At 45.1% G+C, this 104618-nt stretch overlaps 5 protein-coding genes across 7 annotated transcripts in view; 4 read left to right on the top strand and 1 right to left on the bottom strand.

Annotated features, from left to right (window-relative positions):
• Window positions 1–2015, top strand: part of neff1 (neuronal intermediate filament family member 1) — an 8072-nt gene extending 6057 nt beyond the window's left edge. Inside the window, exon 4 of the mRNA XM_061260177.1 lies at window positions 1–2015. This exon is cut by the window's left edge and continues 1016 nt beyond it. The gene's annotated coding sequence lies outside the window, so the exon portion shown is untranslated.
• Window positions 2016–11943: 9928 nt separating this feature from the next.
• On the top strand, window positions 11944–34416 carry cds2 (CDP-diacylglycerol synthase (phosphatidate cytidylyltransferase) 2). 2 transcript variants are annotated; one of them, XM_061260991.1, is made up of 13 exons: window positions 11944–12073; window positions 19163–19308; window positions 20149–20245; window positions 23470–23567; window positions 24404–24543; window positions 27456–27514; window positions 27905–27987; window positions 28757–28844; window positions 29037–29105; window positions 29485–29637; window positions 30021–30140; window positions 31047–31150; window positions 31529–34416. In XM_061260991.1, exons 3-13 carry the CDS (start codon window positions 20189–20191, stop codon window positions 31659–31661), a joined length of 1104 nt encoding a protein of 367 aa, XP_061116975.1. In that variant the 5' UTR covers window positions 11944–12073; window positions 19163–19308; window positions 20149–20188; the 3' UTR covers window positions 31662–34416. The 2 variants fall into 2 exon arrangements, with proteins under 2 accessions (XP_061116975.1, XP_061116974.1); XM_061260990.1 differs by having other exon boundaries at window positions 12026–12315.
• A 3496-nt stretch (window positions 34417–37912) lies between these two features.
• arhgap25 (Rho GTPase activating protein 25) lies at window positions 37913–59151 on the top strand. Of its 2 annotated transcripts, XM_061261322.1 has the most exons (13): window positions 37913–38368; window positions 40789–40833; window positions 41005–41052; window positions 43078–43277; window positions 44919–45006; window positions 46095–46208; window positions 47679–47883; window positions 50706–50838; window positions 53170–53243; window positions 54203–54324; window positions 55168–55307; window positions 56168–56745; window positions 57971–59151. In XM_061261322.1, the coding sequence occupies exons 1-13, from the start codon at window positions 38305–38307 to the stop codon at window positions 58170–58172; spliced, it is 2013 nt and encodes a 670-aa protein (XP_061117306.1). In that variant the 5' UTR covers window positions 37913–38304; the 3' UTR covers window positions 58173–59151. The 2 variants fall into 2 exon arrangements, with proteins under 2 accessions (XP_061117306.1, XP_061117307.1); XM_061261323.1 differs by lacking the exons at window positions 40789–40833; window positions 41005–41052.
• Window positions 59152–63373: 4222 nt separating this feature from the next.
• Window positions 63374–71468, top strand: bmp10 (bone morphogenetic protein 10). The gene is made up of 2 exons (XM_061261072.1): window positions 63374–64215; window positions 66310–71468. Exons 1-2 carry the CDS (start codon window positions 63846–63848, stop codon window positions 67398–67400), a joined length of 1461 nt encoding a protein of 486 aa, XP_061117056.1. The 5' UTR covers window positions 63374–63845; the 3' UTR covers window positions 67401–71468.
• Window positions 71469–91713: 20245 nt separating this feature from the next.
• LOC133141142 (cholesterol 25-hydroxylase-like protein) lies at window positions 91714–94218 on the bottom strand. Its single transcript, XM_061261560.1, has 2 exons — window positions 93703–94218; window positions 91714–93432 (listed from the first exon to the last, which is right to left on the bottom strand). Exons 1-2 carry the CDS (start codon window positions 94137–94139, stop codon window positions 93066–93068), a joined length of 804 nt encoding a protein of 267 aa, XP_061117544.1. The 5' UTR covers window positions 94140–94218; the 3' UTR covers window positions 91714–93065.
• Between the last annotated feature and the right edge of the window lie 10400 nt (window positions 94219–104618).

Below are 104618 nucleotides of genomic sequence, written 5' to 3' on the forward strand. Positions count from 1 at the left end.
GGTCAATTTTAAGGTGCTATTTGATAGAAAATAAATAATAATAAAAAAAACTGGTTTGGAAAGTATTGGAAATAATACTCACGCAAATCAATGTCAAAGCGTATCCTTATGGTAATAAACATCAGCTGTGAATAGTCTGTGCTTTATTCTGGCTTTAGATACATGCCAGGGATGAAGCAAATGAAACTTAAGTCCTTGAGAAACAGGCACTTATACAGCAAACGCTAGCAAAAGCTCTTTCTGTCAGTTACTTTAGGTTACATTACCGTGGATTACACTCAACACAAACTAAATGTGAAATTCTCTGCACACACTGAAAATGTGTGTTCTTTCTCTGTATTTCTCTCTCAGTACCATTCACCCGGAGAAACTAGAAGTTCTCCATCTTTCTCTCTCTTTCTCTCCATCTCTCTTCATGTCTGTCAAAAGCACGCTGACCATGGCTCAGTTGAGATGTAACAGACGCAGAATGTTCCATCTCTGTTTTAGTGTGGGTCCCAGCATGGTGAACGAGGTCAAGCCCTCGCAGAACTAAAGCAGATTTCAGTGTTATGTGGAGAGCTTCATAGGTAGCAGAGGCAAAGGCATCTGTTTTTGCCCAGAAAAGGAACTCTTCCAGGAATGAATATATAGAAATTAATTGAAGTCTGCTGCTATTTAATGTACTCTTCTTTTTTGTTTGTTTGTTTGTTTGTGTTTGTTTGAGAACAAGACCGCCTCTTGATTGATTCGCCCATGTTTGGCTCACGCTTCTGTTGACTTGACTCTCTCAGTTGGAAAGAAGTAGGGAAGCATTGATATCGCTGACATGGAGTTCTCATAGGTCAGTCTTGTAACCATGGTAGCAGAGGGTGTGGCCAAAGAGCAACCATGATGGGAGAGTGAGGCTTCCCAAAGCAAAAATGGGTGGAGCTTCATGGAGCGAAATGTTTCGATTGGTTCAGACAATGACTGACAGGTCATTGTAGTCCCGTCCATTATCAAGGTGAAAGGAACCTCATTCTCCCATCACTACCCGCAGCTGACCCCAGATCAGTCCAATGGAAGCAGAGGATGAGGATCCAGAGTTAGGCCTTGGCTAAAGTGAGGGAGCAGGTGATAGGTGGAGGATTGTTGGAGGATTGTTGTTGTTGGAGTCATCTTGGGGCAGAGTAAAGGTCACCTGGGCTCACCCAGCTGAGACTGACACTAAGATCTCTCCAGGAGAGCTGCAGGTGACAAATGCTGTGATATAATGATGTTATGGACAAGTGGTCCAGTACTGCAGAAAAGGGCTCACTCTCACTGAACCCCCCTTCCCCCCTGACCCCGACCCCCACCAAGTCTGTCCTGTGTAAAATGACTGCTTCAATATTGTGATACTGTGATTTAGCGCTGAGAACCAGAAATGTGATTTTATACTTTGATTTAAGGAAGGAAAGCAATAGCTAACACATGGCCTGTGTGGAAACTGGCTCAAGGGAATGGCCAGGGAGAATGACTGCACTGGAGCCAGAATGGAGGGCTCAGGACAGATCAAGTGATGATAGGATTTGGCCAAAAAACTATAGAATCCTATCGTCAGTTGTTCTATTGGCCGTTTATTTTGGCTTTGATCATTTGTGAGCTTGAATGGACAGGAAGGGGTTCATCTGTGGAATGCTCTGGGGAAAAGCTTTAGCTTTGGGCCGACTCTGCTGCTCTTCCTCAGACCTTCATCTTCATTATTCGGCATGCAAATCAATCGATAGGCGGCCATTTTGCATGGCCTGATTCTTGGAGCTTGAAAAAAAAAAAAAAAACACAGGAAGGGTTAGGATGGAAAGTGCTTGTTGGGTGTTGTAAAATGTTATTGCCTTAACCATGAACAGAACAAATAAAGGAAGAAGCAAGCTTCACTCACATCCTCACATGTCCAGGGGTGTCGCAGGAATGATGTCACTTCCTGTTCAACTACTGTGACTGTTTGTGCTGCAAAACTCACACAGTGATATTCCCCAAAAGCCAAATAAAGCCATTTATTAACCAAACACTCACCCTCAGTGTCATGTGTTCATTATAAGAGTCATTATTATTCATAATATATAGTGACACTTATCGATTATAACATTATACTTATTGATCACTTACTGACTTAATACGCCTGTGTGTCTTCATAATACTACATTTTTGCATTTCTAAGAGAAACACTGAATGCTACTGTACATCATTCTGGAAAATAGTGACTGTAATGTAATGGAATAATAATATCATCAACAAATACAATTTCATACAAATGACTTGTCCACTAATGTCAGTAAAAACTATAATGAAATTATAAAAAAGGTATATATGCAGCTTATAGACAGCGAAACTACACAAATTAATGAATAAGTGTAGGAAAAATCCAGGAATGATTTTGCTATTTATGTTTTCATATGAACAAATACACATGAGTGTATCGGTATTTTTAGTTGGCTAGGTAAGCAGTGTTTGGATAGTTAACTTTGGTGACTTTTGCTCTGTTTGTTTGTTTGTTCAAAAATAATAATAATAATAATAAAAATAAATAAATAAATAAAAAAAGGCCCTTGTCCTTATCTTTGTTGTACAGGTAGCAGTTGAAATTGTACTTACCTCTAGGGTCTTTCAGCGAACTTATCCCTGGTTATGGGTATGTACTTTGTTGTACGTCGCTCTGGATAAGAGCGTCTGCCAAATGCCAATAATATAATGTAATGTAACATGAGTGACATCATTGGCACTTAGAAATGACTCTCTCTTAATGTTTGTAGAGTAGGCTTTCTGGAATTAGTTTTGCTTACAATGACCAGTAGTGATTGTGACATCAGCATTAGAATCTTGAGTGAAGATGAACATCCCAATCACATATTCCTAACTGTCTCTTTCCATTCATGACACAAAATGGCTGCTGCCTAATTAACCCCTTGGTTACGTAAGAAGCATATTCAAAGACAAGCATTTATATAGCCAAGAGTGCAATTTTAGCTTCCCACAGAATGACATACACATATGTCAATTCAATGTAATTTCATTTTGTGCAGCGATTTTTATTTTTGCTTTATAGAACAATTTCCCAAATGTGCCCTGAAAGGTAGAGTACTGATTCTTTGGGTAGAGATAAGTACCTGTTACAAACAAAAAGGTACACATTAATTATGAATCCAATGGCAAGGGGCACAATCATATGTACCTATACGGTACTGCCTCAGCAACAAGCTTTTTGAGTGTTCAAAGAGAAAAACAAGTGAGAATGAATTATTTCAGGCATGGAAGTAAAGAATTGTGTAAGCCATCTCTACTGTTACAGTGTTTATCTGTTCATTTTATAGGCACTTTTGCTGCCAAAGCAGAGGTTACATGATAAAAATATGGACAATATAGAATATCTATATCAATATCTCTCTCCCTCCCTCTTTCTCTCCCTCCTTCCCTCTCTCTCCCTCCCTCTCTCTCTCCCTCCCTCCCTCTCTCCCTCCTGTGCGATGTGAGGCCATCAGAGGATGATGCATGATTTGGATGATGTCATCATGGGTGGGGGTTGTGCCCCACAATCACATCCCACAGTCCTGCTCAGCAAACCTAGAGATCACCGTGGCGATGAGGGGGCGATCGATCTATAATCTTGCGCTGTATAACATGAGGCAATCAATTATACAGAGCGAAACCAATCCCTGCAGCCACCATTACCTCTCCACTCACAGAGCCACAGGCTGGAGAAGGAACCCTTTGATTAATTCTCTCTTTTTTTATAAAACTTAACTTGGCTACAGTACAGAAGAGAAAATTGGCACAAGATAAAATCTGTCACCCCCTAACTCTTTTTCTCTCTCTCTTCCCTGCACGTAATAAATTGCAAATCTCTTTTCTGAAAGAAAGCTTCAAAAGCAAAGCCAAGGTTCCTAGGACAAATCAAATCCAAACAATGGGCTCAAACCATAATTTAGGGTATTCAAGTTATGCAGGGTGAGCCAAGGTTGTGTAGCCTTGTTTCCTCCATCTCAACCAATCAAATCTCACCTGCTGATGCACCGCTGACATCACAACAAGCATAGATTTGGCCTCTCTCAGAACCATAACATTACAGTTACTTATCTGACACTTTTATCCAAAGCAACTTTGGAGAGCGATAAGATATACTTTATTAAACCTGGTGGGGTAACCTTCCAGGTCTAGCACCTTGGCCACAGTAGCTAAAACATAGTTGCAGTTGCTTGCTAGGTTATGATGGAGGGAGAAGTCTCAATGCTCCTGTTTTCTTTTTCCAGGTTAGGAGAGGCCTCTGCAACTTCATTGCTTTTTAAATTATGTAACTTTAAAGAAATCCCTGTGCCAGAGGTGATAATTGGACTCCACAGAGACATTACACCTAGAAATGTTGATGGAGGTAGAATTAACACTGGTTTTTAACTCACACATTAAAGTGAGCAGTCATTCATCACACAGTTTCCCACCCACCCCCTTATTCCACTTCTCCAAGCACTGAGATACAATAGAAAGATGTGAATATTAATCATTTATACAACACAAAGACAGAATGTGGTGAAGATACAGTGCCTTATGTAAATTCAGCATATAGCCACTGGAAGTAAAGTATCCTTAATTCCTTACTGTAAAGAGTGCAGAAACAGCACAATATCAGGGTACTTCTGGGTGCAGTAGTATGCAGTATTATGAAGACCTCAGGCTGACTATGCATACCCTAGCAGCTTAGGGCCTCATTTCTACACCATTTTAGAACTTTTGGGGCTCTTGAGTATAAAGAAACCAGGTTACTTTAAGAAGATGATACTTTTATTATTGTTCGTTCATATGCAACTTTCATGTAAATTAGCATTTCCTATAATAGCTGAGTACCCTGCGGTAAAATCCAGCTTGACAATTGAGTAGGTCAACCAGCATGGTCAAGCTGCCATTATGTTGGTCTAACTGGATATGAGTTGGTCAACTAGCTAGAGCTGGTAGCTTTTCTGAGCTGGTACTGGTCAACCATAGGGGAACATGGGCAGTTGTTTTGAAGTCCGCAGGCACAGGGCTCGACCATCAAGCCCAGGTGACATGAGGGTTATTGCTGTTGTGATCCATTCTCTTTTAAGACTGGAATTCATTACGTGGCTAATGACGGCCATCAAGATGGCAGATTTGTTTATTGATTAGGGTGGCCAATAACAGATTTATTGTTTCATTACTGAAAGGCTCAGGGGTACAGAGAGAGAGAGAGAGAGAGGAACCTGATCAATTATGCATACATCTCCACTGAAACAATCTGCTGACGTAAAATCTCCCCATTCGGGCGAAGAAACTCAAGGTTGGCTCCACGGCACAGCGAGAGCCCCGGAAGACAGCTCATATTCCAGGACTTTCCATTAATCTGTCTGGACAGCACGGTCCTGTTACTATGGCTCCTTTCCTCTCCTGTAAGTCTGCCCAAAATGTCACCGGGTTCATCGCCCCCTCTCCTTTCCCTTGTCCACCTCAAGCCATCTAATTCTTATATTGTTGCAGACATACACACACATACACACACACACACACACATACAGCACGCACACACATGTGCATGCATGTGCAATCACACACACACACACACACACACACACACACACACATGCAGGCATACACACGCATACATGCATAAATACAGACATGCATACTTTCGGCCTCTCTCTTTTACCCTCCCCTATTCAGAAAATGTCCACCCCAGCTGTCATCTTTTCTGCCCATCTCTCTCGATCCCTCCCTCTCTCTTCTCTCGCTCCTCTCTCTCTCTCTCCTCTCTCCTCTCTCTCTCTCTCTCTCCTCTCTCTCTCTGTCTCTCTCTTCCTCTGGCACCCCTCACCTACTGCTATATATAGACTTCTGCATTGCAGATATCCCAAAGCCCTGAGCCCTATAGTGCTGGGACCCTGCTGCTGGTACTGGTCCAGTACACACACACACACAGACACACACACACACACACACACACAGACACACACAGACACACACACACACACACACACATGCATGCACTCTCACACACACACACACAGACACACAAACATGCATGCACTCACACACACACAGACACATGCATGCACTCTCACACACAGACACACACACACACACACACACAGACACACACACACACACACACACAGACACACACAGATGCATGCACTCACACACAGACACACACACAGACACATGCAGGCACTCACACACACACACACAGACACACACACATGCATTCACTCACACACACACACACAGACACACACACATAGACACACACACACATGCATGCACACACAGACACACACACACAGACACATGCATGCACTCTCACACACACACACACACACAGACACATGCATGCACACACACAGACACACACACACATGCATGCACACACACACAGACACACACACACATGCATGCACACACACAGACATACACAGACACACACACACATGCATGCACACACACACACACACATACACACACACACGGCACATGAAGTAGGGGGAAAGGTGGCACGGTCATAGCATGTGACCTAGAGGACCATGAAATAGCTAAAGACAAACAATCAGGGGAGAGAGAATGGGAGAGAAAGAGAGACGAGAAAGAGAGAGAAAGTGAGAGATAGAGTGTGTGCACATGTGTATGTGTGTGTGTGTGTGTGTGTGTGTGTGTGTGTATGTGTATGCCTGTGTGTGTGTCCTACAAGGGGGTTCTTGCATGAATGACATTTAAAATGATGTGCTCTATATGTAGGAATAATTGCATTCATTTGCATGCTAAATTAGTCTTTGAATGCACTTCCTGACAGCGGGAGAATTTACATAAACCAATCAATGCATAAAAAAATGCACAATCACCTACACACTGAAGGGCAAACTGCAAGCTCATCGGCATTCCCCCCAGCGTCAATCCCACAGCGAACATGCACACTGCGTAGACATTGTAGACATGCCTGCGCTGCTGAATGAGACAGGAGCCCCAGATCTGAGCGATGGAACCCAGAACAGTTCATGCTTTCTGCACACACTTTAGAAGTGTTCTTACAGAACAGCAGGGCACACAGCCTGTAATGCTGATGCACCCTCAGAAGATAAAGGGCACCAAAAAGCGCCTAAAAAGCTACAATGTTTGTCACCCGGGTAGTATCCTTCAGATGATTTAAAATTTGCTTTAGTAAAGTATTTTAACATGTTTCTCTTTTTAAAGGCAATTATTAGTATACAGAACATTACTGTACATTTCAGGGTACATTTGGGATTTTTTTTCCTTCAGGGACAAACATGTATCTCCACTATACCTTTATTTCAGCAAGCTTTCAATCAAGTCAGAGTCTGATCTTTGCATAGTTCCCCATTCACCGGAAGCCTTAAATACTGTCTTCAGATTGTGGACTGCTTTTAGTCTGATAACTTCATGCTCTCTCTATCTCTGCACTGTCCGGTAGGGCCCGGGGTATATGAAGCCATCTTGTATAATTCTATCGGCAAAATGAAGGCAATAAGTCATGATGAATGGGCACTGACAAATAAGTAGTTTTGCTTAAATAAGCGCATTGATCGGTCCCAGAATGCATTGCTGTGAAATCCATTTCACCTCCGAATGGGAAGCGGGTGGGCGTGTGTGGGCTGACTGGGGTACCACCACACATGCACAGGAGCACCTTGGGTCACTACCTCCTCTGCAGCTCTTAAAAGCCAATGAGTGGCTGAATGTGAAATACTGCACCAAACACCACGCTAAATAAATTGAATGAATGAATGAATAAATGAGTAATACACACTAGTCTCTGTGGCTCTGTCCAATACCAGTCAGTACCTCAAAACTGTCTGAAAAACACATATATATAGATATATTCATAATAATAACTCTCTTCGGTCAGCCCCATCGTGGCTGTTATACTTGCAGCATCCAGCATTATTATTATTATTATTATTATTATTATTATTATTATTATTATTATTAGTAGTAGTAGTAGTAGTAGTCTTAGCTTATTAACATAAGCAAATAAAAAATGTATGTGCTGTTATCATGTTATTGATTGATTGACATGTAAATTAACTGGATGAGAGAGCAGAAGAAAACAAATTCAAAGGACTTCTTTTTTACATTTTGAAAATACAAACACAGATCCACACAAAATCAGCAGTCAGCATCATACTACTCTTGGGGCAGAGGCAGCATCCCAAATGTTGTGTGCAGTGTCTCCCACCCGAAGCCTGTCGACAGCAGGGAGCCTCAGGTCTGAGTGCTGCTGCCCTCTGTCACGCAATGGGCTGAACCCACCAGTAGAAAATACATCTCTGCTTCTCACACACAGGTACATATGCACAAACTAACACACTAGTATACATACATAAACACACACACACAGATACATATGCACGCACACACTAGTATACATACATAAGCACGCACACACACTAGTATACATGCATAAACACACACACACAGATGTGCCTTTTTCCTTCCTCTTACACACACTCATTTCTCTCTGTCCCTCTGGACACACAATGTACTTGACTTGTGTAGTAGCAAAAATATTCATGTTTACATGAAAAATAGACGTTAACCAATGGCTCCCGTTCTGACTGAAATGCCACAAGCAAAACATGTACTTGTATGTACTTGCCGCCACCTGGCGTTCAATATTTGTATTGCACGACTAAAAATGATAACGTGCATAAACGACACGAAGTAGAAAATACTACAACATATGGCAATAAAAAAATAAAATAAAATAAAAACTGTGTTCCAGACGAGAGCTTCATGTAAGTGTCCGTGTATTCGCATTTTACATTTCTTCAATGAAAATGTGAAAAGGGCACTAGGCCTATTCTGAAGGCGAGTTTCAAAACTCATTCATCATTTAGGCTATTACCAATCATAGTAATTCAACCCATGTATTCAGTTTACACATGCTGTCCAAATTACATGTTGGTGATCAAACTTCAGCTTGCAAGATTACATTTCTGACTGTGCCAGAGCGACGACAGGGCAGGATTTTGCATGTAGCCCAGTATAGTAACCTCTTTGTGACAACAGTAAGGTTGCAGCACATGTAGATTATGTTTAATACTTCGTATTACAGATTTCGTCGAATCCACTGATCCCAACTAGCCTATATCAGCCCTTTTGAGTTTTTCCCACTTCTCTGCGTTTGCCAGGGCAAATCTCGTGTGTCCCGGACTAGGAGTAGCCTGTGCCATAATGTGTGAACTCCACGGGAAATTGCAACATAAGGTCAAGCAGTGCTCAGATCACACCCTCCGAGTCCCTGTTGTGCAGCCCATATTTACCGACAAAACTTTCCTGGTCGAGACGCAGAATGGATAGGGGCCTACGCTACCACCAGGTTTATGCGAATAAAATGTAGCCCATCATCACCATGTTTTAATTCTATTTGGAGAATCGAACCACTAGCTATAAAATGAACTCATAAAAAGTGCACGAACATTGTCAGGATTATAAATGCTTCGTCACTGCAGATAACATAAAAGTACTGGCTTCTCAACAAAATCTAAAATATAATCGCATAAAACAACGTTAGCTACTTGTATCGAAATAAAATCAACATATTCATATCGCTAACAGCTGCTTTGGCTGTGAATATTCAGTAATTATTTAACCAACAACACCGCAGATGACACAAAGAGGTGTCTCGCCAAAGCCAGTAGGCGGTGGCTGCGGGATGGTGACATTCAGGAGCCCTTCAATAATTTATCCGAATAGAGAAGTAATTGTGATAGTCGAAGGTTTCGTATAGGCTACGCTATAAATTCAGTTTCCGTATCGAACAGCAAATCTCAATGAGTAAATATGCAGCTCCTGGTTGTAATTTATACAATATTTACAGTCAAACTTAGAAATCAGAGTCTCCGCTAGCTACGGGGATCTGCTACAGGCGGATGTTTTTCTGGACCTACGCCATACTGGCCTAGTATCAGCTGGGGCTATGGGGACTGTAAACCTAAAGAGTTTAGATTAGGACACGGCCATCTTTTCCAGTAAAAACATGGGACTTGATTGGACAATACGTGTTCACATGACTTATGTGCATCACTGGCATCACCTGAAAAACAAGGAATTCCCTTTTGCTCCCTGTCTCTCCCTCACATACTGTATATATAAATGGGAGGACTCACAACAGACCATCTATTAAATACCATGCAAATATGTCTGATTGTCTGTACTTTTATCTCATATTCATATTTTGATCGTAAGCATATCCTATAGCTAATTTTGCTCAAAAGACAGATTTCACTCTACCGTTATCATACTTTTGGAGGCCACTTATTAAGTACCCTACTTAATGTTGATATGTTCCCCAAAACAGAGAATCATGTCGCTGTTAATCAATATTTAAAGCATGCTTAAGAGGTTTATTTGCTATTAGAATGGGCCAAAGGCACTTTATATCCAAAGCACGTTACAATTGATGCCTCGCATTCACACACACCAACCGTCAAACCAGACTACCAGACGACCGCTTTTACCTCCTGAGCTAATGTCAGCCAAGACACGGGACGATTATTTGTGCCAGACGTGGTGGTGCCAGCATCTCCGAATTGTGCTGGACTACAGACAGTGGTGCAATCAGATAGATCAATAGACAGATACTCAAAAGACTTTACAGTGACGAGGTGAACTTGTCTCAACCACCGCCAATGTGTACCACCCACCTGGGGGGTGCACGGCAGCCATTTTGTGCCAGAATGCTCACATCAGCTAAGGTGGCGAGGGAGATAAAAGTTTTTTTTTAATTAAATCAGCCAATGATTATGTGGCAGGATTAAAAGAGCCAGGTTAGGAATTTAACCAGGACACCAGGAAACCCCCTACTCTTTGCAAAGAGTGTCCTGGGATCTTTAATTACAACAGTGAATCAGGACCCCAGTTTAACAATGTCCCCATCACTGCACTGGTGCATTAGAGTTTATTTGACCAGAGGGAAGATTGACACCTACTGGCCCATCAACATCACTTCCAGCAGCAAGATAGTCTTCCTGGGAGGTCTTCCATCCAAGTACTAACCAAGCCCACACCTGCTTAGCTTCAGCCATTTCACAAGAGCAGGGTGCATGAAGGCTGCTGTCTGCGAGAGCGCAGAGGAGAATAGACTCCTTCAAGCTAACGGAAAGGCCACAAATAACAGCCGTTTACAACAGTGGGCAGAAGGAAAATTGAACGCACAATGAACCTTGAAGCGCATGAGCTATAGCAGCAGAAGAACATGCTGGCTTACACGCCTGTCGGCTAAGAACAGGAAGATGAGGCTGCAGTGGGCATGTGATCACCAAAACTGGATTATTGAAGATTGAAAAAAAGGTTGCTTGGTCAAATCTGGATTTCTGTTGGTGGGTGGAAACAGCATGGATCCAGGGAGCCATCCTGCCTCATTTCAACAGTGCAGGCTGCTGGGGGCATAATATATTACATCTAATAAAGTGGCCATTGAGTGTATATACAACACCAGTTACAGATATAGTTTCAGAAGGACCCAATTAGAAAATAAAATGATTATTTCCAGTATATAGCCACTTAGTAGCCTATACAGCAATGCACCACACATCGTCGCCATGACAATGCTGATTTTCCAGGGATCACAAAAACAGCCATCTTATCTAAATTGCCACACATTGAAAAAGTATTTTAACCGATAAATAGAAGTTCTCGAGCAGGGCTTTTCCAGCAATGGGTCTCTTTGCTTAAATAAATTTATTTTGGCAGATAGGCTAGTTATAAATTCTAAATAGATCACTTTGCATCGAAAGTAACCATTACAGTGAACTACAAACGCATAATTACGCATAACTTAAGAATGGTTATGCTGTTCTACTGCCAAAAGGTAATATGAAGTATAATCGTTATCCCTCATAGCCATACACAGTTAAAAACAATCAGGCTCCTGGGATAAATTATTTTAAGCTCCATTCAATGCGTTCGGTTATAAACGGAGCTAACCGTCGAGATAGGGGAGTTAACGCTTTCATAAGGGGAGGGTATCTTTCGCTTTGGAAATCTCTAAACTGAGGAGAAGCAGTTTGACAAACCAAACGGCGGATAAAGGGTTACAGCAGAGTGCGGATGTGAGGTACACTCTCCAGGGTTGGATTGATCGTCGTACTGCGTTACGACCAAAATAACGTTAGCCAACTAGCGGGCAAGCAACACACTGTAGTCAGTACCTGCATTAGTTAGCTATAACTGTGATATCCTAATAATTTTTAAAATAACAGAACCCCGCCGAAACGGTTGATCTTCATAATTATGACAGAGCTTCGGCACCGCGGCGCAACAGAGAACGACTTGAAACAACAATCAGCAGATGACAAGGTTATTTCAGCGTTTTCGTTTTCCAATTCAAGATGAGCTTTTATGTGTCTATCTAATCGGTTAGCGAATTGCTTGGCTGAATGAATTTTCCCAATGTTAGGTTAATTTAGTGGCGTTCTCGCCTCATATCCAGCTAGCAATTTTAGTAACAGCTAGTAAGTTCGACTGCTAGCTAGCACTAGCCACCGTTTAAAAGCTAACCAATTAGCTACTAGCTAGCCTAACGTTAGCTATACTCAAGTGGCTAACGTTTGCCACGTTACGGCTTACGTAAAATTTTGACTTGAGATGACTAGTCTAGACAATATAGCTTGTCGGTGACTAGCTCTAATTAGCTAGCTAGATGTGTGCCATCTAGCAAAGTAGCTAGCCGAGTTGGCTAACCATCTCTAGCAACAATATAGTCTACAGTATCCATAACTTGTTAATTGCTTTTAATGTTAGCTAGCTAAGTTAGCTAACGTTATATTAATAATTTACTTTTTAGCTGGCTTGCTAACTTTTTATTTGGATTTGTCATTCAATGTTTTAGTGGCGTAGATGTGCTAGCTACCGTTGTTACACTACGCTAGCTAACTTGGACCGGAGTTTGCTGTATGAACTTCAGTGATGTAAATTAAAAAAAATGCATCGGCTTGTGTGAGTTGTCATACCCCCGGTGGCGCATTTTCCATCGACAACTATTTCTCTGGCATTTGCTAACATGTTGCTGGAGAACAGCTACAGCTAGCTAACAAGGTAGCTCTAGGTATGCTAAGATAATACCCTAATGGGGTACTCATGTCAGCTAACGGTTAGATAATTTAGTCCGGAGGACGCCAGGGACGAGGCAAATTAAATGAAGGATACTAAGAGTATTTTTATCCTGCCAACAGACTGCAGGTCTTTGCGTGATGTCACTCGCCTGTTCCTCTAGCTGGCTTTGACTTTATAATATAACGTCATAATGTCAACATTCAGTGTTACTGGATAAAAGTGGTAAACATTCAGTTATGGCTGGAAATGATAGGGTTGTAACGTTAACTGGTCAACGTTACTAGAATTCTTGTCAGTTCTCGCCATTTTTATGTCTTCCGTTGTACTGGCAGACTCACCATTCAGGCTATGTTAGCGTGTAGTAAACCCCGCTAGCTGCTAACGTAGATACTGATTGTGTGGTATAGCATCTGCTGATGGTCTGACCGTCACCGTGCCTGATATACCCCGATATACCCCGAAGGTTTAAGAGGTTGGACAGTTAGTGATTCGTTCACTATTAACTGAATAGCTGTGATCAAATAAAGAAATATATGCAAACTAAGCTATTAACATGCTTACAGAAAAAGGGCAATGTAGAAGTAAACATAGTTAGGTCATTGTTAATGTTGTATGCGTATAAGTGCTTCAGAATAAACTTGTTACGTTAGCTGAGATCTATGGAGTTGGCCTACGCTTTGATACGTGCTTGAGTAACAGAGGACTCATTGATTTGAGCTTGATTGGATTTTCAGTGTGGTGAGTTATCGTGGCTTGGCAGCAGTGTCTAAAGAATCTCCTTAAAAGTGGCCTGACCATCTTATCAGCTCCCTTTTCACACAAACAAAAAGAGTCCTTGTCTTCTGTGGTCTTAAGATATCAATTATCTTCACCAGACTCCAATAAAACAGCTGGGTAAAAAAAAAAACTTTTATCTCTGTTACTGTAAACAGTGTCAAGAAAAATGAGTGTTCATCTGCTTTGAGTGTGCCTGGCAATGTTCAGTAAGGGGTGGCTTAATGCTTTGGCAAACACTAGAGGATGACAATGAGGAAGGGTATGTGCAATGTTGGTCAGAAGCAACCACACATGAGTCAGAAAGGGAAATATAGACATTCCCATTAATGATGAAATGTTCTGCAAGTGTCTGGACAGCCAGTTATTTGTGGTGGGGTTTGTGCAAAGATTCTGCATAGGCACCAGATACTCAGCTCCACATTCAGAAAATTCAGTCTCCCTGCTATTGCGTCCAAAACATTATGATTTCATTGATCTTCTGAAAATGCATTAAAGGTACAATAAGTAAGATTTTTGTGTTAAAACATTGTTACAAGACCAGAGTAAATCCCTTGCTATTATTGAAGAAGGCTGTTCTGGAATCTCTTACCAGCTGGGACTTCTTGTTGATAGGAAACTCCTAGAGGATGATTGGAGAGCAGCAATTGATTATCTGGTGTGTATAAACAATCTTTGCTTTGTGTGATTGCTGGGAAACAGAGCTTTGTGTTGTGCCTCAGGCAGTGAAAGGAGCAGAACAGGCTCTCCAGGTGGCGGTCAGAGGGGGTGAGGAGGGACCCCCAGGCCAGGATAGGGTGCTCTTATCTCCACCAAAGATCCTATTCCTCCCATTCTGTTTGTGTCTCTCAAAGATAAAAAAAGAAGGAAAAAAGATTTGTTGATATTAATGACTAATTCATTTAAAGTTTTCCTTTCAAGAACCACAAAGCACTTTACAAAGACTGGACAATCCACCTGCTGCATTGCAGCCATCGTATTGCACAAAATGCATTTGAGCTGTAAGAAGTTGAGGTAGAGAGGCAAGGAGCTGTTTTCCAGGCAAACTCATAAGGAGCAGAGACTTCTAGTGATAAGAGATCACTAAACCTGTAAGATTTTTCATCACAGAGAAAGGGTTTCTGTGGGACTCAGGGAAGAGTATAATATGAATGCTTAAAATTCACACAAATTGTAGTTTCATATAAAGGAGTTTTACATTTGTTTTTTGATTTCCAATTCAGTTTTTGCTGTAGATGTCTGGCTAGTTGTTTAGCCACCATCAGAGGCTGAATTAATTTAGCTGACCTTCAGAGACCCCATCCCTCAAAGGCCTCGGATGGCTCTAGCGATCCTGAGAACGTCTCCAAACTGCGTTGTCTCGCCCGTGACTGTGATTCCGAGGCCCGTGACCTGGGGTTCTAGGGTTCTATTGCGCGCGGTGATCCTACTACATTTACATTTTTACATTTTAGTCATTTGGCAGACGCTTTTAATCCAAAGCGACTTACAAGTGCATAGGTTCTACCACAAGTCAAAGCATCACATCCAGAACTAGAAAAATACACCTGCCAAGTCCCTCCTTTGGAGCTGCGAGCCAATTACGCCGCTCCACGAGAGCCTGCCAAACTTGGCTTTGGCGGGACCGGGACGCAAACCCCAGTCCTCGGTGTGCAAGTACATCACACTGATGCCTGCATCAAGGTCCGTTACTTTAGTTGTGTGCCACCGTGGCTCCCAATTTGATTTTTAAAAACTGAATTCTTACAATTGAAACGAAACTAAAGAAGATGCCATTTTCGGTCCTCAGGCACCACTTCCGGCAATGACCTGGTTTCTCCTCCCAGTTGTCACCGAGACCAGGCCCAGTTGGCGGGGCTTCAGGGCCAGAGTGGTATAACTGCTGGCTAATTAAAGCGCGCGTGCTGGCCTCATTTGTAGCAGCTCGGCCACCCACACAATGTAATGTACAGCCATCAGAAAATGTACAAAATGGAGGCTATAGGGCAGTGATCTTCATTCCTGCTCATGGCAGGCTGCAGTGTCTGTAGGTTTTTGCCTAAATGTCAGCAGCCAGTTCACACCCAAGAAACCAGGTGAGGTGAGTTAGCTGTAATTAATTGCTTTCATTGATCCATTAAGTGCTGAGTAACAACGAAAGCCAGCACACTCTGTGGCTGGCTAGGACCAGGAGTGAGGACCCCAGCACACCCTGTGGCTTTCCTGGAGCAGGAGTGAAGCTCACTGCTAAAAGGGAGGTGTGTCCCCACTATGAGAGAGCCTGTTCCAGCCACTGTGTTTGCATCAGGTAGAGGATAGTCAAATTGTACATCCTGTCTGCTGAGTGATTCTGCACGACTGCAACCCTCCACTGACCATCAGTAATAATCGCTCAATTCCCAGCTGCAACGCATTTGCATTTTCCTTTGCCTTGCAAATTTTAGAGTGCCCCCCCCCCCCCACGCAATCTAGATTAACCGCAGCACCTGAAAATGACATGCAATCATGTCTCTGAAGCGAACAAGCCCTTTAACTAAGCGTGATGTACTGGGACACGTTCAATCGGAAAATATTTTGCCACGTTTTCTGTGTTGAACGTCATGTTTCCTCCCAACAGTGTGCAACGTTTTGCAACAGGCTTTGAGGTGCGTTTGCTCCTGTTTGGTGGGTGTGTCGGGGTGTAGCCCAAAGCAATAATGACCTACGCTTTAAAGCCCACAGAACACCTTCTCAGACCCCATAGGTGCAAACCGTACTACGCCAGTTCAACACGGCGCCGTTTCTGTTCAAATAAACGTTTTGCTGTGTTTTGTCGGGGCTGAACGTGGCTGTTGTCTGTTGAATTGTGCTTCCTCAGTGACATTTCGGGCCTTCGGTTCAGTAAGACCCTCCCGAGCCCTGCTGTGTGGATGTCTTGTCTTCTCCGTGGCTAATCATTAGCCTGTGTGATGTGCAGCACAGTAATTACTCTATTGCACTGTCACGGCGACCTGGGTGTCTTAATTGTGCTGTCCAGAAAATAAGCATTTTGTTTTCCGTGTTACAGATGGTGAATTGCAAATGAAAATCAATAGAAATATAAATGTGTGACTTGTGCCCGTGAGTGTGGGATGGTGATAAGTTTCCTCCCACGAAGATAGCGGTGTCTCCCTGCACATTGTAAATGCAGATACAACCGAGGAGCGGCCACTCTTCCTGTTATCTTCATTCTCCACAGGAAGTGTGTCGGGGTTTCCTCTCCGTTCCACGAGCATCTTTGTTTTTGTTTTGTTTTTTTCCTGGTTTGTTTATTTTTAGTCCGGGCATCCTGAATGACAGGATGTAGTTTCCATGGCGACCTTAGTGCCTGGCCGGCGGGTTCCATCTGCTGGTGTGTGTTTGTGCTGTTTATGTGTTTGTGTGTGTGTGTGTGTGTCTGTGTTTGTGTGCGTGCATGCCCGCCCACTTGTGCGTGTATATTTCAAGATATTTCGCAAAATTCCTCAGAAATGGTGCAATTAAGCTGTAGACTTGTAGAAAAACAATAATGAACTGGGATGATTTGCCTTAGAGTGCTTGTCCAATTACAGAGACAGAGAGAGAGGGGGAGGGGCGGGGCCACAGCGCAGCTGGCTGCCGAGGCTTCATGATAAACTGTTGCCACGGAGAACAGGGTCACATGACTGCCGGACTTTTGGAACTCTCACAAAGCTGCAACTGGCTGAAACTGTGTACACACATAAACACACACATGCATTCACACACACACACACACACACACACACACACACACACACACACATACGCGCACACAAACAAACACACACACACGCACATGCATTCACATACGCACACACAAGCAGAAACACACTCATAAACACGCACACATACGCACTCACTCGCATGCAGGCACACATATGCACTCGCACACGCATAAACACACACACACACACATACGCAGTCGTAAACACACACATGCATGCACATACACACACACACACACACACACACACAGACACATACAATTGATCACGGTAATGCATTAATCTGAGCCGTTGGGTTTTTGGCTGCTGCACTGCGTATGTACGCGAAAAAGAAGCTGTTTCGTATTTGTTATTTTAAATGCTTTTTAAATGTACTTAGTTAAAATACATAGTACACGCAGACCATCAATGCTAATGTATTTTATGGCCAGAAAGGGGGTCCTGGGGTAGAGAATGGGATGAATACATTCCTAGTTTCATATGAACAGTGTGGGGGCTTTCAGAAGGCCTGGTTCTTGATGAGACCCACTCAGTTGGGCAGGCTGTGGCTTTAGCCTAGCCTAGCTAATTAAAATGCATAAGTGTAGCTTTAGCCTAGCCTGGAAATTGAAAATGTATAGTGCCCTCCATAATGTTTGGGACAAATGACTGCATGACTGCTGTCATTTACATAACGTTGCTATGTCCCTAATATGATGGTGCCCTAAAATGTGGGGGGTACTATGTATAAACTCTTGGAATTTCTACATATATATGAAAGTGCCCTTTATTAAAATCTTAACAATATGCATTTTAACCACATGTGATTTGTTTTATTACAAATATCAAATTGTGGAGGACAGAGGCAAATAAATAAATGATGGGTCTTTGTGCTAAACATTTTGGAGGGCACTGTATATATGCAGCTTTAGCCTGGCCTAGCTAGTGAACAACTTTTCATTCTCGATCTGGATTTTTCGAACTTTTAATGGGCAAAATGTTACATTTCACCGTGCTATGGCATTTTAGCTTTGTCAGCTTTGTTGTTGCAGCTTTATTTATTTATGTATTTATTTCATGTTTTACCCATAAACCTACAGGTACATTACAGAAGCTGTGAGTGTTTTGCTGTGCATGGCAGAGTTTATTTTAGCACGGTACAGTAAATGTTTTTAGCTGGAATTAAGCATTTAGGTAAGTGTGTTGCTCAGATTGGATTGGCCACTTGTGTAATTCCTGTCACAAGGAGGAATGGGGAGTTTTTGCCTTCGTGTTCCTCCTGTGGCTGGGATGCAGAGCACCATGGTGCTGACCTGGGACAGTGTGTCGGTCTACAATCGGGCCCTTTTTACCCCTCGCTGAACTGGCCCCGTGGGTGACAAACAACCCCGCTTGTTCTTCTCCCCCAGGGGCGGGGCCAGCGGAACACGGGGCTCACAATCGCCCGGATTCCATTCCGCTCTGCTCCGGAATCCTGAGCTCAGAATCGGAGTGCTCTCAGGCGCGGGGGTTCGGAGCCCGCGTTCCGCCACGTGCCGGGCGACCGGGATCATCCAGGGGGAATGCGGCCGAGGCGGTTTTCCAGAAAGGTGGCTAACTTCCTGTCCTTCTTCCAGGGCTCGGAGGGGGAGGGCAGGGCCGACGGGGAGGTGTCCGCGTCGGATAACGAGACCAAGCCGGACTCCGGCGCTCCGGAGGCTCCCGCCGCGGCCGATGACACCCCGGAGGTCCTGAACAAAGCCCTGTCCGGACTGTCGTCACGGTAACCCCGCTGTCCGTCTCAAAATGGGACTTATGTTCTTTTTAAAAATATCTGTTTGGGAAATCTTTGACTAATTAAGACGAATGCTGTGTGTGTCTGTGTATTGTTTTTTTGTAATGCTATTGTTTTAGTAATGCTGCGTGCGTGCATGTGTGTGTGTGTGTGTCTGTGTGTTGTTATTAGACTTTGATATTGTATGTATATGTGTGTTTGTGTTTTATTTCTGTAATGCTGTGTGTGTGCATGTGCCTGCGTGTGTGTGTGTGTGTGTATTGTTATTAGACTCATGCAGTGTGTGTGTGTCTGCATTATCTCAGTAATGCTGTGTGCATTACCTCAGTAATGCTGTGTGCATTATCGCAGTATTGCTGTGTGCATTATCTCAGTAATGCTGTGTGTGCATTGTTAGCTCAGTAATGCTGTGTGCATTATCTCCTCAGTAATGCTGTGTGCATTGTTATCTCAGTAATGCTGTGTGTGCATTGTTATCTCAGTAATGCTGTGTGTGCATTGTTATCTCAGTAATGCTGTGTGTGCATTGTTATCTCAGTAATGCTGTGCGTGCATGCGTGCGTTCTTGCGTGTGTGTGTATTGTTATTAGACTAATCACACGGGTACGTGTGTCTGTCTGTGTGTGTGTTTGTTTGTGTGTGTGTGTGTGTGTGTGTGTGTGTGTGTGTGTGTACTGTTATTACACTAATGCTGTGTATGTGTTTAATGCTGTGTGTTTGTATGTATGTATGTATGCATGTATGTGTGTGTATGTACTGTTATTACAGGTTAATGCTGTGTGTGTGTGTGTGTGTATGTGTGTGTTTAATGCTGTGTGTTCTCTTCAGATGGAAGAACTGGTGGGTGCGGGGGATCCTCACTCTGGCCATGATCTCCTTCTTCTTCATCATCATCTACCTCGGCCCCATGGTGCTCATGATGATCGTGAGTGCAGTACACTCTTCTCTCTCCCTCTCACTCCCTCCTCCCTTTTTCTCCCTCTCTCTCTCTTTGTTTCTCTCTCCCTCACACATTCCTCGTCCACACTGTTCCTCACTTCATCTGTTTCTATCTCCTCCCTCTCCCTCTCACTCCCTCCTCCCTTTTCTCTCTCTTTGTTTTTCTCTCTCTCCCTCGCGCATTCCTCGTCCACACTCTTCCTCACTTCATCTATTTCTATCTCCTCCCTCTGCCTCTCTCTCTCTCGCTCCCCCTCTCCCTCTCCCACTCCCTCCCCCTCTAGCGTTTTCCCCATCTTTGTGTCTCTGACAGCACACTGTGCGAATAACAGTGGTTACAGTGTCACCCATGCGTCTTTCACATCGTCCTATCCAGGGAGCTGTTTGCTGTGTTGCGTTTTCATGATTCATGTTTTACACACGGAAAATGGCACAAACAACACAAAGCTCATTTTCTTCCATTTTTCACGAAACGCATACCTTCGAAGCTTTGTTTTTACTGTTTCTACTTTGTTTTAATTTATAATCGGTCAAGTGTTCATATTTCTGAATGTTAACACAGAGAGCTGACCTCAGGAGGCGGAGGGGGAGGGGGAATCGGGCTCTGGGTGAGGAGTTAGAGAGGGGTAATAAAAACCTTCATCGCTGCTTAGTTACTAAAACCAGCATGAGAACGCTGATGCGTCTGGGCCTTTAAAACGCGATCTGAAAAGACTCTTCTGTGATGGTGGTATTCGCCCTCGGTGCCCCGTAGGGTCCCTCACACTCTCCGTTAGCGCCATTAATCTGCCAATCGGCAGCGTGATGCCGGTACTTCTCAGCCCACTTCCCCCTAATCGAGTTTGTGAAATCAGAACCGATTGAATCTGGGCTCAGACTCAGACTTTGCCTGGGTAACAGACGCTAATGTGAGGCTGGACGAGCTGTCTGTTGACACTGCCTGGGTAACAGACGCTGATGTGAACCTGCGGGGAAAACGGCCCGCAAAGAACTCGCTCAATGCGCTTTTGTGCCCTCAACAGCACCCTGAGGGCCGAAGACCGTGTTCTGCTTGATGTTACAACCCAAGCGAACTCTGTTCTGCCCTCTAGACTGAGCGCTGCTCCGGTTGCCTTTCCCCAAACCCCCTGGACTGAGTTGAAAAATATATTTAGTTGTTGTATATTCTTTTTAAACATTGGCGACGCAAAGAGGGGGAAAAAAAGGAAGAGTTGAGCCTTGAGCCCAGGTCCTCTGGTATGATAGACGAACACGCTAACCGCAACTCCGCAAATTAGCTGCGAGCAAAAGCTTTCTGGTTTTACGAGGCTAATCTCTTTTTAAATGTTCTTTTCCCTGAAAGATTAATAAACATGCAGGCGTGAGATTACAACACGAGATTACTCTTTTGACACGACCGTCTGCCCCCTGGGTGCTGATGAGGGGAAAAATATCGCTAACCGAAGAACTCTCATCTCAAAGAACAAAGGGCTGCAGCCCATGTTAACGCTCACTGTAGCTGTTCAGTATTGATATAGAGACGGGCTGCTGAAGGCGAGCCAGCCATCTTGTTAATCTTTCATAGCTGTGTTAGGAGGCATTCATCCAGCTGTCTGTAACGGCCCCCCATTAGGTTTGAGTTTATGGGCTTTATTTACAGTGCTTTAGACAGTAGAGTCGAAGTTAGGCGAACCCTATAGGGCCACCGTGGTGTGACAATAAATTGGCACTGTTTATACAGCACACGGGAGGTTTGGAGGAGAAGTCACCAGCCAAGTGTAGGGAGCTTTTTGTTTCCACTGCAGGAGAACTCAAGCGAGTTAAAATGGCGGTCAGACACAGTGTATTTTACCGGCGGAAGAAGTGTCATTTACAGGCGGCAGCTGGAGTCTTCTTCTGTGTTTTCTGTGCAACGGTAGGGTTCTGCCCACAGCCCAAAGCAGAAGACGTAAGGGCATAACCTCTGATGGGTCTCATTACCGCTCAGCTCCCAGCTCAAAACATGACAAGTGTGGTGATTTGTGGGATTCTGGAGGTCTCTGCACTAGTGGAGATAAATTGATGCCTTGCATCCTTAAATACGGATGAGGCTTTTTGGGCTGGTTGGGACCCTGTTATTTATGTGAGGTAGGGACAGGATTGGAGCTCAGTATGGACTATGTGTTATCTAGGGTTTCTACTGTCACTTCTGAGGGTCTTAAAAATCCGTTGTTAAAAGTCAGCTTTGGAGAAAAAAAACCAAAACTAAACTATTTTGTTTTGACTGTGTTTCCACAGCCAAAATAATCACTAGATGAAAGTTTGAGGAAAACTAGAGCATGTTTTATGACTTAAGTGCATTTTTCAAGACTTAAGTCCTTTCTCCCAAATGCATTCATTACATTACATTACATTATTGGCATTTGGCAGACGCTCTTATCCAGAGCGAAGTACAACAAAGTGCAAACCCATAACCAGGGATAAGTTCGCTGAAAGACCCTAGAGGGAAGTACAATTTCAACTGCAACAATTTCAATTTCAACATTCATTTATAAGTAGCTTTAATGTTGAACGTTCTCGTCCTGCTTATCAGCTGTTGGAGTGTGCAAACGTGTTTATGACACACGCAGAACCTCTGCTTCTGTCCGAAAACCAGTATTAATGTGGACAAATAAGGGAAATTCACAACCCTGGCTGCATTGTGTTGAGTTCTGCATTCATTTGGAATGGCATGCAGACCGCATGCCGCTTTCCTTAATCGCGTTACCGCAAAGCTTGATTTCTGACATTATTCTCCATTGTGTTCTCTAAGTGAATCAGCGATGTCCGTTATTGAATTTAGGGTAGAACGCACTGCATTACAGCATACAGGCATCAATCCACGTGTGTAGGACTTTTTTTTTTTTTTTTTAAACATAAAAAAAATTACCTTAGCTCTTGTTGAGTAACACTGCCACATTCCTGCACCAATACTGATCTCATCTGCTTTTAGCAGTGAACCAGTGACATTCATAACATGACTTAACAACATAATGACAAGAGCAGGCCATTCAGCCCAGCAATGCTTGCCTTTTCCTACCAGTAAAGTGTGCCAAGTAGTTAGTTTATCTAAAAGCTAGAGAGTATCTAGCACTATATTATGCCTGGTCTTGAAAAGCCCCAGGTTCTGCTCTGGAACCCCCCGTGGTTTCTAGAAGAATTGCAGGTTATTAAGCCTCTGTGTGTGTGACAGATCTCTCCCTTCCTCCCCAGGTGCTGTGTGTGCAGATCAAATGCTTCCAGGAGATCATTACCATCGGCTACAGCGTGTACCACTCCTACCACCTGCCCTGGTTCCGGACCCTTAGCTGGTGAGAGCCTGTCACTCAAACGCCCGTCGCTGTGGAAACGCCCTCTGTGACATCATCGGCCTCTTTAATGCTATTCGTTTCCTCCTGTGTGTTTGTGTTGTTTGATGTCTTACACCATGGGCGGTCGTGGCTTAATTGAAGTCTTTCATTCGCTACATATCTTTCTCAGGAGTAAATTGGCTGATAATTAATTAAACCTGCAGACATTGCGGCCCTCCAGGACTGGAGTTAAACCTGCAGACAATGCGGCCCTCCAGGACTGGAGTTAAACCTGCAGACACATTTCTATATTTACCCTGTGTTGTTTGTCTGATATGAATTCAGTGTGCTCACTAACTAAGCATCTTTTGGCTTGTTAACCATGAGCTAATTTGTATTGAATTTCATTGCAGACTTCCAGAGGTTGGTCTGTAATATGGTAATTTATTAGAAAACCAAGTTGTTTAGATCCCCATATGTAGTGTTAATTTACATAGTTATTGCATTAGGTAGTCCTGTAGACTAGGTTTAATGAGGTTAAGCTAAGATCGAGATCTCTCACTGTTGGTATATTGCAGTAAATGCAGTGTATTGCTGTCGTAATTTAATTTTATAATGTTGCCATAAAGTCTAGTGTGGAATTTCATCTGTTGTATGAGCTATGAGCTGCTTCCAGCCCGCATTTCTGAAAGTTAACCGTTAAAAAATGGTGCGTGGGCTGTTTTATAGGTGACTGCACAGTTTGTGTGCAGAAGGTTAACTCCACTGCGCGATCCTGTGGTTTGTAGGGTGTGAGTGAGTGTGATGGCTGATCTGGCAGCGTTTCCGTGGTGACAGTCGTGCTCCCCCCCCCCCAGGTACTTCCTACTGTGTGTGAACTACTTCTTCTACGGAGAGACCGTCACCGATTACTTCTTCACTCTGGTGCAGAGGGAGGAGCCCCTGCGCATCCTCAGCAAATACCATCGCTTCATCTCCTTCGCCCTTTACCTGACAGGTGAGTGCATACAGGTGTTCCACCAGCCTACTGCTGAGCCCATACAGCTGAGTCCATACAGGTATTAAAGCTGCCCTACTGCTGAGCCCATGCAGGTATTACAGCTGCCCTACAGCTGACTCCATACAGGTATTACAGCTGACTCCATACAGGTATTACAGCTGACTCCATACAGGTATTACAGCTGACTCCATACAGGTATTACAGCTGCCCTACAGCTGAGCCCATGCAGGTATTACAGCTGCCCTACAGCTGACTCCATACAGGTATTACAGCTGACTCCATACAGGTATTACAGCTGACTCCATACAGGTATTACAGCTGCCCTACAGCTGAGCCCATGCAGGTATTACAGCTGTCTTACAGCTCAGCCCATACAGGTATTACAGCTGCCCTACAGCTGAGCCCATGCAGGTATTACAGCTGCCCTACAGCTGACTCCATACAGGTGGTCAGACCTGGATCAAATATGTAATAGGTTTGGATTCAAATACTTTTCTGTGCTCATTTGAATTGAGCTAACCAAGAAGGTGGGGCTTGCACATTTTGAGAGCATGTCATAGGTTGCAATACACCAGACAAGCTCAGAGAAGCAAAGAAAAGTATTTGAATCTCAAACAGTGATGTATTTGACCCAGGTCTGCAGGTGATACCATACAGGTTTTACCTACCCTAGTGTACTGGTGTACCTCACCGGTGAGAAGATAGTGGCAGGAGGAGTCTCCGTATTACCTAAATTTTGATGTTCATTACCTAAGTTCACCCATTTCCTAACCCCTTTTGTCAATCCCTGTCCTCTGCTCCAGACCTGGTATGAGAGGAAAATGTTGGCCTTTCGCCTTGTACTCTTACTGAAGTGAATTACCGTATATGGTCTGTTTGCATGGTCGCTAGGTAGCAGTCCTTTTCAACACAACCTCTGAAGAATGTTTTTGGAAAAACCAACATCAGTCATTTAAACAGTGAACCTTTTTGTCTGAAAAATAAGGATTTCATGCACAGATGAGCAAGGCTGCTTTGCCGTGTACAGTGCAGATTGTACCACATTGTGCCCAGTGTCAGTGTCGCAGCTTACTGCAAAGCAGACAAAGGCACCGGTTTCTGCTTCAAACTTTCACCTTGTTTGGTGTCGTTTGAAGCGGAAGGAGCTTTGTTTGATTGGCTGCGGGGGTTTCGCGGGGAGGAAACCGTACAGTGAAGAGACGGCCGGAGCTCTGCCTCCTCTGGGCAGGATGTGGCGAATCACTCCGTGCTTAGCGGCGTTTGTCTCTGCGCGTTTAGCAGTCACCCAGTTTCCTCCCCCAAAACCAAGCTTCTAGAGCCTTCTCTTAAGCTTTGGCTAGGTTTTGCAAGCCCCAATGACTTCACTTTTAAAAAAACCATTCACCATTTTTGACAAAAGAGTACAAATAGTATGTTCAGGAAAATGACTAATCATTCTGTTTGGTGTAGAAAGAAGACATTTTATATAAAGGCATGCCAGTAAATATCAAGTAAATTGTTATAAAACTGTTGTACTTATCGTGCCTTAAATGGTAGTTGAATTTTGACAAAATGTCTGATTTGGTAGACATTAATGGGTCCTCTTGTAATGAGACTTAAAATCTTTTTTTCTTTTTCTCTCAAAGTATTAGCTTGTTTTAAGTTAGTTTGCTAGCAAATTATATTTTCTCACCCCATTGGCAAATCTTGAAATGAGCCAAACTGTCTCACTTCATTGGCAATATTTTTGTCTTAGCAAAAGGGTAATACAAATAAGTCTAAATATAAGATTCAAATTGTTGAGGCTGATGTAGTTTTTGTTTTTTGCAGTGTTTATAGTTTTGTGGTAATAATATACTTTGCCACGTGCAGTTCAAACCTGAGTCGAATGATAATTAAAAATACTTAACACAGCAGTGAATAAGCATCACCAATACAGAGAACAGCATTCTGCTGCATTATGATTGTGTTGGTTTGTTTAACGTAATCTAGTTTCCTGGAAAAGCCTTGAGATATGAATGTGGCCCAGGTCTGTTTCAAACAAACAAAAATAATAAATTCTGCTCAGTGTGTAGATCTCTGCGAGCTCAACTCTGCTTACGCGGTCGTGCTGATGATAATATGCTTTAGCTCGAGGGCTTTGGGTTTGTGGAATCAGGCTTGCTTTTATGACAGATTGTAGCTAATGTGTTTTTGAGTGATTAAAACAGCCCCCCCTGCCCTTCAGATTTTGTCGTCCCCAAACAGCCAGATTGATAATGCTGCATCATGTTTAATGAGTTATCAGATGAAATATGTTTTTAATATGGAGGCAAACTGTCACAGCCCGAGTGATCTCCTGCTGCTGCAGTAATTGCTATACCCGCCTGACAGGACTGCTCTGCTCTCCACATATGCACTTCTCTCTGTCCTCCCTCTCTCCCTCTCTCTTTCTCTCTCTCTCTCTTTCTCTCTCTCCCTCTCTCTCCTCTCTCCTCTTTCTCTGTCCATCTCCCTCTCTGTCCATCTCCCTCTCTGTCCATCTCCCTCTCTCTGTCCATCTCCCTCTCTCTGTCCATCTCCCTCTCTCTGTCCATCTCCCTCTCTCTGTCCATCTCCCTCTCTCTCTCTCTCTCTCTCTCTCCCATCCTCATTTTACTCTTCCCCCTTTCCTCTAACATGCGGCCGGTCTCCCCCGGCCCCTTCAGGCTCTGATGATGAAAGGGAGAGTCACAGAGCAGGGCCAGCCATACGCACCACAGCACTGGGCAGAGCTTGTGCTGACAGGGGCGGTAATAACATGAGCCCTCAGGGACAGTATTTAGTTTTAAGTTTTTGTAGCAGTATTATTATTAGTGTTATTATGCTTTCCTTGTTCCCTTTGCTGAGTGTTTTTCTTTGTGTTTGTGTTCTTCCTGGCTTCCATTTGGGTTCTGCGTGGTGATACTCAGGGTTCTGCATGTTCGTGCTGAGTCTGGTGAAGAAACACTACCGCCTGCAGTTCTACATGGTGAGTGTGGAGATCCCCATGCTGTATTACTGCCCCCCCCAACACACACACACACACACACACACACACACACACACACACACACACACTCACAACACACACACACACTCACACACTCTCTCTCACACACACACACACACACGCACACACACTCACAACACGAACGTTTTAGACGGGCACACAGCACCGTCTGTTGATGTCAATCCCCCCCACACACACACTCCTGTCACTCTCACATGAAGCTTTCAGTAATTTCTGTTGTATTTTTGTCCAGAGGATTTGGACTCCTTTGGGGAATATAATATATATAATGGACAAATCTCTCCCTCCCTTTCCCCTTCCCCCCTCTTCCCCTCCCTCCCTCTCTCTGTCTCTCTCTCTCTCTCTCAGTTCGGCTGGACTCATGTCACACTGCTGATCGTGGTGACTCAGTCTCACCTGATCATCCACAACCTCTTTGAGGGAATGATCTGGTGAGAAATGCCCCGTCTGTCTGCCTGCCTGCCTGTCTGTCTGTCTGTCTCTGTCCGTCAATCCGTCACATGAGAAACGCTCTGTCCGTCTGTCTGTTTGTCCGCCTCTCTGTCTCTCTGTCTCTCTGTCTGTCTCACTCACATACAGCCTGTAGTGGCAGGAGGAAGTGCAGAACCGTGCAAGAAACGACTCCCCACCAGGAGTCCAGTGTCCTGCAACCTGATTGGTTCTGCCAGGTTGTAGTCAGTGTTCATTGGTGGATGGTTCTTTTGGCTTGATTCAATGCCTCTGATTAGAGCCTCACCTACACAAGACCATAATGCAACTGTCTTACTGGTCTGTGAGCAAAGCGCTAACCAGTTTAAGAAGAGCGCATTCCTGGTAATTGGGTGGATTCTATTCACTTTATTTTGTATGCCGCTTTACACAGAGAACTTTGCAGCAAACCAGAAGGAAAATTGAAACCAGGCAGACAGAAACCTGAACCCGCAAAAAGCAAGCAATCAATCAATCTTTGGCTAGAAAACATTTCCCAAATGGGAAGAAATCTCAGGAAGAACCATGTGAGCCCATATACTGTTGCAATTTTCAAAATGGGCTGAGCAGGTTACAGTCTGAGGTACTAAACTAGCTGGTAGTAGGAAGTCCAAATGAGGAGATGTGTAATATGTAATTCACATCTTGGCGTGTGCCCGTTCTCTGGGTTACCCCCGTGTTTCGGGTGGTCTTCTGCGTCTGAAGCTGACTCCGCTCTCTGCTCCCTGCCAGGTTCATCGTGCCCATCTCCTGTGTCATCTGCAATGACATCATGGCCTACATGTTCGGCTTCTTTTTCGGCCGGACCCCCCTCATCAAGGTTCGGCCGCCATTTTGTTCAAGGAGAGAAAGTGTGAACGAATTATTTTCTGTTTATTTTGCTGACTACAGTTGTGTGTTAAGGTTCTGGATGCTTTATATTTCAATTTTTCTAGAAAGGTGACGTGTTGGTTGTAATTTGTCTGGTTTGTTTTGAAATGGTAAATGACGGGTTTTGTTCTGTCATCTGCAGCTGTCCCCTAAGAAGACCTGGGAGGGGTTCATCGGAGGGTTTTTCTCCACCATTGTGTTTGGAATCCTGGTAATTGATACAGTCGACATGTATACATGCATAAACGCACATGCGTACACATACGCATACACACGTAAACACATTCACTTGCGCTCAAACACAGATTTACGCATGCTCAATGAAACAGGATTGTTTTTGAATGAAGCAGGAATGTCTTTCACGTGCGCTCAAACACAGATTTACACATACTCAATGAAACAGGAATGTTTTTGAATGAAGCAGGAATGTTTTTGAATGAAGCAGGAATGTCTTTGAACGAGGCAGGAATGTCTTTGAACGAAGCAGGAATGTCTTTGAACGAAGCAGGAATGTCTTTGAACGAAGCAGGAATGTTTTTGAAGGAAACAAACCGCTGTTCTCCACTCTGAGTGTGTCCCCCTCCCCCCAGCTGTCCTACGTGATGAGCGGGTACAGCTACTTTGTCTGTCCGGTGGAGTTCAACAACGACTCCAACCGCTTCACCGTGGACTGCCAGCCCTCTGAGCTGTTCCAGCTGCAGGACTACAGCCTGCCCTCCGTCCTGGAGTCCCTCACCGGCTGGGTACGCTGTGTGTGTGTGTGCGTGCGTGTGTGCGTGCGTGCGTGCATGTCTGTGTGTGTGTGTCTGTGTGTCTGTGTGTCTGTGTCTGCCCCTCAGTATCTGGTATCGGGTATCTGGGGCGGCCTGTAGCGTAGTGGTTAAGGTAAATGACTGGGCCCTTGAGCAAGGCCCTTAACCCTGTATTGCCCCAGGGGAGGATTGTCTCCTGCTTGGTCGTCGCTCTGGATGATAATAATGTAACGTAATGCAATGGTAGGCTTGGTTTGCATTGCTTTCTGCAACTTTTCTGTACACACACTGTTCTGGGATCAGGGGTATGAGTGAGAGAGAGAGTGTCCCTGTACACACACTGTTCTGAGATCAGTTCCCCGCTCTCCCTGCAGGCGACGGTGAGGATGTACCCGTTCCAGATCCACAGCATCGCTCTCTCCAGCTTCGCCTCCATCATGGGGCCCTTTGGAGGATTCTTCGCCAGCGGCTTCAAGAGGGCCTTCAAGATCAAGGTGAGCTGGGCCCCCAAAAACTGGTCTGTCGTGGCACCACTGTTTCTCCTTCTAGAGCAGTGGTAACCAGCCCTGTTCCTGGCGATCTACCATCACTCCAGTTCTAACAGAAGGTTGGCGGTTCAAGCCCCGGTGTAGCCACAATAAGATATGCTGTTGGGCTCTTGAGCAAGGCTCTTAACCCCACATTGCTCCAAGTGAGATTGTCCCCTGCTTAGTCAAATCAACTGTAAGCTTCTTTGGAATTTTTGATTAGATCTACTGTCCTGTAGGTTTTCACTCCAACCCTAACACACTTCATTCAACAGCTAGAGCAGGGCTGCCCGACCCTGTTCCTGGAGATCTAGCATCCTGTATGTTTTCACTCCAACCCTAACAAAGCATCATTCAACAGCTAGAGATCTTGTTGTGCTGTAGAAACAGCTATGACACATTAGCGTTAGGATGAAAACCTTCAGCATGGTAGATCTCCTGGTAGATCTCCTTGGTTACCACTGCTGTAGAGCTTCTGGAATTTGTCAGGTTAGTTTCCTGTGATCTGATTGGCTTGACCCGGCTTTAGACAGCACTAATTGGTGGATGGTTCTGTCGGAGCCCCACTAGTTCATTAGGAAAAGCACATCCCTGGAAGTTGGGTGGACTTCTCTCACATCAGAGCTTGGAACCAGTCGGGCTCGTTCTAGCTCAAGGGCAGGAGCCTGCCCCTGAGGCTGTTGAACTTGCTCTCTGGAATGATCTCTTTGGTTGGATGTCTGTCTGGAAAGATGTGATTGGCTGTTTGTCTCAGACCGGAGGAGGTTGCGTGCTGATTGGACGCCTGAGATGGGAGTGTTTCATTGGGTGTTTGGGTGAGGCCGTTCTATTCTAACAGTGCCTTATTTTATTTTATTTTTGTTTTTTTTTCAGGACTTTGCAGACACCATCCCTGGGCACGGTGGGATCATGGACCGATTCGACTGCCAGTACCTCATGGCCACCTTTGTCAACGTCTACATCGCCAGCTTCATCAGGTGACCCCCTCTAACCTCCCCAGGCCCAAAGGCATCTCCCACCTGTGTACATGATGGTGCCTGTAGCCCAGTGGCTAAGGTACATGACTGGGACCCAGGAGGTTGGCGATCCTCGGTGTAGCCATGATAAGATCTGTTCAGCTGTTGGGCCCTTAAGCAAGGCCCATAACCCCACATTGCTCCATTGAGGATTGTTCCCTGCTTAGTCTAATCAACTGTAAGTCGCTTTGGATAAAAGCATCAGCTAAATAACTGATGTAGACAGCAGGGCTTTAGATTAGTACAGTCTACAGTACGCTCTTCTTAATTCCAAGAGTCTATGTTTATGAATGAAGAAGGTTATTTATGTTTTTAAAGGCTTGTTTCCCCTCTCCACAGGGGGCCGAACCCCAGCAAGGTGATCCAGCAGCTGCTCGCCCTACGATTGGACCAGCAGCTCCACATCTTCAACTCCCTGAAGGCCCACCTCACAGAGAAAGGCCTGCTCTCGGCCAATGAGGAGGCGGCGTAGGCGGGCCTAAGGAGGAGGAGGACGAATAGCAGGCCAGAGGGGAGGCAGCCTCGGAGCAACAGGAGGTCTGATGGATTGTGGGATACTGCAGGATGGTGAACGATGCTTGTCTGAGCGAGAACGCAGCTGAGCAGACAAAAACTTAAACCTTGGATCATTCCGTTCCACGTGCGCACGTGCGTGTGTGTGTGTGTGTGTGTGTGTGTGTGTGTGTGTGTGCGCGCCTGCGTTATGTCAGTGTTTGTGTGGGTGTGTGTGGATGCACGTGGCCGTGTGTGTGTGTGTGAGACCGAGAGAGTGTGTGCGCGCATCTGTATCTGTGTGTGGGGGCACACACACGTGCACACATACCACTGTATATGTATCTCTGTACTGTTTTGTTCGTGTACAATTCTGTGTCATTTTAGTTTTTGTTTTTGTTCGCTTGTCTATTTACAAATGCAGTGATGACACGTTCCGTCTCGGGTGATCATGAGGTCAGCTGTACATTTCTTCTTATATACAGTAGACTATGTTATATATAAAAATATGTGTGAATATTTTATGGTACATATTTTATTTGTTTTAATGCACTGTGTTAACGACGCATTCACACTGTAACTTCACGTGAACTTCACTGTCAGAGTGGCTTTTGTCTGTTGCAGTTATTGCATCATATGTTTATATATCGGTGATGGAGTTTGCTTCAGAATAATGCTGAACGTTTATTTAAACCTACAGATGTTTATTTATCTATATTCTGTCTGTTTCTGAAAGCCTGTCACTCGCAAGTATATATTTCATAAAACTATGGGTTGTGTAATAGTGTCTTGTTTTTCAGGTGACTGAGTCACGGTTCAAAGAAGAGTTCTTTCTCTTACAGCCCGGTCAGCAGAGCAGTGGTAGCCTGGGGTTGTGATGCTTGCGTAATGCTAGAGAGATGTGGCGTCTACTCTCGGTCGTAACGGTGTTTCTCTGTCACTGTCCTCTGGCTCCAAACAGTTTAACCCTGCAGTCCCAAAAGTGCCATATGGCACTCCAGCATAATTACTGTAAAATCCCAGGACTGCCTTATGGCACTCCAGCATAATTACTGTAAAATCCCAGGACTGCCTTATGGCAGTCTCGGCGTCATACCTTGTCAGCCAATTGAAATGACAGCTGTATTGTTTTAAGCCCCTCCTAAATGTTCTCTACTTTCTCAATTTTCTCAGCAAAAGCCAAAACCCCGTGGGATTTGGGTGGACTGGCTCGGGACTGAAAGGGTTAAATAGTTATCTGCAGTAGGTTACAGTATGATGGTCCTTTATCTGCAGTTGGTTACAGTGTGATTATCCCTTATCTGCAGTGGCTACAGTGTGATGGTCCTTTATCTGCAGTGGGCTACAGTGTGATTATCCCTTATCTGCAGTGGCTACAGTGTGATGGTCCTTTATCTGCAGTGGGTTACAGTGTGATGGTCCTTTATCTGCAGTGGGTTACAGTGTGATGGTCCCTTAATTGCAGTGGGTTACAGTGTGATGGTCCCTTAATTGCAGTGGGTTACAGTGTGTTTCGCTGCTGTACGAGCTGCATTCTAACAAAGTCATACAACGTGCAGAACTGTGGAGGAACCGTAGCCACTGCTCTGTTACTAGAGATTTCTGTTTCAATGCTTTCCTGCATACTTGACTACTAGCTGCTCTGTTATTCTAAGGATATAAGTGAGAAGCATTCTAAAGTTCTCCAGTCTACTACGACTGGATCTGACTGGCTGGTCTTACCTGTTGTTATTATAACACTGCCAATATTTAGCAAAACTAGCCATAATTGGGGAAAAACAGTATTATTTGTTTTATCACACCTATGTAACTTGAGTTCAGGGCAGGCACACTGATGCATCTTCAGTTTTACTATGGAGGTTTTGCCTCAGGAGGAAAGGTTACACGCGTCCATGAAGTCATGGACGGCTACGCTCAACACTCACCCGGTTAATCGCTACATTTCTCTTTCACTGCCTCGTAGTCAGACTGGTCTCCCCAGAATACCCAGGAGTCAAGCTGCTCTCTGTGCCTACACTTCCCAGAATCCCCAGTAGTCAAGCTGGTATTTGTGCCTACACTTCCCAGAATCCCTAGGAGTTAGGCTGGTCTCTATGCCTACACTTCCCAGAATCCACACTAGTCAGGCTGGTTTCTGCACCTATACTTCCCAGAATCCCCAGTACTTAGACTGGTCTCATGCCTACACATCCCAGTATCCCCAGTCAGGCTGATCTCTGCCTACACTTCCCATAATCCCCAGGGCTATGGGGATGAAGATGCTAGACTGTATACACTGGTTCATATGAGGGGTAAGGGAAGCTGATGGCTTCATCGTGCTTCAGAGCTGATTGTGCCCTCTTGTAGAATGGCCACTCCCCTGTTTAAGAGTCTGTCACTGCATAGCTCTGCCCAGGTCTGTGAGATGTCAATTAATTATTCTTCACCATTTGGTTGTCTGGAGTCAGAGAATATTGAGTTTACAGTTCAAACACAATTGAACAATTTGAACAGGTCAGATCCAAATAATGAGAAATATCTATAATCACACTTGCAGGGAAGAATGATTTAGAGTTTTAATTAAAGATGAAACTTCAGGTTTCTTTTGTCTTTGTTTTTATTGCTGTGGGATCTAAATGGTCACCTTAAATCGCATGTTTTGCGCACCGTTTTTGACGCTGGTTTCTTGTCATATTCCTTCTGTAAATCATACCTTCAGAGGCCTCTTTTCTCAATAAAGAACCTGAAACACACAAGATGTGCTGTCATTTAACGTAAGGAGTGGTGCTGTGCGAGATTGCCCCACCCATGCTTTATAAAATGTAACTCAGTACAACCTAAAATGAATGGCAAATAAATGTAACTGTTCACCAAGTCAATCAGCTGTTAACTGCCAAAGCAACCAATTCAGTGCTGCAACCAGGATTGGTCGGCGGGGCTTGATTGAAATAATGTGATGTAATTCTATGGTTTGTTTGGGCAAAATTGATGGTAAATCAGTTATTCCAGCTAGATTCCAGCTTCCCATTGCTCTCTACAGACCTGTTTAATGTGTTGGATTTTTATACTATCCTGCCCTATTGTGCTTAAAGATAATGCCTGATAATACCTTGAAAATTCTTTATTTGATCTTCATCTAAATATTTTAACCTACTCTAATGCCATTGAATCTAAAACGGGGGTCCTTGACATTGTCCTAAAAACTGCCATTTGGAAATGAGATCTGAGGTGACCCGCTGTGCCACTCCAGACTTAAGGCTTGCAAAGCATGCGACTTGTGGTACGGATTGAGCCGAGTGTCTGTTAGACTCGGTCCTTAGCCGTCCTTGCAGCTGCCTGTCTGCTTTTCACAGCGGTGTGGTCCGCCTGGCTCTCTGTCCGCAAGCCGTCCGCAGATCTGCTGAGAGTGTAGGGAGTGGCGTTCGTGGGATGCTTTTAGACATTTCTGTACCTGGCTGATGGTGACAAGCGGATGCTGCATTTCTGCTTCTGGGAGCACGGTCATAAGAGGGGGGGGGGGGTGTCTGTTCTGCACTGAGGAGCCCCTCTGAGCCTCAGGAACGTAGCGTGTACCTTTGAGCCCATTCTGAATCTCGGTCACAGTGCTGAACAGAGCCCACTGCACAAAATGTTCTCCTCTTTGGTGAGATTGTCTGGTGTGTTGGAACCGATGAAACACTCTGAGTGCACACCCTGCGTGCTTCTGGTCCTCTTGGTTAGCGTAATTGCACCAGGCAAGATCAATCGCGCCCAGAAAAGTATTTAAATCCGAAACAATTACATAATTGACCCAGATCTGCTACAAACGTTTTATTTCCAGAGCAGCGTCACGTCCAGTCTCCTAAGATCCAGTGTGATGCGTGTCCTAATTATTTATATATCTGTAATTAAAATGTGTCCCAGAATTCGTCTGTCTGTCTTGTAAGGCTTTTTATTTTATTTTATTTTTTTACCGTCTTTGTTTATATATGAGTTGACCTGTACAGTATATATATAAAATGTATCTTTTTATTTACGTTATTTTGGTGCAAAGTGAAGTCCTATTAAGATCCAGCTACTTAGGTGCACATCTTATTAATATTGCTTTTTCAGTAATATATTTCCTTCAATGTTTTTTAGGGAAAATGTAGAAGGTATATTATAGGTATATTATATTTAAGGTATGTTAGGGTGAATAGATCAATAACAGCTGTTTTATCATATTGCTGTGCTGTTTGTTGGATTTGTTTTTGGGCCGGGATTTTCTGTTGTGTTTTGTGTCTTTGGAAATGTGTTGAAGTGTTTTTTCTGACCATGCGAAGCCCCACAGATCTAGAATAGCTCTATTGTGATGTGTGGAAAAAACCGTCTAGGTAGCTGAGTAACAGATACATTGACATAAGCTGTCGCTTGGCTAACGTGGGAGGTGACCTGCGTAGTGAGTTTGGAGGTGGGCTTCAATGCCTACGTTCAGACTGCCAGTTTCTGGGAGTGACAAGCATATTCTCTGGCACTTGACCACTAGAGGGAGGAAAAATCCTCAGTATTTCAGCTTTGATGAAAATTCTTCTTGGTGGGGCCACTTCAAAGTGGGCCAGTTGCTGGATTTAAACTGGTTTTGATTCTCAGCTGAAGTTGAAGCTTTATCAGAAGGTGTGTTTTATGTGACTTGTATTGCACAATATGCAGTCATTTTGTCATTCAGAAAAATGATTTGAGTAATTGGACCAGCTTGAGGTGAATAACGGAACTTACAGGCCACGCATTTAACAATCTTTCAGTTGGATGGTAAAGCCTGAAATGCAAAAATAAGAAACGGGCAATACCTTTGCAGTAGACACTGTAATGTCAAGCCCAATATGTGAAATAATGTACTTTCCTTGATATTACCATATACAATGCTCTGACCAAGGCAGTGTCTCTGTAAAGTCCAGCGCTTAAGGTCATGTTGATTTATGACTGTCGTTGTACACCTCCGTACAACAACAACAACACACCTTCTGATAAAGCTTCAACTTCAGCTGAGAATCAAAACCAGTTTAAATCCAGCAACTGGCCCACTTTGAAGTGGCCCCACCAAGAAGAATTTTCATCAAAGCTGAAATACTGAGGATTTTTCCTTTGACCTGAGAATTGCCACTCTCTCACCCGTAAAATTAAAGCCTCATTCTGGAAGATGTATGTCAGGAAGGGGTTCTTCTTCTTTCTCATTAAAGGTGAATGTGCTGTATTGATAGCTTTTGCCTGAACTGTTTGAATCTCTATGAATGACGTGGTTTAGCACCAATTAAAGGGTTACTCTGTGGAATGTGTAGCATCTTCAGAACAAACTTCTGTTTGCCTCCGAGAGCTTGTGTCAATGTTTCTACTTCATCTTCATCATTATAATTATCATAATTATTATTATTAATATACTGTATTGCTTTGTATTTTATTGCGCTTCTTTTGGGAAAGTTTTGAAGTTGTACATTTCAGAAGACGTTGGTAAATTTAGCTTTCCCCCTGCTGTACGCACTGTGTTTAAATTGTGTTATGGTATTAAAAAATGAAAGTGAACTAAACCGATATGTGGCTTTTCTTCCTCTGCGAGCTTGGGGCAACTTCTCTTTCTTCTGTGTAACCTGCCGATTTCTGCTCAGCCAGTTCTGACATCTGCCAGACCGGCCTGACCTGTCGCTGTCTCTAACTGGTCCAGGAAGCACCCTGCCAAAATGAAAAATCAAGCCAGTTGGGAAAAAAAAAAAAAAAAAAAAAAACATGCCTTGAGGGGACACTTTTTACCCAGAATTCCAGGAGAATGAGCCACTCCCAAATACGTGTATGCACCAGCGAACTTGAAATGAGCTGGATATCTAGTTTGTACACAGAACTGTGAGTTTGTCACGCCAATAACCATATGCTTCACAAGCCCCGTCGGACCAAGTTTGTAGAGAAATGAAAGCCTGTTAATTTGCTTGTTTAAAAAACGAGAAATGTGCAACACTATTGCCTGTGGCTAAGTCAATTGCATGTTGGGCAACACTAGGTATTACATAACCTTAATCGGCCCTGTGGGTGAAATTTGTGTTTCAACATGCCTAGACTCAGCCATGCAGCTGCAGGAGGAGCTTAGGGCTTGCTTATAAACACTAGTAATACTGCATTTCATACTGGACTTCAGGGATGAATGTGTTTTCTCATAACCCTGACGTGTGTGTGCGTGTGTGTGTGAACACGCGTGTGTGGGCTGGGGTGACTGAGAAGTCAAAACCCACTTCCTTCTTTGAGAGAGATAGTGCGTGATGAAAATAGGCTTGCCAATGTTGCCACTCAGTAAATCAATCCGCATTAACTGCAACAACAACAACAACAAACTAATAAAGGCAACAGCCCCTCATACATGTGCACAAACCCAAAACACATTCTTCTGTTTCTTCAACGAAAAAACCTGCAAAGATACGGTTCTCACCGGGACAAGAAAGGACTTGTTCGGAAGTTGAGAGCAGAGCGATATCAGTGGGCAGGAAGGAGGAAGTGAGGTCGAGGCGGCTTGGTTTTCTCCATGTATGTATGCAGCAGACGGCGAGATCGCATGTATACCGCCTGAGTGTGTGTGTGTGTGTACGACTGTGCGTATGTCTGTTTATGTGTGTGTGTCTGGAAACTGCCCTTTCACATGAAGAAGAATGTCACTCAAGCTGCCTCGCAACTGGGACTTCAGCACCTTCAGAGCTGAAACCAGCAAAATAGGTAAGAGAGCCCCTGCTGTGGCAGGGATACTTAGTTTAGCATCTCTGGTTTGTGCCTTTGGTCGTGTGTGTGCGTGCAAGTGTGTGCCTGTGGGGTCCAGTGGTTTTGCACCTTAGAATTCACAAATGAACAGACCGTGGCTATAGCTGTGATTATGAGGTCTCAACTGTGACTGAATGCACTGTTTTGACAACAATAACTGAAAAGGAGAATATTTTCATTTAGGGTTTTTCATGAAAATAAAGACTATTAATTCATGCTAAATGCTTTGAGAGCTAATGATTTTTGCTTTTGTTGGTCAACCCCTGTAGTCGGGATGCTAGGTTCCTGAATTGTCCTGATTCATGGAGGGATCCTTCAAATGATCACTGCCCAGTAATATGCTTTTAATAAATTATTCTCATCTCTTGGTTGGATGTTCTTAAACATTTTTACAAATGACAAACACCACTTGCAGTCACAAGTGACGTGTGCTTGATAAGCATTCGCTGTTGTGTCTGCTGTGTAAGAGGTGTGATGAAGTGCACAGTGCTTGCTAATTAACTCATTTCAGCAAATAAGAGCTATGAGGATGGGGTTGACTCTGAAATGGACGCCCACATGGCCATCTCGGGGTCGAGAGTGACACTCCAGCTGGTGAACGGTGTGTGAAAAGCCTCTGATGGTGCCACGATATGTTGGCTCTGCTGAGATCATCCACTCGGCTTTGTCATTGGAAAGTCTACGTCTACGTTTTAGCTTCCCCTTTCATCGTTAAAACTGTCATTCAATTTCCTTTGATTTTATCTCCAGTTAAAAACGTGGCCAGTTCATTGATAGGGTTTTGAGTCATTAGAAAACCTTCGTTCATCTTGGTTATGGTAATGTATTGTTCCTTCCAAGCCCTGGGCCTGTCTCAGAGCTCATACCATGCTTTCTTACTCAGCATATAAAGGAAGACTAGTACCATGTATGTTTCACACCTTTATCATTAAAACTGTAAGTATATTTCTTATGATTTTATCTCCAGTAAAGTACGACCAGTTCATAGAGGGAATTTTCACGAGAACCATTTTTAGTTTTGAGCTTTGTAACAGGGTGACAAAGCTGAACAAACAAATGGCAAATCCTCAAAAGTAAGCTGACATGTTATAAAATCCAGCTATGACCAGCTTGAAATGACCAGCTACTAGCTGTTTAAAAACCTAGCTTGAGCTGGTCTGAGCTGGTCAACCAGCTAGCTACCAGCTGTTTCAAAAACCTAGCTTGAGCTGTTTTTCTCAGCTGGGTTCAACCAAGTCCCAAAGAGTGATTCATCTGTTTTTCTTTTTCAAGGTTTTTCCAGGAACAATTGTTTACCCTTTCGCTTAATTTGTTCTTGGTAAGATTATAAGCCATGGCCCCTTGTGATGCTTAAAAGGGAAGACGTCATGCTCCGTTTCCTTCTTGGCGACGGCTTCTGTAAAATTAGCATTGTGTTTGAACTGATGTGATCTGCTGAGAACAAAACAAAGGGCACTAATGTATAGCACAGTGGTTCTTAACCTTATTGGAGGTACTGAACCCTGCAAGCTTCATCAGTGCATTCACCGAACCCTTCGTAATTGGAAAAATAAAATATGATTTCTTCAAAACATAGTATATATTTTATGACCCCTGCCGAACCCCTGAGACTGTCTCAACGAACCCCTGGGGTTCGATCGAACCCAGGTTAAGAACCACTGGTATAGTAAGTCCCCTGTCTCTCGTTTGTGCACTGAAGAAGGAAGCACACTCAAAGTATTTTGGAGCAGTGCCCCCCCACCCCTCATTTGTCACACTCAGTCATCCTCTCTCTCTCTCTCCCCCACCCCTCATTAGTCACACTCAGTCATCCTCTCTCTCTCTCTCTCTCTCTCTCTCTCTCTCTCTCTCTCTCTTCTCCTTCTGTCTGTCTCATCGGAAACTGATGCTATGGTAAGATGTTTTGCAGTATCTGATTGGGTGTGCTACAGGGTGAGCAGGACCATAAATAGTAAGGCCCCAGTTCTTGCAAGCAGACAAGAAGGCAGGAAGACAGAAAAACAGTATTTGCTGACAGAGAATGTAGTGACCTAATTACTTTATGTCTGTACATTACCCAGATGATATCTCTGCATCTGAATGATCTGTCGGGCCACGCTATCTCCTACTCCTACCAGTGCAGAATTACAGATTTGTCCAACCACATGATTACTAAACAGCATTGTTATGAATTAGCCACATTGCATCAGGTTACATCTGGACACCAGAAACAAAATGGTGGTGTGAGTGTTAATTCCTGTTAGTACTGGTTCATCAGTTAGTTTCAAAAACGGCAAACCCTGCTTTCTGATCCTCTTGGTTGGCTCAAGTGCACCCAGCAAGATCAGTTGAGCACCGAAAATGATTTGAATGCAAAACTTGTACTTTCCTTTCTTCAGTGAGGATGGGGAGACAGCAGCTGCCTCCAAGACTGCAAGCATCAGGTCAATTTAATTTATTTAATCAAATCTATGTGTGTGTAGCTATGGTACTAAACTAGCTAGTCTGCTAATCTGTCGCTATGAATTCACTGGTTCTAAAAACCACTGCACTCCAGTCATCACTGAGGGAAGGAAAGTACCTTAGGGCCTAAAGCACTTGTGTATTTGACCCAGGTCTCTCTCCGCGGTGGCCCGTGTTCCTGCTAGCTGCGACTTCTGCAGGTTTGTCTAGCTTCCTGTCTATCTAGCCGCATTTTTCAATCAGCAGAACATTTGGTGGGGCACAAAAGTACAGCACTGACACTGCTGCCATCCAGGACTGGAAGCTGACATCCCTCCTGGAAAGGAAATTTGACTGGTCTAGTGTGGGAACAGTATGTTTGTTTGATGCAAGGCATTAGTCAACGAGTCGCATCTCAGTCATGACAGGAATGTACAGTTACGCCACCGCTGTTATGGTAACCAGCTGCAGTCTGAGGCCTAGCAATCTTTTCACAACAACACTACGATAAACCCATAGCTGGAGAAACCCTAGACTGGGAGGCACTGCCTCCCGATGTGTAAACGAGATTTTGCAGAGTTCAGAGGAACATCATCGGATTGTACTGCCCGTTATAGCAGTGATTTTCTCCAAAATGACTTACGGTTGATTAGACAAAGCTGGAGACAATCCACCATAAAGTAGGGTAGTGAGGTTAAGGGTTTAGCTCAAATGCCCAACAGCTGTGCAGATCTTATTGTGGCTTACACTGGGGATCAAACCACCGATCATGGGGGTCCCAGTCAAGTACCTTAACCACTAGGCTACATACCCACGGGATCTGCTGGTTTTTGTTGTTACTCAATTGAACAATTAAAGTCATAGATTACACAGTTAACTCAGCTCGCCTGGTTTCTTGGGTGGTTGTTGATGTTAAGAGGAAAACAATAACCAGCAGACCCTGCGGCTGTCCAGGACCAGGGTAAAGATCGCTGCTTTTTTTTTTTACTGTGGCATCCATCTTCAGACTCACATAACACATCATTCACATCGCCACACAATGGAAAGAGACGTAATCACACTTAACACAGGGTTGTGGTTGGAATAGTTTCGATAACAGTCTATTCAAGAAGTGCTCTGTGCAAAAACTGCTTGTGCAACTTAAATCATGGAAGCATAATATGATAGCTAATATATTATTAAGAGAAATAGACTCATATATCAAGCTTATAAGACCCTGCTGGAAAAAAACTGCTCAAGCTAGGTTTTTAAATAACTGGTACCTGGTTGAAAAGTTGAAAAGACCTGCTCCATAGTCAACATGGTTTGACCAGCTCAAGCTATGCTTTGAAATAACTGGTAGCTGGTCATTTCAAGCTAGATTTCACAGCAGGGGAGACCCCCACCCAATCAGCTGTTTTAAAACCTAGCCAGGGCAGGGAGTACATCCAATCTGTTGTTTCATACAAAGTTTATCTATAGAAACCTGCTCAGAGCTGTAACACAGCCTTGAGTGGGTGTGGTAGCTACATGAGATGGCGTGGTGTCCGGGCCCGGGTTTGAACCATCTGCTCTCGGCCCTCTCAAAATAGACCAAAAGATCGACGTTGTGGTTCTGACGGCGGTCTTCCAATCAAAGGCCTTGGCATGTAGCGACTCAACTCAATGATGATCTTCTCTCCTGTCTGTTTGTGCTTCGCGGTGAAACGACAGTTGAAAACTTAATCGTTACCGCTCCATCACCCTGGTCCACCTCCCGAGCCTCCCTTTCAATCTATACATCACAATTAATCTGATTCTATTTAGCCTCATATTCTTCACTTCCCCTGAGCCTACTTTACTACTCACTCTAGCAGAACAATCAGTTGGGCCAAGCTCATTGTGTTCAACAGGAAGCTTGTGGGGTCAAGTCGTGGCAGAGAACTTCCCCTCTCTGACACACAACACATGCACTGACACAAACAGACTGCAGTGCTAACGGGACCTCAAAGGCACCAAAATACACACACACACACACCACGAATTAGATTCGTGGGTTTATTCGTCAGACCTGAGAAACATTTGCTTTCTGTGTTCAAGCAATAGACTGTACGGCTCAAAGTGAAAACCTATCTCGCCTTGCATCGATCTTAACATCGGGTTATTCTAGGATTCTCTAACAGTCCGTCTCTCTCTCTCTCTCTCCGCTTGCTTTTTTCCACTTGTCTCCGTCTGTCTACGACCTTTGTCTTCGTATCGGAAACCCCTGGGTGTCTCTGCCCCTGCAGCGCGGTCCAAGAGCGTAATGCCCGGGGAGGGCGGCACGGGGGCGGGCCGGCCGGATTCGCCGAAGTCCGGCGAGCCTCCGCTGAAGGCCGGCTGGCTAAAGAAGCAGCGGTCCATCGTGAAGAACTGGCATCTACGCTACTTCGTGCTGAAAGGATATACCCTGTACTACTACAAGGACGATAAGGATAGTGCCTATCAGGTAAGAGGTGTTGGGGGGGGCGTGGGGCACGGACCACACAGCGTAACTTACCCATTCAGTGTAACTGTCAACATTGACCTGAAGCAGACTTATTTTGTAATGATACATTTTGTAATGTAACGGGATTCTTGTTGTACCATCCAGTTTTAGCCTGCAACATTATGCATAGACGTGGACAAAATACTTTATTTTAAGCACGTAGCACGTTAACGTGGCTACTTTAGCGCAAGACTCTACACATTTGTCATGACACCTGGGACACTTTTCCAGGTGTGCGTTTCAAAGTGGGTCACCTCCTAGACCTCTTTGAGTGAGTCATGTATTTTGCATATTATCCTTAATAATTCACTGCAGGAAAAGCACCAAGGGTCATCCTAAAACAAGATAAACTGTTTTTAATTTTCCTTCAGCTGGTAGCAATATACAAATGTGAAAAATCTGTATGAAGATGTTATGATTCCTAAGGTTAAGTAAAGACGCAGTGTGGGTGAGCTTTGCCCCTCCACCTGGACACCCCTGTAGTGTTGCTTTTTAATGTTAGTCAGTTTCATATATTCACCCACGCTCAAAAAAGGTCATATGCAAGATGAGGAGGGGGTGACAAAACACTGTCAAAACAAAAACACTTGAGCAGCATCATAGCTGGAAATATCCATACACTGCGGTTGGACCCACATAGACCTAGGCGGGCTAGGACCACCTCGCTGGGCATTCACAATTGGGTGTGATGCATTCTCAGAAATAAAGGTATGACAAGTGCCTAAAAAGGTACACATGTTTGTCACATCTTATTGACAGCATATCCCAGCTGAAAAAAACAGCTCTAGCGAGGTTTTGAAACAGCTGGTAGCTGGTTGACAAGTTCAGACCAGCTCCCAGCTCGACATGGTTTGACCATCTCAACCTATGTTTTGAAACCGCCCAGCGTTATGACCAGCTTGGCCATGCTGGTTGACCAGCTCTGGCTGGACCAGCTACATTTTCCAGCCGGCATAGCTGCATTTTATAGCAGGGATGTCACCGTAGTGTGCACAAAGTAATCCCTGGTTTAAGCCTTGCTGTCGGGCTTAACGTCACCTGCCTGCTATGCCTCCTGATACACCATCTCAAGCTGGGTAGGGAACTGGGCTTGTAACCCAGTGCTTTATAATTTATAATAATAATAGGTCTCATTTCTTATTTAGCTGATGCTTTTATCCAATGTGTCTTACAGTTGATTTGACAAAGCAGGGGAAAATCCCCCCTGGAGCAGTATGGGATTAAGGTCCTTGCTCAAAGAAACAGCTGCACTGATCTTATTGTGGCTACACCAGGTCTTGAACCACCAAACTTCCGGGCCCCACTCGTATACCATAGCCACTAGGCTACAGGCTACCCCAGACTTCAGATTTGATTCCCAGGTAGAACACTATTGTTGTACCCTTGCAAGGTACTTAATCTGAAATACTTCAGTATAAATCCAGCTGTTTAAATGGATACTTCACAAATAAGTTGTTTTGGATAAGAGCATCTGCTAAATATTAGTAATGTAAAAAGCAGCAGCAAATACTCTCATGTCACCACTTCTGCCAAAAGCGAAAGACAGAATTTGAAAATGCGTGTTGTGGGAATGTGAATGAATCTTTTTTCTCCTGCTTCCAGGGACACATAAACCTGAGGTCCAGCCAAGTGAACGAGCTGCCACTGAGCACGGATGATCCTGGGAAATTCCTGTTTGAAATTATCCAAGGTTAGGCCAACCCCAGTGACTGTCTGTCTGTCTGTCTGTCTCTCTCTATCTCTCACTGTTTCTCTCTCGATTTCTCTCTCTGTTTGTCTCTTGATCTCTCTCTGTCTTTCTATCTGTTTCTCTCTCTCTCTCTCTCTCTCTCACCTTCTGCGGTTTTCTGTACCTTGTGATGTGCTGGACATAATAAAGGTGAACTCGCTCTCTCATTCTCTTTTCTTTTTCATTCTCTGTCCCTTTCCGTCCCCTTCTGTCTCTTTCTGTCTCTCTGTTTCTCTCTCTCCCTTCCCCCATTTTTATTAAACCTTCATTGTTGTGATGTTGCCACTTGGCAATTTTACAGTCTAGAATTTATAGGTTTCTCTCTGACATTTGTTGTTTTTATAAAACACATTCATTGCCTGAATACAAGTTTTTAAAACACTGATCTCAGGTGCACTTCATGTTTCCGTTGTACACTGATCTCAGGTCCTCTCCGTGTTTCCGTTGTACACTGATCTCAGATGCTCTCTGTGTTTCCGTTGTACACTGATCTCAGGTGCTCTTCATGTTTCAGTTGTACACTGATCTCAGGTGCTCTTCATGTTTCAGTTGTACACTGATCTCAGGTGCTCTTCATGTTTCAGTTGTACACTGATCTCAGATGCTCTCCGTGTTGCGGTTGTACGCTGATCTCAGACGCTCTCTGTGTTCTGGTTGTACACTGATCTCAGATGCTCTCTGTGTTTCCGTTGTACACTGATCTCAGATGCTCTCTGTGTTCCGGTTGTACACTGATCTCAGATGCTCTCTGTGTTCCAGTTGTACACTGATCTCAGGTGCTCTTCATGTTTCAGTTGTACACTGATCTCAGGTGCTCTTCATGTTTCAGTTGTACACTGATCTCAGATGCTCTCCGTGTTGCGGTTGTATGCTGATCTCAGACGCTCTCTGTGTTCTGGTTGTACGCTGATCTCAGATGCTCTCTCTGTTCCAGTTGTACACTGATCTCAGATGCTCTCTGTGTTCCAGTTGTACACTGATCTCAGATGCTCTCTGTGTTCCGGTTGTACACTGATCTCAGATGCTCTCTGTGTTCCGGTTGTACGCAGGCAGCAGTGGAGACCGTGAGCGGGATCCCTGCGTCCTGATGGCCAACTCGCAGAACGAGATGGAGGAGTGGGTCCGAATTCTTCGCAGAGTGGGTGGGGCACCCTCCAGTGGAGGTACAGATACCCCGACTGACTGACAGACAGACAGATGGACAGACTGACCTACAGGAGGACAGACAGAATGATGGAAAGACTGACCTATGGATGGACAGACAAACTGACCGGAGCTCACTGCAAACTGATACAGTCGCCATGGCATGGGAACCTTTGCTGTTTGTAAGATGATCAGCAGATCACTGGACACCTATCAGGCATTAATGGAGACAATTGCATTTGCGTTTCTGAACGATTTAACTTGTACCTGTGAATGTGAAACTTGTGAGATAATGAGTGTCGGATTCGAACCGCCAACGTCGCGGCTCGCAATGAGCTTGCGGTCAGTGCTCTACAGGCTGTGCCACTGAGACACCGAAAGTGGGTATACTTATGAGGAAGTGTGAAGCTTGTGTTTAAATGTATGTACTTTGAGAAAGTGGGTGTACTTGTGCGAAAGTGCGTGTACTTGTGAGAAAGTGGGTGTACCTGCTAGAAAGTGTGAAGCTTGTGAGAAAGTGGCTGTACTTCTGTCCAATCAAGCAGCCTCCCTGAGTTTTACTTCATCAGATCACCCCCTGCTTTTCTGTTATTTCTAGTAGCATGTACAACAAGCACATGTAGGAGCAGCAGCAGTAGTAGCAGTAGCAGCAGCAGTGGTAGCAGTAGTAGCAGTAGCATTGGTAGCAGTAGCAGCAGCAGTGGTAGCAGTAACAGCAGCAGTGGTAGCAGTAGCAGTAGCAGTGGTAGCAGTAGCAGCAGCAGTGATAGCAGTAGCAGTAGCAGTGGTAGCAGTAGCAGCAGCAGTGATAGCAGTAGAAGTAGCATTGGTAGCAGTAGTAGCAGTAGCAGTGGTAGCTGTAGCAGCAGCAGTGGTAGCAGTCGCAGTAGTAGTAGCAGTAGTAGCAGTAGCATTGGTAGCAGTAGCTGCAGCAGTGGTAGCAGTAGCAGTAGCAGTAGTAGTAGCAGTAGTAGCAGTAGCAGTGGTAGCAGTAGCAGTAGTAGTAGCAGTAGTAGCAGTAGCAGTGGTAGCTGTAGCAGCAGCAGTGGTTGTAGTAGCAGTAGTAGTGGTAGTAGTAGCAGTAGCAGTGGTAGCAGTAGCAGCAGCAGTGGTAGCAGTAGTAGCAGTAGCATTGGTAGCAGTAGCAGCAGCAGTGGTAGTAGTAGCAGTAGCAGGAGCAGTAGCAATAGCAGTAGCATTAGCATTAGCATTAGCAGAAGCAGTTGCAATAGCAGTAGAAGTAGCAGTAGCAGCAGCAGTGGTAGTAGTAGCAGTAGTAGTGGTAGTAGCAGGAGCAATAGCATTAGCATTAGCAGAAGCAGTTGCAATAGCAGTAGAAGTAGCAGTAGTAGTAGTAGCAGCAGTAGCAATGGTAGCATTACTAAAACCACAGTTTATGCAGCTTGGCAATCTCCTATTACTCTAGCCTCTTCTCTCCTGTACGCCTCCGAGCCGCTCAACCCCCCTGCGTTTCTGCCCCTCCCCGGCAGTGTTTGGGAGGAGTCTGAGGGACACTGTGATGTATGAGCAGAGGTTCGGCGCGCACCTGGTGCCCATCCTGGTGCAGAAGTGTGCGGAGTTCATCCGGGAGCACGGACTGAGTGAGGAGGGCATTTTCCGGCTGCCAGGGCAGGACAACCAGGTGAAGCAGTTCAGGGACGCCTTCGACGCGGGGGAGAGACCCTCCTTCCCCAGGTAAGACCCACAGTCCATCCCGAGAATTCCCAAAACCAGTCCAGGGTCAGAAAGCAAGAGCCCTGCCATATGTTTCTTCCACCCTCGAACTCGGCCAGCTGATTTCACTCATTAGTTCTGCCTCCTGGCTGAAAATTAGGTGCTAATTAGCAAAATTTACGTTTTACGTTTGTCCACCTTCATCCGGGCCCTTGATTTGCTGTATCAGGTGTGCTTCAGGTGGAACACGTGAAATACCTGGATTTGGCTGAGGCACCTGAGGAGAGGTATGAGACCCACTGCACTAGAGGGCACTAGCTTCTGTATAACAGTTCTGAACCAGGCCTGGGTCAAACACATATTATAAATACTAGCTCTTTAATCGCAGTAGAATAAAAAAACTAAAAAAAAACCTGCAGATATCTAAAGATTTTCAACAAAATAGGTTACTAAACTGAAACTTACAGTGACGTGAAATAGCAACAATGATGTAAAAATGTGACAGAAATCTACGCTGACTTTGCCATTAGAAAACTCTGGGCCTTTGAAAGTGAACTTGCAGATAACACAGGAAGTGTGGGGCTTCATGAGGCAGGGCTATGTTAGCCCTGGCCTACTTTCCCTCTGTGGCCTACTTTGTGTGTGCGCATATGTTCTTTTCTCTCTGAACGGAGAGCAGATAGTCTGTGGTGATTTTACTCAGATGGGGGGAATGGAACCTGTGGTCATAGCAAGGCTCAAACAGGCCTTGTCTTTCTGTTTATGATTCTGCCTGGAAAATGTCCTCACATGTTCAAAGCTTAAGGGTCACTTTCAAAGCATCCGACACATGTGTGACTGTCAGCATGGTTACAGAGATGGAGAGAGAGAGAGAGAGACAGAGAGAGAGAGAGAGAGAGAGAGAGAGGGAGAAAGGGGGAGAAAGTGAGAGAGAACAAGAAACAGAATATTATTTTATTATTAATATTATTATTATTATTATTGCTAGTTTTTGTATACAGTACTGTGCAAAAGTCTTAGGCACATGTAAAATAAAGTAAACATCATAAAATATACTATAAATAGCAGTATACAGGTAACAATGAAATTAAATCAACATTGTTGTGACCACCCTTCACCTTTAAAACTGCATATAATTATTATTACTCATAAGAAAATCAGCTGGTTGGTCGTTCCAAACATATTGGAGAACTTACCACAGTTATTCTGCAGACTTTGGCCATCTCAGTTTCTTCTAGCTCCCCAGCAAATCCCAGAAGACAGCCCCAAGTTTTTTATCAGAAGAGTGGTCTTTTACTTAACATGTTACTTTACTTTATTTAATGCAATGCAAAAATGTTCTGTAACATTTAATTTCTTTTGGAAAAAGAATGCTTGGAAATCTAAAATCTGTTCTTTTCTACTTACACACTGATGCAGAAAACAATAAACATCTAAGCACAAAATTATATTTATCTAGGGTGCCTAAGACTTTTGCACAGTACTGTACATCTCATGTCTATGTTATCTTTGGATATTTACCTTAAATGTTTGTATTTTATGTTATTACTTTTATCACTGTTATTATAATTATCGATTATTATGCTGTGGCAATAAAGTATGTATTACTATGTCATAATATGTCATGCCTGTAAAACCTTTTCAATTTGAGACGGAGAAAGTGAGAACAAAAGAAAGAGAGAGAGAGAGAGAGAGAGAGAGAGAATGAGAGAAAGAGAGAGATGTGCAGAAAGGACAGATTTTTACAGAGGAACTGTGTTGTTTGCCTCCTCACCCTACCCTGCTGAAACCACTTCCTGTCTGAGAAAGATGCAAAATGTAAGAGTTTCTCAAGATGCGCTGAGAACACAAAGTTACCGCTACCTCCATTACACATTCATCCTCTCCATTACACTTAAAAACAATACATTTTATGCAAGAAGAACCAAAGAAAACAAATACTATGATATTATGATATACTATGATAAAAATATGAAGACTTTTTCATTCAGTTGTGTTTTAAATTAGTTACTTTTCTTAATCCTGAAAGTTCTGAAAGTCACAGAGTTGTGACACTGCCCACTAGAGGACGATAAGGTAAAGACCCTTTGAGACCAAGTAGCTGATGCAGTGCTATGGCAGTTTAACCGGTCAGCAGTGAATGTGTTCAGTGGACTGCCAGTCAGTACTTTATTAGTCTTTATATTGGGGCATAAGGCACATATGAAAGGAAATAGGTAAATAAAAAAGTAAATAACCTTAAATCAACTTTAATAGTTTGGCAGATGCTTTTATCCAGAGTAACTTATATGCAGAGGTTTAAAATACAGGTTCAGAGTAAAAGTAGCTCAGTGTTAAAGTCCACACCAGTATTTTGTTCTGACTCCCTAGAGTTGCTCATTAGTACAGTTCTACACCTGCCCCAGGAGGTAGAGCTAATTAGTGAATTGAGCGAGGTGAGGTGATGGGTGAAAGAAACACATCACAGGACTTTTACTTTCTGAGCCCTGGGGTTTACACCTCTGCTTATTGGGCTGAATTGTTTGTACTCATGCTGTACATTTTACTGAAGCAGTTTAGATTAGGTACATGCTTAAGGGCTAACAGCTGTGCCCCACCTGGGAATCAAACTCACAGTGTGGCACTCAATCCATACTACCTAGTGTGGATACATTTTTAGGTACCTGTTTTTTTTTGGCAATGTACTGCAGTTACACCCTGTCAAGTAGAGTTCACCAGGCATTAGAAGCCTGACGATAATTTCCTGAAATGTTTTATTAAATATTACAGAAATGTTTTATTAAAAAGTGTCAGACTTGCGGTCAGGACTGAAGGCAGTGAGTGTGCGTAATTTGTGCCTGCAGTGACACGGATGTCCACACAGTGGCCTCGTTGTTCAAGCTGTACCTGCGGGAGCTCCCGGAGCCTGTGATCCCCTGGGCTCAGTATCAGGACTTCCTCGACTGCAGTCACCTCCTCAACCCCAACGGCACGCTGGTAGGAGCTCGCTCTGACCTTCAGGTGGAGTCTGCCCCTGCCCTTCCATGTCACGACTGTCCTTAGCTGCAGAAAGAGAACTCCACTCGCTTTGCCTGGCAAATACACATAGTAATAATCATGCATTATCTACCTGATGCTTTCATCCAAAGTGACTTACAGTTGATTAGACTAAGCAGGGGACCATCCCCCCCGGAGCAATGTGAGGTTAAGGGCCCAACATCTTATCGTGGCTACCCCAGGGCTTGAAGCACCAACCTTCTGGTCCCAGTCATGTACCTTAGCCACTAGGCTACAGGCTGCCAAAACCCACAGTTCAGTTATCATTAAACTTGGTATAACATATCAACATACTGACAAGAACAGATCATTCAGCCCTACAATGCTTGCCCTTTTCCTCCATGAGGAAATATCTAAAAATATATCTAAAAATTAGACAGTACCTAGCACATATCAAGTCTGGTCTTGAAAAACTTACACAATACTGAAAATAAATTCCTCAGGGAACATCCTCCACTTTCGGTACAGCAAGCACACAGTTTCTTAGGCTTTTATAAAGCATGAGTATATTTTAAGAACATCTAAATCTATCATTTAAACCAATATGCTAATATCAGAGGCGAGAGACACAAGTTGTAGCAGTGTTGCCAATACTTATACTTCGAACACTTAAAGACAAGCTGAGACGGCAGTTAGAGCAGCACTAGCTTCCTCAGTTTGACACATATGTGAATCAAATCTTACAGGGGGAGTTTTTGAAGGACGAGGAGTCCATTTGACTGAGGGGGAAGCAGAGCTGTAGCCTATGGCTCTGGGGGGAAGAATCCGTTCTGCTGCGTGAGAGGATATTGATTGGAGGGGAACGAAAAATTGACATTTTATCGACATATACGACCACTGGTACACGATGACGTAAAATCTAAATTCATATCCTTCACCAGGAACTGGATGGAATTGTGACAATACACAAATAATGCAATTTTAATGAATTATAAACTTTAAGACATGTTCCTTCAGTATGGTTATGAAGAATTGACGACTAAATTGAGGAAAAAGTGAATTTCTTTCTTTAAGTGACTATATTCCTTTTTCGGTTCACATACAGTTTCTTGGATAGCTGGATAGTTCACTGAGGTAGCTCAGGTCCATTACCCAAAATGGCGGCATCCCACCTGGAGTCTCTTTCTCTTATTTTTCACATCCTTATTCCTTTCCCTGCTCCTTTTCCTGAAAACGTGAATTAGGCAAATGGAATTTCCTTGCTCCTTCAAATGTCAGTTTGCAGACATGGTAGATGCGTGGCAGATGGGGAGAGGTGGATCCACAGGTTGATCATTTATATGTCATGCATTCTGAAAAAATTGGGAGCATCTTAACTTCTCGCTTCTAGCGCTTAGAAGGAACATTTAACTGGTTGGAATTTCCTTAAAGGTGAGGAGCTGAATTGTTTCTCAAGTCAGGCAAAAAGAGCAAGGAGATGGGAGACGAACAATGAGCAACTGGACAGAGCCCTGGGGGCTGCAGGGCCTGTTTCCTACCCATGATGCTCCACAAACTGCTGACTAAAACACAACATCTGTAACCACTGTAAATTCCCAGAGAATCTTGCTACCCACAAGGTTGCATAAAATGCAGTTGTGTTGAGTTGTGGCTTTTCTTACAATAAGTCGCCAAAAAAAAAAAAAAATTGTTTGCGTTTGTGACGTCAGAAAGAAACTTTTGAACTGGCCCTGCCTCAAACTACTGTAATGTGTTTTCCTGTGGGATTTATTTTCCTTTCGTGAAGAAAGCTTGTAACAGCTGTTTAGACACGTGCGCTTGTTTATGCGCGTACAGCCTCTGATCTCCAGAAGGATAAAGGCTCCTTCTGTAGTGGACTGAACGCAACACAAACTACAGCACACACACACACATGCATACACACACGCACACATGCACACACACACACATGCACACACACACATACATACACACTGCTTTTTAAGAGCTTGTTGATTCATTCTGTTGAATTATAATTAGATATTTTATTCTGTGTGTTCTGTTATTCTTTGCTAACGCTTTAATGCAAAGCAATTTACAGTTGATTAGACTGAGTAGGGGACAATCCGCCCTGGAGCAATGCATGCTCAAGGGGCCAAACAGCCACACTGATCTCATTGTGGCTACGCTGGGGCTTGAACCACCAACCTTCCAGTTCCCAGTCTCGTACCTTAGCCACTAGGCCACAGGCTGCCCTCCATGAAAATAATGCATGATTTATTATTCTAGAAATGTGACTCTGCATTTGGGGCTTGGATGTGCAGTCAGGGGTGTTTCTGCTGCTTATTTCAGGGGCGAGACATGCTGGAGAAACAGATCGCCCTCCTCCCGCGGGCGAATTACAACCTACTGAGCTACATCTGCAGGTAAACCTCAACTTTTATGAAGAAACAAACTCGGGTCTGGGTTTGGGTTCAGTAACTGGCACACTTATTCCATTGTTGTCACTCGCAAGGTCATCGGTAAGTGACTCTCAGATGCCTGATCCTATACGAGATTGGTGCCGATTCAGTAATGAACAGCAGGAATTGGCGTGAAATCCAGGACCGGATGCAGCCCTGCAGGATCAGGGGTTCCCCGGCCCTGCGGCGCACAATCATAATATTGACACTGACATCGAGCTGCTTTTTATCGAGCTGCTGCGTGTTTATCTTTGGGTTTTCTCACCGCTTCTGCTGCTGTGACATCATCTTGCCTGACCAGACCCGGTGTAGCGTACAAATTCTACCCAGTGTGTATCATTCCCCAGGCACTTCTGGTTCCATAGCACTGAACTGTAGGGCCGGTATGGTTATTTTTGAAGTATTGTATGACTAACCCGTGAAGTACTTTTTGTAAAAAAAAACCTATATCCGTCTTGTGCAGGGGTACATTTGTGCAGGGGTACATGAGCTTGAGTACATTTAATACAGCTTTAAAGTGTAAATTTCTCCAGCGAGCTGACAATGTAAGTAGTAATGGATTACAGACCTCAGTAAGGTTCAGAAAGCTAGCAGTTCTTTTCATAAATGTGCAGCTTCAGAAAGTAAGTGTCCTCCTCAGTATTTTGTTCCAATCACATGGATTTTACATTTTTAAATGAATAAATGAATTGGTGAAATCAGCTGGCTGAGTTCATGGCTGTAAGAAACTTTTATTACCTGCCAATAAACAGGTTCTGTTTTGATGCAGGTTCTTAATCAGTAATGGTTCTGTTGTGATGCATGTTCTTACGGTTCTGTTGTGATGCAAGTTCTTAATCAGTAATGGTTCTGTTGTGCTGCAGGTTCTTACGGTTCTGTTGTGATGTAGGTTCTTAATCAGTAATTGTTCTGTTGTGCTGCAGGTTCTTGTTCGAAGTTCAGCAGAACTCCAAGGTGAATAAAATGAGTGTGGAGAACCTGGCCACGGTCATCGGGGTGAACCTGCTGAAACCGCAGATGGAGGACCCCGTCACCATGATGAAAGGTCAGTCACCTGACCTCTGACCTCTGACCTCTGACACCTGAACTGCAGGTAGCTAGAGGAAGCACAATAAACTGCATGGTGAACACATGCTGGTCAGACGAACTGCGCTGGAACTCACCCTAGCCTGTATGAATACAGCTTAGCACAAAAACCCTGAGCAATGTATTCATGGCCTCCACCTAAACTTAAAGGTACAATAGGTAAGATTGTTTGTGTTAAAACATTGTTACAAGACCATTGTAAATCCCTTCCTATCACTGAAAAAGGCTCACTGCCTGTGTGTCCTTAAATTTGGGTTTCAAAATATGCAAAATTAAAAATAGATGGGCCGGCACTCTGTACAAAAACATTGTACAGCTGTGCAATAATTCAAGCTCATTGGTTGAAAATAGGGACGGCACGGATGGTGCAGTGGGTAGCACTGCCACCTCACAGCAAGGAGGTCCTGGGTTCAAATCCCGGTCGGCCAGGGCCTCTCTGTGTGGAGTTTGCCTGTTCTCCCTGTGTTCACGTGTGTTTCCTCCGGGTTTCCTCCTACAGTCCAAAGACATGCAGGTTAGGTTGATTGGAGAGTCTAAATTGCCCATAGGTATGAGTGTGTGAGTGAATTGTGTGTGTGCCCTGCAATGGACTGGCGACCTGTCCAGGGTGTATTCCTGCCTTTCACCCAATGTATGCTGAGATAGGCTCCAGCCCCCCTGCGACCCTGTTCAGGATAAGTGGGTTAAAAATGGATGGATGGATGGATGGATGGAAATTAAAATAGGTTGTCAGAGTTACCTGCCCCAGGTGTGAGGCGTACTTGTGTCCTGTGCTGACCGCGTCTCCATGGTTACGCTGCAGGTACGACGCAGATCCAGAAGCTGATGACTGTGATGATCCGGGAGCACGAGACCCTGCTCCGCCCCGCCCCCCCCACCAAGAAAAACGTCCGCAAGAAACAGAGCATCCCTCGCAGCTTTGTGGGCTGGGACGCAGCGGAGGTGTGTGTGATAACACCCCCCCCCCCACACACACACACACACACACACCCTACACACAACCTACACACACACACACACACACCCTACACACACCCTACACACACCCTACACACACACACACACACCCTACACACAACCTACACACACACACACACACCCTACACACCCCCTACACACACACACACACATACACACACACCCTACACACACTCTACACACACACTACACACACCCTACACACACACACACACACGCACACACACGCAAATACACACAAATACACACAAACGTACATACACACATACCCTACACACACACATACACACACACACACACACACACACACTCCCCCTACACACACAGGCGCACACGCACACGCAATACATACACCCCCTAGACACACACACACACACACACACACGCACATACACATACACAAACGCATATACACAAACACATACACATTTTCAAATGCACACACATACACACACGCACACACACTCTCACATTTTTACACGCACACACATTTTACATTTTACATTTTAGTCATTTGGTAGACGCTTTTAATCCAAAGTGATTTACAAGTGCACACATACACATACACACATGCACAAACACACACACATTTTCCATTTTCACACGCAAACACACACACACACACTGCAGATATTAGTACATTTGTGACTCGTGAGGCAAAGTTCACGCCTGGTGCTGTGCATGTATCTGCGTGTGCCTGTGTGTATCGTATTTAAAATGCCTTCGTTCTGTTGCGGTACTGCAGTGCAGGAATGTGTAATCACAGTTGGGCTGCTCATGACACAGGCTCTTCCTGTTTTCACTCTGCCGGTGTTGTTTCTCAGAGTGAGACTCTCTCCGAGTCCCCGGAGGAGGACAGTCCCGATGGGGAGGGGTCAGAGGTCATGACCGCGGCGCAGCCACCGTCCTCCTCCTCGTTAGCGGCAGACCCCTGGACAGGGAGCCCCCGCAAGCGGACTCAGACGCTCCCCTCCCTGGGGATCCGAGACGGGGGCGCCCAGGCGAAGGCCCAGGAGCCCAGCCTGCGCAGGGTCGCCGGGAGCCCCACCCTCTCTGCGGACGCCGAGGGCGGGGCCGACCCCGAAGGCAGGGGGACGCTCTCCGAGGACATCTTCAAAATGCTGGACCTGCAGAAGTTCACGAGCGCCCGGGGAGGTCACGCGGTCCAGAGCGGGGGGGCCAATGGGGGGGGTGTCGCCATGGCAACCGCCCCCCAGCCCGACACGCCCAAACCCGGCGGCGGCAGCCCCCCCCAGCCCCGAACCCAGCCCCCCCAGGAGGAGAGGGCGGAGGGCAGGGTGGAGAGGGAGGGGGCGAGGGGCCTGGTGTCCGCACCCAGCCCACTGGCCAGAGCAGGGCCCCCAAAGAACACACCGGAAACGCCCGAAAGCCACTTTACCAGGTGTGTGTGTGTCTGTGTGTGTGTGAGGGCTGTGTGTCCGTGTGTGTGAGTGCTGTGTGCTGTGTGTGTGCGTGTGTGTGAGTGCTGTGTGTGTGCAGTGTATGTTTGTGTATGTGTCCAGCAGGGATCATCAAATCACGGTCCTCCAGGGCTGAGAACTACTGGGTTTCCACCCTCCTTTTACCTGGGAGTCAGATGTGTAGATAGTGTGGCTAATCAGTAGCGCTTATTCTTCAGTTAATTGCTTGGGAGAAGAGAAAACCAGGGCCAGATTTGAATTCCAGGTCTAGATTTGATGATCCCTGGTGTAGAAAATCATGCAAAATACTTTTCTGTGCTTTTCTGTGTGATCTTGCCTGGTGTAATCGAGCCAACCGGAAGTTTGCACTTTTTCAGAGTATTTAAAAGATACAATACACCAAACAAGTTCAGTAAATCATGGATAAGTATTTGAAAACAAAACTGCATTCAGACCTGGTTCCTAAATACATTTCAGGTACAAAGTCCAGGGGTCAGAAATTAAAAGTCCTGCCATGTGATTCTTCCACCCACAAACTCTGCCAGCTGATTTCACTCATTAGTTTCACCTCCTGGCTGGAGAATTGTGCTAATTAGCGAATCCAGGTGATTGGAACAAAATTCTGGTGTAGACTTCTACTTTCTGGATCTGGGTATTACAGCTCTGTATTTTACTGCTTTAGCTAAATGATTGCAGGCTGGTCCGCTATTTGTTTCCAGACTCTGTAGAAACATCCCGTTACCATGGTAAAATGGTTGAATACTTTACCTTTAAGATACTATAAAAAAGTGCACCTGAAGATCCCTGTGAAATATTCCTAATAAACCAAAATGTACTCTGCAAGGAAAGCCTTTCTTACAAGCATTTTTGTCTTGTAATGAGACTTAAAATCTAATTTTTTTCAGTAGAAAATATTAGCTTATTATGACATTTTGTGAAATTTTCTTACCCCATTGGAAAATCTTGAAATGAGTCAAACTTTCTCACCTCATCAGCAATATTTTATTATAGAAAGTAGATAAGTCTTTTAAGTATACAACTTAAATACTTGCTGAAATGGTGCTTGGTTTTTGCAGTTTCCAATATTCACACTGCAAGATATTGATGAAAATGTATTTCTTAATTGTTATTAATTTGCAAGAACTTTTGCCGGCGTCTAAAGTATTTGCCCCCCTTCCCTGAAACGTTGACCGTTCTGCCCCCCAGTCTACAGCAGAGGAACGAGGAGCTGGTAGCCCGGGTGGGCGCACTGCAGTCTGCGCTGGACCAGGAGAAGCGGCTGGTGGCGGCCCTGGAACTCCGGCTCCGGAACGCTGAACACAGCCGGGACGAGGCGGAGAGACGCAACCGGGACCTGGACAGCAAGATGCAGAACTTCCTGAGCCTGAAGCCCGCGGGAACGTCGTAGGACTGCCACACACAGGAACGCACCCCCAAAACCCAGAACCCCCCCCTCAAGCCCTCTGACCTTTCACCCCCACCGCCCCCTGCTAAAATCAGACTGCTGATTTGTGAAGTCCCTGTGCCCTGGTGTTCAGGGTTCCGTGGGCGGGCGGACATTTTGAAATGTATGCTTAAAGCGCGTTTTTAAAATGGCGCCCTTGCTGTGCTCCTGAAGGTGGCTGACCTCGATCCAGGACTGCGGTTCACGGCGGCTGTACCTGTCAGTCATCAGGACCTCGGTAAACAACATTGTTCCCCGCGTAGGTCGGCCATTTTGTGGCGTGTGTGTCCGGGGGATATCAGCACACACATCCCTGGCCTCCATTTCCCACACTGATAGTGACACGTCCATCGCTGCTCCCTCGCACTCTTTCCTGTCAGGTCCCAAGTCAAAACAACTCTATCGCCCCTGAATAACAAACAGCGCACCCCAGGGCTAGGGTTCACACCCACAGGCACCGTGAATAATGATCATAATAATAATAATCATAATCATAAACTTTATTTATATAGCGTGTTTTATAAATCACAGGGTGGCTGTTCTACAAAACTGCTACATTCGAAATGTAACAGTAAAACAAAGTAAAATAAAGACATTTGAAATGGTTCATTGGTGAAATAACAACATTGTAAGTGATTAATTTGCACACCCTCTGTACACCCTGGAAATGACAGCATTGTGCATTTAGGACAGCAGATGAAAGTCTGTATTTTCATTAGCCGGAAGGTATTTAGCTGAGGCAGTGGAGTTTAGCCAAACGGCCTGCAGACTATTGAAACAAAGAGTAAAAACTGGCGCGGATCAAATGAAGTGGAATGCTGAATTGGAACGCCGTTTATGTGTCAAATTATTTACAAACTTGTTCTTCACATCTTAAATAAGTCTTGTTTTGTATTTGGTGATTTGTGCCCAATAAAGAGATGACCGCGTCTCTCCAGAAGCAGTCGCAGAGTGTTCCAAATTCCTCCTGTCAGCTTCCTGTAAACATCGCTGGACTGATGGGGTGACGGCAACGTGGTGTCATTTTCTATTAATTTTACTGTGGTTTCATCTTGTTCCATCTGCCACATTGCACATTAGCACATTGTTTAGCTGCCATAAAGTCACAAAATTGCCTGAATCCCAGACAGCCGCCATCGCAGTGTTTCCTGTCTGAGGTGTGGTGACGGAGTGCGTCAGCAGCAACATCGCACTGTAAACCTGACCTGCATGTCAAAAGAAACAGTGTATGTTTCTGACCTGCATGTCAAAAGAAACAGTGTATGTTTCTGACCTGCATGTCAAAAGAAACAGTGTATGTTTCTGACCTGCATGTCAAAAGAGGAGTGCAGAGCCTCTTCTCACAGTAGAGCAGGGATCAAATCCAAATCCAGCCCTGGTTTTTTTGTTCCAAGGGTAATTAACTAAATAATTTGGGCTACTGATTGGCCAGACTGTCCTCACACCTGACTGCCAGGTAAAGGGCGGGTGGGAAACCAGCAATTCTTAGCCCTCGAGGACCTTTATTTGATGATCCCAGGTGTAATGGGTAGAGGGAACTGGACTTGTAGCTTTGGGCTTGCAGGTTTGATTCCTAGTTAGGGCACTGCCATCAAGATACTACAGCAGTAAGATATTCAGCTGTTGGAAGGGATCGTATCATTCTGGATTAGACTGTGTAAGTCTAAATGCACACACTTGTTGTGAAAGTTATAGTTTGATTGCACTGCTCACACTGAAATGTCTAGTGTTAAATGAACGTTTACAGTGTATGTCCTGTAAGCGTTGGTCCCAGTTATGGTAAATGGGCTGCCATTTTACCCAAAATCGCTTTACAATTGATGCTTCTCATTCACCCATTCACACACACTCACATATACCAATGGTGAAAGGCTGCACTGCAAGATAGCAATTAGCTTGTCAGGAGCATTTGGGGGTTAGTTGTATTGCCCAGGGACACTTCCACGCACCCAGGACGGGGGATCGAACCAGCAACCTTCCGACTGCCAGATGACTGCTCTCCTGAGCTCCTGAACACATATCTGTACAGATCAAAAGAGGGCATTTTGACGTGAACTGAGACAGAGGGAGTTATGTGTCCTGGAGGACAGGCGGGGGGGTTGGGGCTGAGACAGTGGGCTACAGCTGATATGGGGTCAGTCAGGGCACCAGAACCATGACAGGAATGCCTTTAGATTGCAGAGGGCCCCCTGTGTGTATGTGTATGCTTGTGTGCATGTGTCTCTGTGTGAGTGTGCACGTGTGTATAGGTGTGTGTATTTCTGTATAGGTGTACGTGTGTGTATACAGTGCGTGTGTACAGTCGTATGCAAAAGCCTTTTACAATTAATATCTTGGCGAACAGAAGCAAATCTGAACTGTAAATGTTACAGAGTTACACAAGACCTTTCAGCACATTTTGAAACAAGATTGCTTTTTATTTTCATTATTAATGTTTCTAAATGATAAAAAAGGAAAAGAGCCCTGAAGTTTGGGAACACTTTTGCATTATTCTTTGTTACTTGAAAAAAAAAAGATTACTAAGGTGATTTACTCGTTAGTGCTTCAATGAGTCAGGTGAATATAATTCCAGGGCTGAACCTTTTATTCTTAAGTAACTCCATGCCTTTTAAAGTATCCAACTGTAGTAGCTATTCTGTCTGGTGTTAACAACCACGGGTTCTTCTAAAACGTTGTCCAAGGATGTCAAAATGAAAATGGTATATTTCCAAAGAAGAATAAGGCTTCAAAAACTCTCAACGTTTCAAACTACATATTCCACTGTCAGAAACATTATTAGAAAATGGAAGATAAATGGGACAGTTGAAGTCAAAGCAAGGTCTGGAAGACTAAGAACATGTTAGAATAGAACAGATAGAATGGCCCGAGACCTGGTGAGAAAAACCCACCTACACGGCTGTATGGAGTTGACAGGAAGAAGCCTGAAGCCTTTTGTTCTTAGGACTGATGAAACCAAAACCACCACCAAAGAAGGTATCTTTTGGAGAAAATAAGGTGAGGCCTTTGTAGAGAAGAACACCTTGCCGACTGTTGAGCATGGAGCATGAGGTGGCTACAGGAAATGTTTACAAGCTCTTATAATTGCCTCACAGGGCCAACTTATTTTTATTTTTTAACTGTAAAAATTGAAATAAAAAGTCATCTTGCTTTAAAATTTGAAGAAATGAGACATGTTTAACTTTGTTGCATTTAGAGGTCAGGCTCGCTTCTGTTCACCAAGATATGAATTGTAAAATAATCTTTGTGCGTGTGTATTTGTGTGCATGTGTCTGTGAGAGTGTGTGTGTGTGTGAGGCATTATCTCAGGTTCCACAGAGACGTGAGGCGGCTCGTTAGACAGATTCACTGTGTAAGCCCCTGTAGGAGATATCAGTGTGTCTGTCAAGCCTCAAACCTGCCGCTGACTGACTGACATGGACAGCTTCCCGCCTCATCCGTTTCCAGGCATCCAGGGTGTGCCCGGTGAGGTCAGGTCATGGCGGGGAGTTCAGTACCATCCTTCAAAGATGCTAGTGGGCCCTCAACCTGATCCCGCACATCCAGACCAAGGGTACCCCAATCTAGTCCCAGATAGCCAGTGGTTCAGTGGACTCTTTCCCCAAATTCTAAAAACACTTTCAACCCATAAAGTCAGGCGAGGTGAGTTGAACTGTGTAATCGACCTGCAGCTCTCCAGGACCAGGGTTGGAGACCCAAGCACACCCTGCAGCTCTCCAGGACCAGGGTTGGAGACCCAAGCACACCCTGCGGCTCTCCAGGACCAGGGTTGTGGTTCCCCAGCTCAGCCTGTATCCCACATCAATACTAATTACTGAAACTCACAGTAGAAGTTTGGTACTTTGATGGACACCAACAAAGTTGCCCTCAAAACCAAAACTAATTACAACTGAAAGAGGGAGAGAAAGAGGGGGAAAGGTAGGGATGAAAAGAGAAAGAGTGACACGACCGTCTCCTTTGTTCCGTACAGCTGCCTTCACAATCTCTTTGGCGTCCGTGCAGACCAGCTAATTGAATTTTCAACACCCTCCAGAGAAGTGTGTCTCTCACAAGTCGATTCTCGCTAAGCGCTGGCCAATCGCCCACTGAAAGTTTCCGTTCGGGCATTCCAATCCTTTCCGGAGTTATGCCGCCATATTAGGGCACTTGACATCTCACAACGCCGTTATCGCCGGCGTGAAGAATTCCAGTGACGGAGAAACCCCTCACCCTCATCGGGCAAATCCGCCGGACCTCTGGAGGCTGGATTGGGTTCTGTCCCATGCCAGTTCTTACTTCCAGGCTGCTTTACTTGTATGATGCAACCTGAAGGTTCAAGTTATCATACTTTCTGGAAGGCAAACTTCGTAACTCTACTATGCTGAAACTGTTGAAATTTCAGTAGACAAGAGTTGGAAGTAGATGGTCAAGCTCATGCATTGTTTGTGCTTTTAAGTGATGTAAAAAGTAATGGAAACGTTTTGTATTGTTAGCTGTTTCTGCGCAGTTTATCTGTACTGGTATTATGAAATCATGAGTTCTCTGCAGCAAGATGTTTTCTACATCTTAAGTGTAATTTTCTTTACAAAAAATATCAGTCATATTGGAAAAGACATTTCAAGATATTAAAAACGCCTAATAAGCCCTTCAAAAAATGATTTTATGATGCCAAAAAATGTTTCTATTTAATTTATTTTTTTACATTTCAGCTTTTTGGGGGCTTTCCCACACCTCATTTAATTCCCATTTTATCATTCAGGGCTCAGGACGTGTTTGGTGGGACTCAGGGCCCATAACTGAGTGTATCCGAAAAAACGGTCAATGGAGCAGGAACTCATTCTTCTAAATGTGCAGTTTATGAGATAAACAAACAAGCCAACATGTTATTCTCTTCCTATCCCACCCATAAAGTACAACACAAACCTCCCCAAACTCTCAAGGATGTTGCAGAAGCCCTGCATCACAACGATGTTTACAAAGTCCTCATTAGGGTAAGGGCCCTGATAAGAACACACATATGGACACCACACACACACACATACACACACACACACACACACACACACTCACAGAAAAAATGCAGAGCTTCCCATTTCACAGATAAGGAAGCAAAAGAAAGAGAGAGGGAGAGGGCAAAAGAAAAAAGGCAAAACAGGAGTAAAGAGATGCCGCAGAGGGACCAGATCGAGCCACCCTCGTGCTGCGAACGTAAACTTTAAGGGAAAAAAGACAAGGAGAAGCGTGTCGGAGAAAAGAGCCGATAAAAGGATCGAGCCAAAGGTTGGAGCCAGTCACAAGCCACAACGCGAAGGCCAGAGAAACGCGGACTGCAGCTCTGCCAAACCTGTCAGGTCCGAGGGGTCGACAGAATCGCCGACCTCTCGCACCCTGTCACAAGACCCACAAGGACCCACCTTGCTTTTCTTTTTTTTTTCTTTTTTTAAAAATCTTGCATCAAACCGCAAGAAGGAGAACCGCACGGAGAGGAGCTTGGTAGAGGAGACCAAAACCACTGCTTCAGATTTTCGTGTGGAAAATCTTTATGATTTTTTGTGCATGTATAATTTTTTTGATTATTATTTATTATATTGGTTGGATACCTGTGCCTGCAGATTACTGTGAATATAACCACCAAGGACCCAGGAGCCCGACTCTTCCCTCATGACAATGGCTGTTGCCAGGGTGATGACTTTCATCCCACTTCTCCCACTTCTCCTGTTGTGGCCACGCTCTGGCCAGGGGAGCCCAATACTGTCCCCTGAGGAACCCCGCCTGGAGGCCAGACACGGCGGCTTCCTGGACCCCTCTCTCCTGGAGCAGGACAGCGAGCTGGACATGCAGAGCCTTCTGGAAAGCCTGCGGGGCCAGTTCCTCCGCACCTTCAACCTGACGGGCCTGGGGGGCCCCCTGCAGCCCAACGGGGGTCCCAGGGCCGAGCCGCCTGAGTACATGATGGAGCTCTACAACCGCTTCGCCAACGACCACACGGCCATGCCGGCCGCCAACATCATCCGCAGCTTCAAAAACGAAGGTAACCCCCCCCCCCCTCACCTCTCCACTTCCACTGCACTGCTGAAGCGGTCCTGGGCTTAGAGAGACTATGGGAGTGCTGGCTTTCCCCCCCAGTTCAGACCCCCAGAATCCAGGTGAGGTGAGTTAGCTGTTTGCTGGGCTACTTTGATTGATTGAAAATCAGCGAACCAGGTGGCTGCAGTTTGAGAATACCCCTGTTCGACACCTTCCCAGGCTGCACCCCAGACCACTGAGGAGGGGTGAAACATACAAATGAAGGTGGATGGGGGGACTCATTCAAAATCAAAACCCACAAATATTTAAAGAGGGTTCAGCAATCTAGGATGAGGGCAAGAGACTGAATTATTATATTGTGTGCAATACTGTGGGGAGTAGTAACACAATGTGGGGGTGGGGGCTGGGATTTCATTTCAAATTCAGGAAAATAAAAACTTTTCATTCAGTATCATGCTTTTCACAAGGTAACAAAGATGCTTTACGGAGTAACATTCCCAAATTTCCAAAACAAAGTTCCCCAAATTCCATGATGTAGCATTGTAAATGGGGTGGAAAATCATTATAGAGCTTTATGGAATTCTGGAAACTTTGTGAATGAAAATGGTGTTACATTTTTTCCTGTTCTGTCCTGTTTTTCTTGTTCCTATAATTCTATAATGCTCTATACGGATTGGAAACCCCAGTACATTGCTAAATTGCGTCAAATACTCCTGAAAGTAATTATTGTAGGAACAATTAAATGCACAAACTACAGTGAAAATGGTGGAGGTTGATGTTGCTTTGTTGGTGGTGCAGAGAGCACTCAAGGAGCACAAATGCATCCCAGAAATTCTCCCCCTGGGCACAGAGGTTTTGAACGGTATAATAAAGTAAAGAGACGCACTTAATTCATTTATGAATATTTATCAAATACAGCTCATTTCTGAATAATGCAGTGCCTTAGCTGAAGGGGTTCATTCAATCAGTTCAACAAATAAAATAAAATAAAATTCATAATGCTTAAATACTCATAATGATCTACAATATGGGAATTTTATTTGATTGAATTTAAACAAACTAAAATAAGTTAATTACTTCAGGTTTCAGAATCATCTCATTCTCATGTATTCCAACTTTTCCAACATCTGTGCCATCTTTAAAAAAGGTTTTCTTATCATTGTATTCCTTTTAAATCCCCATTATTTAGAAAGTGTTTTATTATCCAGTTATGATGACCTTGGAAAACTAAACCAAAGCTTTTGTTGAATTACCATACTATGTCAACAGAATATTTTTTGACTTCAGATCTGCATTATCAAACACTTTATTAACAATATTGTTTAAGTGCTGTTAATTCTGAAATACAAATAATTAGTGCAAGTGCTCACAACTTGCAATACCTGACCACAGTCCACACCAAACTATATGTGTTTGTCATATCTTATTATTTATCCTCAGTAATAATAAATAACTAATGACTACCAAATTCACGGACCATGGAAATCGTGACATCATGAAATCAACCTATTCCCGTGAATTTGGACTCTTCCTGGGTTACTGATCATTTGCAAATTGCACGCAAAAATGCAGTATTTTCTGTTCACGTTTTACTGAGATGTGTCTGGTGTATTGGAGCCTATGAAATATTTCACCTTCTGGTCCTCTTGGTTGGCTCAATTGAGGCAAGATCAATCAAGCTCAGAACAAAACAATTACTTTTTATTATTTAACCCAGGTCTGTTGTGTTCTGTATATTCCTTGTTAGTGGAGGGAGTAAGGTAGGCTGGGGCTACAGCTTTGGTGGTTTTGGCAGCCTGTAGCCTAGTAGCTAAGGTATATAACTGGGACCTGGATAGTTGGTGGTTTAAGCCCTGGTGTAGTGACGATAAGAACCACAGAGCTTTTGGGCCTAAATTGCATTGCTCCAGTGGAGATTGTCCCCTGTTTAGTCGAATGAACTGTAAGTCGATTTAGATAAAAGGGTCCTCTAAATAACCCATTTATTCTCCTGGCAGTTAAGTGTGATAATACAGACCTAGGGACATGTATGTATACTCGCCGTAAGCGGAGCCAAGCAGTAAGGTAACGTGTGATTGGTGGGTTGCTTCCCCTGCAGATGGCTCACCGGACAGCGTGGGGACTGGGGGGGTGAGGAAGCACCCGCTCCTCTTCAACGTGTCGATCCCGCACCACGAACGCGTCACCTCCGCCGAGCTCCGCCTCTACACACTGGTGCAGCGCGACCGCCACATCTACGCCGGCGTCGACCGCAGGGTGACCGTGTTCGAGGTCCAGGGTGAGGACGCCAACGGAGGCGAAGAGGCCAATGGGAGGACGAGAGGGGGTGAAGAAGGCGAGGATAGAGGAGGAGGTGGAGGAGGGGAGCCCAGGTTGTTGGAGCTGGCTTCGCGGAGGGTCTACGGCACGGACGACGGCTGGGAGTCATTCGACCTTACCGCCGCTGTCCACCGCTGGCGCAAGTCCGAGTACGGCACCACCCACAGGCTGGAGGTCCACATCGCGAGCCTCACCGGAGAGGGGGAGGAGCCTCAGGCAGGGGGCGGGGCTGACGGCGGGGCTTTGGGCGGAGACATGGAGATTGACGTGAGCCCGGAGGCCAAACACAAACCGCTGATGATCGTCTTTTCCGATGACCAGAGCAGTGATCACCGGGGAGACAAGCGGGACATCAACGAGATGATCGGGCACGAAACCATGGGGACCAGCCTGCAGGACAACCTGGACCTGGGGCTTAACGGGCTCTGGGGCGACCACGGGGACAGCAGGGGCCGCCGGGAGGACGAGGAGGACGATGAAGAGGCGCTCATGCAAATGCGCTCAAACCTCATATACGACACGGCCTCCAGGATCCGCCGCAACGCCAAGGGCAACCAGTGCAAGAAGACCTCGCTCTACGTCGAGTTCAAGGACATCGGCTGGGACTCCTGGATCCTGGCCCCCTCAGGGTACGAGGCCTTCGAGTGTAGTGGTGTCTGCTCCTTCCCCCTGACCAAACACGTCACGCCCACCAAACACGCCATCATCCAGACACTGGCTAGCATGAGGAGCCCGCAGAGGGTGTCCCAGGCCTGCTGCGTGCCCACCAAACTGGACCCCATCTCCCTGCTCTACATGGACGAGACCGGCGTGGTCACCTACAAGTACAAGTACGAGGACATGGTGGTCGCTGAATGCGGCTGTCGATAGTCCCGCCCCTCCCCATGGAAGGGGGAGGAGCTTAGACTCTTGAAACAATGGAGGTTGCAGGAGGAGTTTGGGAGTTTTTTTCACGAATATCAACAAACAAAATACATAAAATGGACTATAATCGGACAGAAACTTTGCTGAATGAAGGCTACCACTTTAGAAACTTTAAAACAAGTTTTTTGCACCAGTCTGAGGCTATAAAAACTATTTTGAATGACTTAATGACTATAGAATCCCACGGTCACAGATTTGCTTTCATCCAGCTCCACCATTTAAACTGGACTGAAGGGGGACTAGGAAGCCATTTTGGGAAATGTGTTTCTCCGGAATAAAAGGAGAAGAAAGGAGAGAAGGAGAGAGGGAGGCAGCATAGAGAAGGAGATATACTCCAGCGTAGGAGGGGGGAGTCTGTATTTATGTAAAGTCACTGTAGGTTCTTACTGCTTGTAAATGTGTATATTTTGTATTTCAGGAAAGAGAATATTTAATTATGATGTACAGTACAATGCAATTCATATAAATCAATCAAACAATCTGTAAACCAAAAAAAAAAAAAACGACAATCAGGAAACCAGAAGCAGTGACGTGTAGTAAGATTTTCGCTCTCATGTTTTTTTCGTTACACACCCAGTGACATGCTAAAATATAAAAACCCATCTAGTTCTCTCTATCAGCTTGCACTACAGCAGGGGTGCACACTAAGGGCAAATCCACTTCTGGTTTTTAAGCCAATTCAACTGCCAACCAATCTTTGTCTGACCTGACAAAATATGAGCTAAGGCTGCAAACATACAGTACCTTTAGTTAAAGCATTTTTCTGTGGTCAGATACTGGAGTGAACCAGTGCTGTTGAGTACAGATATTGAGCCAGCATAATTGAATGAAAACCAGCACCAAACTCTTCCTGCAGGAATGGGAGTTGCATTGCAGCTATAATTTTAAGATAATGGACAAAATGTGATTTCAACTAGTAGGTCAGGTCAGGCCCAAACATGGCATCAGCAGTTTAGGGAGAAACAGATCGTTTGAGGAACAGATCTTCCCAAAGTTTTTATGTGTGTATTTATTGTTATGACAGAGCCAGTACTGTGCATGTAATGTACAGAGCGAGTGAGTCTCTGTAACTGGGGTTATCGACGGACTACAGCCAGTGTGTGAGTGAGGGAATCAGAGGGACTGGAGTAAGTTTGCAGTTTAAGCGTAGGATCGGATCTGGACACTAGCTGTGGTGTAGAAGGAAGGAGTCTTTTCCCGAGCAGTTTGGAAAGTGAGTTTTCAGGGCGAGAGATTTCTGGTTGTGCTCTTCAGACAAGGACAAGGACTGAAGTACAGGAGCCTCTGTAAAGGAAAGCCATTGCTTTAGAGTTAATGTGCACCTTCAAATAGACAATGTCCACGGGGTTGGGGGTTAATCACTTTGGGTTCCTCCATCTACAAGATTGTGGACTTTGTCTTGTGAATTTTGCATTCCCTGGAAAACAAGAACACATTTGGAAAAAAGAGACTTGTCGCCCCGTCACACAAAGTGGGAATTTCCATTCAGGAATTTCCTGAAGACATTGAAGTGGAGATCCCATCCCACAAAGTTCTGAGCCGACTGCCAGGACACATAACGCGGCAGTGGAAAATTTTCACAGGACACCTCGGAGCTGGACAAGTTGTGCGTTTCGCTGCGATAATGTGCTTTTGTAAGGTCCCCAAGGACTCAAAATGGCTGCCAGCCGAGGGGCTGCAAGTCCTGTGGAGCGACAGTTTGGCTCTCCTCCACTGACACTGATTGCTTCATTCATTTCTTCCTCTCCTCTTATCATCCCTCGTCTCCGATGGTCCGGCGAGAAGACTGACAAAGGAAAATCTCCAAACTGGACTGCCCGACCCCTGCCCCCCCACCTCTCTCTCTCCAGCCGAGTCCTCGCCTCCCCCTCTCCACTCCTGGGGGGTTATCTCCCTCCCGGCCTCCCTGGGGAGTCACATGCCGTGCGACCGCCTTCCCCCCTCTCCTTCATGCAGGAGCGATAAGGAGGTGTTAAGACTGAGAAACATGCACACCGTCGGACCCTGCGGCTGGAGGTTTGGGGGGCGGGTGCAGTAGAGTGGGAGAGGAAGGCTGTCAAGATTCCTGCTACTGACTGGACTACTGGCTCCACTCACTGGCACATTGACCCTGTCCTCTACCATCAGAGGCCCCCACGCAAGTGCCTAAATACCCACCCTTCCCTGGCCCCCCAGCCCCTGTCTCCATTAATACCCAGCTATATGCTACTTCTCCCTGCTCTCTCTGTGTCTCTAATGGGGCAGCCTGTAGCCTAGGGGCTAAGGAACATGACTGGGACCTGGAAGCCTGGTGGTTCAGACCTTGGTGTAGCCACAATAAGATCCACATAGCTATTGGGCCCTTGAGCAAAGCTTTAACCCTATATTGCTCCAGGGGGGATTGTCCCCTGCTGAGTCTAATCAGCTGTAAGTCGCTTTGGATAAAAACCTGAGCTAAATAATGGTAATGTAATATAATGCCTCTCCCTTTACCTCTCTCCCTCTCTCCTTCTCTCTGTATCCTTCATCGTTATGGAAAAGCGACCACCCTGCCCTTATCAATGCTCGGCCAAGAGGATAAGTGGGGGAAACAATCCCAGCTGCCATTTTGAGTGAGTGAGTGACTGAATCCCACCCACCATTTTGTGACTCAAGGACAAATGACTGTGAGAATTCCATCACATCTTTCCCGAAAAGCCAAATCTGAGCCGCCCAACCCGTGCTGCTTCCGTTTATACAACTCCTATTTATTTGATTAATTTATTGACTTTATTGTGACAAAGAGGTGATGATGTAGAACAATATATATTGTGTATTCATACCAAAATTATACTTCAGAAAAAAAAGACAGTGGAATTGTTTCTCTTATTTATGAAAATTATTTCATGCATTGTGTTGGTTGTTTATTTTTTTGTTTTTTGTTTGGAGCAAAAGTCAAACAGCAAGTTGTTGTGTTCCTCTATTTCACGTTTTATTCTCATACTTTAAACCACTTTACAGTTTTGTTTGCAACAGCGGGGAAAAAATTCTTTGTATTCACGCTTGTGGTTTCATTCCTGAGCTCCACAAATTGATTCCTTTGGTTTAAACTTCATGTGAAATTTCTTCAGAACAGAGGTGTGTGTGTGCATGGATGTGTGTGTGTCTGCGTGTGTGTACGTGGGCGTGTGTGTGTGTGTGTGTGTGTATGCGTGTGTGTCTGTGTGTGGGTCTAGGTGTCCATGCATGCGTGTGTGTGTGTGTGTGTGTGTGTGTCTGTGCGTGCGTGTGTGTGTGTGTCTGTGTGTCTGTGCGTGCGTGTGTGTCTGTCTGTCTGTGCCCGTGTGTATGTGGGTATGTATGTGCCTGCACACGTTTGTGTGTGTGTGTGTCTGCATGTGTGTCCATGCGTGCGTGCGTGTGTGTGCGTGTGTGTGTGTGGGTATGTGCCTGCACATGTTTGTGTGTGTGTGTGTGTCTGCATGTGTGTCCATGCGTGCGTGCGTGTGTGTGTCTGTGTGTCTGTGCGTGCGTGTGTGTGTGTCTGTCTGTGCCCGTGTGTATGTGGGTATGTATGTGCCTGCACACGTTTGTGTGTGTGTGTGTCTGCATGTGTGTCCATGCGTGCGTGCGTGTGTGTGCGTGTGTGCGTTGACAGGCATTTAGAATGCAAAGCTTTAAGTGACTATTGAGACCTATCAGCAAACAGGCTACAGTTTACACTTGTCAGATGAACAGAGAGCCACGGGAAACGGCACTGGAAGCTCTAATGAACACAGTGGTCAGTCTGCTTCTCCGCCTGACGGACTGCAGATGCGCGTTTCGACAGCTGCTCCGGCTGACCCTCTCTGCCTTCCTGTGCACTTCCAGAAGCTTCTATTAAACCAAACATCGTACCGCCACCCTGGAGGGCCACATGCCAAAGCACTGGCATCGGGACAGCAGGCCCCCCAATGACTTATCAAGGCGCGTGCTGATAGGTTCGTGATGTCATGAATACCAACTGCCTTTCTATACTGCACAGTGTACATATAAATAAAGGGAATGCGCTCCAAACTTTGTGTCGCGATCTGATTTGTGCGTGAGCGATGAGAGCAGGCATTGTGGGTTATCTGGTCTGGTCTGGTGGTTTTTGTTCTCATACAGTAACGTAAACACACCGTGTTCCCAACAGGGCACGGGGGAGCTGCCGCTTCCACCAGTAGTTGACGTCCGTACAATGGTAGTTTTTCTCCTGAGGAATGTGGTTTATAATTATGGTTGCTTATTGACTATCTCAGACACTAAAACACTTGGTGTGAATTGGACCAATATTTATAGAGAAAACGACAAATAACTGCACCACGTCCCTGTGTTCGGAAGACCGTGTTAGCTCACTATGGTCCGAACACCACTGTATAAGCCTGCCCGGTTCGTAGTCTCTCATTAGCAACAGCTTCCCCACCACAATGTCACAGTGGAGCACTATTACCATGTCACTGTGTGCTGAAATGGATCATGTATGTGACTCGCACCAAGTCTTTATGAAAACAGAAGGAATTAGACTTTTCACACTCACAAAAGCCAAAGCTGATCTGGAAGTAATTCTTTATTATGTTCATCATGAAAGTTGCACTGTTCTGAACATAGTGAGCTAACTTGGTGTTCAGAACATGCTGAGTTTACATTATGTTAAAATCCTCTACCATTTTAGACCCAATAAATCTGTCCCTGCTGTAAAATCCAGCTATGCCAGCTTGACCAACTTGAAAATTGAGCTGGTCAAGCTGGTCATGAAGCTGGTCGAGCTGGGTATGAGCTGATCAGCCTGCTAGCTGTTTCAAAACATAGCTTAAGTTGGTCAAACCATGTCAAGCTGGGAGCTGGTCTGAACTGGTCAACCAGCTAAACCATGTCAAGCTGGGAGCTGGTCTGAACTGGTCAACCAGCTACCAGCTGTTTCAAACCCTTGCTTGAGCAGGAGTGACTTAAGTGCATGACAAGAGGAGGCAGAAGCATTGGCGGTTTTCAAGACCAGGCTTGATTTGGTGCTAGATACTATTTTGTACACTTTAGTGGTAGGAAAATGGTGAGCATTGCTTTGCTGAATGGTCTGTTCTCATCATTATATTATATGAAAGCTGGGGAAGGCAATATTTGAGCGTGAGCAGAATCTTGGCAGAAGAAGAAAGCTTTTGAATGTATACAGCAGCGAAAAAAACGCCCCCTCCTCTCCAGTCAGCCTCTCGGGGACACGTGCCACAATTTTGATAGGCAGATAAGCGCACCTCCTGGCTGAGAGCTGCCTTCATTGGATGCTAGCAGGAGCAATGAAAAACGGAAGTCCCTATCCCAACAAAGCTATCGAAGGAGCTACCAGTCATTGCAACACCACTGTTACACATTGTCAATGCTTCTTTAACTTCTGGACACATACCACAGCCTCTAAAACTTACACTCATCAAACCCATTCTGAAGAAGCCAAACTTAGATGAGAATGGCTTGTCTAACTACAGGCCTATCTCAAACCTCCCATTCCTTTCTAAAATACTGGAAAAGCCCTGTTTGTTTTTACTATACACTAAAGACAATTGAGTTTGAGGTCAAAAGATGTACATGAGATGACAGATTTGAATTTGAGCTTTTATTTCCCCGTATTTTGACATAGATTTGTTAAACAACTTAGAAATATCACCTTTTGTATCTTGACCGCCTGATTTCTAGGTGAGCAAAAGTATTGGAACATATGACTGACAGGTGTTTCTTGTTGCCCAGATGTGTCCTGTTAGATTGATTGGTTAAACAATAAATAGTTCCGAAATGTCTACTCTTGGTTTTAGCCTTGGGTTTTGCCTGTGAAGACTGCATTTGTGTAAGAAAAGATAAACCAACCTGAAGAACAGGGAGCTGTCTTTTGGAGAAAAAGCTTGTATCCCTGGTCTACACACATCATGACATATACACATATTACAGTTAGCATACTGATGGCATGTTATGTTTATTTATATTCAGGTTTTGACAGAAATAAACTTTGAACATAGTTAGGCCAAAACAGTTTGGGCTCCAAAATATAGGAAGTCCAAGGGTATGGTAAGCCAATGCATGACAAGGGGTTCAAATGGGCACTCTAGGTAACGTTAGCTCCTCGAAGAACCCAGAGGCAAGCAGTTTGATTTAGCTAGACTAATAGTTGCAGAAATTTAACTTTTAAGGCTTTTCAGATTTCATTACAGACATTACATCCTCCTGGAGCAATGTGGGGTTAAAGGCTGATGGTGCATTTAGAATAAAAGTGCTGGTCTCTTGTTGGACAAATCCAAGTTAAAAGGCGACTTTATTGTTAAAAACAAGAGCACCTTGGCCATCACCATGGTCACATCTGTCCGATGGCGTGAAAGGAGCCTCGAGCCGGCTCAGTCTGGCTGTCGCCATGGAGACCCTGCCGAGCACACAACAGAGTGGCCAGTTCGCCCGCCAAGGACAGGGGCGACGGTGAGTGAGAGCGATCCGTGCCGGTGTCGGCACCCTCTTCCAGGAGACAATCTTTGACGCCCAAGTTAAAGGGGGCCACTTGTGTGCGAAGCGAGAACACAAGCAAGGTGCGTGATGTCATGAATACCAACTGCCTTTCTATACTGCACAGTGTACATATAAATAAAGGGAATGCGCTCCAAACTTTGTGTCACGATCTGATTTGTGCGTGAGCGATGAGAGCAGGGATCATGGGTTATCTGGTCTGGTCTGGTGGTTTTTGTTCTCATACAGTAACGTAAACACACCGTGTTCCCAACAGGGCACGGGGGAGCGGCCGCTTCCACCAGTAGTTGACGTCCGTACAATGGTAGTTTTTCTCCTGAGGAATGTGGTTTATAATTATGGTTGCTTATTGACTATCTCAGACACTAAAACACTTGGTGTGAATTGGACCAATATTTATAGAGAAAACGACAAATAACTGCACCACGTCCCTGTGTTCGGAAGACCGTGTTAGCTCACTATGGTCCGAACACCACTGTATAAGCCTGCCCGGTTCGTAGTCTCTCATTAGCAACAGCTTCCCCACCACAATGTCACAGTGGAGCACTATTACCATGTCACTGTATGCTGAAATGGGTCATGTATGTGACTCGCACCAAGTCTTTATGAAAACAGAAGGAATTAAACTTTTCACACTCACAAAAGCCAAAGCTGATCTGGACGTAATTCTTTATTATGTTCATCATGAAAGTTGCACTGTTCTGAACATAGTGAGCTAACTTGGTGTTCAGAACATGCTGAGTTTACATTATGTTAAAATCCTCTACCATTTTAGACCCAATAAATCTGTCCCTGCTGTAAAATCCAGCTATGCCAGCTTGACCAACTTGAAAATTGAGCTGGTCAAGCTGGTCATGAAGCTGGTCGAGCTGGGTATGAGCTGATCAGCCAGCCAGCTGTTTCAAAACATAGCTTGAGTTGGTCAAACCATGTCAAGCTGGGAGCTGATCTGAACTGGTCAACCAGCTAAACCATGTCAAGCTGGGAGCTGGTCTGAACTGGTCAACCAGCTACCAGCTGTTTCAAACCCTTGCTTGAGCAGGAGTGACTTAAGTGCATAACAAGAGGAGGCAGAAGCACTGGCGGTTTTCAAGACCAGGCATGATTTGGTGCTAGATACTATTTTGTATACTTTAGTGGTAGGAAAATGGTGAGCATTGCTTTGCTGAATGGTCTGTTCTCATCATTATATTATATTAAAGCTGGGGAAGGCAATATTTGAGCGTGAGCAGAATCTGGGCAGAAGAAGAAAGCTTTTGAAGTTAAAAGGCGAATTTATTGTTAAAAAGAAGAGCACCTTGGCCATCACCATGGTCACACCTGTCCGATGGCGTGAAAGGAGCCTCGAGCCGGCTCAGTCTGGCTGTCGCCATGGAGACCCTGCCGAGCACACAACAGAGTGGCCAGTTCGCCCGCCAAGGACAGGGGCGACGGTGAGTGAGAGCGATCCGTGCCGGTGTCGGCACCCTCTTCCAGGAGACAATCTTTGACGCCCAAGTTAAAGGGGGCCACTTGTGGCGAAGCGAGAACACAAGCAAGCTATTTGCTCTCGCGGGCAGGATGCCACCAGTTGGCCGGGATGGGGACATATCTCACCCAACGGCACGCCAATAGCAACGCGTCGTTGTGTAAATACAAATAAACAAAGTAGCCTACAGTCCGCACGGTTCGTCAAGGCTGGAACGTACAGAGCAGAAACGGATATCTTGTACTGGTACATACCGATAGAATTGATAAACTAGAGTCATGTGATGTAATTTCCTGCCTGTAGTGTGTCCTTATTTTGAGGGCAAAGGTGTGAGAACTTCCCACAACAGTCCATAGCCAAACTAGAAAAAAGCACTCAGTCCAGTCATTACTCTATGTTTGGCCTGATGGTGGCGCTAGAGGAAAGGGCATGGGCTCACCAAAATCAGTCTGTTTCTAGGAATATGAATGTGCACAGTGTATTTCATAGTAATCTGACAATGACTTTTCCAGATAGGTCGGTCACTGACAAACGGATGGATGAAAGTCAGTGCACAACCTCCTTGGCACAGGTAATATTGGGCATAGACAGTAGACCTGTTTCAAAATTATTTTTGCTTTTAAATGGATGGAAATTATGCCATGGCACACAATTGAAATCGATGTTAACATTATTAAAATAATTTCAAAGATTTATTCTGGATATTTCCTTTTTAGAAATGCTTTTCTCACACTCCAAGCATTTTGGAGTTATAAAGGGGAAACTCACCTCAACCACCACGAATGTGTGGCACCCACCTAAGTGATGAACGGCAGCTGTTTTTAACCAATTAAACTGGGGGATGATTCGGTGGCAGGTTGAGAGAGCCAGTTTGGGAATTTAGGCAGGACACCCGGGAACCCCTTACTTTGACATGAGATGTCATGGGATCTTAACTGACCACACTGAGTCAGGACCTCGGTTTAACGTCTCATCCGAGTGTGTGGGATAATAACGTACTTGTTTATGTTCACTCGCTGATCTGATGGAAACCCTGACATTTCCAACGTCGGGGTAAACCAGCTGTAACACAAATGTTCATGGTAATAAATTCAGTCAGGAAATCCGTTAGCTTCCTCCCCCGGCTCGTTGCCATGGAGGGCGAGCGACCGTTGCTATAAGCGGACACAGAGCGGGTGCAAGGACCTCCGCCGACTGCAGGAGGTCAGAAGGCCGCCGAACGAGGCTCACGGCCGAGGCTTGCTAATTGAATATTTACACAACCGTCGAAATGTCTGGCCATTCTCAATCTGCCCTAATGTCCACGAGCGATGTTGAAAAGGGAAGTTATTAGCGTGCTTGTTATGATCCGAGGCAAAATATCTCCAGCCTGGGCAAAGCGACGGCTTTGCGTTTGTTTCACGGCAACGCGGCGTTCGGTGCGTCGCGGTGACAACCCTATTGAGTCAATTACCGCTTTTAAGCCTCTGGTGTTAGTGTAAATGCGAGAGAAATCCAACCAGGCAGCACATACTTTTGCAAAGCATTTAAATGTGCCACACAGCACATAGCTGCATGTAGTGTACACATTGTACAGACTGTGTGTGAGTGTGTATGACGGGGGAAGTGGGACTATGGCCAGTGTGAGACCAAGCTTTGTTCGGCATAGCACAAAGTAACCCCCTAGCTCAAACAGTATGTGTGTGTGTGTATGTCTATCCAGCTGAGTGTATACGTGGGAACGTCCGCATGCTCTTGCATGTGTGTGAATGCACATGTCAGTCTGTCTTAATTGTGTGTGTACAGTTCCCAGCTCCCAGCTCCCAGCTCTGACGTGGGTCTGTAATGAATCCCATAGCCGCACCCTTGGCATCGCAGGGCTCCTTATCGCTCGGTTGTCTCAGCTGCACCCGCACCCAACCCCCTGACCCCCCACCCCCCTTCCCCTTCCCCTTCCCACCCCCCACCTCTGGGCCAGCCTGCACAGGTCCTGAGAGACAACACTCAGTGATGTCATCACCTGCCTCGGTCCTACATCTATCATTCGGTACAGCTGTGCGCGCAAACGTATCCAGCACTCTTCTGCTACACCAGGAAAAGTCCCCTGATTCTCTTTTGGGTGGGCCCCCTTTCCGATTCTTTCCGTGTGGGAAAACTGGAATCCCCTGGCACTGAAGCCCAAAGATGGAATCCTGGAGAGCTATAGGGTGTGCTGGTTTTCGTTGTTACTCTGCACTTAATTCATTAAGTAAGAGCAGTCCATTACACAAGTAACTCACCTCACCTGGTTAAATGGGTCTCAACAGGCTGCTGATTTTAAGGTGAAAACAAAAACTGGCAGACTCAGTAGCTCTCCAGGACCAGGATTGGAGAGCACTGGCATTCACCATCACGACCAAAGGAGTAACTATGGCTGCAAAACAACTCATCTGTAAGCTGAGAGAACAGAATAATTCATCAAGAACGATAGCACAGAACCTGGGTACAGCAAGTACAGCAGTTTGGAAAGTTTTGAAAAAGAAAGAACAGCGTACAGGTTGGCTGAGGAGGAAAACTGCATTTGATGACAGAAAAATCCTAAGAGCTGTGAAGAAAAACCCAAAGACAACAGTCAGCGACATCCCCGGCACTCTCCTGGGTGTAGAGGTGAAAATATAACCGAATAAAAATACAGTGATGAGCCAGTAGGGATCTGGAACAACGTCTTATGGACAGATACGACCTAAATTAACCGTTGACAAAAGTGTGGAGAAAGATCAGCCCAAGATCTAAAGCACCCCCGTTCAGGATAAGCGGGTTGGGATAGTGAATGAATAACCCCAAAAACAGCCGTTTGTGTTAAATGGTAAAACATATACAAATATTTGCGTTGGACTAGATAAGCAAACTAACGTGTGTTTTATCTCCAATGACAGTAAGCAGTGTCTCAGATGTCAAGCACATCAAACACTCAGCGGTTCCTCATCGGTTTACAGAGACACTCAATATTCCACACAGATTCATTGAAATTTATACTGTATGTCTGTGGCATGAATCGTCCTGTATTGCAGTTTTCTCCGATTGCTTACACACTAAAATTGAATGCTTAGACAAAAGCATCAAAACTTTTTGCAACCATGCCTTAAACAAAGGCGCCAAAAGTACAAACACATTTTCTGCTTTGAACTTTGTTTGCAATTCTGCAACACACTTCTTGCAAAACACTACACGCTGTTTCTTACACACCTGAACTTGGCAACACCCACACACACACACACACACACATGAAAACACGTATACACTAATTGAACACCAATGAGTCTGAGCCTTAGCTCTACAAATAGACCTCAGATAAGGTAACCTCTTTTGTGCAAACATGGAGACAGTGAGAGCAAGAGAAAGAGGAAGAGGAAGAGGAGGACTAGTAGGACAAGGATGAGGACGAGGGCAAGAACAAAGAAGGGGACAGGCCAATAGTTGGAGACATATTGACTCGATGACTTTAGGGCCACTATGGTGGACCATGTCATAAATCCTGATGAGGGAGGCTGGGCAGGGTCCAGTCCAACCTGAGTCACTACACGGTAGCATCCACAATACAGACATTTAGACTGGAGAACAGGTATGTCTTCAACTTTCTACACTAGACTGTACCTATGTACTTGCTGCACATCATTCTGCATCACAGTACAATACAACGTAGTCCTACAATATTAGGTCTGTGCTCTGTGAACAAAAAAAAAAAAATCGGTATAGTGCTGTGAAGTACATGTGATCCAGTTTTCATATCACCGTGTACAGTATGTAAAAAAAGGACATAACCAATGACGTCTGTCTCACCCACGAACAGGAACTGGCCATTGTCAGTATAGTGCTGGCAAATAACACCATGTGCCTAGATCAACTACAAGAGAAAGTCAGTGCAGATCACACGACATTGCACAATATGACCCGTGGCAGTATATTGACACTCTGACGTCAACACCAACTTACGATGAAGCAGCTGTAGAGTTCCATTTCAGAGGAACGACGCTTAGTGATGCTTACGTGTAAGTAAGTGTCACTGTACTATACTGCGAGACATTGTACAAGGCTAATGGCAGTAGATTGTGTCCCATTGGCGCTACATAGGTGCAATCAGACAGAGCAGTATGTGCCATTTTGGGGGTTGATATTTTCCCCATTGCTTAGCCAGGGATAACATTGCTTGTGATGTGGATGAGGAGATGTGATGTCGCCAGATCCTAACAGAAGGCAGGATCCATAAACCAACCACCCCAACCCTTACAATTCCATGTCATTATTTTTTGTTTCCATGTGTTTACAGGAACATATTGTATAGATTACTGTACTGTAATTACTTTCTTAATGTCTTTTTGTTGTTGGAAAAAATAATAAGCTGTTCATTGAAATGGGAGTAGATGTACTGTACTGGGACAATCTGAGACGGGTGCGTGGGGGGTTGGACCCAAAATGCATGACTCAGACAACAGATGTAAGAAAGACTTATTCAGGGAATGTCCAGTGAACGTAGTCGAAAAACAAGCAATGTTCATACATGTGAAATCCAAAGTACAGTACCGAGGGAGAAGGCAGTCTCGAAATCAAACGATGCAAAAAGTCCAGTAACCCTGTCAGCGGGGCAGTAGTGCAGACAGACGGCAGGCAGGCTTGGAGTTGAAGGTGGTGCAAGAGTCAAGACAGAAGTCCGCTCCGCGGGGCAAAAGCACAAAGACAGCAGGCAAAGTTTGTGGTACTGGCAGGCAATGGTCAACAAAACAAGTAGACAATGGCTTGGAAACACACTCACCAGTGCACTGAAAACAGGAGACAACAATTTCACAAGGACATCATATGGAACTGAGCTTATATGCAGGTGTAGACAGGTGCAGACAATTAGCTTTGAAAGAGTAATCAAACGTGTGTAGTTGTGAGTGTGTGTGTGTCGATACAGTACGAGTGCTTGTGAGTGTGTGTGTAGGTGTGTGTAGGTGTGTGTGTGTAGTTGTGAGTGCGTGTGTGTTCATACAGTACGAGTGGTTGTGAGTGTGTGTGTGTAGTTGTGAGTGTGTGTGTGTGTGTGTGTGTGTGCTCATACAGTACGAATGAGTGCAGTTACGTGTCTTTGTGCAGTGGAGCTCAGCAGATGGACAGAGATAGGCTGAAGGTGAAAGAGAGAGGGGGACGTGGGTATTTACATGGAGGAAATGCCCTAATTGGCGGTAATGGGGGCTGGAGAGGTCTGGCCCTGGGTCTGAGCCGCGCTCCGAGCGCTGCAGATGGAGTCGATACGGGGATGTTTGGGATAACGCTTTCCCGAGGACACGGGAGCACGGCGGGAATGTCGCTGTGCGGCGCGGGCGCGCTCTACGTGTACCTCAGCACTCGCCGGGGACGTCTCCTCCACCCCAAACGCCAGCGTTTACCGTGCCAACCACGCCCAGACAGGAACAAACACTCCATCACCAGAGAACACCGAGACGGAACTGAGGGACCAGCCCTCCAGCGATCGGTCACCCCCTAGTGATACTTATATTTTTTTCACAAAAAAAAAAAAGACTTTCCCGTTGGACTCAATCAGGTTTAACAACAAATTAAAAATATTTCCGCTCAATTTATTGATGTTCAATCTATGCTGCATATTTGAAATTCTTCATAATTTAGTTCCCCAGTGCACAGACAAAGATATAGATGTTTTAATCTCTGGATCAAATTCGTAATTGTTTTGGATTAAAATATTTCTTCAGTGCTCGATTGATCTTGCCTGGTGCAATTGAGCCCAACCAAGAGGTCCAGTATTGTTGAAAAGTATTCAAATATTTTTGTCTTGTACGGCCATAGTAGGTTGTTTTGAAGCACACACCTGTTTCAAACCTGGCCAAACACTAATTTTCCATTAAAATTAATTAATGCAATCCTCTTTCACACAAAAAAAGAAGTTATTTCTGCATATACTGACTGCTATGAATGACAGTATAATGTGATTTTTTCCCCATTAGGGAGAGTTTTGCAGAACTTACTATTGCTCTAATTATTGTTACATAAAGCCTCTTTGTGAAAAAGATTTGTTATGTTTTAATTACAGCTTTAATGTCTTAACACTGTTGCGTGGCAGGCAGTGCTGGTTTGGTTAAATAGAGACATCTTGTGGACAGTTAAGATATTTTTTGTAGAAAATAAACTGAAACGGGCAAGGTGTGTCCAAATTCTTGACAGGTACTGTAAACCCCCGTAAGACTCAGGCTCACCTTGTTGGGCTTGGTGCCAAGATTTAGTGATAAAGTAATAATTAAGTACCAAAGTTAGCACTAAGACCAAAATGAGTTAGGCCCTATTTGTCACCCTGGGCACATTGATGTCACAGAAATTCCTCATTGATTTATTACACAAGACAACACATGAGCTACCAAGGTTTTTTCCCAGGGAATATTTACATGAAATTACATTAAAGGCATTAGGCAGACGCTCTTATCCAGAGTGGCGTACAGCAAAGTGCATACCCATAACCAGGGATAAGTGCGCTGAAAGACCCTAGAGGGAAGTACAATTTCAACTTTTTTTTTTTTTATCGTAATACCGCAACACGCAAATGTATGAACAAACCCCTTACCTAGCCAAACACTGCTTACCTAGCCAAACTAAACACCCTGATACACAAGTAAATCACAGAAATACAACAATTAAGGTTTACAGGGAGGTAGGGAGGGACAGGGAGAGGTGCTGCTTGAAGAGGTGCGTCTTCAGTTTGTGCTTGAAGATGGGAAGAGATTGTACAGTTCTGACCTCAACGGGGAGTTCGTTCCACCACCGTGGAGCCAGAACAGACAGTAGTCGTGAGTGTGAGGTGGAAGTTCAGAGAGAGGGAAGTTCCAAACGGCCTGTGAAGGCCGAGCGAAGAGGTCTGGCGTAGGGTCTGATGGAGCTAAGCTGGGGCAAACCCCATAACTGCATGGAAGACTAGCACCAATGTTTTGAATTTGATGCGAGCCATGACAGGCAGCCAGTGGAGGGAAGTAAGCAGGGGGGTGACATGTGAGTATTTGGGAAGGTTGAAGACCAGCTGCTGCATTCTGGATCAGTTGGAGGAGTCTGATGGCGGACGCTGGGAGGCCAGCCAAGAGGGAATTGCAGTAGTCCAGGCGGGACAGAACCATCGCTTCGACCAGGAGCTGGGTCGAGTAGGGGGTGAGAAAGGGGCGGATTCTCCGTGTGTTGTATAGGAAGAACCGGCATGACCAGTGTTGTGTTGTGCTTTTATATTATATTCAACATTATGTTGTCATCTCTGCTTGCTCCTCCCTTGGCTAGGGCTCTCTTGTAAAAGAGATAAGAATCTCAATGGGACTCACCTGGTTAAATAAATGAGAAATAAATAAAAATACATAAATGCTGAGAGTGAAACACAGAAATGTGTACTGCCCTGTCTATTGTCGGGAACAGTGTGAGTAGCATTTCACATTCACCAGCGTGCACTGCCTTTTCCACAGGGAGCACAGTGCATCTCCCCCACTAAACGGGAGTACCAGAAACCCCGCTACCAAGAAGCAGATCCAAACAACTGCTGGTAGCTGGGGTATCGGTATAAGAAAGGCGCATGGGGAAGGTCTGCCTATCTGTATAAGAACGGCGCATGGGGAAGGTCTGACTATTGGTATAAGAACGGCGCATGGGGAAGGTCTGACTATCGGTATAATTACGGCGCATGGGGAAGGTCTGACTATTGGTATAAGAATGGAGCATGGGGATGGTCTGACTATCGGTATAAGAACGGCGCATGGGGAAGGTCTGACTATCGGTATAAGAACGGCGCATGGGGAAGGTCTCACTATCAGTATAAGAACGGCGCATGGGGAAGGTCTGACTATCAGTATAATTATGGCACATGCGGAAGGTCTGACTATCGGTATGAGAACAGCAAATGGGTGTAGGGGAATCTCGCACGGGACTCCAAATTATGTTGGGTCCTCGCACGGGCCGCCAAATAACGCAGGGATTTTACTCTCTACGAAACGGGGGCGCCAGTTAAACGTTGTGTAGCAGTATAACTGCAAAAAGTAATCAGTCTCATAAAATTACTATTATCAGAATATCTAACCACAAATTTAGTATTTTAATTAATAATTAAAATAACCAATATTAATGATTAAACATACCGATAACCTGAAGGTTGGAAGTTCTTCGAAAGACTGCTTTAACTCGGCTCTCATGTCTATGTGATTCCAAAACGGACACCGGGGTTTAATAAAATATATTTATTAAACAAACGTAAAACACAGAACAGATAAACTAACGGGAAGTTAGTAAGGAAATTTAATTGGGTATGTGTGTGTGCGTGTGTGTGGCGCGCGCAAGCGCGCGTGTCGCTTGAACAAAGGAAAGGTAAAAGTGGGAGTAGCTAGCTTGAGTAACCTAGAGTTCTGGGTGTGGTAATGAGTTAGAGTTAGCTGTGAGAAGGGACTACTTGCGTAGTTTTACTCTATATATGCGCAAAAGACGGCGAATCAATTCACGTACATATATATGTAGCTAACCAAACACATTACAATGGTTGGATGGTATTGAATATTGAAACACAGATTCACAAAAACAGTTAAGACTAAACTAAACACTGGCTATGCCTGAATGTTTGTTCTCTTACTGAGTCCATACGCATTGGATCCAAAAGACGTGCTGTCCTTGTAGGAGCCGCGATGGTGCTGTGAATGTGTGTCCTGGAGAGATGCGCAGGCTGGGGCGTCTTAGCCGCGCGTTGTTGTCTGGTCCGCTCGGTTGCTGGAAGGATGTTCGTTGGTCCCCTTTCCGGGTGGAAAAGTTTGTTGCTGTTGTTCGATGGTGAGCTTTGCAGGAGTAAACTGATGTAGCGTTCCGCGTACAACAATTTCCACTCACTATAGGCCACGTAGTTACCGCGAGATAACTGGGTGTGTCCGTAGGCCTGGTAGTGCGCTGTGCAGCCTTCAGCCTCTGTCCGAGTCTCGGAGCAGATGAGCTGAAGCGAATGGCAAAAAAGGGTGCGTCGAAGAGGAGAAGCAGAAGAAGCAGAAAAAGCAGAAGAGCCAGAAGAGAGATCCCAAGAACGTGTCTTGCTCTTATACGGGACCGTTTATTGCTCCCGCCATTACGGGATTGGCTGAACCAAGTTAGACGTCATTCGTGGTGGACGTCGCAGAATTTTCCTGTGGGAATGTGGAAGTTGTAGTCCCTACATGGGGAAGGTCTGACTATTGGTATAAGAACGGCGCATGGGGAAGGTCTGACTATCGGTATAAGAACGGCGCATGGGGAAGGTCTGACTATCTGTATAAGAACGGCGCATGGGGAAGGTCTGACTATCAGTATAAGAACAGTAAATGGGGAAGGTCTGACTATCGGTATAATTATGGCGCATGGGGAAGGTCTGACTATCGGTATAAGAACGGCGCATCGGGAAGGTCTGACTATCAGTATAAGAACAGTAAATGGGGAAGGTCTGACTATCGGTATAATTATGGCGCATGGGGAAGGTCTGACTATCGGTATGAGAACAGCAAATGGGGAAGGTCTGACTATTGGTATAAGAACGGCGCATGGGGAAGGTCTGACTATTGGTATAAGAACGGAGCATGGGGAAGGTCTGACTATCGGTATAAGAACGGCGCATGGGGAAGGTCTGACTATTGGTATAAGAATGGCGGATGGGGAAGGTCTGACTATCGGTATAAAAATGGTGCATGGGGAAGGTCTGACTATCAGTATAATTATGGCGCATGGGGAAGGTCTGACTATCGGTATGAGAACAGCAAATGGGGAAGGTCTGACTATTGGTATAAGAACGGCGCATGGGGAAGGTCTGACTATTGGTATAAGAACGGAGCATGGGGAAGGTCTGACTATCGGTATAAGAACGGCGCATGGGGAAGGTCTGACTATTGGTATAAGAATGGCGGATGGGGAAGGTCTGACTATCGGTATAAAAATGGTGCATGGGGAAGGTCTGACTATCAGTATAATTATGGCGCATGGGGAAGGTCTGACTATCGGTATGAGAACAGCAAATGGGGAAGGTCTGACTATTGGTATAAGAACGGCGCATGGGGAAGGTCTGACTATCAGTATAAGAACAGTAAATGGGGAAGGTCTGACTATCGGTATAATTATGGCGCATGGGGAAGGTCTGACTATCGGTATGAGAACAGCAAATGGGGAAGGTCTGACTATTGGTATAAGAACGGCGCATGGGGAAGGTCTGACTATTGGTATAAGAACGGAGCATGGGGAAGGTCTGACTATCGGTATAAGAACGGCGCATGGGGAAGGTCTGACTATTGGTATAAGAATGGCGGATGGGGAAGGTCTGACTATCGGTATAAAAATGGTGCATGGGGAATGTCTGACTATCAGTATAATTATGGCGCATGGGGAAGGTCTGACTATCGGTATGAGAACAGCAAATGGGGAAGGTCTGACTATTGGTATAAGAACGGCGCATGGGGAAGGTCTGACTATCAGTATAAGAACAGTAAATGGGGAAGGTCTGACTATCGGTATAATTATGGCGCATGGGGAAGGTCTGACTATCGGTATAAGAACGGCGCATCGGGAAGGTCTGACTATCAGTATAAGAACAGTAAATGGGGAAGGTCTGACTATCGGTATAATTATGGCGCATGGGGAAGGTCTGACTATCGGTATGAGAACAGCAAATGGGGAAGGTCTGACTATTGGTATAAGAACGGCGCATGGGGAAGGTCTGACTATCAGTATAAGAACAGTAAATGGGGAAGGTCTGACTATCGGTATAATTATGGCGCATGGGGAAGGTCTGACTATCGGTATGAGAACAGCAAATGGGGAAGGTCTGACTATCGGCATAATTATGGCGCATGGGGAAGGTCTGACTATCGGTATAAGAACGGTGCATGGGGAAGGTCTGTGTGTATAAGACTCTTGGCAGTCTGGGTAAAAGACTGTCGGCATAAGACTGTAGGCTTTTCAGTTGCAACTATAGCTACACCCTACAGTGCATTTCCTGCAGCATAGCTAATATGAGGGTGGCCTGTAGCGTAGTGGATAAGGTAAATGACTGGGATACACAAGGTCGCTGGTTCGATCCCCGGTGTAGCCACAATAAGAGCCGCACAGCCGTTGGGCCCTTAACCCTGCATTGCTCCAGGGGAGGAGTGTCTCCTGCATAGTCTAATCAACTGTACGTCGATCTGGATAAGAGCGTCTGCCAAATGCCAATAATGTAATATTACAGTTCTGCATCTTCTGACCTTTGCATTTAGAGAATTCAGGCTCATTAAGCCAAACAAAATGATTGCAACTTGCAAAATTTGCAGCATTAAAATAAAAGATGTGGGAACAACCATGTCAGTTTTCATCAGACATAGATCACAGAAGCAGCTGTGTTTGCATGAGCAAAGGGCTGCACCATTTTAAAAACATTTGAGTATGATTGTTACGCTCGATATCCAAGCAGGACAATTAGTCATTTTGAATGTCCTGTTAGGTGATGTTATGTAGTAGTTATGTGGACATTGATTGTTATTTCAGTGTCATACAAATAAGAACGGGATGTATTTTGGTTGTTTGTAATAGACGTTGGCATTAAAAGCTGTAGAAATATTGGCTCAGATGTGCTACTTCATTGATATACAGTGCATCCGGAAAGTATTCACAGCGCTTCACTTTTTCCACATTTTGTTATGTTACAGCCTTATTCCAAAATTGATTAAATTCTTTTTTTTCCTTCAAATTCTACACACAATACCCCATAATGACAACGTGAAAAAAGTTTTTTTGAGATTTTTGCAAATTTATTAAAAAGATTGTAGACCTCCGAGACAGGATTGTCTCGAGGCACAAATCTGGGGAAGGGTATAGAAAAATGTATGCTGCTTTGAAGGTCCCAATGAGCACAGTGGCCTCCATCATCCATAAAAGGAAGAAGTTCGGAACCACCAGGACTCTTCCTAGAGCTGGCCGCCCGTCTAAACTGAGCAATCGGGGAGAAGGGCCTTAGTCAGGGAGGTGACCAAGAACCCGATGGTCACTCTGTCAGAGCTCCAGCGTTCCTCTGGGGAGAGAGGAGAACCATCCAGAAGGACAACCATCTCTGCAGCAATCCACCAATCAGGCCTGTATGGTAGAATGGCCAGACGGAAGTCACTCCTTAGTAAAAGGCACATGGCAGCCCGCCTGGAGTTTGCCAAAAGGCACCTGAAGGACGCACAGACCATGAGAAACAAAATTCTCTGGTCTGACAGAGACAAAGATTGAACTCTTTGGCGAGAATGCCAGGCGTCATGTTCTTATACCGATAGTCAGACCTTCCCCATGTGCCGTTCTTATACCGATAGTCAGACCTTCCCCATGCGCCATAATTATACTGATAGTCAGACCTTCCCTATGCGCCGTTCTCATACCAATAGTCAGGCCTTCCCCGTGCAGCATTCCATGATCAACCAATCACATTACTCAACTCATTTCATCCGACCACATGCATACACATCTCCTCAGAAAGACCCCACTCATTGTTTTACCTCTCTTAAAAACCAGTTAACCCTTTTTTATATTGATACTGTATGATTTCTCATTTTCTAATTTGTTGGGATTCGACAGTAAAAATGCAATAAACATTATGCTTTGCGAAGTCCTGTACCAACTTGGCATACGAATGTGTTGTGCAGTATTATTTTGACCCTCTGTAACTGCAGGAAATATCCAAAAAAATTTCTCTTTTTCTAAGATTTGGTGATTCTGGTGGCACTGTCCCATACAGGTGCCCAACTTTCACTTAAGATTCCTATGCTAGTTGAAGATATAGAAACCTGAAGTGTAGATGACATTTTGTATATGACATCACATGTGACAACTGAAGAAACAGTATTATCTGGGGTACACACAAAAAAACTGGTTATTTCATTAATTTATCCATACAGTGCATCCAGAAAGTATTCACAGCACTTCACTCTTCCCACATTTTGTTATGTTACAGCCTTATTCCAAAATTGAATTTTTCCTCAAAATTCTACACACAACACCCCATAATGACAACATCGAAGTAGTCTTTTTGAAATTTTTGCTAATTTATTTGGTCTGTGGGTAAAAGACTCTCCGCAATTTGAATATCCTGTTAGGTGACGTTATGTAATAGTTGTGTGGACATTGATTGTTATTATAGTGTCATACAAATATGAACGGGTTGTACTTTTGGTTGTTTGTAATAGACCAAATGTAACCACTAAAAGCTGTACAAATGTTGGCTCAGATATGGTACTTGATATATTAATAAATTAATGAAATAACCTGTTTTTTGTGTGTGCCCCTGATAATACTGTTTCTTTAGTTGTCACATGTGATGTCATATACAAAATGTCATCTACACTTCAGGTTTCTATATCTTCAACTAGTATAGGAATCGTGATGAACTCGTGATAAACTCGTTCCCTTGGCCCTGTAGACGAGAGAGCCCTGTGATCACTGCACATGGGCTATCCTACTACTGCTATGCGGATGATACCCAACTCTTCATCTCATTCCCACCATCTGATACACAGGTTTCTGCCCGTATCTCTGCTTGCCTGAGTGACATCCAGAGCTGGATGGACAACCACCATCTAAAGCTCAACCCAGGTAAGACTGAAATGATATTCATCCCTGCCATTACCCCTCCCCATCTGGATCTCTCCATTTCCCTCGGGGATACCACACTCACGCCATCACCCAGTGCAAGGAACCTCAGCGTGGTGATGGACAGCAGACTGTCCCTTTCCGAGAACATTGCGGCGGTGACCCGGTCTTGCAGGTTCTTCCTATACAACACACAGAGAATCCGCCCCTTTCTCACCCCCTACTCGACCCAGCTCCTGGTCCAAGCGATGGTTCTGTCCCACCTGGACTACTGCAATTCCCTCTTGGCTGGCCTCCCAGCGTCCGCCATCAGACCCCTCCAACTGATCCAGAATGCAGCAGCTCGTCTGATCTTCAACCTTCCCAAATACTCACGTCACCCCCCTGCTTACTTCCCTCCACTGGCTGCCTGTCATGGCTCGCATCAAATTCAAAACATTGGTGCTAGCCTTCCAAGCAGTTAAGGGGTCTTCCCCAGCTTACCTACAAAAAATCATCGGACCCTACACCCCTGCCAGACCTCTTCGTTCAGCCTCCACAGGCCGCTTGGCACCTCCCCCTCTCCGAACCTCTACCTCACGCTCACGACTACTATCTGTTCTGGCTCCACGGTGGTGGAACGAACTCCCCGTTGAGGTCAGAACTATAGAATCTCTCCCCACCTTCAAGCGCAAACTGAACCTGTGTGCAAACGCACCTCTTCAAGCAGCACCTCTCCCCATCCCTCCCTACCTCCCTGTGAACCTTAATTGTTGTCTTTGTGATTTACGTTGTGTTTCGGTATTTTTAGTTGGCTAGGTAAGCAGTATTTGGATAGTTAAGTTTGGTCACTTTTGCTTTGTTGTTTGTTTGTTTATTTGTTGTTTAAAAAAAATAATAATAATAGGCCCTGGTACTTATCTTTGTTGTACAGGTAGCAATTGAAATTGTACTTCCCTCTAGGGTCTTTCAGCGCACTTATCCCAGGTTATGGGTATGCACTTTGTTGTACGTCGCTCTGGATAAGAGCGTCTGCCAAATGCCAATAATGTAATGTGATGTAATGAATTTCTCAAGCCATACTTTTCTTTAGGTAGCACCATTCTGGAGACCTGAGACATTTGCATTTGATTACTTTTGAACATCTCATTTTAGAGCCTAAGGAACAGTAAGTGAAAGTTGGGCACCTGTATGGGACAGTGCCACCAGAATCATTCACAAAGAAATCTTAGAGAAAAAAAAAAAATGTTGGATATTTCCTACAGTTACAGAGGGTCAAAATAATACTGCACAACACATTTGTATGCCAAGTTGGTACAGGACTTCACATAGCATCATGTTTATTGCATTTTTACTGTTGAATCCCACAAAATTAGAAAATCATACAGTATCAATATAAAAAAGGGTTAACTGGTTTTTAAGAGAGGTAAAACACTGAGTGGGGTCAAATTGACCCCAAACATAATAGGAGGGTTAGGAAGGCCTTTCCGAGGTGATGTGTATGCATGTGGTAGTATGCCAACCTGATGTGATGGTTGATACCATGAAGAGAGCAATTAAATAGCCCAAAATTTGGGTCAAGTGCATAATTTCTACATTATTCGACAATATCCACAAAATTATTGCTCAATAAAGGCTGTTTTGCGGCAGCACTCCTGTTGTCTCACAAAAACAAAACAGGTTTGTTAAGGCGTACCATGCAGGATTTCTCACTCCTGCGTTTGCATTAAAAAAACCTCGACACCCCATTCTTAACCCCAGCTTTCCATTGCAGATGATGTGCCATGATAGCAATGAGCTAAGAGACTGGGGTCTAAGCAAGGCACCCAACCCCCAACTGTTCCCGACAACCTTGCAGAGCAGCCAAGCCTGCGGTGTGTGTGTATGTGGGGCGGCACTGCTATGGTTGGCACTGCTGCCCGACAAGAAACAGGTTTGGGGTTGGAGTCCCAGCTCATGGGACCCTCTAATGCCTCGCTCCTTGCTAGCTCCACGTGTTTGTGGGTTTACTCCAGGTACTCCGGATTCCCCCCAATCCTGCCGTTTCCCCTGACCGAGGTACTGGCCCCAGAACTGGAGTGCACTGCCCATGCTCCTAAGTAACTAGGATGGGTCAAATGCAGGACAAATTATCCCACAGGGTTCAATAAAGAATATAACTAACTTTTCAAAATATGTATCATTGGAGCTATATATATGTATGTACAAAAAAACATTACACTTCCCAATAGATTTACTGACTACATTTGCTGCAATGATATTGTGGCCAACTATGAACCACTGCTTTTCTTTACCTTCTATCCTCTCCTTCGAATATTTCATTGTGTGCTTATGGGAACACTATCAGTGGTACAAATGGAGGGACACTCCATTTCAGAAACTGCCTTTGCTGCAAAATTCACCATTTACACCAGGGGCTCATTCCAATCCATTATTTTTGCTCCTTTTTTCATTTTTGTTTTCGTTTTCTGTCAGAAGCAAGTAAAAGATACAAATGAAAAAAAGTGATTGGAATGAGCCCCTGGTTAGAATGTCCCACACAGATTTCTGACTTGGCTTTGTCACCTGCAACACATAAACAGTTCATAATAATTCACGTTTATGTACCTTGCATGCAATTATATTTGTGGAACTAAACAAATGGTTTTCATTAGTCCATGGGGCCTCTCAACACTAATATTTTTTCCCAAAGAGCACACGAATGCATCCCAATCTGCAGATATATATTTTATTTTCAGGAGCATATGCTGCAACATTTGGAGCACTGTAGGTTTTTTCTGTTTGAGCAGAGAAAAATGGCAAATGAAAATGTTTCTCATCTAGACAAAGCCCTCCAGATCTACAAACCTTCTCACACTCCATTTTCAATGAGGTCATGAACTAATAACATTGGCTACTTTTGTTTTCTAAAACTAGAAAGTGCAGGCGCTAAGGTTGCCTCTGTAAATGAGTGATACAGGATGTTAATTTTATTTTTTTTAGTTTCATTAAATGTAGTCTAGCGGCTAAGTTGCTTGGCTGTGACCCAGAAGGTTGGTGGTTCAAGCTCCAATTCAGCCATAATAAGATCAGTGTAGCTGTTGGGCCCTTGAGTAAGGCCCTTAACCCCACATTGCTCCAGGGTGAGTGGCCCCTGCCTAGTCCACTCAACTGTGAGTCACTTTGAATAATGGATGTCTAATGTAGTTTCTAACTCTCTTATCACACACTATAATAATCACAACTGCACAAATCAAGTGCACAGCTCTTGCACAGCATAGAAGAGGCTCAGGAATGAGTACACAGCTGCTTTAGTAGGTGTGTGACACTGGGCTGGGGGTGGCCACTGGTCACAAGGTAGACAGATCAGACAAGAACAAAGGCATGATAAATCTGCACGGCTGTTGAGTCCCCCTGCCCATTGCAGGTGGAATTGTTCTACGTCGTCTAAGCGCCCCCTCCTGGACGGAATAAATTGTAGCATAAGAAACATTACATTACATTACATTATTGGCATTTGGCAGACGCTCTTATCCAGAGCGACGTACATAACATAACTTTTATTATAAAGCATAACAAAGCATAATTAAAAAAACTCCTTCAAATCCTTATGCAAAGTGACTACCCATAACCAGGGACAAGTGAGCTGAAGGACCCGAGAAGGAAATACAGTTTGAAGTGCTAAGAATACAACAAAGATAAAGACTTGGGCTTTATAGATTAATCTGACAATGGTTTAAATCTATAAAACCGTTTTTATACAACATAACATGAAATAATAATTATACACTGTGTCACCCCAACTTGGTTGAGTTTGAGGTGTGAAGATGAATAAGCGCGATCTGTACCATCATTTATTGTGTATTTTCATAAGTGCAAAACAACCCTACTGTATGTCTGCAATCTCGTGGCCGCAACCAATCATTACTATTATAGTCGGGTTCCTGTCAAGATTTCTTCCCACTAGGGATCTTTTTTCTCACGACTGTTTGAGGGCTTTTCTCCACTCTAGGGAGTTGTCTTATGATCTCGTGCAATTTTTTTCCCTTCTGTTACTCTGTAAAGCGTCTTCTGGACAGTCTGCTGCGAGAGCACACTATACAAATAAAATTGAATTGATTGAATTGATTCCTGATGTTTCACGGCGTTTCCTCCTCCTCCAAGTAGGTGCCGAACAACCGGTCCCAATGCGTGAAGTAAGGAGCGTAGTTTCCACGGAATCTCCGGTGGTGTAGTTGGTGGAACGGAGCCCCTCCGAAGAAGGGCACGATCCGGTGGAGCGCCCAGGGCAGGTCGTATCCGCAGTGGTCCTCCACGGCCATCCACATGTTGAGCAGATGGAAGATGATCTCGCTTAGCGGATGGCAGCCGACCAGCACCGCGCAACAGATAGCGATCGTTTGGAGTGACAGCAGCTCCGACGCGCTTGAGTCCTGGGCTATCATCGCGAATACGGCCGTGTTCCGGTGATGTGCCCGGTGGACTTGGAAGTACAGCCAAGGCACCCTGATGGTAAAACAACAGTACGGATCAGCGCGACAATGATGGGGGGGGGGGGCTTAGGCACATACAAAAGACATCAACTCCATCGACAATCATCAATAAGCATTTTAAATCAAATTGGTAAACACTCTGATGCCATAGAATGTTTTATTGACGAACCATGTTAGTAACAAAATCGAAAAAAGTTTTTCCAGAGTCTGTTGAAAATACACATTAATATTGAACAGTGTGTTTTATTGTGGAATGGCATGTATTGCCCGACAAGTGAATTACCTATGCATTGCGTCGTGCCAGAAGTAGAACAGAGCGTCGAACAGAAATAAACACGACGATATCTGCCAGAACACTTGCCAGCAGGTTGGTGCCATGGTGGGCATCTCCGGAGTGCGAAGTCGCTGCAGAACCGCCGTCGCTGGAAATACATAGACCGCGTATTTCCAAAATATCCTTAGGAAAGAGCTCAGCCAAAGACGCAGACAGACAGTCTCCTCCCTGCTGCCGGAGATCTTGTAACGATGTATTGATGTCCAGCGGCTCCCCATAACGTCCATCAGCAGGAAAGGTGCGCACATGAGTACATGACCAAGGAAAGCGACGCTTGCGGGAAGGTAAGGAGATAAGAGCAACTCTTCATGGCGAAGTAAGTAGTCCCAGACCGGCTGCAACAGGGGCGCATGGGGCTGATACGGTGATACACACGTGTTGTTCATATCACACGTTTGACCGAAATACACGACAGCAGATAATGACTGTAAAAAAAAGGGGAGTCTGAAGTATTTGAAGGGAAGGTTGCGTCTCTGGATCAACCGCATTGGTTGGGACTAACTTAAAACTCACGGTCCCTGCCTCTGAGTATCCGCCAGACCCACGCTTATTCGGTTGTCTTGTAGCCCGAAGTTTCAGTTTTTCATAATGAAAAAATAAGTAAATCAGGGGGCGTTCCATTGTGCGGACTGATTTACTATGCTTTTTCCCTTATTTGGGGGTAATGGCATATGTTATATTACTTTTTTAATATTCATGATCAACAGACTATCAGACCGTTGTGGAAATTGTAAACTAAACACGGTATACTGTAAATCAATATTAGCATTGATTTAATCGAAAAACACCCAAATCATTCTGTTCCACATTTAGGGGAGACTGTGGATGGTTTAAACAATGGGTCAGTTGTAACACCTTTAATTTGATCCACAAGGGATGACTTGTGGTAATGTCGTCACAATAATGTAGGTGAAAACTTCTGTGGGAGTAATAAGCAGTTTCTCTAGCCAAATGTTTTGTTCCAAATTCATGCTAGCTTCAAATCCACATGCCAATATAACTGGCTAAGTAATGGCTGCCCGGATTGGGGACGGTTGTGACACTTAATTCTGATTGAAACGCATTGTTTGTGCATTTATTTATTTCTAAGCAGGCCTAGTCAATGGAAGAGAAACACAGGCATGGGTGTCCCAGTAGACACACTAAGAGATGGAATGTGCTTTCCATTTCGCGCGTGCGCGCGCGCGCACACACACACACACACACACACACACACACACACACACACACACGTGTGCCCTCCATAATGTTTGGGACAGTGAATTTATCAAGATAAATCTGTAATCCTGCTTTGATGATATACTCCCAAGGTCGCAGCTCGTTAAGTAGGCTACGCTAATAACAGTCAGTCAGACGGCGGGGCTGTGTGCTTAAAAGGAGCACCAGGTGAGGCGGGTTGACGCATAAACCTGTGTGGAAGATGATTTGGTGGTCGGTTGCTCATAAGGAGGGGACAGGTGGGTCTGAGCAGTTCGTGTGGGGTTCCAAGGTAAACTTAATGTAGTAGCACACAGCTATTGATGAGCTCGTATCCCAACATATCCATTAACTGCGCCAAACAAAATTGTGGCCACCATTCTCCCACCTGTAAGACGGAATAGGGCATGGACGCCTCAAGTTTTGTTTTAAATAGACATTCTTGAAAAAAAACTTGCCCCATTGATTGCAACGAAGACCGGTAGAGTTGGCTACCAACGCGCGCAAGCCTGACCACTGCATGTCGGCACTGAGAACGCCTTTCGCGGACAGCTAGCAGGTAGGCTCAATCCCTTATCGAGGTCCATCTAGGTGCCAGTTCTTCCCTTTATTTTCTTGTAGTATTTAGTTTTCTAAGCTGACAATACATTACATTACATTACATTAATGGCATTTGGCAGACGCTCTTATCCAGAGTGACGTACAACAAAGTGCATACCCATAAGCAGGGATAAGTGCGCTGAAAGACCCTAGAGCAGAGGTCACCAACCCTGGTCCTGGAGAGATACTGGGTCTGCTGGTTTTTGTTTTCACCTTAAAATCAGCACCCTGTTGAGACCCAGGTAACCAGGTGAGGTGAGTTAGCTGTGTAATCATCTGCTCTAATTGATAAATTAAGTGCAGAGTAACAGCGAAAAGCAGCAGACCCAGTCGCTCTTCAGGACCAGGGTTGGTTACCTCTGCCCGAGAGGGAAGTGCAATTTCAACTGCTACCTGCACAACAAAGATAAGGACCAGGGCCTATTTGATTTGGCAGGGGTGTAGGGTCAATGTTTTAAATTTGGTGCGAGCCATGACAGGCAGCCAGACAGGTCACCCAAGGACACTGTACAGTAGTGGCAAGTGGCGGTCATAAAACAACATATAGGGACAGACACTGTACACTTATTAAAATACACTATACAAAAATGTAGACAATAAAATAGAGTATATAAAACAACAAACAACAATAGGATGGTACATGGCGAGAGTGAGATGGAGGGGTCAGTTAGGAGTAGGGAGGAAAAGCAAGAGTGAAAAGGTGAGTTTTGAGCTTGGATTTGAAGGTGGACAGTGAGGTGATATTCCGTAGTGCAAGTGGGAGGGAGTTCCAGAGTTTGGGACCAGCTACACTAAACGCCCTGTCACCCATAGAACGGAGATGTGCAGTGGGGGTGAGCAGGAGGTGGGTATTGGTGGAGCGTAGGGTGCGGGTTGGTTGGTATGGGGTCAGGAGGTTTGAAAGATAAGAGGGTGCAAGATTATGTTGGGCTTTGTAAACAAGTAGAATGATTTTAAATTGAATACAGTATTGCACAGGGAGCCAGTGTAGTTGATGGAGGATGGGAGTGATGTGTTGCCAGGGCCTAGTGCGGGTGAGAACTATTGCAGCGGAATTTTGAATGTATTGGAGTCTGTTTAATCTCTTTGCTGAGATACCAAAGAGAAGGGCGTTGCAGTAATCAAGTCTGGAGGCTATGAATGCATGGATGACAGTCTCAGCAGCGGTGGGGTTAAGTGAGGGGGGGAGTTTGTTAATGTTTTTGAGGTGGAAGAAAGCTGTTTTGGTGATGTTTTTTATGTGAGTGTCAAATGAGAGGGTAGAATCAATAATGACACCAAGGTTTTTAACTTCAGCGGTAGTGGTAGTGAAATAGCCGGGGATGGATAGATGTGAAAGTTTGAGTTTTTTCAATACAGCTGGTGTGGCAATGAGTATGGCTTCTGTTTTGTCATGGTTAAGTTTGAGAAAATTCTGTGTCATCCAGGTGCTAATGGCATTGAGGCAGGTGGCCAGATTGGAGGCAGGGAGTGTGTGGGAGGGCTTAGTGTGAATATAAATCTGTGTGTCGTCAGCATAGCAGTGAAAGTTTAAACCATACTGACGTAAGATGTCACCAAGGGGGAGGATGTAAATGACAAAGAGCAGGGGACCTAGGACAGAACCCTGGGGAACAACATGTTAGAGGGGTGAACCGGGGGACCTGAAATTACCTATGGAGACAAACTGTTCCCTCGCTGTGAGATATGACCTAAACCAGGAGAGTGGAGTGCCAGTGATACCCAAGAGTGTTTCCAACCGGGTGAGCAGTGTGTTGTGACAGACCGTGTCGAAGGCAGCTGTGAGGTCCAGCAACAGGAGAATGCTGACATGGCCTGTGTCAGCAGCAATGAGCAGGTCGTTTACGACCTTGACCAGGGCCGTCTCAGTGCTGTGCTTAGCCCTAAAACCGGACTGAAACACTTCCCATAGGCTGTGATGTGTCAGGTGTTCTTGGAGTTGGGAAGAAACAGTGCGCTCAAGGAGTTTGGCTATGAATGGGAGATTTGAGATGGGTCGATAATTTTTCAGATCATCAACAGCTGCTCCAGATTTCTTAAGGACAGGGGTGATAGCTGCAGTTTTGAGTGAGCAAGGAACAGAACCAGTTAACAGAGATAAATTTATAATATGAACGAGGAGGGGGCATCGAGCTGGCAGGCAGTTTTTGACCAGTGGGGTAGGCATAGGGTCCAAGAGGCAGGTAGTGCTCCTAGCCTTAGTGGCAAGGTCATGGACAAAGTGCTCGTCGACAGGTGTGAAGGCAGAGAACAGCTGAGCTGGTAAGGTATGGGAAATGGGAGCACCACTTGGCATGATAGCAGTAGGGAGTGATTGAAACTGACTGTAGATGGTGTTGATTTTGTTTTGGAAAAAATTAAGAAACTCACAGCAGATATCAGTTGAAGGGGTGAGTGGAAAGGGTTTGGTAGGCTGGAGTATCTTGTTGACTGTGGAGAAGAGGGCTCTAGGGTTACTCTGACCTCTGGCAATAATGTTGGTGTAATGCACAGATTTAGCCTCATTAAGAGCCTCCTTGTAGGCCAGGACATGATCTTTTTATGCCTGCATGTGCACCGTTAGTCCAGTCATTTTGCTAAGCCGCTCCAGTTGGCGGCCAGCAGCCTTCATTTTACGCAGCTCAGGTGTATACCATGGAGCAGAGCGTAGGAAGGAGACGGTGTGTGTTTTCAACGGGGCAATCTGGTTTAACATGTTAGATAGATGAGAATTGTAGAATAGAACAAGATCATCAGGACACATGTTAAGTGGCTGATCTGTGAGTTGGGATTGCAGCGTGTCTAATAGTTCAGCTGTGTCAATGTTCTTGGTGTTCCTAAACATGATGGAGCGTGATGGACGGGGGCGGCGGTGAGGCTCAGGAACAGCAATATTGAACAAGACAGCTTTGTGGTCAGAGACAGAGAGATCCTTGGGGCCAAGGTCAGATGGAGAGATACCAGCAGTGCAGACAAGGTCTAGAATGTGACCTTTCGAGTGAGTGGGAAAGTTTACGTGCTGAGTAAGATCAAAACAGTTTAGCATACTAAGAAAATTATCAGCAAAGGTACAGTTATTTGAATCCACATGTATATTAAAATCACCCAGAGCCAGGATAGATGAATACATAGGGCACACAGCAGATAGCAGCCCAGAAAATTCATTTAAGAAAACAGAAGATGCTTTAGGAGGCCTGTAGATAAGTAAAAGGAGTAGTGGTAGACTACCAGTAAATTTCAAAGCAAGACATTCAAAGGATGAAAAATCCCGCAGGGGCACACGCACAAACTTAAAACAGGAACGATGGAGCACTGCAAGTCCTCCCCCATGCCCAGTTGAGCGTGGCTTATCAATAAACTCATACCCAGATGGGATGGCTTCATTTAGTGTTATAAATTCATTTGGTACTTGCCAGGTTTCAGTAAGACACATAAAGTCAATACCTATATCGGTAATTACATCATTAATGAAAGGTGCTTTGTTGTTAAGAGATCGTACATTGAGCAAAGTAGAAGTAGAATAATTCTGAGGGACTATCACTGACGTTATGGGGCATAGATTGTTGAAATCAGCAGTGCGCTGTACAGCGTTCCGTTTTATGTTCCGAGTCCAGCTCCAGAGAGAGTCAATGTTGTTAGGGTGAAGATAACGGGCAAACGTCCTACGAGAGCCCCGGTGAATGTATTTGGGGCGAGGGCGCAGAATGCCGAGGTGTTGATGTGACAAAAGGGCATCTGGACATTTGTAACAGTTTTTTCGCAAGCTGCGGAGACAGGCCGATGAGTAGTTGAGAGCCATGGATGAGGAGCACAATCGCTGGTGCAAATGTTGACAGGGCTCACGGGGAAACCAGCGTACCAGCCAGAGTTCATGGACAAGGAGCCAGAGCAGCAACACGGCGGTAGATCGCATTGGGGAGGAGGATGTAGGGTGACCAACCGTCCCGCGTAGCGCAGGACCGTACAGCGTTTGAACCCCATTCCACGCGTCCCGCAAATTGAGATCGTGTCCCGCATAATCAATGCTTGCTGGCCAAAAAAAAAAAACTTGTTCGCCTAATCTCCCCGAGCCCCAGTCAATGTTAAAAACCTCACGTAACGTGACAGTTCAGAATCAGCTGCTTGCTCGCCACACCCACCGCCTCAGTTGAACAGTTGTCATCAACTTTTTGTTGTTGTCATGACACCGCATGACACTTGCTCCGTTCGAAAGACACAGACACTAACCAGTTGGGACTGGGAGCGAGTCGAGTAGCCTAACGTAGCCACGGTAATGGAGAATAAGAATGAGACTGAGGCGACGTCACCATCAGCCAAAAAGAGAAAATGTCTGTACAGAAAGATGTGGGAAAGTGATTATTGGTGGGTGAAAGGTGTTGAGGGGGATACCGAGAAGGCTTTTTGTGACCTGTGCAAAACTTCATTCTCCATCGGACATGGCGGGGAATACGACGTGAAACGACACAGGCTAACAGAGACTCACAAAAAACGTGTCCAGCAGAAAGAGACATCCAAGTCTATTGATGCTTTCCTCCGAGCAAAAAATGATTATCTAGAAGACAAGGTCACTGCTGCAGAGGTGACGAATGTGTATCACACTGTCCAACACGCTACATCATACAGATCAGGAGAGTGTGGTACAAAGCTAGCCCCAACGATTTATCCAGACTCAGACATTGCCAAGAGGATGACCTGCGGTCGAACGAAAGCAGAAGCCATAGTCATTGACGTGCTTGCCCCTGCATCTGTCGAAGGTTGCCTGAAAGATCTCAAAACGCCGCTGAATAACCCACGGGAGGCAACAACCAAAGGTATGTTCATATGTGTAAGTTAACATTGTTGTGTTAGCTATCTAGCTAGCTCATCTGTGCCCATTATGAAACCTGTGTGTGTATGTGATTGTGAGGTGAGCAACTCTACATGATAACGGTAGTCCATGGGCCAGAGCCCATCATTTCACAATTCACTAATGAACAAAGACTACCATATATTTTTTTAAATAGTATAGTTTAAATAATATGTAAATTATATGTATGAATGAAATTTTTCTTAATCAATAGTAATCATAATAATAATGCCCACAATTTCACTATTCGTTATCTCTCAAACAAACAAAAGCAACTATATATTTAAAATAGGTATAAATATTTCTGTAGATTAGCTATATTTATCTAAATCAATAATGATCAAAATAGTAATGCAGTATCTTGTATTTGTTATAATTATCTCTGTTAAATTCATCCCATCTCCTGTGTGTCTCCACAGCCCACACGCCATTCTTCTCGGTGGCTTCAGATGCTTCCAATCATGGGACCACCAAGCTCTTCCCACTGTCAGTGCGATACTGGGCGCCAGACTTGGGAGTACAAACAAAGGTCCTCGATTTCTATGATGACAGTGACAAAACATCTGCTGCGATCCACAACCAGATAGTCACCAAGCTGAAGGAAAACGGGCTGGGACTAGACATGATATCTGCGTATTCCGCTGACAATGCTGGTGTGAATTACGGGAGATACAACTCCGTCTTCCAGAAACTAAAAGAGGACAACAAAGACATTTTGAAGGCGAACTGCGTGGCCCACATCATCCACAACAGTGCGAAACACGCAGGAGATCAGCTAAACATCGACATCGAAAATGTGGTCAACAAGACCTTTAGCCACTTCTCCTCATCTGCCAAACATGTTGAGGAACTAAAGTCAATTCACACCTTTGTGAGACGGGTGCGTGGGGGTTGGACCCAAAATGCACGACTCAGAAACAATAGTAAAATAAAGTCCCGTTAGGGCTTTATTCGGGACGAGTCCCAGGAGCGTAGTCAATACAAACAAAGTCCATACACGAAGATCCAGCCAAACAAATACAAAACAAACAAAAAGCACGGTGCCGAGGGAAGAGGCAATCTCGTAGTCGGTAGGCGTGCAGGGAGGTCCGGTAGCAGGAGAGCAGTCAGCGGGGCAGATGAACAGGCGGACGGCAGGCAGAGGCGTAGTCGTGGGCGAAGCGGGAGTCGAAACCATGAAACAATCAGCGGGGCAAAAGTACAAAAACGGTAGGCGGGGACGTAGTCGAGAAACAAAACGAAGGTCACAAAACAGAAATCAATGGTCGATGGTCAGTAACAGGCGTGGATCGTAACGTGTAATCAAGACAGTAAGTAATGCTCAAGAGTTGCGTGAAAAGACAGAGGCAGACAATTTCGCAGTGAACAGTTGCGCGACTGGGCTATAAATGCAGGTGTAGACAGGTGGAGACAATTAGTAAGAGCGTAGCAAGGAAATGGAAAACAGGTGCAATGGATGACAAGTTTAACAAGGAGATTAGTAATCGTTAGTAATAAACCTATCCTGCCCTAGCATTAGTAAATTAGTAAATGACATGCACGAGAAACGTAAGGTAACATGAACACATGATTAGTCTTGTTAGTTTCTACCCAATCCTGATCTAGCGTTAGTAGTTTTAGTAAATAGACAAATAGAACATAAGGGGAGTGAAGGACAGAACGAGAGAGAGAGAGAGAGAAAGGGCGGAACGCAAGGTTTGCGGAAAAACATGTAAAAGTGTATGCATAACAACGACCAGTTAAACGTAACAATAAACATACATCGAAACATAACACAACGCGAAACTAAGACGATAATCACTCAACATAACCAGGTAATATAATCGTACGAAAACATAACTAGACATGACGAGAAAATAAATCGTAACAAGAAATAAACTAAACAACATGACGAACCTAGACTAACATAATACATGATAAGACACTACGAGACTAAGACAACATGAATAAACATAAATCAACATAAAACATGGTGAGACAGACCTGAAACGTGACAGGACCCCCCCCTTAACGACCGACTCCTGGCGGTCCTTGGAATTTATCAGGGTGGTCACGATGGAAGTCTCTGATAAGCGATTTGTCCAGAATGAGACTGGGAGCGACCCAGGAACGCTCCTCAGGGCCATAGCCCTCCCAGTCAACCAAGTATTGCACCCCACGGCCCCTCTTACGAATGTTCAAGAGTTTCTTAACCGTGAATGCGGGGTGGTTGTCAATAATGCGGGGGGGAGGTGGTGGGGGATCCGGGGGACATATGGGGTGAGAGGATACGGGCTTAATACATGAAACATGGAATGTGGGGTGAATCTTAAGGGAAGCAGGGAGTGACAGTTTAACAGAGGAAGGATTGATGATTTTGTGGATCTTAAAGGGACCAATAAAGCGGGGTTGCAGTTTGTGGGAAGTGGCTTGGAGAGGAATGTCCTTAGTGGACAGCCAGACGGAGTCACCTGGTTTGTAGGCCGGAGCTGGAGTGCGGTGGCGATCGGCAAAACGCCGATTACGATCTGCCGTGCTTAGCAGCGCGGCCTTGGCATCCCTCCAAACCTTGGAGCACCGTTTCATGTGGATGGCGAGGGAGGGAACAGCGATCTCGGCCTCCTGGTCAGGAAACAGTGGAGGTTGGTAGCCCAAGGAGACCTCAAACGGAGATTTCCCGGTGGCGGCGCAGGGTAAGGTGTTGTGTGCGTATTCCACCCAGGTTAGCATCTTGCTCCAGCCAGCTGGATTTTTTTGCCGATACGCAGCGTAGAGCGGCCCCCAGGTCCTGATTGGCCCTCTCCGTTTGGCCATTGGACTGAGGGTGGTAGCCCGAAGAGAGGCTAGCTGTGGCCCCGAGGGCCATGCAGAATGCCTTCCAAACTTGGGAGATGAATTGGGGGCCGCGGTCAGAAACGATGTCCGAGGGAAGTCCGTGAATGCGGAATACTTCTCTCACCAGAACCTCTGCGGTCTCTTGGGCGGTGGGCAATCCAGCCAGGGGGATGAAGTGTGCCGCTTTGCTGAATCGGTCCACCACAGTGAGGATGGTGGTGTTACCTTCGGAAGGGGGAAGTCCGGTAACAAAGTCCACGCCGATGTGGCTCCAGGGTCGGCTGGGCACAGGCAGAGGTTGGAGTAAGCCAGCAGGGGCTTGGTGGGAGGCCTTGCTTCTGGCACAGGTGGTACAGGCCTTGATGAAGCGTCTGGTGTCGGGGATCATGGCACTCCACCAGAATCTCCGCTTCAGTACCGCCAAGGTGCGGGTAAAGCCGGAAAGGAGGGAAGAATGGGCCCATTGCAGCACCTGTGTCCGAGCGGCTGAGGGGACGTATAGGCGTAATCCGGGGTTGGACCTGGGATCGGGCTCCTCCCGTAGAGCCCTCTGGATCACCGCCTCGATCTTCCATGTGACGGATCCGATGGTGCAGGAGGTAGGAAGGATGTTTTCGGGGGTCTTACGCTCAGAACAGGTGTTGAATTGACGGGACAGGGCATCGGGCTTAACGTTCTTCGAACCTGGTTCCGCGATGGTGCTGTGAATGTGTGTCCTGGAGAGATGCGCAGGCTGGGGCGTCTTAGCCGCGCGTTGTTGTCTGGTCCGCTCGGTTGCTGGAAGGATGTTCGTTGGTCCCCTTTCTGGGTGGAAAAGTTCGTTGCTGTTGTTCGATGGTGAGCTTTGCAGGAGTAAACTGATGTAGCGTTCCGCGTACAACAATTTCCACTCACTATAGGCCACGTAGTTACCGCAAGGTAACTGGGTGTGTCCGTAGGCCTGGTAGTGCGCTGTGCAGCCTTCAGCCTCTGTCCGAGTCTCGGAGCAGATGAGCTGAAGCGAATGGCAAAAAAGGGGGCGTCGAAGAGGAGAAGCAGAAGAAGCAGAAAAAGCAGAAGAGCCAGAAGAGAGATCCCAAGAACGTGTCTTGCTCTTATACGGGACCGTTTATTGCTCCCGCCATTACGGGATTGGCTGAACCAAGTTAGACGTCATTCGTGGTGGACGTCGCAGAATTTTCCTGTGGGAATGTGGAAGTTGTAGTCCCTACATGGGGAAGGTCTGACTATTGGTATAAGAACGGCGCATGGGGAAGGTCTGACTATCGGTATAAGAACGGCGCATGGGGAAGGTCTGACTATCTGTATAAGAACGGCGCATGGGGAAGGTCTGACTATCAGTATAAGAACAGTAAATGGGGAAGGTCTGACTATCGGTATAATTATGGCGCATGGGGAAGGTCTGACTATCGGTATAAGAACGGCGCAT

Source organism: Conger conger, chromosome 11, assembly GCF_963514075.1.
Source record: "Conger conger chromosome 11, fConCon1.1, whole genome shotgun sequence".
Classification (NCBI taxonomy): domain Eukaryota; kingdom Metazoa; phylum Chordata; class Actinopteri; order Anguilliformes; family Congridae; genus Conger; species Conger conger.

Excerpts from the sequence above, each read along its gene's own strand:
- cds2 (XM_061260990.1), top strand. The coding sequence starts at position 12,250 with ATGACAGAGCTTCGGCACCGCGGCGCAACAGAGAACGACTTGAAACAA. Across the intron at positions 20,246-23,469 it reads CCATGGTGCTCATGATGATC|GTGCTGTGTGTGCAGATCAA; the intron begins GTGAGTGCAGTA and ends CTTCCTCCCCAG. Across the intron at positions 28,845-29,036 it reads GCCGGACCCCCCTCATCAAG|CTGTCCCCTAAGAAGACCTG; the intron begins GTTCGGCCGCCA and ends TGTCATCTGCAG.
- arhgap25 (XM_061261322.1), top strand. The coding sequence starts at position 38,305 with ATGTCACTCAAGCTGCCTCGCAACTGGGACTTCAGCACCTTCAGAGCT. Across the intron at positions 45,007-46,094 it reads CCTGTTTGAAATTATCCAAG|GCAGCAGTGGAGACCGTGAG; the intron begins GTTAGGCCAACC and ends GGTTGTACGCAG. Across the intron at positions 53,244-54,202 it reads CTACTGAGCTACATCTGCAG|GTTCTTGTTCGAAGTTCAGC; the intron begins GTAAACCTCAAC and ends GTTGTGCTGCAG.
- bmp10 (XM_061261072.1), top strand. The coding sequence starts at position 63,846 with ATGACAATGGCTGTTGCCAGGGTGATGACTTTCATCCCACTTCTCCCA. Across the intron at positions 64,216-66,309 it reads CCGCAGCTTCAAAAACGAAG|ATGGCTCACCGGACAGCGTG; the intron begins GTAACCCCCCCC and ends CTTCCCCTGCAG.
- LOC133141142 (XM_061261560.1), bottom strand. The coding sequence starts at position 94,139 with ATGAACAACACGTGTGTATCACCGTATCAGCCCCATGCGCCCCTGTTG. Across the intron at positions 93,433-93,702 it reads TGGCACGACGCAATGCATAG|GGTGCCTTGGCTGTACTTCC; the intron begins GTAATTCACTTG and ends TTTTACCATCAG.